Here is a 144179-nt window from a genome sequence, read left to right on the forward strand (position 1 = left end):
CCGCTACCTCCGCCTTAGTGCAAGGAGGAGCACTGCCAGAGCCCTGCAAAATGACCTCCAGCAGGCCACAAATGTGCATGTGTCTGCTCAAACGGTCAGAAACAGACTCCATGAGGGTGGTATGAGGGCCCGACGTCCACAGGTGGGGGTTGTGCTTACAGCCCAACACCGTGCAGGACGTTTGGCATTTGCCAGAGAACACCAAGATTGGCAGATTCGCCACTGGCGCCCTGTGCTCTTCACAGATGAAAGCAGGTTCACACTGAGCACGTGACAGAGTCTGGAGATGCCGTGGAGAACGTTCTGCTGCCTGCAACATCCTCCAGCATGACCGGTTTGGCGGTGGGTCAGTCATGGTGTGGGGTGGCATTTCTTTGGGGGGGTCGCACAGCCCTCCATGTGCTCGCCAGAGGTAGCCTGACTGCCATTACCGAGATGAGATCCTCAGACCCCTTGGGAGATCATATGCTGGTGCGGTTGGCCCTGGGTTCCTCCTAATGCAAGACAATGCTAGACCTCATGTGGCTGGAGTGTGTCAGCAGTTCCTGCAAGAGGAAGGCATTGATGCTATGGACTGGCCCGCCCGTTTCCCAGACCTGAATCCAATTGAGCACATCTGGGACATCATGTCTCGCTCCATCCACCAACGCCACGTTGCACCACAGACTGTCCAGGAGTTGGCGGATGCTTTAGTCCAGGTCTGGGAGGAGATCCCTCAGGAGACCATCCACCACCTCATCAGGAGCATGCCCAGGCGTTGTAGGGTCATACAGGCAGGTGGAGGCCACACACACTACTGAGCCTCATTTTGACTTGTTTTAAGGACATTACATCAAAGTTGGATCAGCCTGTAGTGTGGTTTTCCACTTTAATTTTGAGTGTGACTCCAAATCCAGACCTCCATGGGTTGATAAATTTGATTTCCATTGATCATTTTTGTGTGATTTTGTTGTCAGCACATTCAACTATGTAAAGAAAAACGTATTTAATAAGAATATTTCATTCATTCAGATCTAGGATGTGTTATTTTAGTGTTCCCTTTATTTTTTTGAGTAGTGTATATTAGCTGTATACTATATTGTGTTTTATGTGAATATGCAATGAACTGCATGCACAAGTCAACATATATCTAGCTATTCTATGTCTGAAATAATAGGCCTACATGTGACTTGAGAATCAAGGTCACTAACATCAGATCAGGGTCCGGTTTTCAACGCGTAAGGCTAAGTTCATCTTTAGTACCTTCGTAGGAGCATTATAAAATATCCGAGCTGTTTCCTAAAACCATTGTTACGAAAGTTGCACTGGAAGATGCTCGGTATTTACCGACTGACTGCCTCAAACCACTAGTAGAACAACTAAGTGCGTTGTCAGATGCTTTTTTGCCCTTGCGCATCACTTTATACACAGACGATCTAAACGTAGAATCAAGATGTTTATCTGTCTCAGAACAAAGTTGACTACAAAATCAAAGTTGCCATTGTCTTAGGTAATTGTTACAAACAAACACAGGTTAAAAATATGATTTAAATTAAAATTAAAATACACTCAATGGCCAGTTTATTAGATACACCCATCTAGTACCAAGTCAGACCCCCCTTTGCCTCCAGAACAGCCTGAATTGTTTGGTTATGGATTCTATAGATTGGACGGTGGTACATTCATGCTGCGAATAGCCCGTTCCATCTCATCCCAAACATGCCCCATTGGGTTTTGTCAGCAACAATGTTCAGGTACACTGTGGCATTCAATAGTTGCACAATTGGTATCAAATCAAATTTCGTTAGTCACATGCGCCGAATACAACAGTGAAATGCTTATTTCACCTTACAGTGAAATGCTTACTTACGAGCCCCTAACCAACAATGCAGTTTCAAAAAATACAGATAAGAATAAGAGAGAAAAGTAACAAGTAATTAAAGAGCAGCACTGAAATAACAATAGCAAGACTATATACAGGGGCTACCTATACAGAGTCAATGTGCGGGGGCACCGGTTATTTGAGGTAGTATGTACATGTATGTAGAGTTATTAAAGTGACTATGCATAGATGACAACAGAGAGTAGCAGTGGTGTAAACCGTCTGTCATTTTTGCCTCAATATATTTCATGCTGTGTAACATTCTAGCCAGGGTTACCAACAACCCCAAGGGAACTATTATTCATTGTTTTCTCCTCTGGCTTCCTAAAGTGATCTGCCCAGTCGGTGATACACTTTTGTCAGTTTCCTCCTTAAAGGGAGAGTCCACCCAAATTACATATTGGTTTCCTTCCCCTATATGCAGTCTTTGGACATGATTTGACAGCAATCAATGCTTTGGTTTTGTTTTAGCATTTGTGGCACAAATCCTAGTCTTGGTACCAATATTAGCATTTTTCGCACATCATGTCCAAATCATTCAAAAGTATAATTGATTGTGAAGCTCAACAAAGTCACTTTGTGATTTGAACAGATTATTTGAACATGTGCGAAAAATGCTAATATTGGCACCGTGACTTGAATGGGATTTGTACCACAAATGCCACAAAGTCATAGTACCAATAGCCTATTAGTATTTTCTGCGCGTCATGTTCAAATCCCTCTGGTTCAAATCCCACAGTTGACAAGGCACGCCTCAAAATATGTTAATGTGTCACTGATTCTTTCTCCTCCCACAAAATGTTTCCACAATGCACTATCATTTACAGAATGATGCAGTAAATATATAGCAAAAAAGCAATACAATACTTTATTGTTAAATTGCATTGTAATAAAATTACACCAATTGCTAACAGTGAATATGTAATTATATATTACAGCATACCAATAAATATTTTGTGTTTTATATCACTTGTTCTTGTAGAGGCCTTAACAAAGGCTTCTAAACTGTCATGACTACTAGCAGGGCCGGATTAAGGGCAAAACAGAGCAAAAGGACATGGCTAAACACTCAATCATTAAAGGTTTGAGACTTGCTTCCACTCTGATGTGTTCCCTATGTACATTTAATTGTTAGGGAACTAAACTGTCATGACTACTAGCAGGGCCGGATTAAGGGCAAAAAAATATATATATATATACTGTATATAAGTATTAATAAAATATGGTACTGTATATTCTGTGGGGTACAACATTCTCACTAATGGGTGCAACAAAATACAAGGCATGCCTCAAAATATGTTAATGAACCAGAGATTCTTTGACCGCCCACAACATTTCCCCACAATACACCATAATTCACAGTATGCTACAGTAAATTACTGGCAGCACATTAGCCAATAAGTTACTGTAGATTTACAGGACAAATATAAAAAAAAATGGCATGGTACTGTATATTCTGTGGGGTACCGTATTCTCATTAATGGGTTCAACAAAATACAAGGCATGCCTCAAAATATGTTCATGAGCTAGAGATTCTTTCGCTGCCCACATTTATTTTATTATATATATATTTTAATTTTTTTCACTTTTCTATAACCAGGTAGGCCAGTTGAGAACAAGTTCTCATTTACAACATTGCACCATAATTCATAGTATGCTGCTATAAATATACAGCAAAAAAGGTAATACAGTACTTTTACAGCTGTGCAGTGCAACACCATTGAACCCCTATAATGCATTGCTCTTTACAGTACAGTACTGTAAAATAGAATTACTTTAGAATTACTTTAAAAAAAAAAGTTTTGCAGTAAATTTACAGCAATCTGTTAACGTGTGTGGATGGGATACTGTTAACCCTATTTACAGCATTCTATGTTCTATATAGGGCTAGGATAGGCTACTGTGATGTCTTACCTGTGTGACTTCTGTTTTAATCTGATTGGCTCGTCTCACTAAGGGCTCCAGCTCTGTCTGTTTGATGCTCCTCATCTTGCGGCAGATCTCTCTCAGGTAGAGGAGTGACATTCTACTATCACACCTGCTGGCCTTCTCAGACACATGGAATAGAATCTGATGAGATGCCTATTGATTTGTCCACTTCTATGGTTCCTTGATCTTTTCTCATGCTGATGTTGAGGAAGTGAGTTGGTGTAAAGCTCCCTCCCAAAGTTATTTATTCTATAGGAACCAGTAAACTGACCAGTTTTGCAAGTTGAGCCTGCTTTAAAGTTGCCCCAGGCAAATTCCAGTAGACCTAGCCTAAAACAGATATTTCTGGTTCATCCACATTGTTAGTTTATTTATGTGGAAAATGGTGTTTTTTAGATTTTTTCCCACATAGAATTCAATAAGACATTCATGTCAAATTCAATAATTCAATTATACAAGTACAACAAACAAAGCAAACACCCCAAAAAACGAAAATGTAATCTAGATACAGTACATCCCAATTGCACATCATACCATACAATAACACCTGCATTCATATGCCATCACGTCATTTAGTTACCTCAGATCACATATCCTACACATATCAATTAATAAATGTCTATAATGACTCTGTATATTCTAACCAGTGATCCCAATTCTTATGAAAAGACTGTGGACTACCTTCTACTAGTGGCATTGACCTCATTAATTCATTGAGTGATATTGGAAGGATCCTCATGGTTCCACAGGTATACATCTTTTAGCTATAGTCATAGCTAAGCTAAAAAAATCTTACATCTCTGAAAAATAAGTTGTAAATCAGATCGATCCCCAAGGATTGTCATCGTGGGAGTTAAATGCAGGCCTATTTCCCTATGAAGGACCTCATGTCAAATTCTTTCAATCTCCAGCCTCCTTTATTAAAGTTTAGGGCAGGCCCATGTCATGTGTAATGAAGTGCCCGTCTCTGTTTTACAGTGAGGGCATTGTGGAGATAAGTCTTATTTAAAGACGCACCATTCCCATGAAAGTAGCTTGGGTGGACTGGAAGATAGAGTTGTTTAAGTTAGAGACATTATATTCCAGTTCACCCAAGGTACTTTTATGGAAATGGTGTCGTTTAAGTTGGAGATATTATATTCCAAAGTTTTATGCACATTGTAATACTAAATAAGAACTTGGATGGGACAACAGTTCTACAGAGTAGCACTGGGCGTATATATGTCTAGTCTAAATACAATCATCGATTTGGAAGAGCCTTTCTATGTTTTAGTTGTTAAACGATGGACACTTCAAATGAAGTGAGAGCTTTAGGCTTCATGTTTTAAAATGAAAAGTCACTCCACTGGAATGTCATCATTTGAGCGTTACACAGAAATCACATGCTGTGAAGAAATGGGTTAAACAGTTACCAATTACAGCAGTTTATTTATTAAGAGCCTAGTGCATCCCTCTGCTATTTCTCTTTCACCCTTGTTGTGGTAGCTTTGGAATATTTCGATAATAGGCTATAGGTTTGAGATGTCTCACTGGGCACACACTGGCTGAATCAACGTTGTTTCCACGTCATTTCATGCATGTCAACAAACACTTACCATACAATAAAAGTGTATTTTATTATGATAAAGGCAGACTTCTATTTGCCTGGTTCTACCAGGCTAGACTTTAATTACCTTAGCTATGATTTCACAACTTCAAAGACAAGACTGTCTCCAGGAAAGTGCAGCACCAACTACAAAGGTCCACTATCACTCAATATTTGTAAAAGTGTCCACTGTATATTATTACTACTATATCCTCATAAATTATAATTGACATAATCAATAGGCGGTCCGCGGTACGAATCCAGACTGAGTATGGGATCAATATGGACCAGGGTGTCCAACTAACTCAGAAACTCAGTTGGGCTTTCAGTTTACTGCTGTAGAGAGTTGTAATAGTGTAATGCAAAAGGTGCAATTTCGAATTTGTTAGTGCATGGGCAGTGTTCCTCTTGTTATGTCATTCACTGACAGACCTGTCAGAGAAACACATGGAAACATGTGTAAAACTGCAGGAAATTAGATTTTAAAGTGTCAACTTTTCTCTCCACCCCATGCCAAAATGTGTAGAGTTGCAGGAAATGAGCTTTGAAACTGAAAATGTTCTCAGCCAAAAAGAAGGGTGTGAACAGTTTGGGTTCGCATTGGTCACGAGGTGGGGGTTTGTTACTAGGCTGATAAATGGCAATATCCATACAGCCACCAAGGAGATGTGTGTGACCAACTCGACGTCTACTCAGATGCCTCTAATCAAGAAGTGTCAAACTCATTCCATGGAAGGGCATAGTGTCTGCTGGCTTTAGGTTTTTCCATTCAATTAAGATCTAGACAACCAGCTGAGGGGTTCCCTACTAATTAGTGACCTTAATTTATCAATCAAGTACAAGGAAGGAGCGAAAACCTGCAGACACTCAAACATTTTTTATTTGATTTTACTGCTTACCTGATCTGGAAGAGAGTTCCATGTGGTCGTGGCTCGATTTAGTACAGTGAGTTTCCCAGCCTCTGTTCTGGACTGGAGAATGTGAAGAGACCCCTGGTGACATGTCTTTTTGGGTATGGGTGTTTGAGCTGTGTGTTAGCTGTTTGAAGTGACAGTTTGGTGCTTTCAACACGTCAATATCTCTCACAAAGACAAGTAGTGGGTTTAGGGAAGGATTTGTTTCAAATATATATATATTTAGGACGAGCTTATTACTAGCCACCCATTCCAAAACTGACTGCAGCTCTTTGTTAAGGGTTGCAGTGCTTTCACTTGCTGTGATAACTGATGTGAATAATGTTGAGTCATCAGCGTACATTAGCCTCTGCTGAGTGAGGACACACTCTTTGCACAGCACTGATACAAAGTGATTTCCGTAGCAGATTAGGAGAGCATTTTCGCTAAACCTAACCATAACCTCAGTCTCCTAAACTGCTACGTTAATTCTCCTAATCTGCTATGAAAAAGTCACTTCGGTATCGAAGTGGCGTGAAAAGAGTGTTTCCCCTGCTGTCTCCCCAACAACCGGATGTTCCAGATTTCAAGGGAAATGGAAAGAGAGCATGTGACACGACTTCCACTTTTAGATGTTAACAAGGTGACACTCCATCTTAACTCCTCCTCCACATTTACAGGATTGGTTGAACACTGCAGAAGAGAACCTCCCCCAACAGTTTTGGTTCTTCTTATCAAGACCAGTATGTAGGGCAGTGGTATTCAATGTCGGGGTCGCGAAAACATTAAGAGTACAGACTATTGTATGGGACAATACACCATTTATTTTTTAAGATAATTTGACAAATAAAATGGTATTTTCATTTTGATCAGAAATGAAAATGCAATGAATTAAAGTTGACCAATTTTTAAGGCTGTGTCATTAGATTTGGTGTAGGTTGAGGTCGTGAGAAATTCCTGGGGGGAAAATGGCGTACCCAGAAATTCTTGCGGAAAGACTGGGGTCCCCACTGAAAATGTGTGAATGCCACTGACGTAGGGGATCTAGTTTCAGGAGTGTATTTTACGCCTGCTACGTTAGGTTAGCGTACATAGACACACAGGCTTTACTCAAGGTTAGTGGTAGGTCAGTAGTAAAAAAAAATGAAACAGTAAAGGACCAAAACAGCTGTGTTGAGGTATACCACACTCTACCTGGTTAACGTTAGACAGGCTTCCGTTAAAGAAAACCCTCTGTGTTCTGTTTTATCAGCTGCAGATTATGATTGATCATGTCAAAAGCTGCACTGTAGTCTCATAAAAACAGCTCCCGCAATCTTCTTATTATCCATTTATTTCAGCCAATCATCAGTCATATGTGTCAGTGCCATACATGTTGAGTGCCCTTCCCCATAAGCGTGCTGAAAGGCTGTTGTTAATTTGTTTACTGCACTGAGGCTAGGAAACACTGTCATCACCGATAAATATAGGATAATCGAGAATTTCAATAAGCATTTTTCTCCAACTGGCCATGCTTTCCACCTGGCTACCCCTACCCCGGTCAACAGCTCTGCACCGCCCAAAGCAACTTGCCCAAGCCTCCTCCTTTCTCCTTCACCCAAATCTAAAAAGCTGATGTTATGAAAGAGCTGCAAAATCTGGGCCCCAACAAATCAGCTGGGCTAGACAATCTGGACCCTCTCTTTCTAAAATTATCTACCGCAATTGTTGCACCCCTATTACTAGCCTGTTCAACCTCTCTTTTGTATCGTCTGAGATCCCCAAAGATTGGACAGCTGCCGCGGTCATCCCCCTCTTCAGAGGGGGAGACACTCTAGACCCAAACTGTTACAGACCTATATCCATCCTGCCCTGCCTTTCTAAGGTCTTCGAAAGCCAAGTTAACAAACAGATCACCGACCATTTAGAATCCCACCGTACCTTCTCCGCTATGCAATCTGGTTTCCGAGCTGGTCACGGGTGCACCTCAGCCACGCTCAAGGTCCTAAATGATATCATAACCGCCACTGACAAAAGACAATACTGTGTAGCCGTATTCATCGACCTGGTCAAGGCTTTCGACTCTGTCAATCCCTGCATTCTTATCGGCAGACTCAACAGCCCTTGGTTTCTCAAATGACTGCCTCGCCTGGTTCACCAACTACTTCTCAGACAGGGTTCAGTGTGTCAAATCGGGGGGCCTGTTGTCCGGACCTCTGGCAGTCTCTTTGGGGGTGCCAAGGGGTTCAATTCTTGGGCCGACTCTTTTCTCTGTATACATCAATGATGTCGCTCTTGCGGCTGGTGATTATCTGATCCACCTCTACGCAGACGACACCATTCTGTATACCTCTGGCCCTTCTTTGAACACTGTGTTAACAAACCTCCAGATGAGCTTCAATGACATACAACTCTCCTTCCATGGCCTCCAACTGCTCTTAAATGCAAGTAAAACTAAATGCATGCTCTTCAACCGATTGCTGCCCACACCTGCCCGCCCGCCTAGCATCACTACTCTGGACGGTTCTGACTTAGAATATGTGGACAACTACAAATACCTAGGTGTCTGGTTACACTGTAAACTCTCCTTACAGACTCATATTAAGCATCTCCAATCCAAAATTCAATCTAGAATCGGCTTCCTATTTCGCAACAAAGCATCCTTCACTCATGCTGCCAAACATACCCTCGTAAAATTGACTATACTATCGATCCTTGACTTGGTGATGTCATTTACAAAATATCCTCCAACACTCTACTCAGCAAACTGGATGCAGTCTATCAGTGCCATCCGTTCCATCACCAAAGCCCCATATACTACCCACCACTGCGACCTGTATGCTCTTCTGCTGGCCCTTGCTTCATATTCGTCACCAAACCCACTGGCTCCAGGTCATCTATAAGTCTTTGCTAGGTAAAGCCCCGCCTTATCTCAGCTCACTGGTCACCATAGCAGCACCCACCCATAGCACGTGCTCCAGCAGGTATATCTCACTGATCAGCCCCAAAGCCAATTCATCCTTTGGCCGCCTTTCCTTCCAGTTCACTGCTGCCAATGACTGGAACAAATTGCAAAAATCACTGAAGCTGGAGACTCATATCTCCCTCACTAACTTTAAGCATCAGCTGTCAGAGCATCTTACAGATCATTGTACCTGTACATAGCTCATCTGTAAATAGTCCATCCAACTACCTCACCCCGATCTATTTATATACATATTTTTTTTGCTCCTTTGCACCCCAGTATCTCTACTCTATCTTCTGCACATCTATCACTCCAGTGTTTATTTGCTAAAATGTAATTATTTTGCCACTACGGCCTATTTATTTCCTTACCTCCCTAATTTTACTTAATTTGCACACACTGTATATAGACTTTCTATTATGTTATTGACTGTACGTTTGTTTATTCCATGTGTAACTCAGTGTTGTTGTTTGTGTCACATTGCTTTGCTTTATCTTGGCCAGGTCGCAGTTGTAAATGAGAACTTGTTCTCAACTGGTTACCTGGTTAAATAAAGGTGAAATAAAGAAATTAAAAAATACTGTGAAGTAGCATTGTATCTGGTCAAACACAATTTTTTCAAAAAGTTTACAAAGGGTCAGCATTGAGTCTTATGGAATGGAAATAGTTAAAGGCCAGCAACACTCTATTATCCAGTCAACCATGAAAGAACACCATATATAGATTCTACAGACCCTACTAAGTACTCCCAACCCCACTTTTACATTGGCAAAAAAAAATAAAAAATCTCTACTGTCACAAGCCGGCTCATAGCCTGTGACAAAAATGAGGGGACACGAACAACAGGTATAGGCCAATTAAAAGTGTTCTTTATTATAAACAAACTATTAACTTAAACTAAGAAAAAGGAATGAGGTGTGGAAGTATCATGATGTAAGGTGTATGTAAAGTGCATGGATGTGTGAATATGTGTGTGTGAACACAGGGGCGAAAATCTGAGATCAACTTTGGAGGGGACAATTACATTAAATTTTCTCAAGAGCAATTCCTGAGGGGGACACCAAAAGTAGTGCTGTAACACATAGCATACGTTGTTAAATGTATATTGAGGAACCATAATTCCTACAACTGGATAATTGATAGGTACAGTAGTTAACTGAAGGGTTTTCCCAACTTGTTCAAATGTTTAAATCATTATAATTCTACTACTAATAATAGTTATAGCAGTGCTCCTTACCAGTCCAGTATGTATGCAGGTATTCGTACTTACAACCAGCAATATCAAGAAAGGTCAGTAGGTGACAATGGTACTGTACACTGTATGGGTGTAGTTTTCATAAATACAATGAACATGGTGTGATCAAATCTAAAAGAATCTCGATTGAGAACCATCACAAAGTTGGTCTCCGTATTGAATTGACCTTTTAATTTGACTTTTTCTGATACATTTATATAGTCATTAAATATGTGCACCTGGCCTGAGTCTACAATATCTTTGCAAGAACAAAAAGCTTAAAATAAGTACAGTTCTAAAAGCAAAATAACTACTTCAATGAAAAACCCAAATAAATCAAACAAAATATCATTCAGTCTCAACTCTTCAAACAGCAGCTATGGACAAGTATGTCGCACAAAGTATGCCATTTTAAATAAAATAACATGAAATAAATCATTTGTAAGTGTACTGAAAACTACTAAACAAAAGAACAACTATCAATTACACCATGGGTTCTCAAACAGGGGTCCATGGACTAATTGCAAGGGGTCCGTGAAATAAAAAAGTGTAATGAATGTAGTCAGTACCACAAGGTTTCCAGTAAGTTTACATATAATATAGAGGGGGTGGAGGTCCCTGAGGACCGCTCAAAACCTTGCCTGCCTTGCCTCAAAATATGCAGGGGTTCCAGTACCCCAAAAAGGTTGAGAACCACTGCTATACACACTACTGAACAAAAGAACCAAGCATATGTTTGCGGGTTTCCTCAACAACACATCAGTTGGCACTTTCGCAATGCCCTCGCCTGTTGTCTCCGACACCCTGTATAGCCCAATAAACTCCTTGTGAGGGACAAGGTCATGGTCAACATAACGCAGACAGACATTCTCCTGTTCAGCACCAGAGACATCTTGAGTACCATCAACAATTAATGAAAATTGTACAATCGGAAAGACCTAATCTCAGCTGCAATGCCTCGAATGACTATTGGCCATGATGTTCAGAATTTCATTCTGTGCTTTTGGGCCTGTGTACATTGTGGTACGCTCTGTTAACCACTTCAGTAAAATGGGATCATCTGCCCTAAGTTTCAAAATCTGGTATAAATTCCCACTGTCATCCGTGTGGCCTCTAAAGGCTTGTCCCTGTTCTACTACATGCCGCACCGAACTAACAATTTTCATCAAGCAATGCCTTGCGTCATCCTGCTGTTTACCCCACGCGCTGGACATAACTGGACACTGATTGGATTTAGCTGGTGTGCTGTTACAATTACAAAGTGGCGGTGGGTTTGGCAATTTTGATGTGCTGTGAATTTTTCAATGCCTTTTCTCCAGTTCCTAAATCCTGCACTAATGAAGGCAGCATCAGCTCTTTGGCCAAAAGATGGCTGGCTTGAAAACCCTTGGCTACAGTGAAAACACAACACTCCTTTTATTGATGGATTATAATGTAGCCAGGGGAAATCGCGAAACCATCTCTCTTGAAACGTCAACACTCTGTTGGCAAGAGTTTGCGGTTCTATAAATTGTGGGTGTGGCTGATATGGTTTTGTGCCATCACTGTGGTAACTGGACAATGCTGTGCCACTGTCCCCTATACTGGTGCTGCTGGCAACAAGGGTGACACTTGGTCCTGCCGTGGCTGTGACACTGTCCTCTGAAGTCTCTCTCCCTGGCTCTTTCCCTTTCACCACCCTAACTGACTCAGTCTGTCTCCTAGAAAATAAATAAGGTGTTTGCCGTACTCCTAACTACCGGTACCCAAAACTACACAATTAATCACAACAGCAATACCATTGCCGTAAACAAATCTTAGTTTAGTCACCAGTTTAAGTTGAGAGTGGGGGTATCCATGGCATTTTCCAATTATGTCCCTATTTTACAAGTCAAAAAAATTGAGAACCTTTCATAATGTTGCCAAACAAAGACTCAACAAACTTACCTGAGACTCCCTGTCTGCCAATCTGTCCCTGCATATCTGTCCCCAACTCTGCTGTCTGTGTGCCATCTGTTGCCTGCTCTGCCTAATGACATCATTGTGAAACATTTCCATTAGCATTTCACTTCTTTCTTATGAACATTTTATCAACTAGTCTTTGAGATATTAGGATACTAGAGTTCTTACTATGCGTTTTGGTGTACTGACAAATACTCTGATGTCCGTCTTCTTACTTTTTTCTGCCATTTTTCTACCTGGCTGGCTGGCTGGCCTAGCAGCACACACACACATTTACACAACACATGCTGCAACCTTTTGTAATTTAAATAGTTTGTTTCATATTGGCTGGCTTCCAACAATAGCTGAATTTGTAAAGCTAGCGAGCACCAATTCCGTTTCTGTGTGTTTGCTATAATCTTTGCTACCTGGTTAAATAAAGGTGAAATAAAATAAAATAAAAAAAGTTCACTAGCGACAATTTATCTTTTGCAACGAGACCATTATATATATTTAAGACAATGGTAGAAGAGAGTGTAGTTCTGTTCTGTTCAGTTTGGACTTCAGTTTATTGCTAACCTTATCACAGGGACGTCGAAGCACTACAGCTGCATGCTGATCTTGGAATAAACTGACGATAGCAAAGATTCCATCTTTGACGACGCCACATAAATGGAATAGGTACTAGCTAGCTTGATAGTTAATGTTTGCTTTAGTTTGCGCGCTAGCTCTGCAAATTCCCCTAGTGTGTGAACCCTGCCAACATAAAAATAAATAAATAACATTGCTATGGACCTGCTATGGATTGACTGGATTAACCTCACGTCAGTTACGTACATGTCCCTTTCGGACAGTAGATACGAACTCTCTATTACCTTGCCAGCTAAAGAACTGGCAGTGGATCAAACCATTGTGCGGCAAAGGGCGGGGGGGGTCGCAATCTTTTGAAATTTAAATGCGCTATTAAGTGTCTATAATCAGCACAAGTGCTTTCATTGCGTATTATTAATATTATTGAAATTACATAGTTATGTTTACAGTGATACATTGGGGGGGACAAATCATATTTTTCCCAAGATGGGGGGGTCGTGTCCCCCCCGTCCCCCCTGGGATTTCCGCCTATGTGTGAACATGACTGAGTGAAAACTATGCAAAACTACAAAGGAACAAACAAATCATGAGCATACCTGGAGGAGCAGAGAGAGAGAGAAGTGATTAGTGAACCAGTTTAAATACTTAGAGCCCAGGTGACTCCAATCACTAACGACCCTCCTCTGCCTGCAGGAGGAACCGCCCCCTGCACTGCAGAGGAGGAGCCGTGACACTACAACACAACATTGTAAATATACCATGAAAGTGTGATTTTTCAACAGTGGTTACAATATCCCCCAAAAAATATATTATGTCTTGCAATTGCATATAATCACCATAAAGAATTGCCATTGATTACACATTTATATCTTTTGAATGAGTTATCGACATTGCAAAGTTTTGGAATGTGGCCTTTTATTTTGAAGGTTTTGTCATTACCATACAAAGTGACATCATTTGTGCTGCTGGCAGGATAGTTGTTACTAACACAACCTTGAATCTGCTATTCAGATCTTAGCACAGGCATTTGATTTTGTAAATACTACAATGCTGCAAATTCTGTTACATTTCTGATATTTTGTTAATATTCAGAGCATATTGTTAGAATCTCTGATTGTTAAACTCTCTATCTAATTTGACTATATCTGTATTATGCATACCACAGTAAGTAAAGTGTAATGTGTTCAATAGAATGGTCGAGAATCTGAGGTGACTTAAAACATCCAGCTTTAAATGTTTTTAATGTCATTTTGAATATGACATTAAAACTGTTATTTGTTATAGAATAACAAATGTCTTGGATTAAGTGTTTTTATCCTGACAAACTAGAGGGTGGCTAAATTCCCCTTGAAATGCCATTGGAGTAACTCAACACAGATCGCATCCAATGCTTTAAAAAGTCCGTTTTTTTTGTCATCATTTTTACATCTTAGTTATTTAGCAGATGTTCTTATGCAGAGTGACTTACAGTTAATGCATTCATTTTATGATAGCTAGGTGAGACAAACACATATCACAGTCATAGTAAGTATTGAATTGACATGACGGACTTTGCAATTTTACAGGTACTGGTATTTAAGTATACATTCGGATGTTAATGAATATGGCCAAAATCTATCCTTACCTTAAAAATGGCAACTTTGACTTATCCCCTTAGTTCCAATATCTCTGCCCCACAATGGCAGATCCTAACAAGGTAAAGTTCTTATTGTTAAGAAGAGTCTTTCTGAGTATTTAGAGGGGATCTACACTGTCTGAGACACGTATTTTCATTCTCTAATGCCGAAGTTTGACAAAATACGGAGAATATGCTTTTTCTGTGTACATGCATGACTTGAAGCATAATAATTATATTAAAAGCCGCTCACGTCCATCTTTGTTCTATCCAAATCCAGAATTGTTCAACTCAGGTCATGTGTTGTCTTAATTTATTATTTAATTATGGTCTGTTGACAGATAAAGATGTTAAAAAAATGTTACTGGTTGCAATTTTCTTCTCTGTACTGTGATTGTGTCTGAAGTTAAATGTATTATTCATCATTGGACTGTAAGGTGAAGACAGTTTTCAGGAGAACTCCTTGAGGAAGTGCAGGTGGAAGTTCTTCAGGCGTTTCAGTACCTCTTCCATGGTCTCCACTGAGGTCATGACACACAGTCTGCAGAGAGAGACGAGAACAAATCAGTGGGGAAGTATAACCATTTAAATAGAATGATGAGGCTTGCATAGGATGAGTACTGGATATGGAGCCATTGACTACTGGAGTGTGATGTTTTATGGTGACATTTCTATGTCCAGAAGCTGTTGACAGAGAGACAGAGAGAGGATTGTACCTGATGTGGTGAGTGCCTTCCGTCTGTCCATACTCACACCCCGGTCGCACACACACTCCTGCCTCCTCTAGTAACCGTTTACAGTACCACAGGTCAGGCTGCATCCCCACCACCTGCAATGGAAAACTCAGATATATAAAGAAATATAAGAGATCAAATCATTAACTCCAGAGTATCTAGAATTAATCAGATGTTGAATCACGTTTTTCCTCCAAAAAGTGAATGTCTCTTGAAATGCCCATATGACAAACAACAGTAGTCATTCTAGTGCTCTACCTAACCATACAGTGTACTATTTGCCCCATGACTAACCTTGGCCTTCTCAATGGCTGCTTGGGGTAGATACAGCCTGGGGAATACGAAAGCTCCTCCCATCATCGGCTGACAGCTGATCCCTGGGATATTGTTCAGAACCTCTGGAACCCAGTTCATGTTATGGACCAGCATGGCCTGGATAGACTGGGTCTCCTGGTGGAGATGGGAGAGAAGACGGAAAAGAAGTACAGGGGTAGAGCATATTGTATGGGACACTGGGGTGCCGTTGTGAATAGGGAAAGGAATAAAGTTGTTTGATTTTGATGAACTATTTCTTATTTTAGAGACATCAGTGATTGCAGAGCACTATCATTAAACTACGTATGACTAAATGTTACATGGCATATGCAATCTATTAAGCCTAACGTCATACTGTAGTTTGTGATCTATTTTGATGGGTCTCACCTGGAGGTAGACCGGGTATGAGGGGTCCCCTGGCCTGGGAGGGTTAGCCATGAGCTCCAGGGCTAGCTGACCAGTCACAGGGGCACATATGTCAGTGGAGAAGATGGTGTAGGCGTACCTCATGACGGCGGGGTCAAGGTTCACCAGCTCCACATACCCCCCACGTAGCCCACACCTGTGCAGGGAGAAGAGACACATACAGAGTAGTGGTCAAACACTGGCCTGCTGGTTCCAGTACAGGCTTTTACACCATAGGAAGCCTGAAGTGGATCTCTTAGGGAACTGCCAGCTATTTTCTTTTCTTTTGTCACTATTGAGTTTGTGTTGGCAGCTCATACATTGTCTAAGATGGCACTAATCCATGTTTGCTCTAACGCTCATGCTGAAGGAATTTGACCATTCTAAAGAAGTAGTGGGCTAGTAGCTAATGACTTAATTAAGTAGTTAAATAGCTAATGGGGTAATACAATCCAGATCATTGTAGAGTACAGTAGGCTACAGGATGTATGAATCTGTTAATCAATTGCCATAGACAGACAGTGCTGCTGTACAGTACTCACTCTCCCATGAAGCCTTTGGATGCTGAGTGGAAAGAGGCCAGCTCCACTGTGTGAGAGAGAGGAGGCCCCATCTCAGACAGAACCTTCTTATAGGAGACAAACTCACTGCCCTCCCCGAACACACTTTCCTGATAGACCTGAGGATCGAATGAAACAGCGAGGGGTGCGTGGAAGACAGAACAACAACTTACTACATTGTCAATATAGAGAGAAGTGAAATAATTGTGATTGAAAATAAGCAATTTGCCAGGAGAAAGTACAGACAGGAAGTCACCTCATCAGCCATGAGAAAGAGCCTCTCCTCAGCAGCGAATCGGATCACCTCTTCAATACACTTCCTGCTCTGAACATGACCTAGCAACAACAAAACAAATGAGACTATCCATAAATACTGCTGGGGTAACTTGGCCCGCAAAATGGTTTACTTTACATTCTTCATAGGGACAAATAGTGGGGTACTACTGTATCGACCATCATGGAACCGGAACAACTCGTTACCTGTAGGATTCCCCGGGTTGATGACATACAGGGCAACTGTGTTGCAGATACCCTTAGAAGCCTGTAGTGCTCGGCGTAGCTCCTCCACTTCCATTGCCCAACCCTGCTCCTCATCTAGGTAGTAGGGAACAACGGCTGCACCGAGCGTTTGCAACGCACTTTTGAAAGCAGTGTAGCTGGGCACAGCGGTCAGCACACCTGTCGGAAGTGAGGCCTGATTGTGGACCAACAGCTTCAGAACCAGCTAAAGAAAAAAAACAGAAAATAGAGAGTGAAAGATGAATGAGACAGACACGATGATGAAGATAATTATTATTATGACCATGGTTATGATGGTGAAGATGATTCTCACCATTAAAGACCTCTGGGAGCCAGATGTCATGAAGATATTCTCGGGGGACGATGGTACACCACCATCTCGGCGAGAGATGAAGTTGGACACACTGCACTGTATATAAGAGATACCATCAGAGAGTGTGTATGAGCCTGATAAGATAGAGAAGAAAAAAGAGATGCATATCAAATATAAACACAGGTAAACACACATCACATGCACACCGAACAAAAATATAAATGCAACATGTAAAGTGTTGGTCCCATGTTTCATGAGCTGAAATAAAAGATCCCAGAAAATGTCCATATGCACAAATAGCTTATTTCTCTCAAATGTTGTACACAAATTTGTTTACATCCCTGTTAGTGAGAATTTCTCCTTTGCCAAGATAATCCATCCAACTGACAGGTGTGGCATATCAAGAAGCTGATTAAACAGCATGATCATTACACAGATGCACCTTGTGCTGGGGACAATAAAGGGACACTAAAATGCCTCAGATGTTGCAATCTTTGAGGTAGCGTTCAATTGGCATGCTGACTGCAGGAATGCCCACCAGAGCCGTTGCCAGAGAATTGAATGTTAATTTCTCTTCCATAAGCCGCTTCCAATGTCGTTGTAAATAATTTGGCAGTAAGTCCAACCAGCCTCACAACCACAGACCAGGTGTAATCACACCAGGACAGGACCTCCACATCCGGCTTCTTCACCTGCGGGATCGTCTGAGACCAGCCACCCAGACAGCTGATAAAAATATGGGTTTGCACAACCAAATCATTTCTGCACAAACTGTCAAAAATTGTCTCAGGGAAGCTCATCTGTGTTCTCGTTGTCCTCACCAGGGTTTGACCTGACTGCAGTTCGCCGTCGTAACCGACTTCAGTGGGCAAATGCTCACCTTCAACGGCCACTGGAACGCTGGAGAAGTGTGCTCTTCACGGATGATTACCGATTTCAACTGTACCGGGCAGATGGCAGACAGCGTGTATGGTGGAGTGTGGGCGAGCGATTTGCTGATGTCAGTGTGGTGAACAGTGTGCCCCATGGGGCCGGTGTGGTTATGATATGGGCAGGCATAAGCTACGGACAATGAACACAATAGCATTTTAACTATGGCAATTTTAATGCACAGAGATACTGTGACGAGAACCTGAGGCCCATTGTCATGCCCTTCATCTGCTGCCATCACCTCATGTTTCAGCATGATAATACACGGCCCCATGTCGCAAGGATCTGTACACAATTTCTGGAAGCTGAAAATGTCTGAGTTCTTCCATGGCCTGCATACTCACCAGACATGTCACCCATTGAGCATGTTCGGGATGCTCTGGATTGACGTGTACGACAGCGTGTTCCAGTTCCGGCCAATATCCATTAACTTCACACAGCCATTGAAAAGGAGTGGGACAACATTCCACAGGCCACAATCAATAGCCTGATCAACTCTATGGAAATGAGATGTGTCGCGCTGCATAAGGAAAATAGTGGTCACACCAGACTCTGACTGGTTTTCTGATCCACGCCCTTCCATTTTTTTAAGGATCTGTCACTAATAGATGCATATCTGTATTCCCAGTCATGTGAAATCCATAGATTAGTTTATTTCAGTATCAATTGTAACTCTATAAAATCTTTGAAATTGTTACATGCTGTGTTTTTTATATTTTTATTTTTGTACATTGACAGTCATGATGATCGACCACCTTAGTACATTCAAAAAACGTAACACTTTCAAACTGTAGACATACTGTAATGTATTTCCATAGGCCCAATTCCAGTCCTCCTTACCTACACTCCCCCCATCACATGCGCTCAGTAGGCTTCGGGCCCTCTGTTTAACGTCCACTGGCAGTTTATCACTTTGGACCAGCTCAGGGTAGGAGCAGGCTGCAAGAACCTGGCACACACACGTGCACGTATGCGTACACACACACAAAGGTGTAAAGAGAAAGAGTTAACAAATACAACTTAGATGTATTTTTTATTTAACCTTTATTTTACTAAGCAATTCAGTTAAGAACAAATTCTTATTTACAATGACGGCCTACACTGGCCAAACCTGGGCGACGTTTGGCCAATTGTGCGCCGCCCTATGGGACCCCCATTCACGGCCGGTTGTGATTCAGCCTGGATTCAAACCCGGGTGTCTGTAGTGATGCCTCTTACACTGAGATGCAGTGCCTTATACCGCTGTGCTACTCCGGAGCAAACAGGTAGGATTAACAGGCGACACTCAGACAGAAACAAAGGTTAGAATGACATTACCTGTCGGACGAAAGTCAAGGGTTTGAGCCCTCCTCTGTGTGGGTCTCCCCAACTGACGTCTATCACATCCATATAGGGCTTCCTCACTCCCTATCAGAAACAGATTACATACTGTAGTGTAAGTCAATGGATATTCATTAGTATACTATATTGTGTTTCACATGAAAATGCACTTCATTGCATGGACCATAATATTTATCAACAACGTCGGTTTATATCGGAGGTAAATAAAGGACGACCCACGCTACTTCCTGTTTAGATTTTTTTTTAAACATGTAATTTCGTTTTCAGCTATGGATAGACATATAACTAGCTGTAATGGAACGCCATCGCTTTACTAACAGGTAGGCTGTTAAAATCAAGACTCACATAACTATCGACAGTGCATTGTGCTTTTGGGGTTGATATAACGTTACACCTGTGGTTCCCAACTGTTGTTGTGGGGAGTTGGCACTGAGCGCGGGCGGTTGGACTCCAACGCCTGTGCCAGCCACATTCCAGTCTGTACATGGTGGGCCCGCACTGGCTAGCTGCAACACGGTTTTGATGTCGGTGCAAGTGTCGGTTTGCCATTCTGGAATTCGACCGCTTTGCCTCCCCGGAGCTGGCGATGAGGTTCTCCGTGTTCAGCTTAGTATGGACCCCAGCAAAGCTGGAGAGTTTCGGCTAGCACTGAGGCACAGTAGCGGAAGCGGCCGTAGTGTGGTAAGACATACTGCACTGTAACGTCTAACTACCTAGCTAGGTATCTTGACACATGTAATGCCATGCAAACAATTGTATGCGTTGACATAATAAATTGCACACACAACATTGTTCTGTTGGTTTGAGCAATGTCAGTTTAGAGACATTTTTTTGGACATAGCTACTGTTAGCTATAATAGTGTAACGACCCTGGGTTTATAAGCGCGGAAATCGACTCTGCCGCTTGAGCATGCTTTTGCGGCACAGTCGATAGCGCGCCGGACCTCGGGCTAGAAGGTCGAGGGTTCGAGACCTGCTCCCTGCCTGTTTCATTACAATATTGTTATAATGCCTTCATTATTAAAGCAGACGTGGTTGTAACACTTTGCTGCACCCCACAGATGAACCAGTTCTGCCTGTGCCAGATACTAACCTTACTCCCACACACACACACACACAGAGAGAGATGGCTGACACAAACCATTTATGAGCACTGATAAGGCAGGGGGGCGCTCTGACCTCAGGGGGGCGCTCTGACCTCAGGCGCCAGTTGCTGGTGTCTGCTTCAACATCTTGTCAATACAAGAGACAACCCAGACCGGCATGGCACTCAACGAGCATGCGCATGCATACACACACACACACACACACACACACACACACACACACACACACACACACACACACACACACACAAACCCCTGTTTCAGGCGGGAGTTCCAAGGACAAAGAACACTACTGAGAACCAATGGAACATTGATATTAGCCTGAAGGGGACCGCCCTCCACTCACAGCGACCAGTCAGGAGAGCAGAACTACTAGAATCTATCTACGTCAATTCACTGTATAAAATGTATTGCACAATATGAGTCGGGGCTCCTCCTGCTAGCTCCCTCTGAGCTAAATGGACGAGCCCGTGCACGTGTTGTCAGATATCTTTGCAACTTATTAAACTGCCTTAAATATCATACCTTATCCACCTGGTCTAGCGTCTCAACTTGGTCTCTCTCTTCTAGTAAATATCATCAATCTTTAACACTACTGAATTGGAATCTTGTTTAATAACATGACACAGTAATTCCATTGCTGGGAAACTTTGTCTTGTGATTTTTTTTACAATCATCTGTCCTGTGTCTATCTGAACAAGGGAAGAACCGTACTAAATAGGAGACAGTATGTTCTCTCTCCCTCTATAGTCAACTTTGGACACACCTATTCATTCAATGAGGTTTTGTTTATTTGTATTATTTTCTACATTGTAGAATAGATCCATATATGTCTTCCTCACTCCCTATCAGAAACAGATTACATACTGTAGTGTAAGTCAATGGATATTCATTTGTATACTATATTGTGTTTCACATGACAATGCACTTCATTACATGCACAAGTGAACATGGATCTAGCTGTTCGATGTCTGAAATAATATAACATGATGCATGTGACTTCAGTATTAAGGTCGCTAACATCAGGTCAGCTCTGTGGCTGAACTATTAGATCTTACCTGTGTGAGTTCTGTTCTGGGTTGCTCGTCTCACCAAGTGCTCCAGCTCTGTCTGTTTGATGTTCCTCACCTTGGGGCAGATCTAGCTCAGGCAGAGAAGAGACAATCCTCTTCCCACACCTTCTGGTCCTCTCAGACAGAACAGTATCTGATGAGATGTTGACCTTTTGGCTTGTCCACATCTATGGCTCCCTGCTGTTCTTTTCTCCTGCTGTTGCTGAGGAAGTGAGTGGGAGTGAAGCTCCAAATTTGTGAGAGGCGGTGCTCCTTCAATTGACCTTCAGCTGGAATATACGTCATCAATCTGGTTTCAGACCTCCTGTACAGTACTTAAAAAAAATAATACTTTGTATTTATTGTAGGAACACAAAGTACAAATAAAGTAAAATAACAAAAAAGATCTGGCAGTTACAGTGCACGTCATATCATATTAGTTACATTGACATCTTTGAATTAGACCTTTTTCAAGTACGAAACCCTTTTTCCCCAGTATTCCTGACCTGTCTCCTGTTGTTCTTAAAGCAAAGGTCATACGCTCCATGTGGTGTATTTCTTCTACAATGTCTATCCATTGTGTCACTGTGGGAGGGTCTTTTTGTAGCCATTTCCTAGTGATAGCCTTTTTACTGGCTGCCAGTAGGACCTTCAAGAGGTACTTTTCTCTATTGTTTAAGTTATCAGGTATTTCACCCAAGTACAAAGAAATGAATGTTTGTTCTATGCCAAATCCCATTATTTTTCCAATGTTAGATCTTATTTCTCCCCAGTAAGTTTCGATTGCGGGGCAAGTCCAAAAGATATGAGAGTGATCCACCCTCAATAGACCGCATTCTCTCCAACAAGGGTGTAGGGAGCCAGTCTTTTTTTGATTTCAGTTTAGGTGTTATGAAGAAACGTATAACTGTCTTCCAACAGGATTCTCTCCATGATCTTGAGTTGGTGGAGCTTTGTTGAGTCTCTAATATGTTCAACCATGTTTCATCAGTTATTTCAATGCTAAGTTCCTCCTCCCATTTCTGTTTAACATAGTTTGTAGAATGTTTCTTTGAGGATTGAATACCCAAGTAGAGATTTGAAATAGTTTTTTTGTTACTCCCCATGTTGTATGCGTTAGTGAACACTTGGATTAATTTTGGAGGTGCTTGAAGGTCAGTCACTTATATCTCCCTTAAGAAATAGTGTTTTGTTTTTTTACTTAGGTCCTGGAAGTTATCTAGGTCCCCATTCCTTATAATTGTACTGAATGATGTGATGCCTTTCTGCGTCCATTGTTTAAATATGCTGTCCTGAGTTGCAGGGATGAAGCTGGGGTCGTATGCGGGCCAACTCAGCAGTTTGATCTCTGTAAATTATTTTGCTTAACTACCCTAAACCATGTCTTCAGAGAGAAATTAATCCACAGATTTTGTCTATTGTATATTTCTATGACCATGTCCTTATTTCCCAAAACTGACTGTATGGGTATCTCTGTATGGGTGTCTCTGTCAAAGTAGTATCGATGTCTTTCCATTTGGATTCGTATTCTGAATTGCACCAACACACCAGAGGTCTCATTGGGCTGACACAGAATAATATTTTAGGTTTGGTAAGGCCATACCCCCCCCTGTTGTTTGGTAGTTGTAATGTTGTATATGTAATTCTTGGTCTCTTACTGTTCCAGATAAACCTTGATATCCGTTTATCTCTAAACTGTTTAGGTGGGATTTCTATGGGCAGTGATTGGAACAAATACAGTAACCTTGGCAGGATGTACATTTTGATTGTTTCAATTCTACTACTAAGATCTAAGGGAAGTGAGTTCCACCTGTCTGGGTCATCATATATTTTCTTGTTGATGTGATCGTAATTCATGCAATAAAGTTTGGGTGTATCTTTTGGTAGATATACTCCAAGATATTTAATGGATGAAGAGGTTCAGTGGAAGTTATACCTACTCTTCAGCTCTTCCTGTGGAGTATAATTATATACTAGGGCTTGGGTCTTGTGTACGTTAAGCACATACCCTGAATATGTTCCAAATGTTTGTAAAACATCCATCAATCTAGGTACACTTGAGCCTGGACATGAATACAGTGTTTTGATGCACTGTATCACTTCTTTGTTGAAACCAAATCTTTCCATAACTTGGTATAGGTAATCCCATCGGTAATGTGGTCCATGACATGTAGTGTTCTCCTTATGTTGTCCTGTGTCTGCCTATTTTATATGAAACCAGTTTGATCTCCGTCAATCAATTCTGGGATTATGTTCTCTATTCTTTTGGCTATTATTGATGCATATAGTTTATAATCTGTGTTAAGAATTGCGATAGGTCTATATGAACTGCATTCCTTCTTATCTTTACCCTCTTTTGGGATGACAGATATGATGGCCTCTCTCCATGACGGGAGTTGTTTCAGGAACCTAAGCTTTTTCTCTACTTCTTCTCTATAAATCTGGTCAATTTCCTGTTTTACCTTTTGAATCTCTCGTAATATAAGAGGGTCTTTGTATTGACTATGAGATCGTTCTAAGTTTCTTAGGGTTTCCTGTAATTTCAGCAGTTTCTGTGCTTTAATCTTTTTCTTGAGATGATGTGGCTATGATCTTTCCTCTAATAACCGCCTTAGCTGCATCCCACAATGTAGCAGGAGATACTTCCCCATTATCATTATTCTCGAGATAGATGTTCAATTCTGTCTTTATTGATTACTTGAATGCTGGATCATTCAGCATGCTTGTATTAAGTCTCCATATAGTATTTCTTGGTTTGCTATCAAGGTGTAGAGTAAGGTAAACTCCATTATGATCTGATAAGTCGCTCTGCCCGATCCTACAATCCTTAAGCCTGTGTCTATCTGCACTGTACATAAAAAAGTTGTCTAACCTGGAGAATTCCGTGTGGCAGGCTGAGTAAAAAGTATATTCCTTATCGGTCTTGTGGGTGTCCCGCCATACATCGAGCAGTCATAGATCCTGCAATATCCTATTGATCTTTTTGGCAACTAGACTCATTTTCCTATTTTGATTTGTGCTGTCCAATTTTGAGTTTAGAATTGTGTTAAAATCCCCTCCACAGATAAGAGTGCCAGTGGTTTCTGTGACAATTAAATCAAACACCTTCCCGTAGAAGACCATGTCACTCCCTGGGGGTGCGTATACATTAAATAATATAACTTCCTTTTTATCCAGTTTACATTTAACAAGTATAAATCTACCCTAGTCTTTTATTTCTGACAAACTCAAAATTAACTGAATTTGGGATCAAGATTGCAACTCTTCTACCCATTTTGTAAGAAGAAAAAAAAGTATTCCTATATCCCATTTTCTTGGGTTCGGGAGTGGATAAGTGAGTTTCCTGCCAGAATAGTATATCAACTCTCTCCCGTTTCATCTTTGCTATTACCTTACTTCTCTTGATGGCACTCCCCAGTCCGTTTACATTGAGACTTATGACCTTAAATTCCCGATGATGCATCAATATAAATAAAAAAACATGTGCACCATATGTGCCTGCTTATCATGAATGTAAAATCAAGAACAATGATAAAGTAAACCAAAGTGGGAAAATACTTTGGTATTTGGACTCCCATGTCAGAGGACTGTCTCTTGCCTCTGGGGTTTGAGGGGATGAGCCTGTCCGCAGGATGGGCCCCTCGCTCAGATATGAACATGCGTGACGTAGTCACAAACAAGACCTGGTGGAACCTAAAATAATAAGGGCGCCTATTTCGTCGCTTAATTACAAGTGAAAACTATATCGGTCATGCGTGCATATCATGAATCCTCCCCTTAATATGCCCTTCTGTCGCCCCGTTGTCAATGTGTCATTAATCCTTAGCTAATATATATATGTTATTAACGTGACGCTACTTAATGTGTTCATAAAGAACACATACTTTTGGGTACTCAACCTTGATCAGCATTTTACCTATTGCAATGTTAAACTTAACAACCCAACGTCTTAACAGCTTGCGGTAACTATTAATTCTGTTAAATCCAATTCAGTGTCTTCCATCTTCGCGTTGGAAATGCCTGAGTCTCTCTCGGATGTGAACGTCCTCTCGCCGAGGTGGTTTCCCTCTTTCTTCATGACTCAGCTTGTCGACAACGATCCATGGGAGAGCCTGCTCGGGTCTTTCCGCCGGTGATGTCGCCTTTCTCCTGGCGGTATACTCCACTGGGAAGCCCCTCGACTTCAGGCCCTCAGCCGCCTCGTCTTCATGCTCGTATGTAACCGGGCCATTTTTCCAGAAATACCCACATTTCTGCCGGGAATGGTGTTTGGAAGCGATTACCCTTCTCTTTAAGTGCTTTCTTAATGGGGGTGTATTCTTTACTTCTTTTCAGTTTCTCTCCCACGTAGTCATGATCAAAGAACACTCGTTAACAGGCTTTTTCCAGGTTGCATGTAAGACTTTCTCTTTGACTGAGAATTTTAGGAACCGTACTACTATGGATCTTGGTGGGGCGCCGCTGGGGGGTTTTGAGGCCAGAGCTCGGTGTGCTCCCTCGATTCCTAGGTCAGTGTCGTCTTCAAGTAAGTTATGTCCTTGAATCGACCCTCCACGAATTTGGGCTTAGTCTTTTTCTGCGCTCTCTACTACGTTATAAAGTCTAATGTTGTTTCGACGTGAGAAACCTTCGAGTTCTGTCACTTTTGCCTGTAGTGCGTGTTGGCTTTTCAGTGACTGTTCAAGTATTTCCTTGACTGCGAAGTTCCATGTGTCCGTTTCCCAAATGCGCTGTTCTGCGTCCCCCATTCTTGTAGATATGCTGTGAAGTTCTGATTTGTTTTCTTCAAGTTTATGGTTAGTGTCCTTCTTGAACTCATTTAGTTATTTTCTTACATCTTCTCAAAGTTCCTATCGTAAGCCTGTGAGCGCCTCTCGCAATTCCTCCTTTATCACCTCACGAAATTAGGGTTATTTTGCTGCTGCTATCTTATTTGCGCTATCATTAGCCATCTCGGGTTTATCGACGATTATATCTTCTGCTGTCTTGTTACGGGCTGTTGTTGCGACATTTTCCCCTTTTCCATAAGTTATTATAATGCTCAGAGTAAATTCTTGAATTTAGGGGAGGAAATACCCAACCGATGTTATGAGGATTCTGTGTATGTGATTGAATATTATCTGCTGTTTGCTTGTGTGGATGTATGTGTTATGCAACATAGCTGACTTGAAACATTGTTAACAGTTTCAGGGCCATGGGCCTTTCTCATGATGGAAAAATACAGAATAACATGAAGACATGAACTGTGCAATGAGTTGGGGGGGCACATTCAGAACGTAGTGTTGCGAGAACAAACGGTCTTTTGTTAGATAACAGGAGCCAGGTGCGAGATAACGGTATCGAGCATGAGCGCATAGATATTCTACACAGCAAGTTATATCTATCAACTGGAGCGCCCGGGGGCCGGGACCAGCTCTGCGCCAACAATCAACGATAGGCTGGGTGAGTCTAAACCACGCCCAGTCTCTACTCTGTAACATGCCGGCTCGGAAGCAGGAACTACCTCTGTCAGAGTATATTATAATAACTTTGTCAGGAACAAGTCAGTTCTCTGTTCTACCCTGCGTGGTGTTACAGTGAACCCGTATATACGAAAATTGCATTTACCACTTATTGCTTAGCTAATAAAAAATACATAGCATACAATCGGTGACTCATTGTCATATTTATCCTGATACCAGATTGAATTGACGCAACCCTAACAATGTGCAGTATGAAAAACTAGGCAGCCATTTCCTAAGTTGCATCACCGGAAAGCCCCATGTACAGAACTTTTTGGGACGTGTATTGAATCAATGTTTGATAATGTGTTATTCCCATAAGTGTTTATTAACATACCAAAAAAAACTCTTATAATGCCCTTGAGACTGAGACAAGAGACCACACAAAACAGCTCCCAGTGATATTATGTGGGTGGTTATTCATTGTCACTCACTCATTTATTTCACCATTGTTAATTTTCCTTGCCACCTTTCACCCTGTCATCATTCTTCCTTATTCCCACCATCTCCTTCTCACACATTTTAATAGTGAAATATCGTCTATTAAATGTTTTTAAAATCCATGGGAATGATTGCAAGAAGGCAATATTACAGTAGTGAATGCAGACCAACACATGACAATCTCAGTTCTGTGAATAATCACATATTATAAAGGTCCGTTCCATCCGAAATTTTGAAACAGACATCATGTCCTAAAGGAATCTGTTGGAATTTTCCAGGTTTATGTAGTTTGATCTAATTTTTGTTTCTCTCCTTGCTGGATCTGTAGTGAAGGCGTTATTATTTTATTTGCCTCACTTCAAGTATAATTGTTTGTTTTTCCCCTTAGTATAATAAGACTATTATTATACTAACAACATTAATTCACGTTGCATTAATTAACACATTGCTCAAAGGCTCGCTCTCGGACCATAATATTTATGAACAACGCCGGTTTATATCGGAGGTAAATAAAGGACGACCCACGCTACTTCCTGTTTAGATTTTTTTTTTAAACATGTAATTTCGTTTTCAGCTATGGATAGACATATAACTAGCTGTAATGGAACGCAATCTCTTTACTAACAGGTAGGCTGTTAAAATCAAGACTCACATAACTATCGACAGTGCATTGTGCTTTTGGGGTTGATATAACGTTACACCTGTGGTTCCCAACTGTTGTTGTGGGGAGATGGCACTGAGCGCGGGCGGTTGGACTCCAACGCCTGTGCCAGCCACATTCCAGTCTGTACATGGTGGGCCCGCACTGGCTAGCTGCAACACGGTTTTGATGTCGGTGCAAGTGTCGGTTTGCCATTCTGGAATTCGACCGCTTTGCCTCCCCGGAGCTGGCGATGAGGTTCTCCGTGTTCAGCTTAGTATGGACCCCAGCAAAGCTGGAGAGTTTCGGCTAGCACTGAGGCACAGTAGCGGAAGCGGCCGTAGTGTGGTAAGACATACTGCACTGTAACGTCTAGCTACCTAGCTAGGTATCTTGACACATGTAATGCCATGCAAACAATTGTATGCATTGACATAATAAATTGTACACACACAACATTGTTCTGTTGGTTTGAGCAATGTCAGTTTAGATACATTTTTTTGGACATAGCTACTGAATTGGAATCTTGTTTAATAAAATGACACAGTAATTCCATTGCTGGGAAACTTTGTCGTGTGATTTTTTTTTTTTTACAATCATCTGTCCTGTGTCTATCTGAACAAGGGAAGAACCGTACTAAATAGGAGACAGTATGTTCTCTCTCCCTCTCTCTATAGTCAAAAGTTTGGACACACCTATTCATTCCATGGTTGTTTATTTATATTATTTTCTACATTATAGAATAAGTGAATACATCAAAACTATGAAATAACACATATGGAATCATGTAGTAACCCAAAAAGTTTTCAAAAAATAAAATATTTTATATTTGAGATTCTTCAAAGTACCCACCCTTTGCACACTCAACCAGCTTTGAGGTAGTCACCTGGAATGCATTTCAATTAACAGCTGTGCCTTGTTAAAAGTTAAGTTGTGGAATTTCTTTCCTTCTTAATGCGTTTGAGCCAATCAGTTGTGTTGTGACAAGATAGGGGTGATATACAAAAGATTGCTCTATTTGGTAAAAGACCAAGTCCATAATATGGCAAGAACAGCTCAAACAAGCAAAGAGAAATGACAGTCCATCATTACTTCAAGACCTGAAGGTCAGTCAATCCGCAAGAACTTTGAAAGTTTCTTCAAGTGCAGTCGCAAAAACCATCAAGCGCTGTAATGAAACTGGCTCTCATGAGGACCGCCACAGGAAAGGAAGAGCCAGAATTACCTCTGCTACAGAGGATAAGTTCATTAGAGTTACCAGCCTCAGAAATTGCAGCCCAAATAAATGCTTCAAGTAATAGACACATCAACATCAACTGTTCAGAGGAGTCTGCGTGAATCAGGCCTTCATGGTCCAATTGCTGCAAAGAAACCACTACTAAAGAACACCAATAATAAGAGGAGACTTGCTTGGGCCAAGAAACACGAGCAATGGACATTAGGCCATGGAAATCTGTCCTTTGGTCTGATGAGTCCAAATTTGAGATTTTTGGTTGTAACCGCTGTGTATTTGTGAGACGCAGAGTAGGTGAACGGGTGATCTCTTCATACGTGGTTCCCACCGTGATGCATGGAGGAGGTGGTGTGATGACGTGGGGGTGCTTTGCTCATGACACTGTCAGTGATTTATTTAGAATTCAAGGTATACTTAACCAGCATGGCTACCACAGCATTCTGCAGCAATACGCCATCCCATCAGGTTTGTGCTTAGTGGGACTATCATTTGTTTTCCAACAGGACAATGACCCAACACACCTCCAGGCTATGTACGGGCTATTTGACCAAGAAGGAGAGTGGATGATGTGCTGCATCAGATGACCTGGCCTCCACAATCACCCGAGACCTCAACAGAGTGAAGGGAAAGCAGCTAACAAGTGCTCATCATACAGTTGAAGTCTGAAGTTTACATACACCTTAGCGAAATACATTTAAACTCAGTTTTTCACAATTCCTGACATTTAATCCTAGTAAAAATGCCCTGTCTTAGGTCAGTTAGGAACACCACTTCATTTTAATAATGTGAAATGTCAGAATAATAGTAGAGAGAATTATTTATTTCAGCTTTTATTGATTTCATCACATTTCCAGTGGGTCAGAAGTTTACATACACTCAATTAGTATTTGGTAGCATTGCCTTGAAATTGTTTAACTTGGGTCAAACGTTTTGGGTAGCCTTCCACAAGCTTCCCACAATAAGTTGGGTGAATTTTGGCCCATTCCTCCTGACAGAGCTGGTGTAATGGAGTCAGGTTTGTAGGCGTCCTTGCTCGCACACGCTTTTTCAGTTCTGCCCACACATTTTCTATAGGATTGAGGTCAGGACTTAGTAATGGACACTAATACCTTGACTTTGTTGTCCTTAAGCCAATTTGCCACAACTTTGGAAGTATGCTTGGGGTCATTGTCCATTTGGAAGACCCATTTGCTTCCAAGCTTTAACATCCTGACTGATGTCTTGAGATGTTGCTTCAATATATCCACATAATTTTCCTACCTCATGATGCCATCTATTTTGTGAAGTGCACCAGTCCCTCCTGCAGCAAAGCACCCCCACAACTTGATGCTGCCACCCCCGTGCTTCACAGTTGGGATGGTGTTTTCCGGCTTGCAAGTCTCCCCCAAACATAACAATGGTCATTATGGCCAAACAGTTCCATTTTTGTTTCATCAGACCAGAGGACATTTCTCCAAAAAGTACAATTTTTGTCCCCATGTGCAGTTGCAAACCGTAGTCTGGCTTTTTTATGGCGGTTTCTGAGCAGCGCCTTCTTCCTTGTTGAGCGGCCTTTCAGGTTATGTCGATATAGGACTCGTTTTACAGTGGATATAGATACTTTTGTACCCGTTTCCTCCAGCATCTTCACAAGGTCCTTTGCTGTTGTTCTGGGATTGTTTTGCACTTTTCGCACCAAAGTACGCTCATCTCTAGGAGGCAGAACGCGTCTCCTTCCTGAGCTGTATGACGGCTGCGTGGTCCCATGGTGTTTATACTTGCGTACTATTATTTGTACAGATGAACATGGTATTTTCAGGCGTTTGGAAATTGCTCCCAAGGATGAACTAGACTTGTGGAGGTCCACATTTTTTTCTGAGGTCTTGGGTGGATTTCATTTGATTTTCCCATGATGTCAAGCAAAGAGGCACTGAGTTTGAAGGTAGGCCTTGAAATACATCCACAGGTACACCTCCAATTGACTCAAAGTATGTCAATTACTCTATCAGAAGATTCTAAAGCCATGACATAATTTTCAAGAATTTTCCAAGCTATTTAAAGGCACAGTCAACTTAGTGTATGTAAACTTCTGACCCACTGGATTTGTGATACAGTGAAATAATCTGTCTCTAAACAATTTTTTGAAAAATTACTTGTGTCATGCACAAAGTAGATGTCCTAACCGACTTGCCAAAACTATAGTTTATTAACAAGAAATTTGTGGAGTGGTTGAAAAACTATTTTTAATCATTCCAACCTAAGCGTATGTAAACTTCCGACTTCAACTGTATGTGGGAACTCCTTCAAGACTGTTGGAAAAGCATTCCATGCTACTTTGAAGAATCCAAAATATATTTTGATTTGTTTAACACTTTTGGTTACTACATGATTCCATATGTGTTATTTCATAGTTTGTTTTCACTATTATTCTACAATGTAGAAAATGGTCAAATTAAGGAAAACCCCTTGAATGAGTAGGTGTGTCCAAACTATTTTTTTTTTTCACAGTTCATTGCAGAGTTTGACTTGCGCTCTGTGCAGTATGAGGTGAAGTCTCCACGCCTTCACGAGATTCATTTGGCAACGCCCCCTCACGACTGCATCCGCTTCAACTTCTGCTGCAATCTGGAGGCTGAGCAGTGGGCCACAGTGGTGATGTCATCCCTAAGAGAGGCACACAGAGGTCAGCGGGCATGGCAGTCTTTCTCTATTCTAGGTTGCTTGTTAAGCTGCATTCCTGTCTTGTTGTGTCTTAGAAGTCTCCTCCTAGAACCCCATACTGTGACTAATACAATAGAATGCTCTCTCACAATTGACCGTTCTTTCTCTTTCACTGTAGTTGCTGCAAATATTTCCCCACATCCTCTGGATGACCGACAGAAGCACACCGCTGCAATAGCTCTAGAACAGCGCAGCACAGCCTCCTTACCACTCACTGGTAAGTGCACTCATGCTTCCTCCACTCTCTCTTTTTCTACCATACTTGCATGGCAACGTACAGTACATTTATGCATTTTTGTATAGTATTAGTAATTTAACCTGTTTTCTCTCTGAAGAGGAGCTGCGCCTGGAGCTTGCCCGGGCAATCGAAGCAGGCGACAGCCAGGCTGCTGCTCTGGCTCACCAGAAGGCGGTGCTCACCATCCAACTGTCTGAGAAGAGTTACGCAGAAGGAGAGATACGGTGAGAAGAAGTAAGACAGTTTAGGGGGGAAATTAAGATAAGTTGTCCAACAGAACAAGGAGCATTTGTGTTAACGGTGCCATGTCTGTATTGCAGTTTGTCTGTGGCAGTGGAGGACATTTCCTCTTCCTGTTGCGTCACAGTGAAAGTTTTCCCACACATGACCGTCGCAGCACTCAAGCAGCAGGTCAGATAAAAACTTCTGTGGTCTTCTGTTTGCTTGAGTACTTGGGCTACATTGGCAAATGTAAATGTTCACAAATCTCTCTTCTCTGTCTGTGCATTTCTATCAGGTGTTTCTGGAGTATGGCTTCCACCCTCGCGTGCAGCGCTGGGTGATAGGGCAGTGTTTGTGCACAGAGCCCAGGTCCCTGGCCCCGTATGGGGTCCAGAGGGATGGGGACATGCCTACCTCTACCTGATCTCAGCCCGCCATGCCCACCTCAACCGTCAGCTGTTCCAGCAGGACCAGGAGGGCGCCCTCATCACCCCAACTCCGCCTACCAGCAACGGCTCTACGTCCCAGGACTGGAGGGGCTACAGCACCCTGCCCTCCAGGCTAAGCCACAACTCCCAGGGTAAGTTTGTGCACACACCCACAGAGACAGACGCACCCACACACACAGCAGTGCACATACTAATAGCCGCGAGAAGTAAATTGAAATAATTTTGCCAAAATTAGGCTATAAAAATGATATTACTCGTCTGAACAGACATAAATAAAATAATAATAAATACTACACCAGAGAGCATAATTTAGCTACAGAGGATAAATGACAAAAAAAATAGCAGTGGATTAAGTTTTATTACACATACTTACTCGGGAAGGCCACAATTTGGGCAGCACACACACCAAATATAGAACAGCTTGTTGCATTGTGGCCATAGATATGATCCATAGAAGGATTTTGTAACCTCTTACCCTGGCACTTTGACTGTTAAACTCATGGGTACACTAGCAATGGCTGCCAGTCCTGATTTAAATGGGAACTGGCATCTATGGATTATATTTATATGGTTGGTTGCGGTTTCTGTTAGGACATATTTACAATTCAGACATTGGAGAAATGTGCCTGTCATCCCATATGCAATGGGTGAGTAACCTACTAAGGCTACTACCATTCAGGTTTTTAATTGCTATATTGTAATTACTTCGCCACCATGGCCTATTTATTGCCTCTTATCCTACCTAACTCTTTGGCCTGAATACCAAGTGTCACACCTGGAGGAAACCTAGCACCATCCCTACGGTGAAGCATAGTCGTGGCAGCATCATTCTTTGACGATGTTTTTCAGCGCCAAGGGACTGGAAGACTAGTCAGGATCGAGGGAAAGATGAACGGAGCAAAGTACAGAGATCCTTGATAACCTGCTCCAGAGCGCTCAGGACCTCAGACTGGAGCGAAGGTTCACCTTCCAACAGGACAACGGCCCTAAACACACAGCAAACACAACGCAAGAGTGGCTTTCGGACAAGTCTCTGAATGTCCTTGAGTGGCCCGGCCAGAGCCCGGACTTGAACTCGATCGAACATCTCTGGAGAGACCTGAAAATACATTGGCTTGCGAAAGTATTCACCCCCCTTGGCATGTTTCCTATTTTGTTGCCTTACAACCTGGAATTAAAATTGAGTTTTGGGGGGGGGGGGTTGTATGATTTGATTTACACAACATGCCTACCACTTTGAAGATGCAAAATATTATTTGTGAAACAAACAAGATGACAAAAAAACATAACTTGAGCGTGCATAACTATTCACCCCCAAAAGTCAATACTTTGCAGAGCCACCTTTTGCAGCAATTACAGCTGCACGTCTGTTGGGGTGTGTCTCTATAAGCTTGGCACATCTAGCCACTGGGATTTTTGCACATTCTTCAAGGCAAACCTGCTCCAGCTCCTTCAAGTTGGATGGGTTCCGCTGGTGTACAACAATCTTTAAGTCATACCACAGATTCTCAATTGGATTGAAGTCTGGGCTTTGACTAGGCCATTACAAGACATTGGAATCCTAAATGTTTCCCCTTAAACCACTCGAGTGTTGCTTTAGCAGTATGCTTAGGGTCATTGTCCTGCTGGAAGGTGAACCTCCGTCCCAGTCTCAAATCTCTGGAAGATCTCATTCCTTCAATTCTGACCAGTTTCCCAGTCCCTGCCGATGGAAAAACATCCCCACAGCATGATGCTGCTACCACCATGCTTCACTGTGGGGATGGTGTTCTCGGGGTGATGAGAGGTGCTGGGTTTGCGCCAGACATAGCGGTTTCCTTGATGGCCAAAAAGCTTCATTTGTCTCATCTGACCAGAGTACCTTCTATATGTTTGGGGAGTCTCCCACATGCCTTTTGTCGAACACCAAACGCGGTTGCTTATCTTTTTATTTAAGCAATGGCTTTTTTTTGGCCACTCTTCCGTAAAGCCCAGCTCTGTGGAGAGTACGGCTTAAAGTGGTTCTATGGACAGATACTCCAATCTCCGCTGTGGAGCTTTGCAGCTCCTTCAGGGTTATCTTTGGTCTCTTTGTTGCCTCTTTGATTAATGCCCTCCTTGCCTGGTCCGTGAGTTTTGGTGGGCGGCCCTCTCTTGGCAGGGTTGTTGTGGTGCCATATTCTTTCCATTTTTTAAATAATGGATTTAAATGGTGCTCCGTGGGATGTTAAAAGTTTTTTTTATAACCCAACCCTGATCTGTACTTCTCCACAACTTTGTCCCTGACCTGTTTGGATGTCTTCATGGTGCCGCTAGCTTGGTGGTACCCCTTGCTTAGTGGTGTTGCAGACTCTGGGGTCTTTCAGAACAGGTGTATATATATATATATACACTGAGATCATGTGACAGATCTTGTGACATTTAGATTGCACACATGTGGACTTTATTTAACTAATTATGTGACTTCTGAAGGTAATTGGTTGCACCAGACCTTATTTAGGGGCTCAATCATAGCAGCAAAGGGGGTGAATACTAACACCACTTTCTGTTTTTTTAGACATTTTTGAAATACGTTTTTTTTCTTCATATCACCACCAATTTGGACTATTTTTGTGTATGTCGATTTACATGAAATCTATTTAAGTTACAGGTTGTAACGCAACAAAATAGGAAAAACACCAAGGGGGATGAATACTTTTGCAAGGCACTGTAGCGACGCTCCCCATCCAACCTGACAGAGCTTGAGAGGATCTGCAGAGAAAAATTGGAGAAACTCCCCAAATACTGGTGTGCCAAGCTTGTAGCGTCATACCCAAGAAGACTCAAGGCTTTAATCGCTGTAAAAGGTGCTTCAACAAAGTACTGAGTAAGGGGTCTGAATACTTATGTAAATGTAATTTCAGTTTATTTTTTATAAATGTGCCAAAATTTCTAAAGACCTGTTTTTGCTTTGTCATTATGGGTTATTGTGTGTAGATTGATGAGGAAAAACAATTTAATCAATTTTAGAATAAAGCTGTGGAAAAAGTCAAGGGGTCTGAATACTTTCCGAATGCACTGTATATGGAAGTACAATTAACAAAAATATAAACACAACATGTAAAGTGTTGGTCCCATGTTTCATGAGCTGAATTAAAAGAAACAAGACATTTTCCATATGCACAAAAAAGCTTATTTCTCTCAAATGTTGTGCACAAATCTGTTAACATCCATGTTAGTGAGCAGTTCTTCTTTGCCTAGATAATCCATCCACCTGACAGGTGTGGCATATCAAGAAGCTGATCAAACATGATCATTACACAGGTGCACCTTGTGCTGGGGACAATAAAAGGCCGCTCTAAAATGTGCAGTTTTATCACAACACAATGCCAGAGCTGTTTTGAAGGAGCGAGTGCAATTGGCATGCTGACTGCAGGAATGCCAACCCGAGCCGTTTCTAGAGAATTTAATGTTAATTTTTCTACCATAAGCCGCTTCCAACATCGTTTGAGAATTTAGCAGTACATCCGCCCGGCCTGACAATCGCAGACCATGTGTAACCACGCTAGCCCAGGACCCAGGCAGCTGATGAAACTGTGGGTTTGCACAACCTGTCAGAAAACGTCTCAGGGAAGTTAATCTGCGTGTTCATCGCCTCACGAGGGTCTTGACCTGACTAACCCCCTTCGATGGCCACTGGCACGCTGGAGAAGTGTGCTCTTCACAGATGAATCCCGGTTTCAACTGTACCGGGCAAAGGGCAGACACCGTGTATGGCATTGTGTGGGCAAACAGAGTGCCCCATGGTGGGGTTATGGTATCGGCAGGCATAAACTACGGACAACAAACATAATTGCATTTTATTGATGGCAATTTGAATGCACAGAGATCCTGAGGCCCATTGTCGTGCCATTTATCCACCAGCAACTCCTCATGTTTCAGTATGATAATGCACAGCCCCATGTCGCAAGGATCTGTACACATTTCCTGGAAGCTGAAAATGTCCCAGTTCTTCCATGGCCTGCCTACTCACCAGACGTGTCACCCATTGAGCATGTTTGGGATTCTCCGGATCAACGTGTACGACAGTGTGTTCCAGTTCCCGTCAACATCCTGCAACTTCGCACATCCATTGAATAGGAGTGGGACAACATTCCACAATCAACAGCCTTATCAACTCTATGCGAAGGAGATGTGTCCTGCTGCATGAGGTAAATGGTCACACCAGATACTGACTGGTCTATTGATCCAAGCCCCCTACCTTTTTTAAAAAGTATCTGTGACCAACAGATGCATATCTGTATTCCCAGTCATGTGAAATCCATAGATCTGAGCCTAATAAAATAATTTAAATAGACTGATTTCCTTATGTACTGTAACTCAGTAAAATCGTTGAAATTGTTGCATCTTGCATTTATATGTTTCTTCAGTGTAGTTTAGTGCATCTCCAATCCATTGTTAAATCTAGAATCGGCATCCTATTTCGCAACAAAGCCTCCTTCACTCATGCTGCCAAACATACCCTCGTAAAACTGACTATCCTACCGATCCTTGACTTCAGCGGTGTCATTTACAAAAATAGCCTCCAACATTCTATTCAGCCAATATGATGCAGTCTATCACAGTGCCATCTGTTTTGTCACCAAAGTCCCATATACTACCCACCACTGCGACCTGTATGCTCTCGTTGGCTGGTCCTCGCTACATATTCGTCGCCAAACCCACTGGCTCCAGGTCATCTATAAGTCTTTGCTAGGTAAAGCTCCGCCTTATCTCAGCTCACTGGTCACCATAGCAACACCCACCCGTAGCACACGCTCCAGCAGGTATATTTCACTGGTCACCCCCAAAGACAACACCTCTTTGGCCGTCTTTCCTTCCAGTTCTCTGCTGCCAATGACTGGAACGAATTGCAAAAAAAATCACTGAAGTTGGAGACATATCTCCCTCACTAACTTTAAGCGTCAGCTGTAAGAGCAGCTTACCGATCGCTGAAGCTGTTCACAGCTCATCTGTAAATAGCCCATCCAACCAACTACCCTTCTCATCCCCATATGTTTTTCTGCTCTTTTGCACACCAGCATTTCTACTTGCACATCCTCATCTGCACATATCACTCCAGTGTAAATTGCTAAATTGGCACTACTTTTCCCCTATTGGCGTATTTATTGCCTTACCTCTATTTCATTTGCACACACTGTATACAGATTTTTCTATTGTGTTATTGACTACGTTTTTTTATCCCATGTGTAACTCGTGTTGTTTTTGTTGCACTGCTTTGCTTTATCTTGGCCAGGTCGCAGTTGTAAATGAGAACTTGTTCTTAACTGGCCTACCTGGTTAAATAAAGGTGAAATAAAAAATGTATTAAAAAGTGCCAAAAAAAAGAGGTTAAATACTTGTCCAATAAAAATGATAGTTTCCTGATCTTAGATCTCTCAGATATAGGGCAGACACTTCAAAACAAACTTCCTTTTAGATTTTCTTTGGAACTGTTTTTCCATGTATGAATATGTTATTCAATGTATTTCTATGGGCTTATAGCAGTAAGGCCAAATTCAATGTTTCATTAAATCATTTAAAAATAAATTTCATACCTAAAGGGGTCCTAAAATTCTAAATCAAATATCTAAATTATCCTTGGTATGACCATCTTAAAACAATTCCATATGTTGGCTTAGTAGAACCCTCCTTTAGACTCTAGATCAGGGCTGTAGGGTTATTTCATTTTTATTTTCTCCATTTCTAATCTAGCGCACCTGATTCTAATAATTAGCTGGTTGATAAGCTGAATCAGGTCAGTTACAACTGGGGTTGAAAAGAGAACCTACAGGAGGGTAGCTCCCTAGAGGGTTAAAGAACTGGTTTAGATGAATAAATAACACTGATATACAATAATAATAAAACAAATTATAAATACGAAAGTATATATAAAGTTCCAAAATTGCATCCTACCAGAATAGCGAGTTGCACAGTAGGCGGCATTAGGCTATTTGTGTGGTATTTATTAAAAAATATTATGCTAATGTCTATCATGTAAAGGACATAGAATTGCATGAAATTTGTTTATAAAAGGCCCATTCATTTTTCAGACCCTTGCATGTGTGGAAATCCTAAAAACATGTCTGCTCAACTGTATGCCAGTATGCAAATATAGTTGCATGCGATGCTTTATTATAAAAGGGGACTGATCACTCATTTACCATTGTTGTGATTGACTGTAGGGAGCACCGGACGTGCGGCTGACAGGCTGGGTATGAGCGAGATCAGAGAGGCCCTCAACTTGGAGACTCTGCAGATCAACAATAAACCTGATCAACCCTGCAAAGCCAGTAAAACACAGGTACAAACCCAATGTTTTCATATTTATGTGATCGGCTGTTGGCTTCAAACACCATTTCATTGTTTTACGCAAGATGATAGTTGAGGACATACTTTCTCTTTCCCTGATAGAAACCTAATATTCCATATAGCTAGTATACTGAACATCACTGCTCTATACGTCTTGACACGCAGACAGAATGGGTTTGTCCCTCCTGCACCTTTATCAACAATCCTTCCCGACCAGGCTGTGAGATCTGCAGTACAGCCAGACCTGACTCAGAGGAGCACCGCCTCATACAACAGGTACTGTATCTATGGCATAGAGTAGACAGAACACATCACCTGCATTCTAAACTACAATATTGTCTTTATTCCCTGTCTGTATTAAAGGAGAAAGGAAGAAGAGTGGAGCAGGGGGAGATTGGGGCATTGATCAGTTGACTGCCTCGCAACCTATACCATAGCCTGGCCGACTGATCACATACAACTGACACCAACTTACTGATTCTTAGGTAAAAACCCACTACTGACAAACACTAGAGGTATATGGACGCTGTAGCACAGACATGGATCTCCACTTGCAGTGGCTCACAAAAGGAACTACCTGTATAGTCAATGGGAGCTGTCTTGTGACTCTCCTCTGGACATGGCAGTCAGCAACCTTTTGCCTTGTGGCAGACTATTTAATTAGTTTACATTTACACATTCCAGAGGGGTGGGTGGTGCTTCCCTTATCTCTCTACCTGATATCTCAGATGAGAGAATGTGGTATATTTTGAAGTTGGCCAACTGGGATACGTTTGAGTATTGAAAGTGCAGTTTAAAACCAGGGCCTGTATTCCAACTCAGAGTAGGTGTGCTGGTCTAGGATCAGATGTATTTTAGATCATAATTATATAGACATGGAGGACCTGATCCTAGATCAGTACTCCTGTTCTGAGATACATTGTGAATACAGGCCCAGGTCTTGCTGGTCATTGGTTGGTGCCATTTGGTTTGATGGGATGAGAGGAATTAGTTGCTATGAGGCAAGTCTGTGGGAGTGACAGGGTTTTAAAGTGATTTTATTTTTATAAGAATGTTTGGTGATATTAATGTCGATGTGTTTCACCTATGTCATAAGTTTCTCTGTCTGAACTGTTAGTGACGGAATGTTATGTTTTGTCAAACATAACTGTATAAAATGGTGTTAGCTGAATAAACATACGTTGATCAAGTTTGAGTTAAGTTTTTATTTGAGCATTTATAAATGAGTGTCTGTACACATGGTTCAAATAAAGTATATAAAAAAAATAACATTTAAAGACAATTCTTAGTTCATATAGTAGATTATGGACATTTTCTGGAGGGCTTCAATTGCCAAGAGGTTGGCTTAAGGATACTGCTTCTTTAACATTTTATTTTGTTCAGTTTCATCCCTTAGAATATTCACTCAGGCCCAATAATATAACCAAAAAACAGTGCATTATTTATTCCTTCAGGTACCATAAACCAGTCCCATGCACACGAGCCCTGAACCCAATACAACCTTTTAGTTGTAATTCCGCCAGACAAGCCCAACCCAATACACTTAACCACTCCCCCCGCCAACTTCCTATTCCTTCCAGGCAAGTCAGTCAGCCTACTCCTTGGGGAAACACCTTTATTCCATAAAGGCAGGTTTAGGAGCAGTTTCACCTCTCAAGATAGATAGTTCCCATATAAAGGCTGGTCTGGGACCAGTCTTCCCCCAGTTACCTGTTGTTTACTTCCAGAAGAGAATGTTCCAGAGCAGCAACCAACAGGGGTAGATCAGCAGAGCCAGGAGCGGATAGACCAATGAGCCGTAGAGGGAGTGGTCCAGGATGCCCTGGGAGATGACGGACAGGAAGAGCATCCAACCATCTTGCAGGGAGACGGGAGTCTCCTGCAGCTCCTGGAAGAGGAAGACGCAGTAGAGCAGAGTGCAGCCGGGGCTCAGGAGCACCATGATGGCTGCAGATAGAGCCCTGGGGAGAGAGGGTAAAGTCGTTATTACCGAGCCCTGGAAGAAGAAACATTAATACAGCACTCAAGACAGTGGACAAGAGGTTGAGGGAACTATTACACACACTATCCTCACACACAGGGACAATGGAACTAACACTGCACTGTGCGCTCAGACATTAAACTAGAGAGTGCAACATCACATTGAGAATTATTACTTCTATAATAAATCACCCAACACCGGGAGAAAGTTGTGGGTGGGTGAGAGTGTTGAGAGTATTACTTGGGTGTATGTGGTGTGATGAAGGCAGCGATGGGCACCAGGGATAGAGCCAAGATGAAGCCCAGGGAGAAGTTGATAAGGGCAGTGCAGCCCAGTAACACAGCCAGGTAGAGGAGAGCCACCAGCTTCAGCACTCTCCAGCCCTCCTCTGTACCCTCTCCTTGCAGAAGCCTGGGGGAGAAAGAGAGATAAAAGCCCCATTTATTCCTGATGCTAACATGCGCCCTTTGTCCTGAACTTGTTCACACTTTGTGACCACATTTTCAGACAGGTGTAAACGATTAAAATACATTTGATTGTGATCAGATCTTCCTGAGCACCTCCATCGGTTGTCAGGCATGCATTGTGTCTGGATATCATTGAAGTGTAAACATCTGGATGGTCAAGCCATTTAAAATTCATATCAACCTCTAAAATCATTGACAGGTATCACAATTTCATTTATAATAAATGTATTAATATTATTTTGAAATAATATCTAAAATAATTTGCATACAGGGAGGCACTAGATAATCTGGTCACAATGTGGATGGATAAGAGACATTTTACACAGACCTTTGTTACAAGGAGCATGTGAGCACACAGACATTTAGGAGCACAATTACAAATATGAGGTACCAAGCCGTTTTTCTTTGCTGAAATGGTGCAAGCATGACAGTCATGAATCTGCGCTCAGGGGCTGTTTTACAGTAAAGTAATCATTGCAACAATTTTTCTAGGCGCACTTGTGCGCCTAAATTACAATTCCAGGTCGCACACAGCAAAATATTTAGGCGCATATGCATGTAAAATGCTAGCACTGTAGAGCCCTGCCTTGATTAGATGATATTGATCAGATTATGAAACGCACATTAGCGCAAGACGTAAACAACACTAGTTACAGAGGGGGACATGGTGAAATAAAATAATTTACTGCAGCCACAGTATCGTCAAGGTGTGTGTGTGATCACGGGGCAAACCTGGCATATTGTATGCATATTTAGTGTGTGAGAACCTGCATCAGCCATCTTATGTTTTCTTTGAGTGTGTGTATATGTGAGAAAGATAAGAGGGTGTGTGTACCTGTGTGTGTTGTGTGGCAGGGCCAGCCCTGCGGTGTAGATAGCTATAGCAGTGAGGACCACAGCTTCCGTCTCAGACACAGGGAAGTGTTGCACAGCCATCTCCTGAGAGAGGATAGGGAGGGTGTACAGAGCCACCCCTGTCATGTGACTGATCACTACTGGAGTCAGGATAGACAGGACCCCTGGGCTGGAGGGCTGATGGAGGACAGAGGGAGACAGGAGGAAAAAGTCAATTATACTGACATAGACCAATAGGTTGTTGACCTCTAGAGATGTAAAAAGGTAGATACTATAGTTATTACATACCAGAGGTGCACACACACACACACACACACACACAGCTTGTTTACTACTCCATGACTGACCTGCACTCCCCCAGCCACCCCATCCTCTGTTCCTGGTGGAGAAGCACCTAGCTGTACCCACAGGTCTAAGGCCTGTTACTGCCATTAAGGACAATACTGATATGCACCAGTGTATTAAACCATCATCGAGATATACACAGCCTCATTCAGAGCAATCTCATCACGACTTAAAGCTGGAATCCTTAACGGTGAAACTGTCACGTCCGTTTGCCCCATGGACATCATTGCACGTGCGCTAGAACAGCAGAATGTACTGCCATTTCTTTTTACCACATTGTGCAACACTCCTCCCCCTCACTTCGTCAAAAAAACAAAATCGATAACGGCATTAGGGCGGATAGTGGCACTGTTTCCCCGACTGCGGATTCCATCTTTAATGAAGTTGAACATTCAGCTTAACTACGCAAACATATCATTAACCCCCATTAGGCCTTTTGACTAACCTAATTCATTTACTAATATAGAATGGACCAAAATGAATATCCTTTCTGTCCATTTACAGTTGAAGTCGGAAGTTTACATACACCTTAGCCAAATACATTTAAACTCAGTTGACATCTCCTGACATTTAATCCTAGTAAAAATTCCCTGTTTTAGGTCAGTTAGGATCACCACTTTATTTTAAGAATGTGAAATGTCAGAATAATAGTAGAGAGAATTATTTATTTTTGGCCAAACAGTTCTACTTTTGTTTCATCAGACCAGAGAACATTTCTCCAAAAAGTATGATCTTTGTCCCTATGTGCAGTTGCAAACAATAGTCTGGCTTTTGTTCGCGATTGATTTATTTTGATTTTCCCATGATGTCAAGCAAAGAGGCACAGAGTTTGAAAGTAGGCCTTGAAATACATCCACAGGTACACCTCCAATTGACTCAAATGATGTCAATTAGCCCATCAGAAGCTTCTAAAGCCATGACATTTTCTGGAATTTTCCAAGCTGTTTAAAGGCACAGTCAACTTAGTGTATGCTAACTTCTGACCCACTGGAATTGTGATACAGTGAGTTATAAGTGAAATAATCTGTCTGTAAACAATTGTTGGAAAAATGACTTGTGTCATGCACAAAGTAGATGTCCTAACCGACTTGCCAAAACTATAGTTTGTTAACAAGAAATTTGTGGAGTGGTTGAAAAACGAGTTTTAATGACTCCAACCTAAATGTATGTAAACTTCCGACTTCAACTGTAATTCCCACACAAGTGCATCTCAACCCTCCAGCTCTCTTGGACAGGTCTCCCTTGGGAAAAAGGTATTCTGACCTCAATGGGACTACCTGGTTAAAAAACGGTTAAATAACAATAGAATCCCCTATTGTCCCAGAGGTGGAAGGATACGCGCAACAGCAGAATGACAGCCAACAGGCCGAAGGCGGGCATGTAGTAACCAATGGAGACGAAGCGAGAGAGCGAGGGCATGAGGTAGAAGAAGTAGGACTGGTGCAGACGCTCCAGGAGGTTGTTCAGCTTCCGGTACATCCCCTCCAGGAGCCTGAGGGACACACACAGGTTAATTTCCATGTAATTTTCACTGTGAAAATGTCTCCATAGAAACGACAAGAGTTGCATTTGAAGGCTTTCTGATCATCTAAATTGTAGCTTGAACATCAGCAGCTGACCTGCCGATGGTGGTGGTGTCTGTCTTGTACTGTCTGAAGCTGTTGATGCCCCTGATGGAGGCGGCCTCTATGTGGTATCTGAGGAACAGGCCGTGGTCCCCCCAGGGTCGCCCACTGGCCTGCTTCAGCACCATCAACATCATGGTCTGGGCCGCGTGGCTGTAGCCCGATGTAGTGTCCCAGTCGTTCCTCTGGAGCTGGATGGAGAGAGGACAGTCAGCATGACAATCAGGCAATTAAACATGTTATTACATCATGTCATTACTGGCTTCTCCTTACCTGGCATAGAGGAATGCACATGACAAAACATCTATGGTGTTCTATTATTAGACCTCTCTGAAAGCATTACAAATTTACAGTACCGTAATTTCTGGACTATAAGCCGCTACTTTTTTCCCACGCTATGAACCTTGCGCTTTATACAATGACGCGGCTAATTTATGGATTTTTCCCGCTTTCACAAATTCATGCCGCCAAAACCTGAGCACCGTCACATAATGTGAAGTAAATCGAGCGCGCTCAAACTTTCCATCATTCTAATTACGGTAGTCATTTTGTCACCCTCATCATGGCAAAGACACGGAGAAATGCATATGATGCAGCTTTCAATTTGAAGGCGATCGATCTGGCTGTTTGAAAAGGAAATAGAGCTGCTGCACGGGAGCTTGGCCTTAATGAGTCGATGATAAGACGTTGGAAACAGCAGCGTGAGAAACTGACTTGGTGCAAAAAGACAACAAAAGCTTTCAGAGGAAAGAAAAGCAGATGGCCCGAACTAGAAAATGAGGTTTGGATGACAAGTGGGGAGAAATCCTTCACTAAAACGGGCCGCATGCGAAGAGCGACTTATGGTCAAGTCTGCCAGTGGGTCCTGACAGCGTGGAGCTGCTGCGTATTGAAGAGGGCAGCATAAGCTCAGCGGGGAATTTGCCTCCGGATGAAAGTGAGGAGAGCACAATGAAAACGATCCAACATCGGATGAAGCAATTCTGAGGCTATTCAACTCCGACACCAAAGGAGATGACTTCAGTGGTTTCAGTGCACAGGAGGAAGATAGTGACCAAGGACTTTCTTGGTAGGCTACTGTTTACTGCTATTTAAAAAAAAAAAAAATGTTACAAGCCTGTTTCGTTAAAGCCTATTTATTTTTGTTACAAGACGTGTTTCGTTAAAGCCTATTTATTTTTGTTACAAGCCGTGTTTCGTTTAAAGGCTGTGTAAAGTTCATTTGTTTCAATGTACCGGTAGGCACCTGCGGCTTATAGACACGTGCGGCTTATTTATGTACAAAATACATTTTTTTTTTTTAATTCAGTGGGTGCGGCTTATATTCAGGTGCGCTTAATAGTCCAGCAATTACGGTATGTACTTTCTGCAACTACATCAAATAACTTCACCGCACGCGGAGGCTAAAACAGACTTTCCTCCGTCGAGACGTCCCTCTAAGGCCCTTCTGTTAGCTTGCTAGCCCCGGCCTGCTAGCTGTCTGAATCGCCGTGTCTCCAGCCAGCCCAACCACTCACTGGACACCTATGATCACATGGCTATGCATGACTCTCCCTAATATCAATATGCCTTGTCCATTACTGTCCTGGTTAGTGAGTATTGTCTTATTTCCCTGTAGAGCCTCTAGCCCTGCTCAATATGCTTTAACCAACCATTTAGTTCCACCTCCCACATATGCGGTGACATCACCTGGTTTAAACGTCTCTAGAGACAATATCTCTTTCACCATTACTCAATGCCTAGGGTTACCTCCAATGTACTCACATCCTACCATACCTTTGTCTGTACATTATGCCTTGAATATATTCTATTGCGCCCAGAAACCTGCTCCTTTTACTCTCTGTTCCGAACATACTAGACGACCAGTTCTGATAGCCTTTAGCTGTACCCTTATCCTACTCCTCCTCTGTTCCTCTGGTGAAGTAGAGGTTAATCCAGGCCCTGCAGTGCCTAGCTCCACCCCTACTCCCCAGGTGCTCTCATTTGTTGACTTCTGTAACCGTAAAAGCCTTGGTTTCATGCATGTTAACATTAGAAGCCTCCTCCCTAAGTTTATTTTATTCACTGCTTTAGCACACTCTGCCAACCCGGATGTCCTAGCCGTGTCTGAATCCTGGTTTAGGAAGACCACCAAAAACCCTGACATTTCCATCCCTAACTATAACATTTTCCGACAAGATAGAACTGCCAAAGGGGGCGGTGTTGCAATCTACTGCAGAGATAGCCTGCAGAGTTCTGTCTTACTATCCAGGTCTTTACCAAAACAATTCGAGCTTGTACTTTTAAAAATCCACCTTTCCAGAAACAAGTCTCTCACCGTTGCCGCTTGCTATAGACCACCCTCTGCCCCCAGCTGTGCCCTGGACACCATATGTGAATTGATTGCAACCCATCTATCTTCCGAGCTTGTGCTGCTAGGTGACCTAAACTGGGACATGCTTAACACTCCGGCCATCCTACAATCTAAGCTTGATGACCTCAATCGCACACAAATTATCAATGAACCAACTAGGTACAACCCCAAATCCGTAAACACGGGCACCCTCATAGACATCATCCTAACCAACTTGCCCACCAAATACACCTCTGCTGTTTTCAACCAAGATCTCAGCGATCACTGCCTGTATCCGTAATGGGTCTGCGGTCAAACGACCACCCCTCATCACTGTCAAACACTCCCTACAACACTTCAGCGAGCAGGCCTTTCTAATCAATCTGGCCTGAATATCCTGGAAGGATATTTACATTTACATTTAAGTCATTTAGCAGACGCTCTTATCCAGAGCGACTTACAAGTACATACATTCATACTTTTTTTGTACTGGCCCCCCGTGGGAATCGAACCCACAACCCTGGCGTTGCAAGCGCCATGCTCTACCAACTGAGCCACACGGGGCATATTGACCTCATCCCGTCAGTAGAGGATGCCTGGTTATTCTTTAAAAGTGCTTTCCTCACCATCTTAAATAAGCATGCCCCATTCAATAAAAAAAAAAAAACAGGAACAGGAATAGCCCTTGGTTCTCTCCAGACCGGACTGCCCTTGACCAGCACAAAAACATCCTGTGGCGATCTGCATTAGCATCGAACAGCCCCCGTGATATGCAACTTTTCAGGGAAGTTAGGAACCAATATACACAGGCAGTTAGGAAAGCTAAGGCTAGCTTTTTCAAGCAGAAATTTACATCCAGTAGCACAAACTCAAAAAAGTTCTGGGACAGTAAAGTCCATGGAGAAAAAGAGCACCTCCTCCCAGCTGCCCACTGCACTGAGGCTAGGAAACACTGTCACCACCGATAAATCAACTATAATTGAGAATTTCAATAAGCATTTTTTAACGGCTGGCCATGCTTTCCACCTGGCTACCCCTACCAACAGCCCTCCACAGCAACTCGCCCAAGCCTCCCCATTTCTCCTTCACCCAAATCCAGATAATTGATGTTCTGAAAGAGCTGCAAAATCTGGACCCCTACAAATCAGCCGGGCTAGACAATCTGGACCCTCTCCGCCGCAATTGTTGCAACCCCTATTACTAGCCTGTTCAACCTCTCTTTCGTATCATCTGAAATTCCCAAAGATTGGAAAGCTGCCGCGGTCATCCCCCTCTTCAAAGGGGGAGACACTCTAGACCCAAACTGCTACAGACCTATATCTATCCTACCCTGCCTTTCTAAGGTCTTTGAAAGCCAAGTTAACAAACAGATTACCGACCATTTTGAATCCCACCGTACCTTCTCCACTATGCATTCTGGTATCAGAGCTGGTCATGGGTGCACCTCAGCCACGCTCAAAGTCCTAAACAATATCATAACCGCCATCGATAAGAGACATTACTGTGCAGCCGTATTCATCGACCTGGCCAAGGCTTTCAACTGTCAATCACCACATTCTTATCGGCAGACTCAACAGCCTTGGTTTCTCAAATGACTGCCTCGCCTGGTTTACCAACCTCTTCTCTGCTAGAGTTCATTGTGTCAAATCTCTTTGGGGGTGCCACAGGGTTCAATTCTCGGGCCGACTCTTTTCTCTGTATACATCAATGATGTGGCTCTTGCTGCTGGTGATTCTCTGATCCACCTCTACACAGACGACACCATTCTGTATGCCTCTGGCCCTTCTTTGGACACTGTGTTAACTAACCTCCAGACGAGCTTCAATGCCATACAACTCTCCATCCGTGGCATCCAACTGCTTTTAAATGCAAGTAAAACTAAATGCATGCTCTTCAACCGATCGCTGCCCGCACCTGCCCGCCTGTCCAGCATCACTACTCTGGAGGCTTCTGACTTGTGGACAACTACAAATACCTAGGTGTCTGGTTAGACTGTAAACTCTCCTTCCAGACTCACATTAAGCATCTCCAATCCAAAAGCAAATCTAGAATCGTCTTCCTACTTCGCAAAAAAAGCATTCTTCACTCATGCTGCCAAACATACTCTCGTAAAACTGACCATCCTACCGATCCTCAACAATGTAATTTACAAAATAGCCTCCAACACTCTACTCAACAAATTGGATGCAGTCTATCACAGTGCCATCCGTTTCGTCACCAAAGCCCCATATACTACGCACCACTGTAACCTGTACGCTCTCGTTGGCTGACCCTCGCTTCGTACTCGTCACCATACCCACTGGCTCCAGGTCATCTACAAGTCTCTGCTAGGTAAAGCCCCGCCTTAGCTCACTGGTCACCATAGCAGCACCCACCCGTAGCATGCGCTCCAGTAGGTATATCTCACTGGTCATCCCCCAAAGCCAATTCTTCCTTTGGCCGCCTTTCCTTCCAGTTCACTGCTGCCAACGACTGGAACGAACTGCAAAAAACACTGAGGCTGGAGACTCATATCTCCCTCACTAGCTTTAAGCACCAGCTGTCGGAGTGATCTGTGAGCTGCTCTACCTGTAAATAGCCCATCCAACTACCTCGTCCCCATACTGTATTTATTCATCTTGCTCCTTTGCACCCCAGTATCTCTACTCGCCCATTAATTTTCTGCACGTCTACCATTCCAGTGTTTAATTGCTATATTGTAATTACTTCGCCACCATGGCCTATTTATTGCCTTACCTCCCTTATCCTACCTCATTTTCACATACTGTAAATATACTTTTTCTACTGTATTATTGACTGTATGTTTGTTTATTCCATGTGTAACTGTGTTGTTGTATGTGTCGAACTGCTTTGCTTTATCTTGGCCGGGTCGCAGTTGCAAATGAGAACTTGTTCTCAACTAGACTACCTGGTTAAATAAAAGGTGAAGATTTAAAAAAAAGAAATAATAATAATTACTTACTCAAGTAAGTGTTGGCATTTGGACTTCTTCCCTACCTTGCCCTGGATGGTACACAGGACCCCTATCTTCTGGCAGAAGGCGTAGAAGAGGTTGGCCAGGTCCAGGTTTGGCAGCTGTCCGTTGAGCCCCTCCAGAACCAGGTCCAGACTGGTGATGACATCACTGCTCAGCTCCAAAGACAGAGCTGCCTGGATGGAGCCACCTCTTCCCTGCAGTGGAGACCAGTCACCACCTGGGGGATCCAGCAGGAGGCACAATGGTGGCAGGGTTGATGGTATAGAACAGGGCTCTCAAACCCTGTTCCTTGACAGCTGTAACTAACCTGATTCAGTTTATCAACCAGCTAATTATTAGAATCCGGTGTGCTAGATTAGAAATGGAGGGAAAACCTACAGGACAGTAGCTCTCCAGGAACAGGATTAAAGAGCCCTGGTATAGAGACATTGATAATACATACAGTCTATAATGGTGTCTCTAAAACTGGTGCATTAAAGGGTTACATTATTACAGAGATGCAGGTAAGGAGTACTGACCAGTGGTGTTGGTGTGGTGGTATCCCTCCAGCCAGGCCTGCATGCCGATCAGGTCATGTTCATTCACCAGGAAGATAATGTCCTTAGCCCAGTGGATCTGACCTAAGAAGAGACCAATCATTGACAGATGAATTTAACCTTTGGAAATGGTCTGTCTGTGAATGTTAGTAATAGTAGTATGCTTACTCCTGAAGTACTGGGCGAGGCCCAGCAGAAGGCCCACTGCCTGGTTGTTATTGTTTCCCTCACTACAGGGGGCACTCAGCACCAGGGCTTCAGTACGAGGGGCTCTGGGGGCCCGCAGGATCCCATACACGTTAGTGCCCCGCACCATCTGACCGAGACAAACCGTGATAAGGATCAGTGAGAGAAAGAGAAGAAATTAAAGCCTGTGTCAAGATACAGAGGAGGAATGTGTCTGAGAGTGTGTGTGCGCACCAAGATTAAATAGGAGCTTATGTTTAATATGTAGACATCTTTGTCTCAGCCCAAACGCACATATCTCTCTTTGTTTTCATCTGGGAAGGGAAGCTTGCGGGTGAAGCTCTGAGTGAACACTTCCAGCCCTCGAGACTGCATGGTCTTCACCAGCCAATCCACCGGCATCCCACTACAGAGAGAAGTGAGGGAGAAGAAAAGAAGTGAAACACAGAAGGAATATTGTGGGAGTGGTTCTCATTATTATAGCTGGATTTGTGATAGGTAGGATAAGCACTGAATCCCAAAGTAGGGGTTAGTGATAGCTAGGGGCAAGTTTTTTTCCTGGTCACATGAACAAGAGAAGCTCCTGACACTAGTGATGGCTATAGGGGGAAGGCTTATTAGTTTGACTCACCCTACTTTCTTCTTGTGAGCAGCAAACTCCCTACCGGTGGCCAGAGCCCTCTCACCTGCTGGGAAGCGTTCCTCCACCATGGTGGAGCCCATGGCGTTCTCTGACATGTAGGTGCGCAGGGTGAACGGCTCAAAGGCCAAGCCCATGAACCATGCCACACCCGCCAGGTAGCACATAACACTGGGGAGACATCTTTATATCATTTTAAAGCATTTGGCTCATACACAGTTAGTAGGTAGGATGGGGAGGCAGGTAGCCTAGTGGTTAGAACGTTGGACTATTAACTGGAAGGTTGCTAGGTCAAATCCCTGAAGTGACATGGTAAAAATCTGTTGTTCTGCCCCTGAACAAGGCAGTTAACCCACTGTTCCTAGGCTGTCATTAAAATAAGAATTTATTCTTAACGGACTTGCCTAGTCAAATAAAAGGGTACAAGTAGTACAAGGTGCATCCCTGTCCCATTCCACTTCCCCAGCAAATTCTTCAATATTCTACCATTGATATTCTGACCGGAAGGACTCACCAGATTGGTGCATTGAGACGGGTGAGAAGTTTGGTCAGGGCTCGTCTTCGGTTTGGGTCAGACAGTAGTCCCATGTTGTTGTTGCGTTGTTACCTCTCAGACTGGCTCAGCTGGACCATTGCAAACAAAGCCCCAGTCAATAATATTCAATATGAATGTAGCTTTTAGTCATCCCCTCGCGCCATTGTAGGCATCTATAGTGTTAATCTAGCTAGCTAACTGCTAACCTTTATAATTAAAAAAAAACAGTGCTAAAGAATATGGTCCATTATTATCGATTAGCAAATGTTAGCTAGCTAGTTAGCTAGCTAGCTAACGTTAGTTGCCTAACTAAGCAGCAGAGAACCAGCAACGTTGCACGCGCAAATATCCGCAACTGTTATTTTAAACTAACCAATGTATTTATCCAATACCTTTACAAAATGTGTAGTTAAAAAGAGCCTACCTTTCGGGCACAAGGGAAAGGCCCAAGATTTGACAGGTGTAGCTAGCCTGTACTTTACTGCTATAGATTTTCCACCGGTCTTTTTTCCTTGATTCTTATCGGACTATTGTGCGACGGACCAACTTCCGCTTTAGCCAAGAAATAATAAAAACAGAGATTACCTCATTGGATTTGTGACTGGCTCTCCCTGTCGGTTTGGAAAATGAATTACCTAAATACATTCAGAGAACTAATTCAGGGGTGTATTTATTAATCAGATCCTGTTGGCAGACGTTTTGCACCAGAATTAGACTAATGAATACACCCCCATGTGACGCGACACTCAAACGGTTTTATTTTTGCTGATTGATTGATTTATCCAATCCCAGATTCCGATGTAGACCTACATCTATAGCTCCCTCTGTCCACAAATCATCTCGGATTACTCAAGACACATCAATGGGTTTAAATGTCATTGTTTATAAGGCATTTCATACAAAAGCAGAGCACAAGTGTACAATAAAAAAAGACAACATTAATCCTCTATCTACTCCTCCCTCCACCTCTCCTGGCCATTCACTATAGGCCAATCTACCACAAAGTCCAAGCTACACCACATCACTCTCCGGTCAGTGCAGACACCTCTTGAAGATGCCATCTCACCACCTCATCCAACACTGCTGGCGCCCTTACAAGCCGTCATGGCCGCCCGCCTACATCAGTGTCTCTAGGTGGTCCTGGGGGACTCAGGCGTCCATCTGTAGCAGGGCGATGTGTGTAACGGATGTGAAATGGCTAGCTAGTTAGCGGGTACGCGCTACTAGCGTTTCAATCAGTTACGTCACTTGCTCTGAGACTTTAAGTAGGGTTGCCCCTTGCTTTGCAAGGGCCGCGGCTTTTGTGGAGCGATGACTGTGCTTCGTGGGCGACCGTTGTTGATGTGTGCAGAGGGTCCCAGGTTCGCGCCCGTGTCGGGGCGAGGGGACGCCGTAAAGTTATACGGGAACATGTGCTCACCACGGGGCCAGTGATGTGCCCCCTCCACTCTCGTCAGCACGGCACAGGTCTGCTAACGCCGTCTCGTCCACAAAGCGCACACGCATGGGGATACCCGCGTCGATCAGTGCCAGCGTTCACACACGCACTGTAGCACACCGTCTGACTGTAAGATCTGAGAAGGAAGAGAGTGAAGTGTTTCAATTCAAGTCAGGTTGACTTTTCAAGCCCCATGTCTAAGTGTTCAATTTGACGAAGAAACCTCTACACCATTCATTAGTCGGATTCCGTTGCAAAAGTGAGTGTTTCTATTGGACACATTTGGGTTGGTCCCTTCCCGTTTTGTTCAGTTTGGTGTTACAGTTTCCGTTGCAAAACATTTCGCAACAGAAGAAAAACTCCGAACTACTAATGAATACTCCCCTGAGAACATGAAACTGAGTAAAACTTAAAATTGGTTCCAAATCCCAAAGACTGGATATACAACCACTTTCATTCCCCATTTTAAGAATAGTGCAGATTCCACCACAACCCATTTCATAATTAATTCAGATCTGAAATAGCTGATACCTTGACATAAATGTCTATTTGAGAGCGTAGGTACAGATTAGTCAACACCGCTGCCTCAAACGTCTGCTTGAGGTGAAGGCTCATCTCTGTGGATTTGCGGTCCCCGTGGGGTCTCCTCTCAGCTGTGCTGAAGGTGGCCATACTGTACTGGCAGTTGATGACAGCGCGGTCATGGAGATATTATTTGCTATCTAACTAACGTTAGCTAGATATCTATCCATCTTGCTAGTTTAGCAATAAACTTACTTCATGAGGGCCATACACAACTGCCAGCGCTTTGGTATTTCCCTGTTCTATGTATGCAGACCCGTCAGTTTGGGAAAATAAACCCATACGAGCGTGTACTTTGCGCAGCTCAGTAGCTTTTCTTCCATCTAGACGATATCCTTGGTCGGACAATAATTCCAGGCCTGCCATCTTTGAATGTTTGAACTGGAGTACGACAACTACGCACGTGTGTCATAGGCGACCCACGCCCATGAGTAGATATGGTGGTTTTAGGGATTCAAAACCAAAGACGATTTGGCGACCTCGCCAAGAGATTTAGGATGTATTCATTGCGCCGATTCTGTTGCAGAATGTTTTACAACGTTTAATCCAAACGGAAAACGAGTTTCTTTTGGACAAATTCGAGTTCGTTCATTTTGCTCTGTTTGCTTCAGTTTGACTCTTAAACAGTAAACGCTTCCGTTGCAAGAGGTAACGGAATAAACCGTTGGTATAATCTGTGTTGGAACAACAGTCACCGGGACTAGGGTTTGAGTCTGTCAGGGCACCCCCGAATTAACTACACTGGTGTCAGGAGTTGGATAGCACCATTGAAAGCATGTTCCAGCCTAGTTTTAGGCATATTTCATTGTTCATAGAATACAGTACTATTCTTACTACTTCAGCTTCTATTCAGTTTGAATTCTACATGTAATACATCTCCTACTTCCATACAAATGCTTAGACAGCTGAAGCAAGCACACATTTTATTCAGGAAATGTAAACATTTGTGAATTGTAAACAGTAAAACAAAAGATTGACAGAATTTCCTTTGAATTACTTTCATTTATAGCCAAACTCTTTGAAATGATTGCTATTGTTATGCCAAATCTAATATCGCTGGAAAATTACAGTATGAAGTTATTAACTAAGTGGGCATATGCGTAAATTATCCAATACAGCTAGAATACTTCATATTTGGTAAATGTAGTAGTAATGAAAAAATACATGAACATTTCAGTCATGATGTGTGATGTAGCCTCTTGGATGTTGTCCTGATTTTTAAAGTTTGACAGAAATAAGACCCACATATGAACACTCCTAGAGCAGTATGCCGTTATGTACACCACAAGATTACAAAAAACATTCCAAACTTTGACACTTTTAAAAATAAAATTTATTAGCATCTCTAATGTGTATAAATAAAAACATATGAAACAATGCATATACTGTACGTATAATGTAATGACCTGAACAATGACTGGATTATGTGATACAAAGGAGCAGTCTTGTTTTTAGTTTTTTTTTTGCCAGTATGTCTGTGAGAAAAAACATGTACCTTGAAATCAAGCATTTTAAACAATATGCATACCTATAAGTTGCAACTCTACATTCTGTCATAAGAATGAAACAAACAAGGAAAAGAGAGAGGTCAAGAACAGCAATAGGGGAAAAACATGGAAAACAAATTGTTTTGCGATCCCTTCTGAGAAGCTTTTAAAAACGTTTTAGCATCAATATATTGTTATGAAGTGTGTACTGGTTCCACTAACAATGTTGAGGCAAAAGCCACAACACTATACACACTGAACTGATCAATTTAAAGAGTACACCATATTTCACTAATGCATTTGGAGCTCCACAAATTAATTTTTAAAAGGGTCCTTTTTTATTAGCGGATCTTACATTTTAGGGACCAAAAAGCCTTCAGTTTTAATCCATGAATTAAAATATGGTAAATTAAAAGGAGAGATTATAAATTCAACAAATTCTAGAATTTCTCTGGCACAAACAGAAACAACAATCACTGTTTTGTTAATTTCTGTTTGTAATTGGGTTCGCCAATCTCTGTAATGACTTCCCTGTTACAGGGCCAGAATACCAATGGGTCAGAGAATGGGCACTTTGTGGGGTGTTGGAATTGGCTCTCTAAGGCAAAAGGCAAAGAAAGGAAGGGACCTCTCTTCCTCGGTCACCCAATTAGTTGTATTTTGGTCATGCTCTTAAAACTCAAGGGTGTTTAAAATGTCTTAAGAGTGACAAACATTATACACAAAGGAAAAATACTATTTCTGAAAGATGGCCAAAACATTGTCCTAGTCCAAGGTGAGAATATGTTTTTCTTGAAAACCATCCCAGACTTGTAACAGACCAAGAATATAAACTTTTGACAACTAGAGGCAATGCCCTACAAAACCACACAATCATGTGCGATACTGCCACAGGCAAAATCGGTTTGAAGTTACACTGCGTGGACTTATAATATTCAATTGGCCTTTGTCTCATATAGTAACTCTGTTTCTGGTTTTCCTCCTAAATCGAAAAATATCACAGCTGTAAAGGGGAGCACAACATCCATGACAACAACAACTGCTACAAAGTTCAAAAACAGAGTGGGTAGAGTTTTTTTTTTTTTTTTTTAAGGTGACGTGTCTGCTTTAATATGCAAGTGTGTGTGAGTGAAGGTGTTATCATCGGCACCCAAGGATCATGGCGACCTCATTCAGCCTCGTGGAATGAAGGAACTACTTAGTAATAGTTGAACAATGGTCTCTGCTCCAACCCCAAGTCTTTAGAAGAGTGCAAAGATCGCCTTATTTTTCATGTGTGTTTTAGCCCTGATATATCCACGTTCACACGAGCTAAAACTCGGAAAACTCCTTTGCGCATTTTTCCGTTACGGAGACGCGGATCTCCTCCTCCTCATAGTCGTCGAAGTTGCTTGTGTCTCCAGCGCCTCGACACTTTGGTATGAACGGGGCTTCCACCTAAAAACACAGAGCAGCACAACCAGGAGAAGAGTGAGGGAGTTTGCCTTAGAGGAAACAAAGCCAGTACTTGATATTCTAGAGATGCCTAGGTAACACCTCCTTTCAGCAAACTACTTTATGAAGGTATTCTAATGAGTCAAATAGAAAACATTATTATTACTCCATATAAAGACTATTGTTATTTCAAATTGTTACAAAAGCCACAAACAATCTCATTAAATCATTATTCAAAAATAGTGTCAGGCCTAGTTCTTTATCTATTCTAGGCTACAGATTGAGTTTCAAATCTGTAGGGCTTGTTTCTCTTATCCATAAAAATACTCATCAGTTATATTAGCACATTTACGGCATTTTTTCTTCCATAAGGATCCTTCCGACCGTTTGTCTGTTTAAAAAAGTGACAGGGTTTCACTTAGTAACTATAGCATAGCCTGCATTAAGCGAAATCAGAAAAAAACTATGGCTGTGGGGGGAAAAAGCACATCTTTGCCTGTTTGGCAGTTGTTCGGTTTCAAGGCGAATAATAAAGGTAAACCAGCAGACCGAAGTCACTTGCAGAATATGCAAAAAGATTATCAGGGCAAAGGATGTACAGAGTACAAACCTCAGTCAACATTTACAAGTCCATCATCCTGCTGAGTTTGCTACTCTGGTGCAGAAAAGGTGAACATGCAATCGTAAAAATCGCCCAACCCTACAATGCTCAAGAAAGTTCTACTGGACATCAATAAAATAGTGTTTCATAAAAGTTAGGTGCTATAAAGAGCAATTCAACTTTGCATTGTTTGTCCTCATGTTCCAACATAGCCTTGAACGTACCTTCCTCTCGTATATGGCGATCCAGTCCGTTGTGGCGAACCACTTGTGTCCCTTGATGTCGTTTACACCGTTCTTCAGGTTGCCGTAGCGTTTGGTCAGGTCCACCTGCAGCAGGTTCCTCAGCAGGTCCTTCAGGTCAGAGCTGAAGTGGGATGGGAAGCGGACCTACAGGGGGACACATGTTGAGGTTTGTCTAAATGGTAATGTATTGAGAAACGTACATTTGCTCCTCGTTAGCCCTCTAAAGCAAGTGACTGATTTAAGACAGAAGAGGCTTTCACAACAAACATAAGCCGAAAGCCAGACAAGCCTTCATTTAACAGTTAACTCCCACTGAGTTTAGCTTACTTAATGAGAACAAGACAGGTTTTCAAAATGTGTTAAACTGCAGGTGAAATAGGTTGGCCAGGTTGTAAAATGGACTTGTCCTTACCTTTCCAGACACAATCTTCTCATAGATCTGAATGGGCTGGTCAGCAAAGAAGGGAGGGTATCCAGCAGCCATCTCATATATAAGGACCCCCAGGGCCCACCAATCCACTGCTTTGTTGTAGCCCTACACACAGCAAAATGACAATGTAGTTTACATTCACATATCTAATCCAGGGCAACAAACTGTTGCATCTCTTCAAATGGAGTAATTTCATGTACTGTGTGTCTGTCACGACTCCCACCTTGCTGAGGATGATCTCGGGTGCCAGGTACTCTGGAGTTCCACACAACGTCCAGGTTCTGCCTTTTACCCTCTTGGCGAATCCAAAGTCAGTCACCTGACCACCAAGAACACGTACAGTCAGTAAAGCAACATAGCAGAGAAAACACAACCCACCACTACAGTACAGTCCATAGGAAGTGATGTGTCCCGCAGTGCTCTAGTTGGGTCTGTGCTCACCGGTACACAGTACTGGCACCTCAAATGTTCTACTGCTCGAATACCAGCATCTCTGGTGAAATATTGGCTCTAAAATATGAACGGTGGTGCTGTAAAACGAAAATGATCCACTTCAAGCACTTCACATATACCTGGATGTAGCCGTGGTGATCGATTAGAAGGTTCTCAGGCTTCAGATCTCTGTAGATAAGGTCAAGTGAATGAAGGTACTCAAACGTCAGTACTATCTGGGCTGCGTAAAACCGTGCGTGCGGTTCACTGTGAAGGAAGAAAAGACAGAAGAATCCGTTAAACTGATGATATAAGGGCAGAAAATTAAACAGTTGTAATTAACTACATAAGCACTGAAATAAAGTATAAGTTACAAAATTATCCAAAACAAATGTTCTATCAACAAATGGAAAATCTATAAACAATCTGTAATCAACCTTCTTTTGTGTTGAGGCGCAGAAAGTTCAGCAGACAGACACTCACCTGAACCTTCCGATTCGTCTTAGATGTGAGAACATCTCTCCCCCTGGAACGTACTCCATCACCATGTACAAATTGGAGTTGTCCTGTGGAGGGACACAAATCCATACAGATACTGAGATGACAATAATTGAATAGCCTAATAAATAGGCCAGATTGAAAAACACAATATTACTTTTTTAGTTTTGTGAACTGTACCTTGAAGGCATAGTCAAGTCTGACGAGGAAGGGAAAAGACACAGCCTGCAATATTCTCTTCTCGTTTAGCGTGTGTTCTATTTGTTTGAGTTTCACCACCTAATAGACAAAGAAGTGATCATCAGACAACTGTATTGATCGACAAATCAAATTTTTATTTACTGTTAGTGATGGCATGACAAAACAGTACAGAGGTTGGGGGAGGGGTCCGTTTTTAAATTGCATTCCATTTCAGTAATGAAAATGATATAATAATAATCCAGACACTCACAGGTCAGATCATATCTGTGCTAGTGATTGGAGGAGCCAAGCAGACATTACTGCCGCCCGTCCTAACACAACACAATGATACAGTACTTATGTTATGCTACAATCTAACAACTACAGTGTTTATTGTTGCCCCCCCCCCCTTTCTTCTTCTTCTTCTTCAAAAAAAAAGGGGGAGTGGAGGTGATAAATTGCCAAGTCTACTCAAATGTACATCAGTTACCCATCCTGCAATGTGTTACAAAAGGACAGCTATTTTCCACTGGGCACCCACCTTTTGCTTGTCCAGTATTTTCATGGCGAAGAACTGCTCTGTTCCTTTATGTTTGACCAGCATGACTCTTCCGAACGAGCCTGTACCCAGGGTCTTTAGCCTGTCAAAGTCATCTAGGCCCGTCGTGCTCTGGAATGGGTAACACAAAACATAGAAAGTGTATTAGGCATACCTAATACAGCAGTCCAAGTCTTTTACTCAGTTAAACTTAGATATTCTTCACATCCACTCTCCTTGTCTCCTTTTCAAAACACATTGGTGAAGTACCTTGGACCTTCTCCCCCAATACAGTTGAGAAGGCCAAGAGATAGAATGTGAGGAATAGCAGAAAAAGTAAATGAGAAATAATCCCCAAACCCTGGATTTGTAGGTCCAGGCAAGGCCTCGGAGCATTGAAAACATCTCACCTGCGGTGGACATTCCCATTTCCGTAAGAAGTCTTCTTTGGCTTTGGCTAGAAACTCTTTCACTGTATGGAAGGTAGAAACACAGGCACATTTAGCCCAAAGGAAGGAATTGTCGGTCAACGCATAATGATTGATTCCTATTCAATGACTTTCGATTGCATGGAGCGGGCAACAAAGTACAAAGGAAATCTTAAATGGAACCTTATGTGGGATTTCTAGAAAGGTGCTGGGGATCAATAGTGACAAAATCAGTATGAAGTGGAACTTAATGGAGACAAAGACAGGTAAGGTGTAACTAACCAAACACCCATCTGCATTGAACATCCACAAAATACATGTACGGAGTTAAGGGAAACAAAACAGTTCTGTTTCTAATGATACAAAACAGACCAACCAAGACAGGCAGTCTAAGTAAGAAGTGATGCCAAGAGCCCTATGTCATGTTTGTCTTTTTTAAATGGAGAGGGGGGGGTGTAAGAATTCACTAAGACAGGAGGAGAGACTGGTCCCTCATGAAGCATGAAGAGCTCTTGAGCATCACTTTCTTTCTGCACTGACTGTGCATTAGAGCCTAATACTGTTGAGGGAAAGGCTACAACACTCACAGCATTGTTTTTGACGAGCAAGGACAAACCAACATACATGGAAAAACATAGCAGACAGCAGATATCCAGAATGACAGAATGCAGATGACAAAAACAGAGGTTTAGGTAATGGTTTTGGCAGAATATAGATCGAAGCATGTAGTGAACCTCTATTACAAGCCAAGCTTGGGTTAATTTACAATAGAATCTTCTGTCATTTTGGGCATCTAGTGGAAGAATGGGCATACCAAAAGTCTCTATAGATCACCCAAGGATTTGCAGGAACAATCACCCACATGGATGGGATGATGTGGAAGAAAGAGACAGAGAGATAGATTTATGTACTAACAACAAGTATATCAGATCAACAAACATGGACAATATGCAGTGAAGAACAACAGAAGTTGACAGCGAAGGAAAGAAACAGTAAGAGAGAGAGTAAGTTGTCATTCTAATCCTGTGATTTAGTTTGACACAGAAAAACACAAGACTGTAATAAGAAAGGTTATTAAACGGACTCATGTGAGTATGAAAAAGTCACAACATGCATGACAGAATTACGTGACTAGGATCGTATGAAATTCTGTACAAATACAAAGATCTACTGTAGTAAACCGAATGCTTCAATCAATGTGCAGTTCTTTTTTATATAGGCTACTCTGTATGTTGAACCCCTAAATATCCTACATTACCCTGGACTGACAAGTAGACTACTGTATTGTAGGGCCTAAACAATACCAGTATCGCAATATTTTTTTACATGGCAAAAATAAAAACACAAAGCAGACTAAACTCTTTGGTACTTTAAAAACCTGCTGTATGTAAAATATTGTGTGCTACAGCTTGGAAAATAAATACATGTGATTCTGGATGACAACACAATGATGTATGTTTCCAACATTAGGGTTGTTTCCCTAAAGAAGTAAATATGCTTCATGTTTTGTTTCCTTGCCACGATGCTAAGGAGTATCGTCCCTCTACTGTATGACATTCAAGATGGCCACATAGCTAATGTAAATGTTTACATTTTTGACAAGGCACCAGAGCTGGTCATGGTTTACTGTACTGAATGTGAATCGAACCTAGGCTAATGTAACAGGGTTAGTTATGTTTACACTTACAACTGCAGAAATGTGTAATGTTTATGTATTATAATTGGTTGGTTCAAGTCAGATGTCAATAAGGTGTAATGTCATTGGCTAGGCTTGCAGATAGGAGATTGCGAACGTAAATTATTCCCAGTCTGATAATTCATGCGAGAGGTAAGTCACGTTGTGAAATAATGTATTCTATTTACAATGTGTGCAAGTTAGTTCACTATGTACATTTCCTGATGTATTTATACACACACGTGTACAGAACCCATTAGATATTGGGGGCTTCCAGTGATGTGCTTTTGTATTCATGTTATTGCTGTAAAAGTGATTTAGCTAGTATGTCCTAAAATGTAATGGTAGCATTAGCTCCCTGCTAATACACTCATGCTAAAATCTGCAGCCATCAACATCAAGCTAAGCACATCTGATGTGCTGTCCTTTGTCTATCATCACAGGAATAAACAACAATCAACTGGGATCTGTCTAGAAATTCTTTATTACACAACGCAAGAATTAGGAAGTACGATCAGATCTGTTACACCAAGTGTCCAGTATTGTATAGTAGAATGTACACCTGAGTAGAGTAGTACAAAACAGTTTTTAGAGATGAGCACCACTAAGCTAATATTTCTAGAACATGGTTGGCTAATGTAATGTAATGGTTTTCCATTGAAAATGTGAGGCTAACATGTTTATAAACATGGAAGGCTGTGACATTGCCTCAGAATTCAGTGTCAGAATTAGTCTATTAAGCATGATTTAGTTGTTGTGTCCACTCCCTCCCTCCCTGCCAAACTGGGAGTGTTTTGACATCTCCCAAGAGCCAAGACAATGAGTCAAAGGTGCTGAGGTTAGCAGGCTAGCGCAACACACACATGGGCTATTATCAGGAACCAGGTTGCTGGCTCTGAACAGCAACAGGCCACACAAATCTGTAGCAGCAGCAGCTCAAGGAACTGTATCAGCTTAGACAGGTTTAACACTAGAAGCTTGGGAGACTGGGGCTCATGTCAAAACTAGCAGGAAAACAGTGCAGGCTTTTGGTTGCACTGATCAGATCAAAGAACATTGCTTGCTTCCTGAAGCACAGGAAGATACCGGAGGCTGGCCAGGTTCCTGTGCCTCTGCCTGGTCTCTTCCAACACTTCAATAAATCTCATATGAACAGATTAGCAGGATCATAAAGTAACGAAGCTTTTAAACAACCCAGATGCATTTAAGTACTACCTACCATAAATATGTTTCATGTTAAGATATGACCATACATTTTAGTCTACAAAAAGTGAAGTGGATGGAACAGCATATGCAAACTCACAAGTCAGTGGCATTTCCTGGACTCACTTGCGTGAGATTACTTTGCTGCATGCAGTTCACACAAATGTAGATCTGGGCACAAACCAATGTCTCCATGGCTGTATAGGACTTCATGGGGAAACATTTTAAGTTTTATCACAGCATGCTGTGCATTGATTATCAGCATACGTATGTCAAAGTGTACCATTGCCAATTAATACAACCCCAGTGCTAGTTGCGTCAAAGCTTGTAATACCGCTTATCCTCTGACGAAGGTCTGATGACAAGCCCTTCCAGTCAATGACAAACTGTGCTGTGTGTATCTGTGTCTGAGTGGACCTTCACATCACTAAGATTAAACAAAGACTCTAAACAAAAAAGACTTGTGAGATAAGTCACTTGGGGAGGTTGTATTACGGGCCTGGTTTTATGAATGAGAAGAGGGCATTTGTCATTTCTTCACCATATTTGGTCACTGTTTAGCAGTGCGCAAGGTGGTAGAGGGAAAGCTGTATATATGCAGCATCTCAAGATGTGGAGGTAAAGGCAGAGTCTGATAATCGAAAACAACTATTCAAACTACTTATCCTTAGTGTGGTTAACCTAACATGTCATAAAAATATATATATATAGTTTATATTTGCAGCATTGGAGTGGAGTGAACTTCTGGTTTTTAACAAATAATCTATTTACTTTAGCTAATAAGATTACAAGTTGGCTAAAACATATCTCTGGAACCTACAAATGAAATATCAAAGCAGGCCTTCATAACTACTCAATAAGACCACCACACGTCAGATGGTCAAGACTTTAGCTGACTGGCTATAAAGCTAACGTTACTGCTAGTAGCTGGCACTGCACATTACTCTGGCTTGGTGATGTCTCACGGGCCTGGTGATGGCTAACGTTAGCTAACGCTGACATAAAACTAGCTCTCGTTGACGTTACCTAGGTAGCTACTGACAGCAAAATGGCATTCAATACAACTCGATGGGTAGCTAGCAAGCTACCTAGCATCCTATTCGGTCTGGATACGATAACAAGATAGAGGCTAGGCCCTTTCCCCAGCTAATCCCCCCGGTATCTTTAGGTAGGTACAGTAACGTAAACCGTTAGGTTAACGAATATCTTGCTTGAGAATTGCGTTTTGGTTGCCCGATAATAACTATATAGAAACATTGTTGTTACATAGTTCACATTACCAATCTCTAGCTAACGTTAGAGAACTAGTTGGTTGCTAACTAAAAGTAGCCATCCAAGTGAGTCCCAGCCCCGAATAAGGTTGCCAATGACAACAACAGTGAAAGGGCTAAAAACGTCCCACACTAGCTAACTTACTAACTAACGTTAGCTATAATATTAGCAGCTAGATAGGCATCTGGATCAGATTGTAACAATTTAGCCACATAGTTACAAAACCATCTTTGATTATGCTACATATTCATTTGTTGCTAGCTAGCTACCTAGGACTAATTCACAAACCATTTACTATACCCTGCCTCGCAACATGTTTATGGTGAGTGTGTCATTAATGTAAATGTGCACAACATCAGGGATAAGTGAGCTTGAGCACACTCCCGATTGTCAAAAAACTGTTGTCCATAAAATGCTTCAAATGTCAACATTACATTAGCAAATGTTAGCATGCTAACTGGCTAGCTAACGTTAGCAGTATAGATAATGCTCAGCGACCATCCCAACTCACCGCTCTCAAGCTCGTTGCCTTTCTTGGCGGTAGCAGTGTTTCCCATCGTATGGAAGACAGAGTGATCGCTTAGACTGCGGGAGATGGTGGTAACGCTAGCTAGCTACACTGCTGTTGAGTGGTGTTCCCCTCGTATTCGTCGTAGCTAGCTACAATCGTTATTTTGGATCTATATAGCTAGATATGTTACAGCCAAATATGAAAAGAGCCCAAATCCCCGTTCACTACCCCCCTTTAGATATTACCCTTCCTATCTCTATCTCGCTGACATGCAGCTAGCGGTCACTGATATCACTTCTCCCCAAAGCATTCGTTGTTGATGGCTTGGTCAAAGACGTTCTGTGTGAAGAGATATCGCACCAATCTTCTTCTTCGGTGAGGTATAAAGGCGGTTGGAATACAATATTAATGGTGCATTACTGCCACCAATTGGACTGGAGTATAAATCACTTAACCGGTTATACAAAAAATAAAAATAAATGACTCTGCCAACTAAACCTAAACCCACCACCTCATTCCACTATTTAGACCCTATCTGATCCTACACCAGGCCAAAAGCCTTGGAGGACGGGACACTACAATTCAACACACCCTGTAATTTTTCTGCAGTAAAATCTCATAAACCTAAGTACTTCTATGCAGCTCCCACCACAACACCTATTTTCTGTGATATGCGTTCCATTCCTGGGATACAGTTGATAACCATGGAAATGAATGCTAAAAAGCCAACCTTACTGAAGCACATTTAATTCGTAGGCCTATTACTATGTACTTGCAAAATTATACTACTCATTAGTAGCCTCATAGGATCAAATCAAATCACATTTTATTAGTCACATGCATCGAATACAACAGACCTTACCGTGAAATGCGTACTTACAAGTCCTTAACCAAAAATGCTGTTCAAGAAAATTAAGAAAATATTTACTAAATAAACGAAAGTAAAAAATAATAAAAAGTAACAATAACGAAGCAATATAGAGGGGGTACCGATAGCGAGTCAATGTGCAGGGGTACAGGTTAGTCGAGGTCATTTGTACATGTAGGTATGCGTGAAGTGACTATGCATAGATAATAAACAGCGCATAGCAGCAGTGTAAAAACATATGGCGGGGGGCTGGGAGGTCAATGTAAATAGTCCGGGTGGCCATTTGATTCATTGTTCAGCAGTCTTATGGCTTGGGGGTAGAAGCTCTTAAGGAGCCTTTTAGTCCTAGACTTGGCACTCTGGTACCTCTTGCCGTGCGGAAGCAGAGAGAACAGTCTATAACTTGGGTAACAGTTTTTTGTGTCTTCCTCTGACACCGACTAGTGAAAAGGTCCTGGATGGCAGGAAGCTTGCCCCCAGTGATGTACTGGGCTGTACGCACTACCCTCTGTAGCGCCTTATGATCCAAGATGGCGTAGCAGTGTAGACGTGTTTCGTTTCGTCCTCTCGTGTACTTTTGTATTTTTCGTATATATTTTTTAAAAAAAATCTATCTCTTTTTCGATTTTTAATTCGATTATACCTTCCGGTAACCTACCTCACCCAATGTGATACGGAATCGCTATTATTTTTTAAACTTTGGAACACATTCAAGAACCCCCAGTAGCTAACCAGCTAATCAGCTACAAGCTATTTAGTATTTTTTAGCCACTGCTAGCAGCTTTTACCTTCTGCAGACACCAGCCCTGTTATTAGCCTGGATATTACTCACCAATTTACCAGCATCGGACTGTCTCTCCACAACAACGCCGGATTCCTGCCGTAATCCCTGAGCCACTACTTCTGATCCTCACAGCTAGCTTGCAGCTAGCACCACTGCCACGAAGCTAGCACCAGTTAGCAAACAAAATTCTACAATACCTCTTTTGCCATCTGGCTTGGATTCTCTGTTGACACGGCGCCCCGCCGCACCACCACGTCTGGTCTGCCGACAAATACCCCATCCGCTGTGCCCTCAACTGGCCTCCGTCTGAGCAGACCCCCTCCGTCTGAGCAGTCCACCCCCGGGATACTAACTTTAAACGCCGCGTGCTAGCGTAGTGGCGGCTTCCCTGCTCCATCTACGGCTGCCCCCTGGACACTATGATCACTTGGCTACATAGCTGATGCCTGCTGGACTGTCCATTAATTCACGGTACTCCATTCTGTTTATTTGTGTTTTATCTGTGGGCTCTGTGTTTTAACTTAGGCTCTGTGTGTAGTTAATCCGACCCTCTCTGCCTAGTCATCGCCATTTTACCTGCTGTTGCTGTGTTAGCTGACTAGCTGCTGTTACCTTACCTGTTGTTTTAGCTAGCTCTCCCAATCAAGACCTGCAATTACTTTATGCCTTACTGTATGTCTCTCTCAAATATCAATATGCCTTGTATACTGTTGTTCAGGCTAGTTATCATTGTTTTGGTTTGCAATGGAGCCCGTAGTTCCACTCCCCGTACCTCTGATACCTCCTTTGTCCCACCTCCCACACATGCGGTGACCTCACCCATTGTGACCAGCATGTCCAGAGATACAACCTCTCTTATCATCACCCAGTGCCTGGGCTTGCCTCCGCTGTACCCGTGCCCCACCATACCCCTGTCTGCACATTATGCCCAGAATCTATTCTACCACGCCCATAAATCTGCTCCTTTTATTCCTTGTCCCCAATGCTCTAGGCGACCAGTTTTGGTAGCCTTTAGCCGCACCCTCATCCTACTACTCCTCTGTTCCTCGGGTGATGTGGAGGTAAACCCAGGCCCTGCATGTCCCCAGGCACCCTCATTTGTTGACTTCTGTGATCGAAAAAGCCTTGGTCTCATGCATGTCAACATCAGAAGCCTCCTCCCTAAGTTTGTCTTACTCACCGCTTTAGCACACTCTGCCAACCCTGATGTCCTTGCCGTGTCTGAATCCTGGCTTAGGAAGGCCACCAAAAATTCTGAAATTTCCATACCCAACTATAACACTTTCCGTCAAGATAGAACTGCCAAAGGGGGAGGAGTTGCAATCTACTGCAGAGATAGCCTGCAAAGTTCTGTCATACTTTCCAGGTCTATGCCCAAACAGTTCGAACTTCTAATTTTAAAAATGAATCTCTCCAGAAATAAGTCTCTCACTGTTGCCGCCTGCTACCGACCCCCCTCAGCTCCCAGCTGTGCCCTGGACACCATCTGTGAATTGATCGCCCCCCATCTAGCTTCAGAGTTTGTTCTGTTAGGTGACCTAAACTGGGATATGCTTAACACCCCGGCAGTCCTACAATCTAAGCTAGATGCCCTCAATCTCACACAAATCATCAAGGAACCCACCAGGTACAACCCTAAATCCGTAAACATGGGCACCCTAATAGACATTATCCTGACCAACTTGCCCTCCAAATACACCTCTGCTGTCTTCAATCAAGATCTCAGCGATCACTGCCTCATTGCCTGTATCCGCTACGGGTCCGCGGTCAAACGACCACCCCTCATCACTGTCAAACGCTCCCTATAACACTTCTGCGAGCAGGCCTTTCTAATCGACCTGGCCCGGGTACCCTGGAAGGATATTGACCTTATCCCGTCAGTTGAGGATGCCTGGTCATTCTTTAAAAGTTACTTCCTCACCATATTAGACAAGCATGCTCCGTTCAAAAAATGCAGAACTAAGAACAGATATAGCCCTTGGTTCACTCTAGACCTGACTGCCCTCGACCAGCACAAAAACATCCTGTGGCGAACTGCAATAGCATCGAAGAGTCCCCGCGATATGCAACTGTTCAGGGAAGTCAGGAACCAATACACGCAGTCAGTCAGGAAAGGAAAGGCCAGCTTTTTCAAGCAGAAATTTGCATCCTGTAGCTCTAACTCCAAAAAGTTCTGGGATACTGTAAAGTCCATGGGGAACAAGAGCACCTCCTCCCAGCTGCCCACTGCACTGAGGCTAGGTAACACGGTCACCACCGATAAATCCGTGATAATCGAAAACTTCAACAAGTATTTCTCCACGGCTGGCCATGCCTTCCTCCTGGCGACTCCAACCTTGGCCAACAGCTCCGCCCCCCCCAAGACCCCCCCCCCCCCCCCCCCCCCCGCTGCTACTCGCCCAAGCCTCCCCAGCTTCTCCTTTACCCAAATCCAGATAGCAGATGTTCTGAAAGAGCTGCAAAACCTGGACCCATACAAATCAGCTGGGCTTGACAATCTGGACCCCCTATTTCGGAAACTGTCCGTCGCCATTGTCGCACCCCCTATTACTAGCCTGTTCAACCTCTCCTTCGTATCATCTGAGATCCCCAAGGATTGGAAAGCTGCCGCGGTCATCCCCTTCTTCAAAGGGGGAGACACCCTGGACCCAAACTGTTACAGACCTATATCCATCCTGCCCTGCCTATCTAAGGTCTTCGAAAGCCAAGTCAACAAACAGATCACTGACCATCTTGAATCCCACCGTACCTTCTCCGCTGTGCAATCCGGTTTCCGAGCCGGTCACGGGTGCACCTCAGCCACGCTCAAGGTACTAAACGATATCATAACCACCATCGATAAAAGACAGTACTGTGTAGCCGTCTTCATCGACCTGGCCAAGGCTTTCGACTCTGTCAATCACCATATTCTTATCGGCAGACTCAGTAGCCTCGGTTTTTCTAATGACTGCCTTGCCTGGTTCACCAACTACTTTGCAGACAGAGTTCAGTGTGTCAAATCGGAGGGCATGTTGTCCGGTCCTCTGGCAGTCTCTATGGGGGTACCACGGGGTTCAATTCTCGGGCCGACTCTTTTCTCTGTATATATCAATGATGTTGCTCTTGCTGCGGCGATTCCCTGATCCACCTCTATGCAGACGACACCATTCAGTATACTTCTGGCCCTTCCTTGGACACTGTGCTATCTAACCTCCAAACGAGCTTCAATGCCATACAAGACTCCTTCCGTGGCCTCCAACTGCTCTTAAACGCTAGTAAAACCAAATGCATGCTTTTCAACCGTTCGCTGCCTGCACCCGCACGCCCGACTAGCATCACCCCTCTGGACGGTTCCGACCTAGAATATGTGGACATCTATAAGTACCTAGACTGCAAACTCTCCTTCCAGACTCATATCAAACATCTCTAATCCAAAATCAAATCTAGAGTCGGCTTTCTATTTCGCAACAAAGCCTCCTTCACTCACGCCGCCAAACTTACCCTAGTAAAACTGACTATCCTACCGATCCTCGACTTCGGCGATGTCGTCTACAAAATAGCTTCCAATACTCTACTCAGCAAACTGGATGCAGTTTATCACAGTGCCATTCGTTTTGTTACTAAAGCACCTTATACAAGCCACCACTGCGACCTGTATGCCCTAGTCGGCTGGCCCTCGCTACATGTTCGTCGTCAAACCCACTGGCTCCAGGTCATCTACAAGGCTATGCTAGGTAAAGTGCCGCCTTATCTCAGTTCACTGGTCACGATGGCTACACCCACCCGTAGCACGCGCTCCAGCAGGTGTATCTCACTGATCATCCCTAAAGCTAAAACCTCATTTGGCCGCCTTTCCTTCCAGTTCTCTGCTGCCTGCGACTGGAACGAATTGCAAAAATCTCGGAAGTTGGAGACTTTTATCTCCCTCAACAACTTTAAACATCTGCTATCTGAGCAGCTAACCGATCGCTGCAGCTGTACGTAGTCCATCGGTATATAGCCCACCCAATTTACCTACCTCACCCCCATACTGCTTTTATTTATTTACTTTTCTGCTCTTTTGCACACCAGTATCTCTACTTGCACATGATCATCTGATAATTTATCACTCCAGTGTTAATCTGCTAAATTGTAATTATTCGATTTATTGCCTACCTCCTCATGCCTTTTGCACACATTGTATATATACTCTTTTTTTCTACCGTGTTATTGACTTGTTTATTGTTTACTCCATGTGTAACTCTGTGTTGTTGTCTGTTCACACTGCTATGTTTTATCTTGACCAGGTCGCAGTTGCAAATGAGAACTTGTTCTCAACTAGCCTACCTGGTTAAATAAAGGTGAAATAAAAAATAAATGGTCAGATGCCGAGCCATTAGGGTTGCACATTTTGGGGAACATTCAGAGGTGGAAACTTTCCGGGGGAATTAATGGGAATATATGGGAATTAGCGGGAATATCTGCAAATTATATTAATATCATTTAAATGTAAATGTTTTTTTGCATTGGATATATTTACCATATCATATGGAGACAGAAACATAAACCTTTTACCATATCATAAGTAGATATATTGCAAATTATTCAATCCTTCCAATATACATTTTTTTAAACTATCTAGTTATGAATTAAACTTTAATTAAATGAGTTGACTCTTCACATGGGATGATTTCACTGAACAACAAAAGAAAGGGAATATTGAATGATCCCCAATAATGCATCGCATCTCCCAAAAACGTTAACAACATACATCTGTAAAATGATAGTCTAGGAACTAAAGCTTTGGTTGTCTTCCTCTCAGGCTTCCATGTCTTCTTCCTGGACCTCCTCAATGTCCACCTTTTGAACATCAGACTCCGAGGCCTCATCTTCAATGTCACTTTCTGACTTTGTTGAGGATGGTTCGTTGTCAGGCTTAAAAAGCCTCAAATTTGCCCGGATGGCCACCAATTTTTCAACCCTTGTATTGGTCAGCCTGTTGCATGCTTGGATGTGTGTGTGTTCCCAAACAACGACAAGTTGCGCTCTGAGGCAGCTGATGTTGGTGGGATTCGGGGGATGACAGAGACAACAGGGGAAAGAGCCTCAAATCCACAAAGTCCCTTCAACCAGGTGGCTGATGAGATACTTTGTGGGCTATACTTGCCCTTGTCTCAGGATGGTAAGTTGGTGGTTGAAGATATCCCTCTAGTGGTGTGGGGGCTGTGCTTTGGCAAAGTGGGTGGGGTTATATCTTTCCTGTTTGGCCCTGTCCGGGGGTATCATCGGATGGGGCCACAGTGTCTCCTGACCCCTCCTGTCTCAGCCTCCAGTATTTATGCTGCAGTAGTTTATGTGTCAGGGGGCTAGGGTCAGTTTGTTATATCTGGAGTACTTCTCCTGTCTTATCTGATGTCCTGTGTGAATTTAAGTATGCTCTCTCTAATTCACTCTTTCTCTCTTTCTTTCTCTCTCTCGGAGGACCTGAGCCCAAGGACCATGCCTCAGGACTACCTGGCATGATGACTCCTTGCTGTCCCCAGTCCACCTGGCCGTGCTGCTGCGCCAGTTTCAACTGTTCTGCCTGAGGCTATGGAACCCTGACCTGTTCACCGGACGTGCTATCTGTCCCAGACCTGCTGTTTTCAACTCTCTAGAGACAGCAGGAATGGTAGAGATACTCTTAATGATCGGCTATGAAAAGCCAACTGACATTTACTCCTGAGGTGCTGACTTGCTGCACCCTCGACAACTACTGTGATTATTATTATTTGACCATGCTGGTCATTTATGAACATTTGAACATCTTGGCCATGTTCTGTTATAATCTCCACCCGGCACAGCCAGAAGAGGACTGGCCACCTCTCATAGCCTGGTTCCTCTCTAGGTTTCTTCCTAGGTTTTGGCCTTTGTAGGGAGTTTTCCCTAGCCACCGTGCTTCTACACCTGCATTGCTTGCTGTTTGGGGTTTTAGGCTGGGTTTCTGTACAGCACTTTGAGATATCAGCTGATGTAAGAAGGGCTATATAAATAAATTTGATTTGATGTTATACAGTGGCTTGTGAAAGTATTCACCCCCCCTTGGCATTTTTCCTATTTTGTTGCCTTACAACCTGGATTAAAATTGAGTTTTGGGGGGTTTGTATCATTTGATTTACACAACATGCCTACCACTTTGAAAATGCAAAATATTTTTTTGTGTGAAACAAACAAGAAATAATACAAAAAAACAGTGTGCATAACTATTCACCCTCCCAAAGTCAATGGATGGGTTCCGCTGGTGTACAGCAATCTTTAAGTCAACCACAGATACTCAATTGGATTGAGGTCTGGGCTTTGACTAAGCCATTCCAAGACATTTAAATGTTTCCCCTTAAACCACCCGAGTGTTGCTTCAGCAGTATGCTTAAGGTCATTGTCCTGCTGGAAGGTGAACCTCCGTCCCAGTCTAAAATCTCTGGAAGACTGAAACAGGTTTCCCTCAATAATTTCCCTGTATTTAGCAACATCCATAAATCCTTTAATTCTGACCAGTTTCCCAGTCCCTGCCGATGGAAAAACAATCCAACAGCATGATGCTGCCACCATGCCGCCATAACTGCGGGGATGAGAGGTGTTGGGTTTGCGCCAGACATAGAGGTTTCCTTGATTGCCAAAAAGCTCAATTTTAGTCTCATCTGACCAGAATACCTTCTTCCATATGTTTGGGGAGTCTCCCACATGCATTATTTTTCTTTCTTTAACCTTTCTGAACCACCCATCCCAGACCCGGGATAATTGTCATTAGCAACGCTGAATAGCATAGCGTAGCATAGCACCACAGGTAAATAATATTACTAGAAAATATTCATATTCATGAAATCCCAAGTGCAATATTGCAAAACACAGCTTAGCCTTTTGTTAATCCACCTGTCGTCTCAGATTTTGAAATTATGCTTTACAGCGAAAGCAATACAAGCGTCTGTGTAAGTTTATCGATCGCGCGACAAAACAATAAGTACACTTAGCATCATGTAACTTGGTCACGAAAATCAGAAAAGCAATCAAATGAATCGTTTACCTTTGATGATCTTCGGATGTTTTCACTCACGAGACTCCCAGTTAGACAATGATATTTTTTATATCCAAATACCTCCGTTAGTTTGGTGCGTTATGCCCAGGAATCCACCGGAAAGAACGGTCACGACAACGCAGATAAAAATTCCAAATAATATCCATAATGTCCACAGAAACATGTCAAACGTTTTTTATAATCCATCCTCAGGGTGTTTTTCAAATATCTATTAGATAACATATCAACCGGGACAGTTGGCTTTTCACTAGGACCGGGAGTAACAATGGCTGCCTTTCTCTTTTGCGCACAACTCACTCTGAGAGCCCCCACCTATCCACTATTCAATGTGGTCGTTCACGCTCATTCTTCAAAATAAAAGCCTGAAACTATGTCTAAAGGCTGTTGCCACCTTAGGGAAGCCATAGAAAAAGGAGTCTGGTTGATATCCATTTAAATGGGCAATAGGGATGCATAGGAACAGAAAGGTTTCAAAAACAGGGGCACTTCCTGATTGGATTTTCCTCAGGTTTTAGCCTGCAATATCAGTTCTGTTTAACGCACAGACAAAATTTTGACCGTTTTGGAAACTTCAGAGTGTTTTCTATCCTAATCTGACAATTATATGCATATTCTAGTTTTGGGGGCTGAGAAATAGGCAGTTTCAAATGCGTACGTTTTTTTGCCAAAAACGAAAATACTGCCCCCTAGTTTTAAGCAATGGCTTTTTTCTGGCCACTCTTCCGTAAAGCCCAGCTCTGGAGTGTACGGCTTAAAGTGGTCCAATGGACAGATACTCCAATCTCCGCTGTGGAGCTTTGCAGCTCCTTCAGGGTTATCTTTGGTCTCTTTGTTGCCTCTCTGATTAATGCCCTCCTTGCCTGGTCCGTGAGGTTTGGTGGACGGCCCTCTCTTGGCAGGTGTCTTGTGGTGCCATATTATTTCCATTTTTTTATAAATGGATTTAATGGTGCTCCGTGGGATGTTCAAAGTTTCAGATATTTTTTTATAACCCAACCCTGATCTGTACTTCCCCACAACTTTGTCCCTGACCTGTTTGGAGAGCTCCTTGGTCTTCATGGTGCCGATTGCTTGGTGGTGCCCCTTGCTGAGTGGTGTTGCAGACTCTGGGGTCTTTCAGAACAGGTGTATATTAACTGAGATCATGTGACAGATCATGTGACACTTAGATTGCATATAGGTAGACTTTATTTAACTAATTATGTGACTTCTGAAAGTAATTGGTTGCACCAGATCTTATTTAGGGGCTTCATAGCAAAGAGGGTGAATATATATGCACGCACCACTTTACCGTCTCCCCCCCTCAGAATTTTAAAAAAATAAGTCATTTTTTTATTTCACTACACCAATTTGGACTATTTTGTGTATGTCCATTACATGAAATCCAAATAAAAATATATTTAAATTACAGGTTGTAATGCAACAAAATAGGAAAAACGCCAAGGGGGATGAATACTTTTGCAAGGCACTGTATGTTGGCATGACTGACATATTGCATCTCCATCCCAAAGCCCTTGCTTGGAAGTGTACTTCGCCAGACTGCCAAGAACCTTGCCCTCATCCAGGCCAAGGTGGCGAGACACGGTAGTGATGACAACATAGGCCTTGTTGATCTCTGCACCAGACAGGATGCTCTTGCCAGCATACTCGGGGTCCAACATGTACGCTGCGGCATGAATGGGCTTGAGGCAGAAGTCTTCACGCTTTTTGATGTATTTCAGAACTGCAGTTTCCTCTGCTTGGGGGAACAGTGAAGTGGGCAGGGCTGTACGGATTTCTTCTCTTATGTCTACAAGCAGAGTCTGAACATCAGACAGGATGGCATTGTCTCCCTCAATCCGTGCAATGGCTGCTGCTATACTGTAGGTTTCAGGAGTTTCAGGCTGCTTACCACTCTCTTCCGAAATACATCATCCAGGAGGATCCTCTTGATGGGGCTGTCCATATCGGCAGACTGTGATATGGACATTTCTTGGAGAGACTCCCTTCCCCTCTAAGAGACTGTCAAACATGATGACAACACCACCCCAACGGGTATTGCTGGGCAGCTTCAATGTGGTGCTCCTATTCTCAATTTGCTTGGTGAGGTAGATTGCTGCTAAAACTTGATGACCCTTCACATACCTAACAATTTCCTTGGCTCTCTTGCAGAGTGTATCCATTGTTTTCAGTGCCATGATGTCCTTGAGGAGCAGATTCAATGCATGAGCAGCACAGCCAATGGGTGTGATGTGAGGGTAGGACTCCTCCACTTTAGACCGAGCAGCCTTCATGTTCGCAGCATTGTCTGTCACCAGTGCAAATACCTTCTGTGGTCCAAGGTCATTGATGACTGTCTTCAGTTCATCTGCAATGTAGAGACCGGTGTGTATGTTGTCCCTTGTGTCTGTGCTCTTGTAGAATACTGGTTGAGGGGTGGAGATGATGTAGTTAATTATTCCTTGCCCACAAACATTCGACCACTCATCAGAGATGATTGCAATACAGTCTGCTTTCTCTATGATTTGCTTGACCTTCACTTGAACTCTGTTGAACTCTGCATTCAGCAAATGAGTCGATAAAGCATGTTTGGCTGGAGGGGTGTATGCTGGGCGAAGATCATTCAAAAATCTCTTCCAATACACATTGCCTGTGAGCATCAGAGGTGAACCAGTTGCATACACAGCTCAAGCAAGACATTCATCCACATTTCTCTGACTACGTTCCTCCATTGAGTCAAAACTTCTGATTCCAGGAGGACCATGAGCTGTTGCTATCGATAAGGTGTCTGATTCATCATTTTCACCTTGAATAGAAGTAGAGGGACTTTTGTCAGAGGTTGCTTGTTGTGAGTGCTGAGAGAACTTTATGCACTTGTCCAGATGATGCTGCATCTTTGTTGCATTCTTCACATATTTGGCACAGTATTTGCAAATGTACACAGCTTTTCATTCTACATTAGCTGCAGTGAAATGTTTCCACACATCAGATAGTGCCAGTGGTATTTTCCTGCAAAGATTTTTTTTAAATGAGTAAAAAAATATATATATACAATTCCATATAGTTAAATAGTTAAGCAGTTAGATTAAACAACTCCTTTGTAAGATAAATGTTTTAAAATGAAACATGTATGGAAACAGGTGAATTAACACTCCTCAGTTAGCAGGCTCAAGCACGGTAGAAAAAACTAACTAGCAGAAATTGTTAACAAGTTAGAAATTATTAAAACACACTTTGTTGTAGGCTACTATTTACTAGTTAACAAAAAATTATGTATGTAATATAAAATATATTCACCCCACCCAGTATTATAATAAAAACCTACCAGAAAGCATATAGTCCTTGGCTCAGACAGTGTAGTAGTGTTGGCTCAATAGCATCTCATTAGTGTGCAAGATCTTGAGAATCAGTTGTACATGTGATGGAAGAGTGCACTGCACATGTGATGGAAGAATGCACTGTGCATGCTGATGGTTACAGGGCAGTAATCATTTAGGCAGGTTACCTTCGCTTCCTTGGGCACAGGGACTATGGTGGTCTGCTTGAAACATGTAGGTATTACCGACTCGGTCAGACACTTGCCAGTTGGTCCGCGCATGCTTTGAATAGACGTCCTGGTAATCCGTCTGGAGTGCGGCCTTGTGAATGTTGACCTGTTTAAAGGTCTAGCTCACATCGGCTATGGAGAGCGTGAAAACACAGTCGTCCGGAACAGCTGGTGCTCTCATGCATGCTTCAGTGTTGCTTACCTCAAAGCAAGCATAAAAGGAATTTAGCTCGTCTGGTAGGCTAGCGTCAATGAGGAGCTCGCACCTGGGTTTCCCTTTGTAGTCAGTAATAGTTTTCAAGCCCTGGCACATCTGACGAGTGTCAGAGCCGGTGTAGTAGGATTCAATCTTAATCCTGTATTGACGCTATGCCTGTTTGATGGTTCGTCTTGAGGGCGCAGCAGAATTTCTTATAAGAGTCCGGATTGGTGTCAGTGTCCTTGAAGGCGGCAGCTCTAGCCTTTAGCTCGATGCGGATGTTGCCTGTAATCCATAGCTTCTGGTTGGGATATTTATGTACTGTCACTGTGGGGACGACATCGTTGATGCACTTATTGATGAAGCCAGTGACTGAGGTGGTATACTACTCAATGCCATTGGATGAATCCCGGAACATATTCCAATCTGTGCTAGCAAAACAGTCCTGTAGCATAGCATCCGCGTCATCTGACCACTTCTGTATTGAGCGAGTCACTGGTACTTCCTGCTTTAGTTTTTGCTTATAAGCATGTATCAGGAGGATATAATTATTGTCAGATTTGCCAAATGGAGGGCGAGGAAGAGCTTTGTATGAGTCTCTGTGTGTGGAGTAAAGGTGGTCTAGAGTTTTTTTCTTCTGGTTGCACATGTGACATGCTGGTAGAAATTAGGTAAAACGGATGTAGGTTTGCCTGCATTACATTTCCCCGGACACTAGGGGCGTCGCTTCTGAATTATCATTTTCTTGTTTGCTTATGGCCATATACACCTCATTGAGTGCGGTCTTAGTGCCAGCATTGGTTTGTGGGGGTAAATAGACGGCTATGAATAATATAGATGAGAGCTCTCTTGGTAGATAGTGTGGTCTACAGCTTATCATGAGGTACTCTACCTCAGGCGAGCAATACCTCGAGACTTAATATTAGACATTGCGCATCAGCTGTTATTGACGAATAGACACACCCCCCCGCCCTTTGTCTTACCAGACGTAGCTTCTCTGTTCTGGCAATGCACAGTATACCCAGTCAGCTCTATATTATCTGTGCAGTCGTTCAGCCACGACTCGGTGAAACATAATATATTACAGTTTTTAAAGTCCCTTTCTTAGAATAGTCTTAATCGTAGATCATCCATTTTATTTTCCAATTTTCCAATGCACTTTGGCCAACAGATGGTAGTGGAGGTTTACATACTCACCTACGAATTCTAACTCTTGATCTATTTTCCTCTACTTTATTCATTGTCTCTGCATACGACACCTTCTGTACAACTCTGACCCTGGCAACTTCAACCTGCATCTCTCGCACCAGACACTTCTGATCCCCAGCACCATGGCCACCCATACCCCCCAACACATACCACGTCTTTCACCGATACTACACATTCCTTTCTCCCATGCCCTCCTGCACACTTTTCACATCTCCCTCCTACACAGCATGGCCATCAGGCTCCCTCTTGAGTCATGTGTGTCGTAATTATTTCAGCACTTAAAGCATCAGACAAGCTCAGTGCATATAGTTGATTTTATTCAAACACATAGGGTGTATGGAAAAATGGGCGTTTTAAAATGTAGACCAATTGATTGGCCGAAAGAACAGACGACTCTCGGTCGACCAAGATTTATTTAAGTCGGCGACAACCCTAATTTGACTATAGTAGTAGTAGTAGTTGTAGTAGTAGTAGTAAAGCACAAAACAATTTAGGCAACAGGGATCTTGATCCAGGAGGGGATTGAATGTCTCTGCTGTAACCAAGAAGCTTGATCTTGACATCTAGCCACTTAGCAAGCAAATTATCAAACCAAATGCATAGCTTGAGCCATGAGCTAGATATAATTTATGGTACACATCTTAGATTTCTAATATTTATACTTAACTTAGCTATAAGCAGTGGAGGGGGTGCCCCCGTTGAATTACATTTTTTACTGAAAATCATACAATCTCTATTTCGAAATAGCTTGGTATACGGTATAAAACCGCCCAAGCCTACTCAGTATGACAGAACGGTGTTCAACGTTTAATTCAAATGAAATGGTACTGTAATGAATGACCAGTTGAAGAATGGCGTGATTATGGTGGCACAGAGGGCGATTGTGTGTCTGGTGTGCTGCACAATTTTTTAGATTTTATATGGTAGATCACTGCACCTGTACGTAGCCCATCTGTAATTAGCCCATCCAACTACCTCATCCCCATACTGTTATCTATGTTACGAATCCCGTCGAGGATGGTGCCTCTTCCCGTTCGGGCGGCGCTCGGCGGTCGTCGTCTCCGGCCTACTAGCTGCCACCGATCCCCTTTCTGTTTTCATTTAGGTTTGTCTAATTGGTTACACCTGTTTTGTGTTTAGGTTAGTGTGTTATTTAAACCCAGTTTGCCCGCCGACTTTTGTGCGGGCTTGTTATTCTGTTTGTTGTGGTGGTGTTTTTGTATAGTGGATTCTGTCCTAATTTATGTTGGACAGTATTTTTTGACGCGCCCTTTGTTGTGTGGCGTAGCCCTCTCATAGATTATTTCTGGTTGAAATAATAAATTCCACTTGCTCAGAATTACCCTGCTCTCTGCACCTGACTCCTTCATTTCACCATCGGAATTGTGACAATCTATTTTATTTATTTTGCTACTTTGCACCCCAGTATCTCTACTTGTACACTCATCTTCTGCACATCTATCACTCCAGTGTTTAATTTCTATATTGTAATTATTTCACCACTTTGGCCTATTTATTGCCTTACCTCCGTTATCCTACCTCATCTGCACACTGTATATAGACTTTTTCTATTGTATTATTGACTGTATGTTTGTTTATTCCATGTGTAACTCTGTGTTGTTGTTTGTGTTGCACTGCTTTTCTTTATCTTGGCCAGGTCGCAGTTGTAAATGAGAACTTGTTCTCAACTAGCCTACCTGGTTAAAAAAAGGTGAAAAAAAGAAAATGGTCACACCCATATTCATCAGGCCACACCTAGTCACACCCATCGAACGGGAGCCAACATACCTCAAATGCTGTTGAAGAACGGTGCAGACCATTTTGGGGAAACATGTTGTTCAATACAACTCGTCACGCAACATAACAAACATTGAATCAAACTGAACGCACCCATTCAGGAGTGTAGGCCTATCAAACCTCAAACCTGGGTCCCTACCAACTATCAGTCCAACATGTTATTACATCAAGAGTCTCAAACATGTTGACAATGTTGGTAGCTAGCTATGTGTTGTACTAAAATCGTTACATCATGCTTAGCCTCAGAGGTTGTTTTAGAGTTCAGATATCTGCATTTTCAAATCGCACACCATATAAAAATCTGCATTTTAAACCATTTCACCTGTGTTTTATATTAAAGGTCAACAGTGTTTTTTTGCTTCAATAGAGTGATCAGGGGCATGCAACTATAGTTTTGTTACACAGAAAATACATTAGTGCAACACATTCGGCAGAAAATAGGTTCATTTTCATCCGATGACAACAGAAGTGCAACGCTATTTGGCTAGTAGCCACACAAGTAAATGAGCTTACAATGAAAAAGCAAGATCTTTCTTGAAACAATGATGCATGGCCATCATATTTCTAATGTTAATCATAGAAAGAATGTAGCAAGCTACATGTCCTACTGTTTTGTTTGAAGTTCATCTTTCTTGCATTTTACAGAAAAAAGTACAGAGAAAGGTACCAGAGATACGTAGCTACACATCAGTCCGAGCGCTGTCTGCTGATAGAATGTCCATTCCTAAATTCTCATCTGAGTGGAGAGGTGCAACTGAATTACAAAATGTGTCTTATGCAGAGCAGAAATTACAATAAGAAGCATTTTAGATCTGCGTTTACAAAATGCAGCAAGATATTTCTTCTGTGTTTTATATTTTTTTCTGCGCAGAAGTCAAGACAGTACCAGCAAACATCTTCAAGGCAAGTTACCTATGTTACAGGACTGCATTCCGGTGGCTTCAGTCGCCATCCCACTTCTGACACCTGTGTAGCGAATGGCAGGGCAGGGAAGCAAACCTGGGTTGCTGGTATGAAAAGCAAACACCCTATGCATCCTGCCAAAAGGGCTAACTAACTTAATGGTAATTGTAACATGAGTATTGTCAAAAATAGCTAGCTAACGCTATTTATCTTCGGTATGATGCTCCTGGGACATCAGCTAACGTTAGCTAGGATTCAAGGTATATGCCGGGACAACATAACTAGGTAAAATTCCCCTGTATAAAACAATCAAGATAGTTGGCTATCTACATCCCATGTATAAACATTTTAATTTCACTCCCTATCCCATGTTACAGTAGCTGAAGTAAGGTTGGATAGCCACAGCTGGCTCTTTGCTATAATGACCGTTAGCTACATGTAGCTAACTAACAAAACCTAGCAAGCTAATCACTAACGTTAGCACTAGCAACATTTTGAATGAAATAGCTAACGTTACATATCTGTTTCCTTGCTACTTGATATTTCTCAGTCAAGATGTTAAAAGTTCGCTAGTTAATCAATAAGCACATCCCTACCGTTCATAATGAGAGATGCTTGCCTCCTGCTTTTGATACTAGCTAGCTAGCTAGCCGCAAGAAGAAAGTTCTGTGTTGTTGTTCGGATCGTTCGTCTGCTGCATACACAGTCATTGGTCTGCTGTTTGGCGCCGAATGGCTCGTGTCTTTTGGCTAGTAGTAGAACACATCCATGCGGCTCAGTTAGGAACGACAGCCAGCTCTCCACAGCGTCATGGTGACACAATCCACAGATGACTATACTCAAAGGAATGTTAAGTGTTTTGGAAGTCTGTTCTAACCTACGGTGATCTGTGCCTGTAAAATGTATCCAATTTAGGAGCCTTACAGAGACCGGGGAAATTATAGTTTTGCCAACAGGTGGACCCCATTCAATGAATTCTGTGATTTTTAAAAATTGAAATACGGGTATTTTCTCCTGAACTTGTTTAAATGTGCCACAGCAAGGGGTATGAAAACGTATCAACTCAAGCAATGAGTCCATCAGTACCTTGTGGGCTTTGAGGACTGTATTATCACAGATCTTCTAAACCATACTGTACTGTCTTTAGGGGCAGCAGGTAGCCTAGTGGTAAAACTGTTGGGCCAGTAAATAATCCCAGAGCTGACAAGGTACACATCTGTTATTCTGCCCCTGAACAAGGCAGTTAACCCACTGTTTCCTGGTAGGCTGTCATTGTAAATAAGAATGTGTTATTAGCTGACTTGCCATTGGCATTTCCATAGGACTAATTAAGACACTTTGAATGAATGACTTGTAAAACAATGACCATAAAACATGATCAACATGAAGACTTTCATTAGGTACTATTAAGCAGTTGTTGGGTTGGCTTTCTTCTCAATTTGGTTCAGGACAGTGTCCTCTAACAAATAATCACAGAGGCTGTCATCTGCCATCCTCATCTTGATGGCCAACTCCCCCTGCTGCCAATTCTGCATCTGGAGTTGTTCACCGTGCAGCTCTTGATGCTGAATGAGACCAACAGGATACATTAGGTCAAGCTGTGTGTGCGTGCATGGTGCGTGCTTCCGTGCATGCTTACACGTGTGCGTACCTGCATGTGTGTGTGCGCATGTGTGGCAATTATGGACAATGACTACAAAGTTGTAAAAAGCATACCAGAATGCGGTCCAACTTGTCCATCTTTATCCGCTTGAGGCTGATTGCGAAAATCTGGCCAAACTTCAAAGCTGAGTTTGCACTTGTAGGTGTGATGTCTGACCTCTGGCTTCTCCCATGGCAGCCTTTTAACTTCTCCTTCTGGGAAGATGTTATTCAGGATCTCCCAGCTGAGGTCAAAAACAGCCTTTAGGATAATTAGAGACATAGGAAGGTCACTCAAAACCACACAAACAATGAGCAATACCACTTAGATTACAATAATCTTGTAAAAATAATATGTTCGGGATCAGGAATTCCATTCCCTTGCCTTGCCGAAAAACCACATGAATTTCACATGTAAACACATGATCTTATGTGAAGTTAATGTGATAACATGAAACTACATGTGAAAAAGTGATCATATGTGAAATGTTCCTAAACACGTTTTCACATGAGAAATCATGTTTTTTTCTGTAAGGGTTATGTTCCATATCACCATGTTAACTAATTCACGCTATTGAGTGGCATAGCTGATTGTGTGAATCAATGAGTGAATAGTGTGAATCCATGCTTTTAAACAAAGGCTTACCATCCTGTAGCTACATTTGTTGCGGGTCTCCAGATCATCTCCTATGCACCACCATGTTTTACCGTAGGTATGAGGTACTTTTCTGCATATGCTTCCGTTTTTCAATGCCAAACTCACCACTGGTGTGTGCAGCCAAAGAGCTTTATTTTCATTTTCCATTAACCATAGCACCGGTTCCAATCTAAGTGCCAATGACGTTCATCAAGAAAAAGTAACTCATACCTACGATAAAATATGGTGGTAGCTCTTTAATGTCATGGGGCTATTTTGCTTCCAATGGTCCTGGGCCCTTTGTTAAAGTCAATGGCAACATGAACTTTACCAAGTACCAAGACATCTGCCAGGACACTTGGCTGCAAGTGGATCTTCCAGCAAGACAATAACACCAGGCACTTGTTAATTGACCACAAAATCAACATTTTGAAATAGCCATACTCCCAGATGAAGGCCATGCAGCCGAAACGCGTCGGATTATTAAAACTTTGTTTCTATTGAACATGCCATACTAATAAAGGCATTTTAATGAATTATATGAAGAGTGTGTCACGCCCTGGCCTTAGTTATCTTTGTTTTCTGTATTATTTTAGTTAGGTGAGGGTGTGACAAGGGGGATGTTTGTGTGTATTTGTCTCGTCTTGGGTGGTTGTATTGTATAGGGGGTTTTGTAGAGTTTATGGGGTTGTGTTCAGTGTAGGTGTCTAGGTATGTCTATGGTTGCCTGAGTGGTTCTCAATCAGAGACAGCTGTCTTTCATTGTCTCTGATTGGGAGCCATATTTAAGGCAGCCATAGGCATTAGGCTATTGTGGGTAATTGTCTATGTCTAAACGTTAGTAGCTTGTGTGTGCACTTTCGTTTTGTAGCTTCACGGTTGTTTTGTTAGTTTGTAAAGTGTTTCGTTTCGTGTTCATCTTCTTCGTAAATAAAAAGAGGATGTATTTATATCACGCTGCGCCTTGGTCCTCTCTTCCACATCAAGACGATCGTGACAGAGTGCCTTGGTCCTCCTTTTTTTTTGATAGCCATCTCAGTCACTGGATTTGAACCCCATTGAAAACCTGTGATTTGAATTGAAGAGGGCAGTCCAGGCCAAGGATCTGGAAAGATTCTATATGCAGGAATGATCTAAGATCCCTCCCAACATGTTCTCCAATCTCATTAAAACATTTTAGAAAAAGGCTCAGTGTCATTATCCTCGCAAGGGCAGGGTGCTAGAGTATTGAAAACAGGGTTGTCATTAATTTTGAACACTATTTTTTAAGATGTTTTTTTTATTACTTGTTAAACAAAATCTCTTGTTCTGAACAGTTTTAGTAGTATAATTTTTTTGGAGCATACAATATAGTTCAGTATTTAAATATTTTTTGCTCATCTTTATCAAGGGTACCAATAATTATGGACCTCACTGTAAATCCATATCTGATGACAAAGTGACAGAACACATAGGATGAAGAATTACATTTGTAAATTCTAGAGCAGGCAACATGGTACAATGTGTGATGGAATATGTTTTTCATCCATGAAATCCTTGAATTGAAGTTGATATTTCTCACTCATATATCACTTTTTGTGATCAACTATCACCATCTCATATTTCAATATTCCGAGTTCCTGTCCTTGTGACCCTTGACAACTTGATTTCAACATAAACATTGATGCCGTTCATCAGCCCATCTCTGACAGTCATGTTTTGTGATAAATGTAAGACTAGGACACTATCTAGTGGAAATGTGTGGTATACTGTATATTTATTTCACCGCCATAGTTTCAAATACAATCTCTTTTAAAAATTGCATTGATATTTAGTGTGTGTGATGTTCTTACTCAATTCCTTGCACCAGTTTTGACGCATTCTAACTGTCAAAGTTCATGTAATGAAATGATGTATACTTGGCCGAATAAATCATTTATTTCCAATTCTGTGATCATGTAAACATTGGCTATATCTCACTTTTTAAAAGCACAAAGTATTTGAGGCTGGTAAAAGGGTATTTCTCCCAGATTGTTTCAAGCACATAATGGTTTCAAATTGTCATGACAGTACATACAATATGCAGCAGGGGGAAGCATTACTCTGTGAAGGAAATTGTTGATTCAACTTCAGAAGATGAAGCCTTTTTGTATACTAACTTGTGAGTCTGCGCTTAAGGACCCCATTTACAAGCCTCAAATATGCAGGAAAAGATTTAAGGGAGAGACTCTAGCTTTTAAGGACTCCTTTTACTAGCCTCAAATATGCAGGATACTATTTAAGGGAGAGACTCCAGCTTGTTCTAGTGAGAAGTAGATGGTCATTGTAGCACGAGATGTGTGTACAGCTAGATCCTTCTGATAACAAGAGAATGCATTTAAAGGTCAGGCTGACTCAGTCTTAAACTCATGAAAATGTGTGCAAAGACTGTGAAGAGAAATTGATATTAAATGAGAGAGTCTGTTTTCACTCTTTTATTCACTCATCCCTCCTTTCTTTCCCCATTCCTCTCATAAACAAACAGCATGTCATGTTCATCCCAAATAACCAGCTGCTCTCCATATTGCCTTTCTTTCTTTCTTTCTTTCTTTTCTTCGTATGTTCCTTGCAAAGCAGGATCGGCCCTTGCTTCAAAGAGAATGATGATTGATGTTCTCAAATGATTGAATGAAAGGCCACATATTTCCCCGGTTGCTGTTATGACAAATGTGCAGTAACCCTGTCGCATACTTTTGCATTATTTATCTTGTACATGTTCACTGACCTCCAAAAATAATTGAGTTGGAGAGACTTCCCTTCCATGGGATATCAATTCCTTGCCTGCCTATCGTTTCATTGTCGTGGTTGTACGCAGGCAGCTCATGTACTGGAGGCTAAGGCCAAACACCTACAGTATGTTTGTGCTTCACCAATGTGTAGTGACTGTGCTCAACTCGTGTAAAAAAAAAATAAATCCTCTCGTGTTTTTTTTATCATGGGAAAGTTAACACTATTCTGTGAGTTAATACGCCTAACTTTCTGGTGCATGGTACAAAAAGTAACATTATGAAACAAATAATGAGACAGAGTGAGACTGAGGCAACAATTTGCCCGTGTGGGGACTGATTCACCTTCTCACAGTCTGTTATCACTCCCAGTCCCCCCTCCTGCTTTTCTTTCAGGCCCTAAAAGAGTCTCATCAGAGGCTGAAACAGCTGGAGCAATGGCAACAGCCTGCAAAGAGAAACCATGTTGGGAGACTGTTGCTAAAAAAAGATTGTGGGACTTCATAAAAGAAAAACACAAAGAGACAAGTCTTAGCAAATACCTGCACTAATCCAAGGTTATGAGACAGTTAGGTATAGGAGATGAGAGAAGAGATAGGGCGGAGGACAGAGGAGAGAGAGAGAGGGAGAGTTGATCTGGCAATCTCTTTATTATCAATCACCAGTTCCTATTAGGATGTTGCATGTGGTTCCAGGACATTACCCATTTCCTCCCCTGTATATCAAAGCATGCATCCCCCATCCTCTCCTCCCTCCCTCCTCCACCCTAATTCACTCCAGATGAGCACAATGGGACATTTGATTTAGTGTGCAAAGACACATGTATACAGCTGTGTCTGCCTGTTTAAAACAGCTGGTGCCGAGTCTGAAATACAACGGCAAGCAAGCCCCAATCACGCATTTGTTTATGTAATTAAGACAGAGAAAATCTGAGCCAAAGAAAGATCTTTCTCTTTTTCTCTCTCTCTCTCTGTTCTCATCAGTTGAGGACTGATCTGATATTTCAATGTGGTATAGTTCTTGGCTTTGTTAGCAACCTATAAAGCGAGTGCTGGCAGGTAGAGTATCACGGTCTAATGCTATGCAGGTGATATAAGCCATGTGCTGCCATCAGAAGAAAAACCGATAGCAACAGTGCAGTCTTGAGCACTGACCCCTTCGTTCTGCTGAAGATGTACTCTGGTCCCTGACAAGCTCAAATAACCTGTATACACTACCGTTTAAAAGTTTGGGGTCACTTAGAAATGTCCTTGTTTTTGTCCATTAAAATAACATAAAATTGATTAGAAATACAGTGTAGACATTATTAATGTTGTAAATGACTATTGTAGCTGGAAACGGCTGATTTTTAATAGATATGTGTACAGACGCCCATTATCAGCAACAATCACTCCGTGTTCCAATGGCACATTGTGTTAGCTAATCCAAGTTTATAATTTTAAAAGGTTAATTGATCATTAGAAAACCCCTTTGCAATCATGTTAGCACAGCTGAAAACTGTTGTTCTGATTAAAAAAGCAATAAAGCTGGCCTTCTTTAGACTTGTTGAATATCTGGAGCATCAGCATTTGTGGGTTCGATTACAGGCTCAAAATGGCCAGAAACAAAGAACTTTCTTCTGAAACTCGTCAGTCTATTCTTGCTCTGAGAAATGAAGGCTATTCCATGCAAGAAATTGCCGAGAAACTGAAGATCTCATACAACGCTGTGTACTACTCCCTTCACAGAACAGCGCAGACTAGCTCTAACCAGAATACAAGAGGAGTGGGAGGCCCCGGTGCACAACTTGTCGTACATTAGAGTGTCTAGTTTGAGAAACAGACACCTCACAAGTCCTCAACTGGCAGCTTCATTAAATAGTACCCGCAAACACCAGTCTCAACGTCAACAGTGAAGAGGCAACTCCGGGATGCTGGCCTTCTAGGCAGTTTTCCTCTGTCCAGTGTCTGTGTTCATTTGTCTAACTTAATCATTTATTTTTATTGGCCAGTCTGAGATATGTATTTTTCTTTGCATCTCTGCCTAGAAGGCCAGCATCCCAGAGTCGCCTCTTCACTGTTCTTTTTTTGTGGTATGTGCATTGTTGTTTGGTAGCCAAATTGATAAAAGTTGTACCCAGAGAGGAGAAAATTACTTGGGAGTAAATGAAATCATATTTTCCTCTTAACAACCGAATCCAAATATACTGAACAACAATAGAAACGCAATATAAAGTGTTGGTCCCATGTTTCATGAGCTGAAATAAAAGATCCCAGAAATGTTTCCATATGCACAAAAAGCTTATTTTGCTCAAATTTTGTGCACAAATTTGTTTACATCCCTGTTAGTGAGCATTTCTCCTTTGCCAAGATAATCCATCTACCTGACAGGTGTGGCATATCAAGAAGCTGACCGAACAGCATGATCATTACACAGGTGCATCTTGTGCTGGGCACAATAAAATGCATCTCTACAATTTGCAGTTTTGTCACACAACACAATAACACAGATGTCTCAAGTTTTGAGGGAGCCTGCAATTGGCATGCTGACAGCAGGAATGTCCACTAGAGCTGTTGCCAGAGAATTTAATCTTAATTTCTCCATCATAAGCTGCCTCCAACATAATTTTAGAGAATTTGGCAGTACATCCAACCGGCCTCACAACCGAAGACCACATGTAACCACGCCAGCCCAGGACCTCCACATCCGGCTTCTTCACCTGCTGGATCATCTGAGACAAGCCACCTGGAGAGCTGATGAAACTGAGGAGTGTTTCTGTCTGTAATAAAGCCCTTTTGTGGGGAAAAACTCATTCTGATTGGCTGGGCCTGGCTCCCCAGTAGGTGGGCCTATGCCCACCCAAGCTCACCCATGGCTGTGCCCCTGCCCAATCATGTGAAATCCATTAGTTAGCGCCTAATGAATTTATTTAAATTGACCGATTTGTTTAAATGAACTGTATCTCAATAAAATTGTTGCATGTTGCGTTCGTATTTGTGTTCAGTATAGTTACTATTTACTGGAGGACATTCAAGCTTGACATTAGTGCTGAATGAACTGAATGTGGAAATGCAGAGATGCAGAGAGACCCAGTCTCATCTATATAGGCTAGTAGGCTAGTGCCACATTTTGGAGACAGAGCAAAGATTATGGGAGGATAACACTGCACGCATACAACTTGGCTGTCTGATCCAGATCAAAGTGGAGACAAATAAAGCCAGAATGAGAACTCCAGCCCCAGTAAGTTCCTTTAAATGTCTGCCTCCCCTACCCCAACCATACTGATTGTTACATCACTTTCTTCAACTGTTTCCATACCCAAATGTACCACTTCTTGGAGAGAGGCTCACACACTCTTGGAGGCCCCGTTAGTATGAAGACTGGATATTGGACAGTGAGTGGCTCGGACGTAAATCCTTCAAAGGAATGCAAACACCCCAGTAAATGGTCTGTAGTTAATATTAAACCCAAACGCCTGTGTCATAAAGCCTACGTAATGCTATTATATATATGACATGACACCGGTCATAACCATTTATGATGGGATATATATTATGACAAATGGCTTGTCATTACTCATGCAGAGGGTTGCGATAAAAACTAAGCGAGGAAGTCGGCTCACGGGGCGGCTCTGACAAGAAGTTCAGCAGAAGAAGTGTTACCCTGAGACCCATCAGAAGCTGGCAAATGACTCACTCACCTCCTGTTGTCCATTGACTCATCCATAATTCTATTCTCTAGTTTTTGGCCAAGTGGTGTCAAAGTAATCTAGCAGAAGGGGCCATCTGAGGCCAAATTAAGGCAAATATCTTACACATCTGTGTAGCTATAGGCTCATAGTGAAGCAATTTATTTTCCTAAACAACATTGACTGCCAATCGCCTGTTATGTGAATTATTTCCCTCCAAACATATGTTTCCTACTAAACTAAGGCTGGTGTTGAGATGTGTTGTGTGGGCGAGATTGGATCAGATTGTGGGCCTGAGGCTGTTATGACTAACAGGCCAAATGTTCGACACCACTGTGTCAGGTTTTTCACCTCATTGACCATAATGTGAAGGGCAGGTACAGTAGCATAACTAGTCCCTAGGTGTGGTCACAACCTCCTCCTTCTTCCTGAGAGGACCAGATCAAAGCAGGACTGTCCATGACACAGTCACTGTGTTGCCTCCCTGCCTGGACCTTTGGACATACTGCGGCAGAACAAACCTGTGTGTTTTCTCTTGGCGAGGGAGTCAGTAACGCTAATGATTGGGATCAAACCCTCCGTGACCCGTCAGCGCTTGTCACTTCCCCCCTACAGACAGCCACTCTCCGAGCACTTATGTCTGTGGAGAGAGTGAAGATGAGCTTCCTCAGGGAAGGAATCCTCACTTTGATGATTCTACATTTCATCAAGCCTTTTGAAGCTTTTTTCTCTCTCTCTCGATCCCCCCTCCTTTCTCTTTCAGAGTGGGATCTTGCTTGGTTTGCTAAAGCAGCGGTTTTGGTATGAGTCATAGCAGTTATATTAGGTCCTCAGTAGTCCCTATGGATGATTACACACATGAATATAAACCAGCGCCTTCTTATGAAGCAACTGTACAGTCCTCTCTATCTATGCTTACTTGCTTGCCTTGCCTTGCTCGTGAGCAAGCATTTCACGGTAAAGTCTACACCCGTTGTATTGATTTTGGATTAGAAGATGCATGGTTTGTTGCTGGTTTTATAATTTAGCATTTATATACGAAGCTGGTGTGAAAAGGGTGGTCTTTGTGCACTACATACAGTAAATGCTTCACAAATAATTGCTAAACAAAGTCATACCACTACTACTAAGGCGAGAGGAAATGGCAGCTAGGATATGATGTCCTTGAGCAATGTGGGCTCAGCGCCAGTTCCAGGCATAAGCGACATAAGTGGTCGCTTAGGGGCCTCGACCATTGATTTTGTTAGTCACTCTTACTCAGATATATTAACATGGCAAAAGTCATTATAAGACGTGTAGAATTGCAGGAAATTAGCTTTAAAACTGCAAAAATGTCTATCCACCCCATGGCAAAATGAGTAGAACTGCATGACATTTTTATAAAATTGAAACGTTTTCTCTCCGCCCTATGACAAAATGTGTAGAAATTCAGAAAACGTGCTTTAACGGTCCAATGCAGTCGTTTTTACCTCAATATCAAATCATTTCTGGGTAACAATTAAGTACCTTACTATGATTTTTTTAAATGTTATTTTATTGTCAAATAGAAACCAAAATAGCTTTTTAGGAAAGAGAAATCTTTAAAGCAAGAATCCAGCTAGGACTGTCTGGGAGGGGTCTGAGTGGGGAGACTAAAACTGAAAATTAGAGGTTTGGACCTCTTTCTTATTGGTCTATCACTCCAGTGTTAATGCTAAATTGTAATTATTTCACCTCTATAGCCTATTTATTGCCTTACCTACCTACTATTCTACATTTGCACACACTGTACCTATATTTTTCTATTGTGTTATTGACTGTACGTTTGTTTATGTGTAACTCTGTGTTGTTGTTTTTGTCGCACTGCTTTGCTTATCTTGGCCAGGTCGCAGTTGTAAATGAGAACTTGTTCTCAACTGGAAAACCTAGTTAAATAAAGGTGAAATAAAAACATTTTTAAAAAACTTTACTGTATGGTGATGTCAACATGGAAGGCCAAAATAGGCAGAATTTTCACACGGTCTTGTCAAACTTTTCAATCATCATGTTCACAATTTCACAGTATTAATCCAACCTCAGTGTGGAAATATAAAAAACACAGGAAAATCAAGTTGACTGCACTGGCCGTTAAAACTGCAACATGTTCTCTACTCCCCATGGCAAAATGTGTAGAATTGCAGGAATTGAACTTCACATTTCTCTCCAACGTCAACAGGGGAACCACTAAAATGTTTTGCCGTGAGTTGGGGGTCCCCCCAACTAAATTTTGCTTAGGGCCCCAAAAGGCTAGAGCCGGCCCTGCGTGGCCCTGCCATACCTTTAACAGCTGTCAACATGAATTGGAATGCTTTTGCTTTCACTTTCTCTCTCTCTGGGTTATTTTTTCCTCCAATCTGTCAATGCCATTGTTCCAATCATGGTCACCTCACATGTAGTTAGTCATTTCATAATCTTTTACAGTTGTAATTGTCATTTGACCGTACTGCTGTTCCACTGTTCGTGTCTCCTCAGCATATCCAGATCTCTGCATACATACTACATTGGCGCCAATGCTGCTGAGTGTGTTGGTGTACTCGAAGCAAACAAAACGAGCACTGCCCCCGGCTCTACTCTTAATATCTGTCCATTGTGATCATCTCGCATTCCCCTGCCTAATGTCTCACTAAACAAGATGTGACTGTGGACTGAACATTCAAGCCACTCATATGATCAGTTTTAAACGGTTAGAATGTTTTACTGTGTACATTCATTTAAAAAATCCCAAGTTTTGTCGAGATCACAAAATAGTTATTGTGATCATATGATAAAAGTTGCCGAGATCAACTCTATGAAGAGGAGGATGTATTGATAATAGATTGACAGTATGGCTGAGGCGGCAGAGCCCATGGTTGATCAGCGCATCCGTTTTTATTTTGATTAGGGATTGACCTAGGCAGAAATGGCATTGTCTGTCACACCCTGATCTGTTTCACCTGTCCTTGTGCTAGTCTCCACCCCCTCCAGGTGTCACCCATCTTCCCCATTATCCCCTGGGTATTTCTACCTGTGTTTTCTGTCTGTCTGTCTGTGCCAGTTAGTCTAGTTTTGTCAAGTCAACCAGCGTGTTACGCCGTGCGCCTGCTTTCCCTTTTCTCTGTTTTTGCTAGTCCATCCGGTTTTGACCCTTGCCTGCCTTGACTCTGAACCCACCTGCCTGACCATACTGCCTGCCCTGACCTTGAGCCTGCCTGCCACTCGGTACCTCCTGAACTCTGACCTTGTTATGATCTTTTTGCCTGTCCACGACCATTCTCCTGCCTGCCCCTTGGATACTAAAAAATATCAAAGACTCGAACAATCTGCCTCCCGTGTCTGCATCTGGGTCTCGCACTGTGCACTTATAATTGTCTGTCAGTTATAGATGGCTTCCAGTTTTGGCTCCAATCCAATTTTAAAGACATGTAAAAGTGTGGTTGCACTACTATTTTAAGTGGATTGAATGAGGAACGTTCTGTGCAAGAAAAGTTAACATTGAGGTCTGTGGTTGCAGACTGCCAATAAAAGTTTATTTTAAATCTCTTTAATAGTTAAGAGAGTTTGGCCTGTTAATAGCAGCAAAAACAGTCAAACAATTAAGTAGTACAGAAAAACAGGTGAAGTGAATCATATCTTGTGGGTTTCTAAATACTCCAACAGTTCATGAAGGCTACAGTCTACTTGTCATTTCAGCCACAAATGGTTGGCAAAATGTTTTGGTGGTGAAGGACCAATCCGCCATTCATCCAGTGATAAAAATTGTCTCACTGACTAGACCTACTGTAAAATGTACAGTTTGTTTGGAATTCCTCAGTTTGCCCTTGTTTGCCTTGTATTGATGGGGCTTTGGTAAGAAGGCCCAGGCCTGTATGTCAAAAACGACAGTTCTTTCAATCCCAATAACACAGGCAGGAGGCAGACAGTCTCCACAGATCTTTACAGCTCTCTTTTCTTAGTAAACAAAAAGTAATAAAAGGGTTTACAGGATAAAAGCAACACAGAACAAAACACAAGTACAGGCCCGAGCACACTCTCATACACTCTAGAGTCCATAGCATGGAGCGTTCGTCGCTTAGGCGTTGGCATCATGGGGTTCCAATGCGGTAGACGTGGCCTCGGCCATCTCGTCATAGCAGGCCACATCTGGAGTGGGAGGAGAAAGCGGCATCAGTAATATCATCATTGGTACGCACTCACACGTCATTCGGCTCTTCAGCGCAAGCAGGGTCACACTCATCCGGTCTTCTATCCCCAGACGCTGTACTGTGGTGTGTGTGTGGCCGAGGACAGCCTGTGGCACTTGTCCTCTCCCATTGCTGACTTGAATGTCTTGAATAATGTCTGAGAGCTGTCTTCTTGTTCTTCTTCTTCTATAGTATATTGGTGGTCACATAGTTTAATGTGCATCCCGCCACCTACTATGCAGGATGGAAACAGGATTCCCCCAAAAAAACTGAACTACCAAAAAACGACGCAAGTTTTGTTTTGTTTTCATAAAGTAAATAAAACAACTTTCCAGTAAAAAAAAAAGTATATATACAATACCAATCAAAAGTTTGGACACACCTACTCATACAAGGGTTTTTCTTATTTTTACTATTTTCCACATTGTAGAATAATGGTGAAGACATCAAAACTATGAAATAACACATTTGGAATCATGTAGCAACCAAAAAAGTGTTAAACAAATCAAAATATATTCGATATGAGATTCTTCAAAGTAGCCACCCTTTGCCTTGACAGTTTTGCACACTCTTGGCATTCTCTCAGCCAGCTTCATGAGGTAGTCACCTGGAATGCATTTTAATTAACAGGTACGCCTTGTTAAAAGTTAATTTGTGGAATTTCTTTCCTTCTTAATGTGTTTGAGCCAATCAGTTGTGTTGTGACAAGGTAGGGATGGTATACAAAAGATAGCCCTATTTGGTAAAAGACCAAGTCCATATTATGGCAAGAACAGCTCAAATAAGCAAAGAGAAATGACAGTCCATCATTACTTCAAGACATGAAGTTCAGTCAATCCGCAAAAACGTTGAAAGTTTCTTCAAGTGCAGCCGCAAAAACCATCAAGCGCTGTGATGAAACTGGCTCTCATGAGGACTGCCACAGGAAAGGAAGACCCAGAGTTACCTCTGCTGCAGAGGATAAGTTCATTAGAGTTATCAGCCTCAGAAATTGCAGCCCAAATAAATGCTTCGAGTAACAGACATATCACAACATCAGCTGTTCAGAGGAGACTGTGTGAATCAGGCCTTCATGGTCCAATTGATGCAAAGAAACCACTACTAAAGGACACCAACAAGAAGAAGAGACTGATGAGTCCCAATTTGATATTCTTGGTTCCAACCGCTGTGTCTTTGTGAGAGTAGGTGAACGGATGATCTCCGCATGTGTGGTTCCCACCATGAAGCAGGAGGTGTGATAGTGTGGGAGTGCTTTGACGGTGACACCGTCTGTGATTTATTTAGAATTCAAGGCACACTTAACCAGCATGGCTACCACAGCATTCTGCAGCGATACGCTATCCATTTGCGCTTAGTGGGACTATAATTTGTTTTTCAACAGGACAATGACTCAACACACCTCCAGGCTGTGTAAGGGCTATTTGACCAAGAAGGAGAGTGATGGAGTGCTACATCAGATGACCTGGCCTCCACAATCACCCAACCTTAACCCAATTGAGATGGTTTGGGATGAGTTGGACCGCAGAGTGAAGGAAAGGCAGTCAACAAGTGCTCAGCATATGTGGGAACTCCTTCAAGACTGTTGGAAAAGCATTCCAAGTGAAGCTGGTTGAGAGAATGCCAAGAGTATGCAAAGGTGTCATCAAGGCAAAGGGTGGCTACTTGAAAATCTTAAATATAAAATATATTTAGATTTGTTTAACACTTTCTTGGTTGCTATATGATTCCATGTGTTATTTCATCGTTTTGATGTCTTCACTATTATTGTCTTCACTGAAATGACTGCTTTGATGAGTTCAAAACACAAAACTTCTGTTGTCCAGATTCTTTTGAGGCCCACTGCAATCTTCCTCTGCTCTTCAGAAATACAATGAATCAAAATAAGACCACTCCTGGTCACTCTGACACTTTTCCAAGTGCATACTTCACCATTTTCGACACCTCAAACGGGTTTCCCACATATGCATTCTTACTCAATCACATCCCAGCAAGATACATTCTCATTTACACACATCTCCTCCACTCCAATTTTAGACAATTTTATTTTTGTTCCAGTTTTCAACTGTTGACTGTTGTCCAGTCAGAACATTTGTCTTCACCAAATTTTCCTGATGCGCTGCTAGATTTGAACTCAGCATCCACTTCCGCCATCTTGCTCTCGGCAACCTGAGAGCTGTCTTTGTGCAGGGACAGCTTGTTAGCCCAATGCTCCACAGGTGTGTGTGTGTGTGTGGGGGGGGGGTTAACACACTCATTCCCACAACGAGACAATGGTCGTGTTTGAGTTGTAAGGCTCAAGCAACCGACTGTAGAAGAAAGTCAAGGATTGAGGTCGGGGAGTTAAGCAAAAAAAGCAGTGCATCAAGCAAATCTGTGACAGCCAAAAGACAGACACTAATGTGGTTGGCAGTGTTGCCATTTATTTATAAAAGTTTTTATTTATAATATCAAAATAAACATATCACACACTCACAAACTGAAATCCTATATGTTCACTGTCAATCAATTTGTGAGAATGAGCATCAAATATCATATTCATTTGTATATATCCACTGTATATGAATCAGGTTTCAGTCATGTCTTTGGTCCCGTTTGCGTAGGTCAAACAAAAATACCCTAATGATTAGTTGAAAATTAGCGTCCCACATTGCAGACGATGGCTGCAGGATGAAGCAGAAACTTGCACCTGACTGCAGTCAAAATTACACAGCTGATTCAAATAATCAAAGCTTGATGATGACTTCACTATTTTAATCAGCTGTGTAGTGCTAGGGCAACAACCAAAACGTGCACCCCTTGAACCGAGTTTGGGAAACACTGGACTAAATAGAGCCATAGGCACAAGTGACAAATACACTACCAAGGCTCTCCAACCCTGTTCCTGGAGAGCTACCATCCTGTAGGTTTTCATTTCAACCCCAGTTGTAACTAACCTGATTCAGTTTATCAACCAGCTAATTTTTAGAATCAAGTGTGCTAGATTAGGGTTGGAGAGAAAACCTACAGGATGATAGCTCTTCAGGAATAGGGTTGGAGAGTCCTGTACTAGACTAGCACATAGCTACTTACAACAGATGTGCTCAGTATAATCAAAGGTCTTAGATCAGTGTTTCCCAATATTGGTCCTGGGGACCCCAAGGGGAGAACATTTTGATTGTTGCTCTAGCACTACACAGCTGATTCAAATAAACAAAGCTTGATGATGAGTTCATTATTTGAATCAACTGTGTAGTGCTAGAGCAACAACCAAAATGAGTTTGGGAAACGCTGTCTTAGATCTTTTTAGAGTCTTACTGCCTTTGGTCCAATATGACACTGCTGTAAATTTATCATCAATATGTCCACTCCTATTTATAGAGTTGATCTCAACAAAACTTTTGTTGCTGGGATCACTTGAAAATGATCTTGCGATCTCAACAAAGCAACTTTTGTTATGATGTGATCAATAGATAAATAAGTTATGATCTCGACATAATATATGTTTTTTATTGATATGTTCTCTTTGGACTTTGGAACAAAACTTTATTTTTGTAGCTGTGTTTGACAGAGAAAACACTGGTGACATGATAGTGTATGCAAAAGTTTACATAATGGCTGACTGGCTGTCTCCCTTGTACATTCATTATTTTAGTCTCAGCACATTCCAGGAGTGTTTTCAATCCCTCTCTTTCTCTCTGAAAAGTCTTAAGATCCGTCTCCAATGGACACCAGAGACCATGACAGTGAGTGCCGACTGTCTCCGGCTTTTTGTTTTATTGAACCTCTGCCTCCTGTGTCCCAATTTATCTTTTTTTGTCCACATGGCTCTGCCTTTACCCATTGTAATTAAGAGAAAGTATTCAGAGACAAGAATCAGATGAAAGAGCCAGAACGACGGCACCGCTGAGACCAGCCGAGGCAGAGCTCAGTTACACCCTTAATTCATATTCCTTTTGTTCCCTTTCAGGCACACTGAGGGGTTTTAAGTAGCCTCGAGGAATGATGGGCCTAATGACAACCGAATAGGTATCAGAAATGATTTACCAACTGGTTATACAGAGCTAACTTCAAAGACCCCAACCAAGGTTTTTATGTGAAATGAAACAGGTATCATTCTATAGAGGTTATATCATATCTCCTCCTGTTCCGATTGTGCCTTGAATAAGTAATGCTTGGTTTCAGTAGTGCCTTGGGTTATGAAAGACAGAACAAAATAGCATCCCACTGCTCCCTATAGAGCATCCCCATTAGCTTGGCCCACAGAACCACCTGTGGCCTTAAAAGAACAGATGAACCGATATTATACTGTCCTGCCTTAAATAATAGTGTACAGGTTATGTGTGAAGTTGTAAAGACCAACTGTAGGGATTGATAGTGATGGAAGAAGGGAATTTTAATGGGAATACTGTATCTACAGTATATTCAGCAGTTGATATTTGTCCTTCCTTCCTTTTCCCCAGTGCCCTGGAGTTGAATTGGTAATCCAGGCAATGACACTAGTACGAAACCCTGTGTTGGAACTTTCTACTCTCTCACTCAGGTTGTGTTGTGTTGGTCTTTTTTAATCTCTGTTTTAGCAGTAAATTAGAAGTAGGTGTAATCCTAGAATAAACCATATGGTGGCGCTCGTTACACTCTCGCAATGACACATTATCCTTTGCGATCTAGTTACCCTATCACTTGTTAGCTCATTAAAATGAGTGATGACAATAAGTCCCAAAGAGCCCATGATTGTGCAATGAAGTCGTATCGAGTTACAGATGCACATGCATCAGCTGCATATACATCCTATCAAACCGCATAGGCCTTATCTCTCCTCTGAAACGACTGCACTCGATGTAGTTACGTATTCGCATGTGCTCACGCACACACACCCGCATGCATGCACGCACACAGTCACATGGGCAAACATATACACACACACACACACTCATCAGAACTGACATATCAATATTTTCTAAGCCGTATTTTACTGTTCTTTTTTATACCTCTCATGTGAACCACCATATCGTTGGCCTATTTCCATTTTATTCATAGGTATGTGAATTTGATTAATTTATTACGGTTTTCAAATAATGATAAATTGCTTAGTCATTTAAAAACCTTATTTTTACAGTCCAGCACCCTTACTGTAATGTGCTCAGTCGATACACACTGTACACCCCACACGGCAGACAATAAGAAAAGCATGTTTAATTAACGAAGGTTAGAACATAGAACTCTACCCTCCCCATACACTGATAGGTCACACTCCTTCCCATATTTGAGCCCACCGCTCTCTTTATTAATGTTTTTGTTTAGTCTGATGTTTTGTTTTACTCCTTTTTTTTCTACAATTCTAAAGCGACTTTTGGTCACTGAAAATCACTATATAAGTCCCATGTATTATTATTATTATTAGGCTATTGAAATAGACGTGTTCAGAGCGTTGCCTTGTTATGTTGTTCGAGTAGGCTTAGCGACACTCCTATGTATTCTCCTCGGGTGGTTTGTATTAGTAGGATCAGGCAGATATGGGGCTTTTTCCCCTAGAATTAAAACCCAGATGTCATGCTAACGGACACACATCCCCTCACAGCTATAAAATATTATTTATGATTTCGCAGTCAGCATGACTAATGTTTCACGAGCAGTACTGCACTCGGTCCCATGAACAATGCAAAAAATATATTTATTTTGGAATTTGATGTCAGTAATCAATTCCACCATATAGCCTACCAATCGAACTCTCCACCACCAGCCCGAATCTAGTGCTATGCATGTATAGATTTATAGCAGAAGGCCCCATCTTGTTGAACTCATGTCTTGTATGTGGGAGGCCACTGAAGTGTGCTAAAGTATGCATTGTGATAATTATTTAAATGTCTAGATGTAGTCTAATGTAGGCGAATCAACATGTTGTCTAATAAAAACCCATGCCAAGACTTGCTGCTCAACACAGATACTTTTATGTAACATGCCACCTTCAGAATTAGTTTAACAGATTCAAAAAATAATGTTTAGGCCTGACATTTTTTACAGTGTAAACTGACAGGCTTTTCTATTTGTAAATGTTGGAAGCAGATATGGAAAATGTCACAAATGTGCTTAATACAATTTAGAAAAAAGAAGAATGCTCTGATATCTATTCACAGACATATTCATAAGAGTGAGTGCAAATACAATATCAAGTGCACTCAACACAAATACTGTGATTGCTTACACGTGTAGGATCTGAATTTGACCAGTTTCGTCACAGGAGTAAAATAATCATGCAGCAGAAGGATTTGATTATAAAAAATAAAGAAGTTACAATTTCTAAAGGGAAATTCGTTTTTATAGGCTAAATTAGGCTATAGTTTATGGCTGCATTTCGGATACACTTGTACTGTATATCATAGTGGAGACCAATATCTATCTTGTGTTATTTAGCTACATTAAACTATGGTTGTTGATATGTATGGCTGCATTTTAGATACATTTTGCACACTTGAATGTTGCAGTTGTAGGACTAAGAGTACTAGGGCATTTATTCTATCTGGTGCTTTAGCGTTTGAGGGAGAAAGAGAACTGTGGGTTTTCAGTGAATATATGTAAATCATGGAGCTCATTTGAATTTCCTGTGGCACAGGAAAATTCTCAGACACTACACCTGTAATGCAGCATGGTTGATTCTCAGGAATCTAATTTGACAAAATAGTATGAAATGACAGGAAATGTAAACATGCCACGTACAGATGTAGTATCTTAATTTGATCAGTCTTTTGTTGCTGAGAATTTTCATGTGCTGCAGGAAATGTAGATAAGCTTTGTGATTTACATAAATTCACTGAAAACCCACAGAGTTATATGACCAGTTTTACACTTTTCATGTAGCCTACTTTTGGCCAGCTAATAGCCTAACCAACAATCACACAACATTATGGACTAAATGTTCATATCCTGCTATTGCAGGATTATTTTCATGTGACAATATAGGTCAAATTAAGATCTTCAATCTGTAACAAAGAAAAATCTTCAACTCCCCTCCCTTGTCATTACATATCTAAGCTATGTTACTGGGAGAAGACAATATTCTTAAAAATAGATGTTTCTATATTACCACTATTAGCATTTTTTGAAAGCAAGTTTACCACACAGTAAACATTGAATAATAATGTATACTTAATTGAAACACAGTATGTAAATATAATGAAATCAACATATTTCAATTTCATCACACTATGAAACACATTTTTACATTGCGCTTTATCAAGATGTATTGAGGCAATAAAAAATAAATATTTACACACGTTCCCTTGGCGTAGAGACCTTCATAATAGCCATGTGTTAAAATGAATGTATGCACAACCTCATAGAGAATGCACTGTATATTTGTTGATGCATTGGCAACATGAATTCTCCATGCAGTGCAGGCTAGGGGCATATTACCTGTATCTATCCTGAAGTGCCAATTGACAGTTGGATATGTAGGTGCTGCGAAGAGAGGGACATTGCTGTTTTACATAGAGAACAAAAAGCTTTTCATGTCCCCCAATTAATTATGCCGCACAATAACAGTGCCTCAACAGAGGTGATAACATTACACATGGCAAGAATACATAACAGCTATATGACGTTTGTATTTCAAACACAAATGTTTAATAATGCTAATAAGACAAACAAAGAAGGAGGCCTGTAGAGGAAGCCAGGAAGCAACAATAAAGCATAGTCCATGTCTTTGTGGTGGCACAGTTCTTCTGGAGACAAAAGATTGGTAACCATGAAAACATGGCAACAGAAATATATATTCTACTCTTGAACATGGTGATGAAATTGCAAAGCTGGGTTTACAGAGCCTTGTGATAATGTCAACAAATATCAGACCTGGGTTCCAATAGTATTTGTTTTCTTTTCAAATACTTAAGGTGTGCTTGATTGAGCTTGTCTGGTGCAATGGGACCAATTAAATCGTCCCAAAAATTCAAACCCTCCCATCTGGCACTCCAGGCAGGCTCAATCAAATGCCCAAAGTGTATGGAAAAATAATAATATTTGAACCTAGGTCTGACTAATACTGACAACATTTTAACTGGAACTTGTATAGGATGATATAGTGGGATCATTGTATATCCTCACAGGCTACAGTATAAGAAGGCATGACCCACCCAGTTATAGTCTCCAGCACATGGACACCCTTGTTGACAGTGTTTGTCATGGCACAGTTTTTGCCAAAAACACACAATGTTTCTGAGAACTAGCTAAGGGAAATCTCTTTTTTTCACCTTTCCTTATTATTACATCCCTGGTGCTGTCTGTCTTTATGATTACTCACAGCGGGAAAGCATTCTGACTCCATGCCAGCCCACTATACTTAGAACGGAAGACAGAGTTAAATGGAGACATACCTGAAGTGACATAAACTTGGCAGGGCTGAAATAGTTTCCAGATAGTTAATTAACCTTAGTGACTGGCACAGCAGTCCAGGTCGGCCCAGTCAGTCGCAATGAGCAGCGGGATAAATACTACCATTCATGTTGACATGTCACAGCCCATACATGTCATCTGTGTACTGGCCCCGTTAGTTTGCACTTTGTTTAGAGGTGAACTCACAGGGTATTTTCATCAAGATAAAAACTAGTACTATGTAGGTGAAATTGGTGTGTTGCCATAATGTTACGGAAACATACCAAAAGCCATTTGTATAATTAGCTAGGTAAAAAAATTGCTGTATTGTATGGCATAAGTTTTCTCAACAATATTCGAGCAGGATGTTGATGGTATGCATAAATGTGTTTGTGACATATTATATTATTTAATCTATTTGAAAGCGCTACAATGTAATGCCATGTATTCACTCTTAAACACTCATCTCATTCTTTTCTATTGAAAAGTTTAACTAGTGTTGTCTTTTGTACTGTAAATTCTTCATAGGGATTATCAGTTCAGTTATGTTGGCATGGAGACTTGTAGAGAAGGAGGAGGCAGAGGTGAGGGAGGAAGAGAAGGAGTTGGGATACACAGCACATACTATTACTAATGTTTTCTTTTGAACACTAAATCAAGACCCAGGAGGTGGAAGAAAATGCCACCCATGTTGGTGTATTACAGTGGCTTGTAATCTGGTTACAGTACAAAACAGTTGCAGTTCTAGCTATAGTTACAGATGTAGAAGCAGCCATATTGTAGCAAGACTGAAAGGCAGTAAGGCAGTGACAACTCTGGTAGTCAGCCTCCCTAGCGCCACTTTAACATTTATGTGGAACGTTTTCCTGGCTCTGAACACTTCCACATTTCCCCCAACATCATTTTACATTGTTACACTCTGACAAGATCATTAGAAGCTACATCTCAAAATCTCATAACCAAAACGGCGATGTGAAAGGAGTGAAACATCTGGTGGATAACACCTCATAGCTCCTCCTGGGGAAAAAAGTAATCACGTTGGAAAGAAAGAGATTGCATGTGTCAGAAAATTGGATTTAAGGAATGGTGGAATTGAGCCCAACTTGAAAACAGCGTGGAATGATGACACTTGGAGGGGTGTGATTACACAAATAAATAGAAAACAGGTGGAGTCATCTTGCCACTGGGAGACGATACATGTCAGCAACATTAATTCCTTACGGGCATTTTCATAGCCATCTTACAGTACAACAAATAAAGTTTCATTTTGGGATTGGCAAAGAAAAGAATCCGTCTTAGCTGGAATTTACATTCACCTTCTCAGCCAACAACTTTCTACACTGGGTTCCCAGCTAGTTGTGGTCTGTGGCAGTGGTCCATGCAGGCACGACCATAGAACCCATGCTGCGAAGCATTAAACCCTATTTATCAAGTCTACTGGCTAGGGTCCAGTATGTGTGACAGTGAAGAATCGAGGTGGAAAGTTCAACACCACAGCACTGTCCAAACCCATAAATGGAAGTCTGAGGATTTTGCTAAAAGAAAAACAAAACGACTACGATATTTTGTTAACAATTTGTTAGGAAAACTCAGACAGTTTGGAAAGTTATATTAACATGACACTCGATGCCAAAGCCAATCAAAGCTTGACTGGTTAGTCCCCACCCTCCTGTGGACGTCATCCTACAAGTCCATTGTCTGCCTTGTACCCGTCAGAACAGACTCTGATATTTTGTTTTAACGGTGCTGAGGTGATTTAAGGAACCCTAACAGAAAAAGACATGCGGTTCGTATTCTCATGGCTGTCTCGGCTTAAACGCATCCAGATTTTACAAAAAAAAGGGGGGGGGGGGGGTACAGGGGGTGATTCGCTGACGTTATTTACATGGGGAAAGTTTTGTAGCCTCCCTGTCGACCAGCACATCAGGATTCAGGATTTTTTTGGGGCAGTGACCTCCATCTGGATTTGTGTGCTGTGCTAGCGGGTGCCCCACCCCCCACCCCCTCGTGAAAGGAGACCCATACAGAGCCTAAATCTGAAACTCTTTCAGAAGCAGCACTCTTGCTCAGTCAGTAACACCAACACCCCCAACCCACAACATTCTAAATGTATCCCCTTTTGCTATCAGGTCTATCTTTGGAGGAGTACTCTGCAGACGCTTCCTGTATCCCATATTAGAAGAGTGTGCAACGGTGAAGAGCCGGCCGCCCAACAGATTGGGTTCTCTCTCCAGAAGCCATATGGAACCACAGAGAGCTCAGTCTGGTTTTCATCTTCAGGGAAGTCAGTCAGCTACCCCACCCTGGCCCTATACACAATGGATTGGGAGCAGGCCTGTGACTTTGACTTTTAACTCAGTCTGCAGATTCCAGGCTCTGCCGCCAGTCTGGCCCAATATGCTACGCAGAACCTCCCTTGATGTGTCAGCCAAAGCAGCTTTGAATCCAATCATAAGGTCATAGGTTCCCCCGTAATAGTCCATCCATGTTCCTGGAGAGGGGACACCAGGGAATTGTTCTTATGGTCAGCAATGTGGGAAAATACATAGATTTTTTTGCCACAAATGTCAGATCCTTCAGTGATGTATTTCAGCAAAACAGATAAATAGTCCAGTAAATATATACCGTAGTTAATCTGGGGAGATAACAATTTACTCCTTTTAATTGAACACTATGGCTGACGGTCATTTATCAAAACCTCTGTGAATTTTTCTTATCAGTTGAAAAGCACAGAATCTAATTTGGTGATGGAATAATACCATTATTGTCACGTTCCTGACCTGTTTTCTGTTGTTTTGTATGTGTGTGATGGTCAGGGCGTGAGTTTTGGGTGGGCAGTCTATGTTTTCTGTTTCTATGTTGGTTTTGGGTTGCCTGGTATGGCTCTTAATTAGAGGCAGGTGTTTTGCGTTTTCCTCTAATTGAGAGTCATATTAAGGTAGGTTGTTCTCACTGTTTGTTTGTGGGTGATTGTCGCTGTGTCTGTGTATTTTGCACCACACGGTACTGTCTCGTCTCGTTCGTTCGGTCGTTCCTGTTTATGTGTTCCTCGTTTCATGTAAGTTCATAGTTTAGGTCTGTCTAGTTCGTTTTGTTATTTTGTTAAATATTTCAAGTGTATTTCGTTTTCGTGTTTTTCCGTCTTGTCAATAAAACATTATGTATTCATCACCCGCTGCGCCTTGGTCTACTCACTCACCGAAAGAGGACCGTTACAATTTTCATCTATTCTGGCCAAATATACAGTATATCTTCCAGTTGAACACTCAAGCTCATGCTACTTGTAATACTGCCAGTCATAGGAAAGAAGAGGGTCCATTTTGTGCATTTTCTTATCAGTTAAAAAGCACTAAATCTAACGTGGTGATTGAATAACTATTGCTGTAAGATAGAGCCAAGTATACACCGAATCTTCAAGAATTCACCATCAAACTCATTCTACTTCTCACACTACTTCCCCAGACAGTTAGACCCATAGGGAATCAAGAGATTCCATGCAAACTTTATTATCAAAAAGCAATGGATCTAACATGATGATAGAATGATGCCAAACCATGTTTTGTTGTATAGTAATGCCAACCGTTTTCCAGAATCAAACTCATGTTACTACTCAAGCTACTGAACAGGCTGTTTGTTATAACTAAGGAATTGAGATAGTCCATGTTGTGCTCCTCGTTGGGAATATGAATGAACAAGTTAATGAAAGAAAATCTGAACTGAATTGAACGAGTCAGTCCGTCTGTCTGCCTGTCCAGCAGGTTGTCAGTCTGTCAAGGTTTTCAAACACCATTCAGCAGGCTGAGGGTCTCAGAGATCTGTTTTGAGTGGTTTCCCCCAGCCGTTGTATCCGTCACGCAAACAGAGGCAGGCCCCAGGTCTAGTCTATCCTTCATCCCCCTCTCCCATATTGGGCTCGGAGCGAAGGAGAGAGAGGGCTTTCAGGCTATAATTAAATTTCAATCCCAGCTCTCAGTTCTCCACTGGCCGTCCCCGGCTCTCTCGGTGGGAGGTTGAGATGTTGGGTTGTGGTTTGTTTGAAAGCTCGAGAGTTCTCTGCCATAACGTTGGAATACATGGTGCAGCAGCAGTGGGCCCCTCTGTGCTTAGTCAGTACAGGCAGAATCATAGATTCATAGAATAGAATCATGTCTGGTGTAGCCTGTCCTGCTTATTCTAGTGGGCCAAGTCAAGATTCTCACTGCTTATTGTTTGTGACTCATGTACCCCTGTCTCTCTCTGAGAAGAATGGGGTTTGTGTACACCGTCACGTCATCTGTCATCGTCTGTTATGAAAAGCTGTGATAAGCTGCATATGATATCACGGTTCTGAAAGCTTGCAGTCACATACGCATTATGACATATACCTCGAGTGCCGCATCAGTTTGAGGTCCACTTTCCTCCATTCTCCACTCACTTCCACTTTTTTTTCCTACTACTGCAGTGCACTCTCTGCTCACTGCCACACTGCCACAGACAATGCCAGATCATTGGCATCGATCCATGGGTAGGCCTACAAACTGGACTCAGCTGCGGCAGCAGGGAGTCAGGCATTTCCTCCTGACAGTGATATGAGTCCGGTCGGGGAGGCAGGGACCAGCGCTGTGGGAGAGACAGGCTGAGTTCTGCACCACTGATCCACAATGACAGTGATGGACAGGTTCTGAGAGGAGAGCTGATGGCCAGGCTTTTTCGCCGCTCTGGACAGTGTTTTTTTAAAGGATGGACAAGACGGTCACAAGGCTTCAATGTCAGTGGGGCGTTGTGTCTGTCTGTGTGTGTGTGTGTGTGTGTGTGTGTGTGTGTGTGTGTGTGTGTGTGTGTGTGTGTGTGTGTGTGTGTGTGTGTGTGTGTGTGTGTGTGTGTGTGTGTGTGTGTGTGTGTGTGTGTGTGTGTGTGTGTGTGTGTGTGTGTGTGTGTGCGTGTGTGTGTGTGTGTGTGTGTAATGCCAAACGGTCAAGCAGAGCAATACATGTGGAGAGGAGAAACACTTGAATTAAGGATTTTGGTGAATTTGTACCCTGTTACAAGTGTCCATACAAGACATAGACGATTCCATTAGCCTAATGATACTATGATGATTTGGTGACAAAACATCCTTAACATGATGAATGAATACTAGCTTCACACTTATACTTTTGAAGTTTACACGTTAACATTTAAAGTTTAAGTTTAAACAGTCAGGAACAAGTCCTATCATGCTATGAGCATGAGTTATATGTCACAGAAGATGTTCCTCTCCTCCACCCAGCTTATGAAGTGTTGAGGTTCTCTGCTAACTCATTAATTCAAGAACAAACGTCGCCAAGCGCGGCAATTATTGCTAAACTTATTAGACACTATGTTGCCCCTGGGACCACACTCTAATCTGGACGTTAGGCCCTGGGTTGTGCCACTTACCAAGCTGTCAGCTTTGATGACTCGCACGCACGCACGCACGCACGCACGCACGCACGCACGCACGCACGCACACACACACACACACACACACACACACACACACACACACACACACACACACACACACACACACACACACACACACACACACACACACACACAGTGTTAGTTCTGTGTGTCCATGCATTTGTGTTGTTTACTGAGCGTGTGTGGGGGAGAGGAAGGATGAGAAGGATGTACATGTGTCTAGTATGTAGTATTTACAGAATGTGTGTGTGTGTGTGTGTGTGTGTGTGTGTGTGTGTGTGTGTGTGTGTGTGTGTGTGTGTGTGTGTGTGTGTGTGTGTGTGTGTGTGTGTGTGTGTGTGTGTGTGTGTGTGTGTGTGTGTGTGTGTGTGTGTGTGTGTGTGTGTCTGTCTATCTCAACGACAAGTAGGACAACCTCCTCACCAGACACAAATTTTACAGACAGGCACATCTGTGGAGAGCAGACTGGGAAAGGATAGCTGTATGTCCTCTTTATGACCAAATTAATCTTCTCAGACTACATATGACTACTCCTTTAAAATATGCTCATTCTGTGTAATATATTTAGGCCTATGCCCAAAATGTGTAGGACAATTTGTGAAGTTAATTTTTTTTGTCTTCTTCTGCCAGCTCTCAGTCTCACGTCAAAATTAGACCTTCATCCATGTTTCTAAAACGTCAAATGTTGAAGTGTTTAATTTTAAGTTTAGGCATTAGCTCGACATTTTGAAGGTTAGGGTTAAGTTTAGACATTAACTCCGAATTTCTCAAGGGTAGGCATTAACTCCGAATGGTTAAGGTTAAAGTTATGGTTTGGGATACGCTTACAATAAAATATATCAGAAAAATCTTCCTATCGCTGGAATCGAACGTGCAACCGTTGCAATCAGTAGCAGATGCAGATGCTTATGGGCTCCCGAGTGGCGCAGTGGTCTAAGGCACTGCATCTCAGTGCAAAAGGTGTCCCTGGTTCAAATCCAGGCTGTATCACATCCAGCTGTGATTGAGAGTCCCATAGGGTGGCCCACAATTGGCCCAGCGTCGTCCAGGTTAAGCCGGGGTAGGCCGTCATTGTAAATAAGAGTTTGTTCTTAACTGACTTGCCTAGTTAAATAAAGGTGAAATGCCCTAGCTTACTGTTGCCCCTAGTGGCCAGTTTCCATGTCACCTCCTGATGTTCTCAGACATGGATGGACATCGAATTCTGACTTGTGTCACTGGTGACCTGCCTCGTCATCATTGGAAATACTGTAGAAAGGGCCACATCCTGGCCTACCCATTTCTGTCCATAACTACTGGACACTTCTGGCTGATGCTACTTTTCACTGAGTAGTCCCCTGACTCAAGCCCTTCTGTTATGATCTAATTTTAGTTTTTAGATGTTCCCTCGATCAATAATTAATCAGACACGATAAATGAAGAATAACCGACTAGCCTTCTGGTAAGCACTGCCTGTGAGAATAGGATAGATGTACAGTAATAAGAATATTCAGGGGGTTGAGAAGGATGGAGTCCCCTCGACTACTTCCAGCACTATGTGTGATAGACATACTGTACTGACCTGGGGATCTTCAGGGGGTTAGGAATAAGGATGTGTGTGTGTGTGTGTGTGTGTGTGTGTGCGTGCGTGCGTGCGTGCGGTGGCCAGAGACTCAGAGACAGACCTAGCTTTAGGGGCTTTTGTGAGGTTGTTAAACATGTTCCTGTTCACTTTTCCAGCTGCGCCTCCTAAATGGTGCATTAAACTCTGGTAAACCCCAAAAGTCACCTGGGAAAACATGAAATGCTCTGAGCATCAAGTGGGTTCAAGGACAATCCTCTTGCTCTATTCTCTTCTTTCATGTGTGTCATTTTTAGGGATACAAAGATAATAGACTCTTATAGATCACCAATAGCCATATATCACTTAAAAAGCATTTTTAAATAGCTTTTTAAACAAAGGGTGTGAATGGTTCGCGCTCAAAAGGATGTTGCAAAAAGCTTACTTATTTTTTAAAGATTTTTTAGATTATTTTCACTGCATTAGGGATAGCATACACAGACTTTTCGGCTTTGCAGCCCTCTTCAGTGTGTACTGTAGGTACAATAAAAAAAAAATCAAAACAGCATTTGTAGGGAACACAGGTGAGTGACCGATGAGCAGCAGGTGCTTCTAATCTGGGTTGTCACTCATCTGCCAATCAGGGATGTGGTTTCTCTGGTCTACCTTTAATCCACGTACGCAAAATAGTTATAGAATAGAATAAATTGGTCCTATAATTAAGAAAATGTTGGCCATAAAGCCCCATTTTACAATTTTACGTATCACTAATAACATATTGGACAATGTTAAATGCTGAATTATAGTACATAAATTGATTTTTCTAAACATATGTACTGTAATTTTCCCTGGCCCAGAAAGATTACCCACTGTGAACTAGATGGATAAAGATAACCCAGCAATGGTTTTAGTGCTAATGTTACATCTGGTCACACTGTGTTTGGTAGCCTATAATGACAGGTACAGGACAGATAAAGCCTATTCCTCTGAGAGCACATGAATCCAGCTAGTCTACATTTGCACTATCAAGTCCACAGTATCACAGCTTGCTATTAAATTGATTAAGAACCCTGACTACTTATTGAATGTAGGCTACAGCTTGGAATGATGCACTTAAAGATGCAGCTATGCATTTAAAATAAGAATGAACAATATAAGGGGCTATTCAGACATGTTTTTCAATACATAATGCAAAGTTAATACCCCGCACAGCCTTGAATCAAGACCCTTCTACCCTGTAGAAGACATTGACTAACACCAAGACCACGGAAGAGCAAGATGTGAAAACACGCATTGTGGGGATAATAATGTAACATTGAAAGAGGACACTTATTCTGTAAGGTGAAGGTGACTGTATTATGGAAAAAGCTCACTCAAATGCATTTAACATTTCTAACGCAAAGTGTGAGGCAGTCAAAGGTGACAATCCACTGGGCACACACTTCAATTCTATTCCACGTTGGTTCAACGTAATTTCATTGAAACGATATGGAAACAACGTTAATTCAACCAGTGTGTGCCCAGTGGGAAACCGTTTTATCAAAGCATAGTCTGGTTGTTTGGTGATAAAGAGATATAGGTTGAGGAAAGATTGTAGATTGTACAGTGGGAAGAACAGAGTGATAACTGTATCTTTGTAGATGACGAGTTCACACGGACTGTATGAGACTAGACAGCAGAATCTGTTAAAACATACATTATCACATAATGCATCCTTCTTATTGGTTGCTGTAACCATCTTAATTGGCAGGACCTCATTGGATGATGGCCCGTGGTATATCTTTGAGCAGACGCAGATGGAGTGCTCTATGTAGCCATGTCGTCTCCTCTGTCATGCAAATAAACCGGCTTTATCCTGTACACTGTTGTGCTCCTTATTCAAGAGCAAAAGAACCCTGCTCCCAGGGATGCAACACGGACTCTCCTCTTAAAGAGAAGGTCACGTCTTTTCACCTACCCTGCTGTTCACTGCCTCTGTTTTTTCTTCCCTTCTTTTTTTTCATGGCAGGAGGTAGTTGCCACGGAAATATGACTTTGACCGATACCCTGCACAAAGGCAGTGAGACATCAATGCTTCACGATGCAAAATTCAAGATGTTTTTCTCTCTGTTCTGTGCATTAGACATGGGACATTGTCATGGTAACAGCTGCCATTTTAAATGTTAAGGATTTCTTCACATTATGCTAGGTATGAATTGCACATAAATATTTCCCATAAGGGAAAAAAATATAGATGTTCAATCAAACACTTGGTTTCATAAAGTTTCATTAAATTGATGAGGTTTTGAAGTGCCAAAACACTGTAATTGATGTTATTTTTTTCACTAAAGCTCTCTGCATTGGTGCTATTCTAAATTTAACAGTTGAAATCATCTCAAATATGCTTACATTTCTATCACTAAACACGGAGTCTAAAAACACTACATCATTGGCTGCTGTAGAGCCTTCTAAACTATGATTGTTACCAGGGCTACTGCCACGTTCCTGACCTGTTTTCTCTTGTTTTGTATGTGTTTATTGGTCAGGGCGTGAGTTGGGTGGGCAGTCTATGTTTTCTGTTTCTATGTTGGTTTTGGGTTGCCTGGTATGGCTCTTAATTAGAGGCAGGTGTTTTGCGTTTTCCTCTAATTGAGAGTCATATTAAGGTAGGTTGTTCTCACTGTTTGTTGGTGGGTGATTGTCTCCTGTGTCGTCCGTGTCTGTACCATACGGGACTGTTTGGCTGTTCATTCGTTTGATGTAGTCTGTTCCTGTCCGTGAGTTCTACGTGTAGTTATGTAAGTTCATGTTCAGGTTTCGTCTACGTCGTTTTCTTATTTTGTAATTTTCCAAGTGTTTTCGTATTCGTCTTTGTGTTTCAATAAATTACAATATGTCATCATACCTTGCTGCGTATTGGTCCACCGATCCTCCTCTCCTCGTCCGAGGAAGAGGAAGACGTCAGCCGTTACAGCTACAGCAATATTTTCACAGCCTATTATTTTAACAATAACCACCTAAAGGCCAGTGAGAACTATTTCTCTCTAACAGAGTCTGGTAAATAAAAGTTGAATTGACTATTGGCCTTGACGACAGCCTTACACTGACTGACTCTATGCCATGACTGTTAATCTGCCTTCACCTGTTGCCAGGTAACGTAACAACGAATGAACGAACACAGTGCCATCACCATCCATTCTTTATGAAGAGATGAGCAATCTGTTTCTCCCTCCTCTCTCCCTTGCTCTCTGGCTCATGGGGGAGTTTTCACTCAAGGTCAGAGACAAACCTCTTAACTATCCAGCAGCTATATTCAAAACAAAGTGTATTGTGTAGGCTGACATGCACATGTTCCATGTCTATATGTGGATGTACATCAATGTACTGTATCTGTTAGTGTATAGAACAGATATAGCAGCATGTAAAACATACTGTACCATACAAAAGCTATTCCTCATAAGTGCATATCATGAATGTTTGTTGTTGTGCTACAGCAAAGTATAATACAGTCCAGTTGTTACAGTAAGTGGCACCCATTTGCATTTAAAATGACACCATAGCACACTATGGAGCAACAGAGCTCAACAAATTATAGTGGCAAATCCTACTACCTTAACAGTGATTGCCCTTGTTGCCTGTCACTGTGATTTCGAAACCCCTGTGATTCAATAAGGGAACTTGTTTTGGATTCGACCTAGGCTTGGAATGCAATAGTACCTCACAATAACATTTATTTCCCAAGCTTGGCGATTATCTCCACATGGTTCTGTCTGTACCATACTGTCATTTAAAAAAGTTGCAGAGCACAATCTCAGTAAGTTGCTGAAACTATTAGCTGAATTAGCCCTCTGAAAAGTGGAGCATGAGTCAAAGGTATCCCGCTGCCATGGGGCTGTGAACTCTTTTCAGAGTCAAAGAAAATAAATGACAATGCACAAGACGTCTGCCAAATATCTACTGGAAAACATTTAATTTCATATCACATTTTAAACAATTTATTTAGATTTTATTAGATAGGATAATTTTGCAAAAGGTATTGTTGATTACAAAAGATAAACAGAATTAATGTGCGCCTTTTGATATGCTTATTAAATGAATGGAAACAAGCGGAACCAGGTGTGTGGAATGGCCACACACACACACACACACACAACACTTTATTTCTGAGCTCCGTAACATGAGGGATCATGTTTGTTTTAATAAACTTTTACAGCTACAAAGCCAGACATTATTGTGAGATTCCTCTTCTGATCCACTCATTTCCCTAGGAATGCAAACCCTGAAAAATTCAGTCAGGTTGGTAAAATTCATGTCAGCTTATATTCAGAAATGGAGCTATACAGGCCATAACATCTAAGACTATTTGATACAAAAAGAGAGAATATACTATACAACAGAATCACAAGTTGCCTCAAAATCAATCCTAACCTTAAACAATTACTGCATCATAAATATGAACTAATCCATTTTAATAGGCTCAAATTTAAAACCTATGAAACTTGGTGGACATGGCAGGTACTATAAGCTGAAATTGAAAAATGCCTACCTTGTATATTAAATAACATTTTACTCCTCTGTGATATGTTTTACAACCACATCTTCAGAGATGTCATTTACTAAAAACAGGTGTTTTGACGTGAGAATAAAATGTGTCATATTTTATCTTTAAATGTATTTTTCATATACAGTATGTCACTCCACGTCCTCAAATTTAAAAAAAAAATCTGCAATGAAAGCAGCATATTTTTGCCAGTGTTTGCAAAAATGGAGTTCACTATATTTTTTACAACATTTGATAATATGATAGTAGTAATACAAAAATGTTGTAAATATTTCGTTCTCCATTTCAAACAAAAATAAAATAAAAACATTTTCTCAATTTTCACAGTTGCATAAAATACCTGTATTTTGGAGGCCAATTTCTCACATTTCAGAAACCAAATATCTCACAGTTGACCTTGTCTGTAGCAGGGCTGCTGGTGTTGCTGTATTAGCTTTGGTCTAATAGGTGTAATGTGCTGTCACGTCTTTGGCTCAGGGGGAATGCATTCCCTTTATCACACAGCATGGAAAAAGCCCAACACGCAGGCACACGCACGCAGGCGCACGCACGCACACACACACACCAAGGGGAGAGCCCAACAAAAACCCCAGTGCAGTGGTTTACAGAGTAATGCGTGTGACAGGTAACTGTAGACCTGTTTCTAAGTCAGTGGAAGTGTTTCATATGAGAACTGACAGTTTTCCAATTGTATTGTGCTCAAACTGGGATGGTTTTTGACAGATGACACAATGGACAAACAGGCTCACGCATACACATAGGCCTATGCACATGCACACACACACACACACACACACACACACACACAATGGTCCTTGGCATAGATTCTACAAGTGTCTGGAACTCTATGGGAGGGATGCGACATCATTCCTCCATGAGAAATTTCATAATTTGGTGTTTTGTTGATGGTGGTGGAAAACGCTGTCTCAGGAATCGCTCCAGAATCTCCCATAAAAGTTAAATTGGGTTGAGACCTGGTAACTGAGACTGCCGTGGCATATTATTTACATCGTTTTCATGCTCATCAAAGCGTTCAGTGACCACTCGTGCCCTGTGGATGGAGGAATTGTCATCCTATGGAGCCATAACCACCTTACTCAAAATAATGGCCTGCTCAGCATTTTTATACATGACCCTAAGCATGATGGGATGTTAATTGCTTAATTAACTCAAGAACCACACCTGTGTGGAAGCACCTGCTTTCAATATACCTAGCATTCCTCATTTACTCAAATGTTTCCATTATTTTGGCAGTTACACACGCACTCAAAATGATATCACACCTTTTCAGATGTGGATTTGATGAGGCCTCTTGTGTACTTTGTCCTAAACCATAACAGCCATAATCTCCTATAATAGGCTTCAGTGTAGAAGTCTAAGATCCTGTTCTGTCTACCCTCTCCCTCTCCTTCTCTCTCACTCTCTCTGTATCCCTCTCTTTCTCTCACTCTCAAGTTTCTCTCTCCCTCTCTCTCGGTCTCATGTTTCTCTCTCTGAATCTTTCTCCCTGTCTCTCTCTCTCTCTGTTTCTCTCTCTGAATCTTTCTCCCTGTCTCACATGTTTCTCTCTATTAGAGGGTCTCTAGCCTTGGTCACAGTATTGTTGAAGCAGCAATATACAATTCAAATGAACAAAAGCTACTTCATAAAAGCTGTGCATGAGCGGAGGATGAAATAACACCAAGACACATAACATTCACATAACTCAACAGTGTTCTTAGGTTCCCGGGCATAGAAACAGAATGGGTATGATTCAATAAGGTTATAATTACTTAATGATGTTTACTTTAATCAGTAGGACAGAGCGTGGGAGCTGTATTTTGTCCAGACCATGGATTGTTTTTGTTCAATCAGATAAAAAATAATACCCCCAATCCAATCCAATACCCCCAATCCAATCCAATACCCCAATACAATCCAATAGCCCCAATACAATCCAATAGCCCCAATACAATCCAATACCCCCAATACAATCCAATACCCCCAATCCAATCCAATATCCCCAATACAATCCAATACCCCAATACAATCCAATAGCCCCAATACAATCCAATAGCCCCAATACAATCCAATACCACCAATCCAATCCAATACCCACAATCCAATCCAATACCACCAATCCAATCCAATACCACCAATCCAATCCAATACCCCCAATACAATCCAATAGCCCCAATACAATCCAATACCCCCAGTACAATCCAATACCCCCAATACCCCCAATCCAATACCCCCAATACCCCCAATCCAATCCAATACCACCAGTACAATCCAATACCCCAATACAATCCAATACCCCCAATCCAATCCAATACCCCCAGTACAATCCAATACCCCAATACAATCCAATACCCCCAATCCAATACCCCCAGTACAATCCAATACCCCAATACAATCCAATACCACCAATCCAATCCAATACCCCAATACAATCCAATATCCCCAATCCAATCCAATAGCCCCAATCCAATCCAATACCACCAATCCAATCCAATACCTCCAATCCAATCCAATACCCCCAATCCAATCCAATACCCCCAATCGAATCCAATAGCCCCAATACAATACCCCCAATCGAATCCAATACCCCCAATACAATACAATAGCTCCAATACAATACCTCCAATCGAATCCAATACCCCCAGTACATATGCAAGTTTTATAAATGCAGAATACGCCACAAGCAGATGCAGAATGCCGTGGCAGTGTGGTGGCAGGGTGGGAATGATGCACAGCCACATTCAGATGCTCTTTATCTTTCTGCTGCAGAGTGAAATGGAGAGGAATATAAGCTGTGCATTTACAGGGGCCCTGAGGAAATATAATACTCCTGCTTTGTGCATGTACTAATGTAATTATGCATAGTTCCCGCTTTGGTTAAAGATTGCTATCCCCCACTAACATAAACATTTGTCCGCAAGAACACCTTTTCATTCTAATGACCGTTTTATCTGTGTCCCCCCCCCCCAGTAAAACCAGGGTGAAATGGTAAAATCAGACCACATTTTGGAATACAGGGTCTGTGATCTGAGTTTCAATGAAACAACTTGTTTGATGTATTTGGAAGATGGACATGAAATAATGTCCAAATCACCAGTGGGTGCAAAATCAAACAGAAACAAATGAAAACACTGTAATGTCTGCTTGGACTCTGGCTTGTTGTGCCTTCATTTGCGACCGGGCCCTGTGGACACAGCTACATTATAGATTAAAGATGGGTTGATGAGTCAAGTTCTTTCATCTCTACCAAACTTCGACAACTTCTCATTTGCTACACGAATAGTGTCATCATTGACATGCTGTATCATAGTCTAACCCAAAGTAATGCCCAGTTGGAAAGCTTGATGGCTAGGAAGGTGCATGGTTACATTGAGGGTGCGTGTTCTTTTATCAATAGCATGTGACTGTGTTCCAATAGGGAATGGAGCTGCTCCCTAACCCCTCCCCCTCCTCAGAGTATATTACAGGATCATCCCGCCTCCCACTCATCATGGGGAAAGAACATGATCCCCAGTGTATTGGACGGTATTACAATGCACTTCTCTTGAAGATGATAAGGCAAGAAAGCTAATATAACAGACAGATTACTTAGCGATAATGAACCAATATATATGCATCATGCAACAACAACAAAAAAACTAAAGTCTTGGGAGAGAAGGGAGGCCCATATTTTTCATTCATCATTATTTTTGTCTGAGCTACGAACACATATAGAGGATTCTGACACAAATTTGACACCGTCACATCTTGTAGCCTGTCGTGTTGTTACTGGTGTTAGAAAGGGGGATTTGATTGTGTGCCACTGATTTAACAGTTTACGATAAAGCTACCTCTTAAAGGGATACTTCGGGATTTTGGCAATGAAGCCCTTTATGTTCTTCCCCAGAGTCAGATGAACTTATGGATACCATTTCTGTTTTTGTAAATAGTATGAAGGAAGTTTGAGGCAGTTTCGCAAGCCAACTAGCTAGCATTAGCACAATGACTGGACGTCTATGGGTATCTGCTAGCATGTTAGCAGATACCCATAGACTTTCAGTCATTGCTCTAACGGTTAGTTACCAATTGCGCTAGTAAGCAACTTCAAACTGCACGCAGAGAAATAAAAATGGTATCCACGAGTTCATCTGACTCTGGGGAAGAACATAAAGGGCTTCATTGCCAAAATCCTGAAGTATCCCTTTAAGAGGTAGCTTTATCGTAAACAGTTAAACCAGTGGCACACAATCAAATCCCCCTTTCTAACACCAGTAACAACACGACAGGATACAAGATGTGACGGTGTCAAATTTGTGTCAGAATCCTCTATATGTGTTCGTAGCTCAGACAAAAATAATGATGAATGAAAAATATGGGCCTCCCTTTTCTCCCAAGACTTTAGGGGTTGTTTTTTGCGAAATCCTGAAGTATCCTTTTAAGACAACAAGAAAAGGTCCACTCTTTTCCAAATTAACTGCGAGTCCGAGAAAGCCTGCTTGTACTGTATGCATGGTCCTGGTCCCTGGTCATCAGCTTTGCATTTAATTAGATTTTCATTACATCTGAAGTGAACGCAAAGCCAAGTTTCCAAATAATGTAACAGACCGGTTCAGTGTCTCCCGGCCGGGGCCTGTTGGATCTGGATAGCTCTGTGTAAATGGAGAGGCTGACATTCAAACACAGCGGCAGGGAGCCACGGTGGACTTAGCAGCTCTGCTCCTCTGCCCTGCCTTGGCCACGGCCCCTGCTCCTCTCTCTCACTCCAACGTCTGACAGAGAATTGGCATCTCACATGGTCTAATGAAGTGTATGTCACAGTTAAATGCAGAACTGAGCAGACGTACGTTGTCTACTAAGAACAGCTGGGTGGTCAGCTTGAAGCAGGACCTACGGGCTGGAAGACCTTACTAGGCAATAATATTTGAATGAAAGTTATTAAGCAGGATCAATCAGATAACTCTCCCTTTGCTATTTCTTTCCATGACTATAGGTCTAAACAGAAGCTTAGCTCTCATCTTGCTCCATATCTGGACATGAAAGAAAAGTAACAGTGAGCCATTGCAAACAAGAAAAAATCTCACATTTATTTGATATCAAACAAGAGTTGAATTTTTATATCAGCTGACAATGGGCCCTTACAAAATAAATGAACTTAATCTAAACCGTGCTGAAAGTCGCACTACCCAACCTTTTTTATTTTAAAGATTTTCAATAATTCTGTTAATAAATTAATGTCAAAGGCAGAAATATGCTCGTAATATGCTTGAAATATCGCATTGACACAAATGTTTTTATTTTCTTTCAAGTAAAATAAATTACACAATGATCCAATTCACTCCAAATCTGTTCATGGCATGGTGTTAACAACAAATATTACTGCCAAAACTCTTAATTCCTGAAAGCAAAAAGCACTTCACAAGCAGAGATGTGAGTATTGTTTCTTATGAGATTTTCAAAAAAGTATATATATTTTATGTTCAAACATACTACAACGTGTCAAGTGAGAGGAAAAAAGACATTTGCACCGTTTGAGCAACCTGTTTTGAGGACAATCTCCTCAACATTGAAAGGTTGTATAATTGGTTGCCACAACATTTGTATTCTTCTTTTTTTTTACACTGTGGTACAGCAAAATATATTTTATTTAGCTGTTACTCTGACAACAGTTAAATGTGCAATAGAGAAAATATAATGCCTGAGTCTGAATTAGTGGTTCTTCATTTGACATTCCTCAATGTGGAGTGAAATGACTCTAGGTTCTGGAGTGGAATGACTCAACAGATCCTTATTCTGGAAACCCCCCCAGGAAAACTTCACCAGTGTTCCTAAAGTTCTAAACCTGGAGTTTGAAACCATATTGTTTTTCTTCTTCAATATAATACAAATGCAAGCTGGACAGGGACAGCGCCAGACAGACTACTCTCTGACACATTGAGTGGTCTGTGCATTTCCTTCTCTGTAGTCCCACAGCAGAGCGGAGCAGGTCAAGTCCAAAGGACATTTGTATGTGACCGAGTGTATGTGTGAATAAGACATCCATCTTCTGCCTACCACCCACAAACATTTCACTTCCTGCTCTGATGGGTCATTGGGAGTGCAGAGGAGGACCAGGAGGAGGACCGGTGAGGGCTGGCAATAGTCTTGACATCAACCAAAGCCCACACACATACATATGTTCAAACCTGTGCAAAAACATCAGAGAGATGCTTCCTCTCCTTCCTCCATCCACCTGCTCAGAGGCTGGTAATGAGCTGCATCTGTCCATCCTGAGGGCCCTCTCCCTCAGGTTCACAGTCCTCAGCGCTGGGGGGCACAATGCACCCATCGCTGGTGCCCCGGTGTATGTGGTAGTAAGACAGGGGCTGGGGCCCATCGACCAGCTCAGGCATGCTCTTATGGTACAGGTCCTCCCCCTCACTCCTGGGGGAAGAGGACAGGTCATCGGCTTCATCGGGGGGGTAGGGTGAGGCCGAGGGGGAGTCTCTCAGGTTGGGCATGCTGGTGTACAGGGAGTCCCTGTTATTGTTGGGTGACTGGGAGTCCCCGTCCTCCATTGCCCCCACTGTCTTTGAGCCGTGGCCCCCATGCCCCTCAACAGCCCTCCTGGGGGCCTTGTGGGCGCTGTAGAGCAGGGAGTGAGTCCTCTGGGGCAGGAGGGGGGCCTCTAACGCCTCCTTGTGGTGGGGGTGCAGCAGCAACTCCAGGGTAGGGTGACCTCCTCCAATTACCCCGACAATACTACCTCTCTGGGGGGACGAAGCCTCAGCATGGTCCGCCACTATGGCATCATCCTCGCTGCCGCTTCCACCCCCACAATCCCTATCCCTGTCCCCAGTCACCCTGGTCTGGGGAGGGGCCCGGTTCCTGTCCCTCTCCCTGCTATCACGGTGGGTGTTGTGGCCCTTAGGGGGCCCGCGGGGCCTCAGGTTGTTGTGAACCAGCTCAGAGATGATCATCTTCTCGAAGGCAGCGTCGTCCAGGCTGAGGCCCCCCAGGTCCCCTGGGCCGCAGACCACACCCCCGACCACACCCCCACCCACAACGTCCTCATAGTCATCGTCATGGTCACGCAGGGAGTAGCAGTTGTTAAAGTTTCCGTTGAGGGGGAGGGTGTCCATGGCACTGATGTCCCTGCTGTGGGTCAGAGAGTGCTGCCCTGCAACGAGAGGTACGACACCTGGATTAGATACCACTGATCACTGTTAATAAATCAATATTGAATTACAAATCAATACAATACAGTTTGATACTGCTCAGGACACTTCACTGTTAAGTGTTTGCAGTAGTTGCTAACTCCATTTTTATGTTTAAATGTTCATATTTATACATAATATACAGTTCAAGAGGTTCAAATTTGAAATAATTTTCGATCATGTCTGTTTCCATTTTGCATCATCATGTCTGACATTATCATAGCCAATACTGAAGTTATCCTGAACAATATTCGACAAATGAGAAAGGAAAAAAAAGAAACATTACACATACAGCAACAACACACTGATAATGTAGCTAGCCAGGTAGCAACAACATAGCAAGATCAACATATCATAGCACAGGTTATGTGAGAAAAAAATACTGTGGGGGAGGTGGAGGTAGAAAAGAGACAATGAATAAAACATTCATTCCAGTCTTTAAAAAAAGAAAAAAGAAAGAAGGAGTAATGTGGAACACAGACGCAGGGCCACCTTGTTCACCCACTGGGGCCACACAAGCACAGCCCCCCCCCCCCCCCCCCCCCCCCCCACACACACACACAACCACGACACAGGCACGGTGCAATGACTCACTTTGCCACCACTCACATCAAGTGTGTCTGCTCAGGCTATCTGGCCTAAGAACTGCTGATATGCAACAAAACAAAAGTAAAACATTTGCTTTTTATTGCGGCATAAAAAACAGGAAAATCACTGAAATAAGACAAAAGAGGAAGGAGGCCTGGATTCAGTCGGCCCCGCTCAGATTTGGGTCCCCTTAAAAAGTTAACGTTTTAACTCGAATTTACAGATTCATCTGATTTAAAAAAAAAAAAAAACATTTGAGAAAGCTCTAGAGAAATAATCCTGAGAACAACTGAATCCAGGACTTGGCAGGTGGAGGGGTTTCAGCCGCAAGCAATCACAGCCTCTTACAGTCTAACATGGCAAGTACACTATCATATCATTACTCTCTCTCTCTGCTTAGAATGTGATTGAGGGATGATTTGATTTAACAGGTTTCTATCTATCTACTTCTCCCAGATGGGAAGGAAATACTTTGTACACAATAGATCACATTGATAACCTCTTGTGAAGCTCAAAGATTAGCTAGAAGAATGTCGGCAAAAGATGAAGAAGATGGGGAATAGGAGGATCAGTCTAAATGAGTAAGGGAAGAGGATGAAAAAAAGAGCCGTATTTTGGCAGTTAGTGACTGCCTCGCTTCAAGCTCCGCGAAAGGGGGGAGATTGAAGTTTTAGATTTCAGTTAAATGAGTCTGAATAGACCTGACTGTGAGATGGAGAAATAAAATTGGAGCTGGGCTGTGACACACACTGCCGTGGAGATAAGGACCGTCTCTTTCTCTCTTTGGTAGGGAGAAAAGAGTGTAAAAACAGACATCAAAGATTTTTTTAAAGAGTGAAAGGAGGGAACAGGGAGGGTGGGATGGGGGAGGAGTGTGAGGGCAAAGAAAGGGGGTTAGAAAAAAAGACAGAAATAGCGTGAAAACAGCCCCACTGCAGGATTTGCATTTGTTTATGCATGGGCAGTCATTTTAACGCAGACAGATATTGTCTACAGGGAGGGGGGTAAGTGATGTGAACAGAATTTAACTGGACACCGCCAGAGCCAGACATCTGCATTCTGGGAAAGATTCCAACGGAGATTCGCCCAAGACGTTCTCTTTACCGTTACTGCATCAAATTAACATCTGCACTGTATTACCTTTGTATTAATACACTTCAAAGAAGCCATGTTGATCCTTCAGGATGGGGAGGATCATCTATAACGACTACAGCAGAAGACAATAGAAATAAGCTAACATTTTCAACTTGAGCCTCTTCAATACTTGACACTTTTTTTATTTATTATTTATTTCACCTTTATTAAACCAGGTAGGCCAGTTGAGAACAAGTTCTCATTTACAACTGCGACCTGGCCAAGATAAAGCAAAGCAGTACGACAAAAACAACACAGAGTTACACATGGAATAAACAAACGTACAGTCAATAACACAATAGAAAAATCTGTATACAGTGTGTGCAAATGAAGTAAGGAGGTAAGGCAATAAATAGGCCATAGTGGCGAAGTAATTACAATGTAGCAATTAACACTGGCGTGATAGATGTGCAGATGAGGATGTGCAAGTAGAAATGCTGGTAGAAATGCTGGTGTGCAAAAGAGCAGAAAAACCTTCACCCAAATCCAGACAGCTGATGTTCTGATAGAGGTGCAAAATCTGGACCTCTACAAATCAGCCGGGCTAGACAATCTGGACCCTCTCTTCCTAAAATGATCTGCCGCTATTGTTGCAACCCCTATTACTAGCCTGTTCAACCTCTCTTTCGTATCGTCTGAGATTTCTAAAGATTGGAAAACCGCTGCGGTCATCCCCCTCTTCAAAAGGGGGAGACACTCTAGACCCAAACTGTTACACACCTATATCTATCCTACCCTGCCTTTCTAAGGTCTTCGAAAGCCAAGTTAACAAACAGATCACCGACCATTTCGAATCCCACCGTGCCTTCTTCGCTATGCAATCCAGTTTCCGAGCTGGTCACAGGTGCACCTCAGCCACGCTCAAGGTCCTAAGCGATATCATAACAGCCATCAATAAAAGACAGTACTGTGCAGCCGTCTTCATCGACCTGGCCAAGTCTTTCGACTCTGTCAATCACCGCATTCTTATCGGCAGACTTAACAGCCTTGGTTTCTCTAATGACTGCCTCGCCTGGTTCACTAACTACTTCTCAGATAGAGTTCAGTGTGTCAAATCGGAGGGCCTGTTGTCCGGACCTCTGGCAGTCTCTATGGGGGTGCCACAGGGTTCAATTCTCGGGCCGACTCTTTTCTCTGTATATATCAATGATGTCGCTCTTGCTGCTGGTGATTCTTTGATCCACCTCTACGCAGACGACACCATTCTGTAAACCTCTGGCCCTTCTTTGGACACTGTGTTAACTAACCTCCAGACGAGCTTCAATGCCATAAAACACTTCTTCCGTGGCCTCCAACTGCTCTTAAATGCTAGTAAAACTAAATGCATGCTCTTCAACCGATTGCCGCCCGCCTAGCATCACTACTCTGGACGGTTCTGACTTAGAATATGTGGACAACTATAAATACCTAGGTGTCTGGCTAGACTGTAAACTCTCCTTCCAGACTCATATTAAGCATCTCCAATCCAAAATTAAATCTAGAATCGGCTTCCTATTTCGCAACAAAGCCTCTTCCACTCATGCTGCCAAACATACCCTTGTAAAACTGACTATCCTACCGATCCTTGACTTCAGCGATGTAATTTTCAAAAAAGGCTCCAACTACTCAGCAAATTGGATGCAGTCTATCACAGTGCCATCCGTTTTGTCACCAAAGCCCCATATACTACCCACCACTGCGACCTGTATGCTCTCGTTGGCTGGCCCTCGCTACATAATCGTCGCCAATCCCACTGGCTCCAGGTCATCTATAAGTCTTTGCTAGGTAAAGCTCCGCCTTATCTCAGCTCACTGGTCACCATAGCAACACCCACCCGTAGCACGTGCTCCAGCAGGTATATTTCACTGGTCATACCCAAAGCCAACACCTACTTTGGCCGCCTTTCCTTCCAGTTCCCTGCTGCCAATGACTGGAACGAATAGCAAAAATCACTGAAGTTGGAGACATATCTCCCTCTCTAACTTTAAGCGTCAGCTGTCAGAGCAGCTTACCGATCGCTGGGTGATTCATCATTATATACCTAGGCCAGGGACTTCACGATACGATATTATCACGATACGATATATATTGCGATTCTATATGTATTGCAATTTCATACTGCGATTTCATTGCGAATCGATATTCCAAACATATTCCTCCCCATATGTCTGCTGCAGAGGGACAAGAGAGAGCCATGAGAAAACACATTCTGATCAGTTCTGCTGCAGGTACAGCCAAGTAGCACAAAAATAATACTGCGATATCGTCAAAAATAATATCATAATACATTTCCCCCCCATCACCACATATAATACTACTTGACATCTGTATGTTAGGAAGTTACACCCAAACCAGTCAAAATCTATTTAGGTAAATTCCTAAGTGTTTCATGTCTTTCAACTGTTAGTCATTAATAATGTTTGAGTGCTTTCATTTTCTTTAACTGTGAGTCATTAATGATAGTATCTGTAGTGTTTGAGGATGCAGGTATGTGGACTATTTCCCTTATGATTGTCTGTGTCTTTCATGTATTTCCATGATTCATCTGCCTGTAGAGAGGACTGGCTGATGATGTGCTTTGGCATGTCATGGGATGATCACACTGACGCATACAATAACCTGTTAATTAGACTCCGTCACTGTTCATTTATTACCACCGCTCAACTAGAATAAGTTATCTTATACTGTAATTACCTATGATGACTCTGCATTTTAATGTCTCAAAAGCATTGTTTGCTTGTACGTGGCGTGGGGGTATTTGTAGATTCTAGATACATTTGTGGTGTTTTGATAATGGTCATTGGTATATTGATTGTAATGAAATAGCAGCGATATCATGAAATGTCTGATTTCTGTGACAATCTGTTCATGTTAGGTTCCGAACTCTTTCCAACCTCCAGAAAAAAAGGCAGATGATTTGCCTTAAGTGTTCTCAGTGTGAAGCGAGCGAAATTGGAGACCTGCCAAATCCGAGCGAACAACTACAGTTTCTGTATGTTCTCCTGTATCCTTCTCTTCCCTTCTCCCCCCCTTCCCTCCCTCCACACATTCATCCTGGCGCTGCTTCCTTTCCTTCCATCCTCTCCTCTTTCATCATCAAATGCCTCTGCATATCTGAGGGGTATAATTCTGCCTGCACTGCGTCTTGTACTCCTGTGTTTTTTATTCCTCTATTCGGCTTCCTCCTCTAGTCTGATTACAGAGCGTATCTGGTTCACGCTACAGAGACACTGACAAAATTAAAATCAAACTGGGATCCGGGTTTGTAGTCAAGACTTTTTTTTTTATAATGCCATTGAACCTGCTGTAAATGTAGCATCAACAGGTGTAGGAGGAGAATGGTAAATAATAAGATATAATATATAAACGGAATAAATGACTGTTGGAGTAGTCTTGATAAGATAGCACTGACCTTTCTCAACCGCCTCTGGTTGGGTGTTACAAAGCACAGCTTGTATACTAGATAACAATGAAATAAAGATCCGTGGTAATGAGAGGAGAGAGGAGAGAAAGGGCAACCCTACAATCGACAGCAAGACTTCTCAACACATGCTGTGTAGGGGCCACAACCCCACAAACAACTGCTATTACAATTCGTTTCAAACACACACTAAAACAAAACAAAGTATGTCCACAAGGCACCCTATTCCCTACATAGTGCACTCATTTTGACTAGAGTCAAACTTATCAAGGTAACACAACATATAGGGAATATGTTTCCATTCCAGACACAGAGGAAGACAGATCAACATAGGGAGAAAGGTTAGAGGTCACCATGCACCTGGTGGGTGAAATGCCGGAGGGGAGGGGGCGTTGCACACCACCGTCTCAGCCAGCAGGTTGTTATAGGGGTTGTTAGGGTCGTGGGCTCGGAGCAGAGGGTTAGTTAGGAGGTAGTTGCCAGTCATTCCTGTAAGAAGGAAGGAAAGAGTGAGGGAGGGAGGAAAGAAAGACAAGGCAGGATAGTGAGAAAGAGAGGAGAAAAGGGGAGAGAGGGTTAGTTAAGAGGTAGTTGTCAGTCAACCCTGTAAGAACGGCAGGAGAGAAAGGGAAACAGTGAGAGAGGGAGACAGTGAGAGAGAGAGAGAGAGAAAGTGACAGAGGGAGACAGTGAGTGACAGAGGGAGACAGTGAGTGACAGAGGGAGACAGAGTGAGAGTGAGAGACAGAGTGTGACAGAGGGAGACAGTGAGTGACAGAGGGAGACAGTGAGTGACAGAGGGAGACAGAGTGAGAGTGAGAGACAGAGTGTGACAGAGGGAGACAGTGAGTGACAGAGGGAGACAGTGAGTGACAGAGGGAGACAGTGAGTGACAGAGGGAGACAGAGTGAGAGTGAGAGAGACAGAGTGAGAGTGAGAGACAGAGTGAGAGTGAGAGACAGAGTGAGAGTGAGAGACAGAGTGAGAGCGGGAGAGAGGATGCGAGTGAGGGAGTAGAAACACTAGTATCTGATTATATTTTACTATATTAAAAAGACAAGGCAGGAGAGTAAATAAGGGAAGAGAAGATGAAGAGAAAGAGGCCAGAGGAAAAAGTACCATCAGTATAGGTTTGCAGCAGTGTGCTTCTTCAGTAAATACAACAGGCTGGGTAGTTGATGTTTAAATCATGTCTACACATCGTATTCTCCAGATTTCATTTCACAGAACAGCAAGCAATATTGTCCGCAACAAGTGAGTCGCTATAAACAAAGCCACATTCTGTACCACCAGAAAGTACCAAGCAAACATGTACTAACAACATTGTCAAGTACTTTCTCTGTTAAACAAATATTTGACTAATAAATAAATACTACTGTAGGGACTACATTCTAAAGTGGGAGTCAAAATATTCAGTATGATTACAGTAATGATAAGAGGCCATCTGCACTCTTTGAATATCTTTACTACTGAATAGTGTCTGTTCCAGGTGCCTAGGAATCAAAAGAAGTATACTGGAATAGATTATTTTCTGTTTTTATAAACATATATATTTTGCATTCAAGCCTCAGTTTTGGATTATTCCTTCTTTGTTTTGTTTTTCAGTGTGCGGGTCTCCATCTCTTCCGGTATGATTACAGTAGTCATATAAAACAAGTCATTGTAAGCAGCCACTTTACAGTCTAGAGTCAGTGGACTGTATAGACTATACAATCAAACTGATAATGTGGGGACTACACACCGGTATCTATTGACATCACTGTGCTCCCTCATAATGAAAGTGTACATAATGCATCTATAAGTATAATGTATAATAGCAATATCCAGTCATTGAGTCAGTGGTGATTAAGAGAGCTGAATGCTGACACTGATAATGGGGATAGAAGTTAAAATCTATTTTACAGTGCAAGTCTGAGCTGTATCATGTTAAATCTCTGTGACCTCTCCCTCACTCTCTTCCTCTGTCTCTCTTTCCCCTCTCTCTCTACCTCTCCTCCTTCTTATTCTCTGTCAGTCTCTCTCCATCTCCCCCCTCTGTCTGTTTGTCTTTCTCTCTCAAGTCTCTGTCTGTCTCTCTCAAGTCTCTGTCTGTCTCTCTCAAGTCTCTGTCTGTCTCTCTCTCGCGCTCTCTCTCTCGCGCTCTCTCTCTCTCTCTCGCGCTCTCTCTCTCTCTCGCGCTCTCTCTCTCTCTCTCTCTCTCGCGCTCTCTCTCTCTCTCGCGCTCTCTCTCTCTCTCTCGCGCTCTCTCTCTCTCTCTCGCGCTCTCTCTCTCTCTCTCGCGCTCTCTCTCTCTCTCTCGCGCTCTCTCTCTCTCTCTCGCGCTCTCTCTCTCTCTCTCGCGCTCTCTCTCTCTCTCTCGCGCTCTCTCTCTCTCTCTCTCGCGCTCTCTCTCTCTCTCTCGCGCTCTCTCTCTCTCTCGCGCTCTCTCTCTCTCGCGCTCTCTCTCTCGCGCTCTCTCTCTCGCGCTCTCTCTCTCGCGCTCTCTCTCTCGCGCTCTCTCTCTCGCGCGCTCTCTCTCTCGCGCTCTCTCTCTCGCGCTCTCTCTCTCTCGCGCTCTCTCTCTCGCGCTCTCTCTCTCGCGCGCTCTCTCTCTCGCGCTCTCTCTCTCGCGCGCTCTCTCTCTCTCGCGCTCTCTCTCTCGCGCTCTCTCTCTCGCGCTCTCTCTCTCTCGCTCTCTCTCTCTCTCGCTCTCTGTCTCATGGCTGAAAATCATCAGGAGACCAGGCCAGGGTGAGGATGAGTCAGTGCACAGCCAGCAAAGCCCCTGTAGCCAGCCAGTCAGGGTCGCCCAGAGTTGAACACACACACGACACCAGCTTCTCATCACTACCACTTGAAGCCAGACTAAGTAGCTATGTAACACTTCTCTCATCCAACAAGTAGCAGCTGTGCAGATCGACCACCAAAAGACACATTGATGTGAACTTTGAGTCGTCGTAAAACATTTTTTTAGCGTGTATTTGTTAACTTGCTGCTGAATAACATGTATTTTATTTGTTGTTTGTGGTTTTTTGTAATAAGGACAGACACTAGCAATATTGAGTAAACATTTATCATTTTACCAAAAAGCTGCCTCCTTGAATGAAGAGCATCATCATTGACTTGTTAAATAAAAGGTTAAATAGATAAAAATAAAATCTGCATCTGCCATATTTATTCAGGCACTTGTTGTCTATTCAAGGGCCCATAACAGAGAGAACATAACATGTGTAGATAGAGACAGAGGGGCCATAGTCTTACCCTGGTGGTTGAGGGTGGAGGTGCTGTTGATGTCTCCGGAGATGAAGGAGGATTCTGACTGCTTCCTCACTGTGTCGTTCCACATCCTCCTGATACGACTCTGTCGGAGGTAAACAACAACACACATATTAGAATAACCTTAAACACGGATGTCACTTCCCTTTACATGCTATCATGCAACAGAAAAAGACCACAAGAAAAATGCTCTGTGAAGGCAGCAAGCAAACACAATGGATTACAAGAACTACCTCCAAAACAAAATGGATGCATGCCAAATGACACCCTATTCCCTATATAGTACACTACTTTTGACCAGGGCCCATAGAACTCTGGTCAAAAGTAGTACACAAAATAGGGAATAGGGTGCCATTTCGGACGCAACATCAATATTCAACGCTGGTATCCTTCCCTGTTCCCTCTACATGCTAGCATGCAGCAGGAGAACAAGGCGTAGGCTCTCCCTTTCACCCTCAGTGGAAAGAGAGAAGGCAATTTCACACAAGAGGATCAGAACGACCACCTTTAACTCAATAGTGACTCTTCCCTCTATGTGTTAGCATGCAACAGGAGAGAAAGACCACAACTGGCCTTTCCCTCCTATGCCGCAAAACAATTTCTCTCTGGGCAAATACAGTTACTGAAGTGTACTACAGTACTGCTCTCAATGAAAAAGGGTTGAGAGAAGGTATATTCAAGTGTTCATGCTGGTCCTTGGCGTGCTAGCATGCAACAGGAGAAAGACTAGAAAAAGAAACCTTGTTTCCCTCTCCATAGAAAGAAAGGATAGAAAAAAAGGTATATATAATCCAACTTCCCGCTGCTGTACCGTACCTAGTATGTACTGTACCTGTGTGGCGGAGGAGTAGCGTGCGGTGGATCGAGATGTGGCTGTCTTGGCCGAGCTATGGGACCCTTCAGAAGGCAGACCTCCGCAGCACTGGGCATGACGGAAGCATTTGCTGTACTCTTTACGGACCTGCAGCGGGCACAAGATCAGGGCAGAGCGACAGAGACACAGTGAGCTCAGAGACACCACAACAGTGACAGTCTACTCCAGAGAGAGATAGAGAGGAAAGCTTTCCTACAAAGCCACAAAATCCATATCTTTATCAAATGCCACCAAGCCGACAGCAGCAGTTGAAATGGCGTGTCTCTGGAGATAGGCCTATCGTGTCCGCCATGATGACACATTCAAATCTCATACAGAGGGGGATTTTTCAGGGGGGCAAATATGACATAGAAGCGTTACTAATATCAGAGATAGTCTTAAATGTCAAGAGACAGCAGACATTGAAATGAAAAGCATATATTTTGCCTTGGACTTAAGTACACATAGATACATTCAGTTATCTTATTTCTTTGGGAAACTAGTCATTAAAAAGGTTATTTCCCACGTCTGGTAAGGAAAGCTTGTCTTATATTCAAACTTTGACGTTCAAAATGCAGTGCTTATTAGAGTCTGCAGCATTATCTTTATATAGGCCATATGTATTAAATCCTTACCTTCTTCTGGAGGAGGCAGTGGAAGATCAAGATGAACATCCCTTGCAGAGTGTTGAAGATGGTGAAGAGGTACGCCATGACAACAGAGGACTCGTTGAGGAAGAACAGACCAAAGGACCAGGTCAGGCCCAGGAGAAAGAGCAGGGCGAAAGCTCCAAGCACCCAGGATCTGAAACACACAAACAATATTGATCACAATCATTAATAGTAACTGAAGCAACTGCCTTGATTTCATCTTTCATTCATTTGAAGTGGCTCTCTGTTCGGTTCCTAAGGATTTGTTCTGTGGGGAGAGAAGGAGGCCGTGTTAGTATTCCTCCTTCTGGACACGTTTATATACTGAACAAAAATATAAACGCAACATGCAACAATTTCAAACATTTTACTGAGTTACAGTTCACATAAGGAAATCAGTCAATTTAAATAAATAAATTAGGCCCTAATCTATTGATTTCACATGAATGGGAATACAGATATGCATCTGTTGGTCACAGATAAAAAATAAAAAATCTTTAAGTAGGGGCGTGGATCAGAAAACCGACCACTATTTGCTTTATGCAGCGCGACACATCTCCTTCGCATAGAGTCAGGTAGTTGATTTTGGCCTGTGGAATGTTGTCCCACTCCTCTTCAATGGCTGTGTGAAGTTGCTGTATATTGGTGGGAACTGGAACAGGCTATTGTACACGTCGATCCAGAGTATCCCAAACATGCTCAATATGTGACATGTCTGTTGAGTATGCAGGCCATTGAAGAACTGGGACATTTTCAGCTTCCAGGAATTGTGTACAGATCCTTGTGATATCACATAATTCCTTGACAGATAGATTAACAGAAAGGCAATTCACGTATGGCCTGTTTTTCTATTCCCTGAGTTTACTAAGCTATAACAAGCTATAAGCTAACTGTTGTTATATACATTTCTATTCCCTGAGTTTACTAAGCTATAACAAGCTATAAGCTAACTGTTGTTATATACATTATCATGCTGAAACATGATGTGATGAAGGCTGATGATTGACACCACAATGGGCCTCAGGATCTTGTCACGGTATTTCTGTGCATTCAAATTGCCATCGATAAAATGCAATTGTGCTCCTTGTCTGCAGCTTATACCTGCCCATACCATAACTCCACCATGGGGCACTCTGTTCACAACATTGACATCAGCAAACCGCTCGCCCACACGTCGCTATATACATGTGGTCTGCGGTTGTGAGGCTGGGTGGATGTACTGCCCAATTCTCTAAATGGATGTTGGAGGCGGCTTCTGGTAGCGGCCTCCAAATTAACATTCAATTCTCTGGCAACAGTTCTGGTGGATATTCCTGCAGTCAGCATGCCAATTGCACACTTCCTCAACACTTGAGACATCTGTAGAATTGTGTTGTGTGACAAAAAGGCACATTTTCGAGTTGGCTTTTATTGTCCCCAGCACAAGGTGCACCTGTTTAATGATCATGCTGTTTAATCATCTTCTTGATATGCCACACCTGTCAGGTGGATGGATTATCTTGGCAAAGGAGAAATGCTCACTAACAGGGATGTAAACAAATTTGTGCACAACATTTGAGAGAAATAAGCTTTTTCTGCGTATGGAACATTTCTGGGATCTTTTATTTCAGCTCATGAAACCAACACTTTACATGTTGCGTTCATATTTTTGTTCAGCGTACATAGAGTACAACCCATAAATGCTGATAGGTAGATTTGGAATGAACCGAGGTCCTCTGACACAGTCTAACTATGTTTCCCTGTTTCTTCTCAGGGTTGGTTGGCTAAACAGAAACAGCAAACACAGCATGTTTCTCACATGAGGTTCCAGGAAAGCCCAAAGAGAATCAGATAGCCAACGGTAAGTTCCAATGGCGACGGCTGGCAAAGGGAGCCATCGATACACAGCAGAAAAGGACTGAGCTACCATGGAAGAGAGAAAAAGAGAGAAAAAGGAGACTAGTGAAAACCAGACACCACGTCTTTGACTTTCAGAGAGACAAAAGACAATACAAACCCGAAATAGAGAGAGATGCTACAGATTAGTTGCGCTTTTGTGTCACTGTATACATTGTTCATTATTTGATGGTATTTTGGGCGTGGGTATGCTGGCTCTTTATGCTTTTCAAAAGTCAACTGACTTATTATTTCAAAGTGGAAAGTTACAAATCTAACTTTGCAGGAGTAAATAATTGGCCGATTAGAGTTGGACTCCAATTAATGACAGTTTAATGAGTTTTGCATCCTTTGAATGATTTGTTTGAATGAGCCTGCTATCTTTGAAAGCAGACCCTCTTTAAACTACATTCTTAACCAGGACAGCTTGATAGAGGTCAATTCAATGATTTCTCTGCTTTTAAAAGCTTAGACTCTTCTTTTATCCAATTCCCTGGAATGACAGGCTGTTTGAATAAAGATGTGAGTACAACTCCAGTTCAGTTCCTCCACCCCACCCATTAATCTAAGAGCCACATGTTTAAGCCAGTGTTCCAGGGGAACCTGTAAACGACCACAGGAGCAACTGATACAAGAGTTCAGGGATGCAGTTATGAAGAAATGAAAGAGGCAATGTAACCCCCGCATAGCGCAGACACTGCCCTCATAAACACTAGCCCCCAAAAATAACACCTGAGGATAGAAATAAAATCTGAAAGGAAAATATTTGTCCACTCCAGTTATGGGTTATTGAGATGTAATTCTAAGGTCAAATACACCAAATAAACCATTCAATATCCCACAAGCAAGGCCATGGCTGGGAACAGGACAGCACGTAACACATTGGTTTCTCACTTAAAACTGAGCTGACACAAAACCAGTAGTATCAGCCTTCACATCATCTCCAGAGTGACCTCAGAACCCCCTCTCACCTGATACCGCCCAGCCGGGTCGAGTCGGGTTTCATAGAAGTGGAGTGCTTCACCATCTTGTACATGGTCACCACCAGGAAGATGAGATTGAGCTGTCAAAACAGAGGCACAGCGAGGTTAACACACCACACTGGAGCACGGCATTCATTTCCTGGTATGAGCAGCAATGCACGTCGTCCACATTTCATGGTAACTTAGACCAAACCAGGGTGGTTCGTACACAAATAGGCAAATAAATGTAACTTCTTTATGATAGGGGGCAGCATTTTCACTTTGGATGAATTGCATGCCCATAGTGAACTGCCTCCTCCTCTGTCCCAGATGCTAATATATGCATATTATTATTACTATTGGATATAAAACACTCTGAAGTTTCTAAAACTGTTTGAATGATGTCTGTGAGTATAACAGAACTCATATGGCAGGCAAAAACCGGAGAAAAAATCCAAACAGGAAGTGAGAATTCTGAGACTGGTCAATGTTCAACTCATCGCCGATTACATTTCCTGTAAGATATGGATCTGTTTGTACTTCCTACGCCTTCCACTAGATGTCAACAGTCTGTAGAACGTGGAATGAAGCCTCTAGTGTGATGTGGGGCCGGATGGGAGGTGTTTCAGTCATTGGTCTGGCAGAATGCCAGTTCCTGGTCACGCGCGTTCCTCATGATATCGCCTTACGTTCCATAACTTCTACAGACATGAAGGAATGCTCCGGTTGGAACGTTATTGGATTTATATGATAACAACATCCTGAAGATTGATTCTCTACTTAGTTTGACCAGTTTATTCGACCTGTTATATAACTTTTTGAAGTTTTCGTCTGAGTTTGCCTGCATCTGCGCGAGCGTTTGGACATGTGCACTAAACATGCTAGCAAAAGTAGCTACTTGGACATAAGTAATGGACATTATCGAACAAAACAACGATTTATTGTGGAACTAGGATTCCTGGGAGTGCATTCTGATGAAGATGATCAAAGGGAATATTTATGATGTAATTTTGTATTTCTGTTCGACTCCAACATGGCGGAGAAATGCTGTTTTTATCTGAGCGCCGTCTCAGATTATTGCATGGTGTGCTTTTTATGTAAAGTCTTTTTGAAATCTGACACAGCGGTTGCATTAAGAACAAGTGTATCTTTAATTCTATGTAAAACATGTATCTTTCATTAAAGTTTATGATGAGTATTTATGTTATTTGACGTGGCTCTGCAATTTCTCCGGATATTTTGGAGGCATTTCTGAACATGGCGCCAATGTAAACCGAGATTTGTGGATATAAATATGCACATTATCGAACAAAACATAAATGTATTGTGTAACATGATGTCCTATGAGTGTCGTCTGATGAAGATCATCAAAGGTTAGTGATTCATTTTATCTCTATTTCTGCTTTTTGTGACTACTATCTTTTGCTGGGAAAATGGCTGTGTTTTTCTGTAGCTATGTACTGAGCTAACATAATTGTTTGGTGTGCTTTCCCCGTAAATCCTTTTTGAAATCAGACATGTTGGCTGGATTCACAACATGTGTAGCTTTAATTTGGTGTCTTTCATGTGTGATTTCATGAAAGATTGATTTTTATAGTAATATATTTGAATTTGGCGCGCTACATTTTTTCTGACTTTTGGCCAAGTGGGACGCTACCGTCCCACATATCCCAGAGAAGTTAACAAGCAGCATGTCGCCTACATGTTTAGTGAATCACTGAGATCATAAAATAATAACACATCAACATTATTGTGTTATACCAAGAGGGATATGAAACTTTCAATCTTTAAAACAGACTCCCAAAAGTGAGAATAGAGAGGTTGTAGCTTAGCTTTGGTCTCCAGCTCCACTAACACTGGCCATGATAAAGTGCCTCGAATGCCCCTTCCCACTCCTATGGCTGACGTAACGCACAACACCTCAGGCCTTGGCCAAGCAGACTGGTGCCAAACACGTGTTATTACTCATCACAGCACGGGAATGTTAATCTAATACAGCCTAAACAGAACAGAGAACGAGAGAGAGAGACCAGAACGCCATATTTTAGAAACAAAGGTCTGGAGCCAGGAAAAACAGCTCCATATTCTAAGCTATACATTCAGAAAGGTTTCCATGACTTCAGGATGTTTGTCTGTAAGCACAGGGAGGCCCACAGCCACCAGGGGAAGGGAGGGGATATGGGACATTAAAACCTCACTGAAAACAATTGCTCAGTAAATATTCTATCTTTTTATACTTCTATATATTTAGCATTTTCAGTTATTACAACATTCTCTATGAAAGAAAATGTTCAATGAAAGAAAATAAATGACAAAAACTGCCTGGGTTGGAAGGAACACAAAGCAATTCTGATCTAGCAGAGATACTGTCCCAAGATGATCAAATACAATATACTTGTGGGCTGAATTTTATGAAAGCTGTTCAGTCTATAATCTCACTCTAAAACATGAATACACCAGACCAATATAGAGCCGTAGCTATATACATCCTTTTCAAATAGAAACCAATAACGTGGGTGAAAGAGGGAGAGGGCAGAGTTAGAGAGAGGGATAGAGGGAGAGACAGAGAGAGGGATAGAGGTAGAGAGAGAGGGATAGAGACAGAGAGAGCGAGAGAGGGCAGAGACAGAGAGAGGGATAGAGGGCGAGACAGAGAGAGGGATAGAGGGCGAGACAGAGAGAGGGATAGAGGGAGAGACAGAGAGAGTGATAGAGGGAGAGAGGGATAGAGGTAGAGAGAGAGGGATAGAGGCAGAGAGAGCGAGAGAGAGGGCAGAGAAAGAGAGAGGGATAGAGGGTGAGACAGAGAGAGGGAGAGAGGGATAGAGGGAGAGACAGAGAGAGTGATAGAGGGAGAGGGAGAGAGAGAGAGGGATAGAGGTAGAGAGAGAGGGATAGAGGCAGAGAGAGCGAGAGAGAGGGCAGAGACAGAGAGAGGGATAGAGGGAGAGACAGAGAGAGGGATAGAGGGTGAGACAGAGGGATAGAGGGTGAGACAGAAAGAGGGAGCGACAGAGAGAGGGAGAGAGAGGGATAGAGGGCAGAAACAGATAGAGGCATAGAGGGAGGGAGAGAGAGAGAGGGATAGAGGGAGAGACAGAGAGGGATAGAGGGAGAGAGAGCGAGAGAGAGGGCAGAGTCAGAGAAAGGGATAGAGGGAGAGACAGAGAGAGGGATAGAGGGTGAGACAGAGGGATAGAGGGTGAGACAGAAAGAGGGAGCGACAGAGAGAGGGAGAGAGAGGGATAGAGGGCAGAAACAGATAGAGGGAGAGAGAGAGAGGGATAGAGGGAGAGACAGAGAGGGATAGAGGTAGAGAGAGAGAGGGATAGAGGGAGAGAGAGCGAGAGAGAGGGCAGAGACAGAGAAAGGGATAGAGGGAGAGACAGAGAGAGGGATAGAGGGTGAGATAGAGGGATAGAGGTAGAGACAGAGAGAGGGATAGAGGTAGAGTCAGAGAGAGGCATAGAGGGAGAGAGAGAGAGGGATAGAGGGAGAGACAGAGATAGGGATAGAGGGAGAGACAGAGAGAGGGATAGAGGTAGAGACAGAGAGGGAGAGACAGAGAGAGGGATAGAGGGAGAGACAGAGAGAGGGCAGAGACAGAGAAATGGATAGAGGGAGAGACAGAGAGAGGGATAGAGGGAGAGACAGAGAGAGGGATAGAGGTAGAGACAGAGATAGGGATAGAGGTAGAGACAGAGATAGGGATAGAGGGAGAGACAGAGAGAGGGATAGAGGTAGAGACAGAGAGAGGGATAGAGGGAGAGACGGAGAGAGGGATAGAGGTAGAGACAGAGGGAGGGATAGAGGGAGAGACAGAGAGAGGCATAGAGGGAGAGACAGAGAGAGGGATAGAGGTAGAGACAGAGAGAGGGATAGAGGTAGAGACAGAGAGAGGGATAGAGGGAGAGATGGAGAGAGGGATAGAGGTAGAGACAGAGGGAGGGATAGAGGGAGAGACAGAGAGAGAGATAGAGACAGAGAGAGGGAGAGATGGAGAGAGATAGAGGTAGAGACAGAGAGAGGGATAGAGGTAGAGACAGAGAGAGGGATAGAGGGAGAGACAGAGAGAGGGATAGAGGGAGAGACAGAGAGAGGCATAGAGGGAGAGACAGAGAGAGGGATAGAGGTAGAGACAGAGAGATGGATAGAGGGAGAGATGGAGAGAGGGATAGAGGTAGAGACAGAGAGAGGGATAGAGGGAGAGACAGAGGGAGGGATAGAGGGAGAGACAGAGAGAGGGATAGAGGTAGAGACAGAGAGAGGGATAGAGGGAGAGACAGAGGGAGGGATAGAGGGAGAGACAGAGAGAGGCATAGAGGGAGAGACAGAGAGAGGGATAGAGGTAGAGACAGAGAGATGGATAGAGGGAGAGATGGAGAGAGGGATAGAGGTAGAGACAGAGGGAGGGATAGAGGGAGAGACAGAGAGAGAGATAGAGGTAGAGACAGAGAGAGGGATAGAGGTAGAGACAGAGAGAGGGATAGAGGTAGAGACAGAGAGAGGGATAGAGGTAGAGAGGGATAGAGGGAGAGACAGAGAGAGATAGAGGTAGAGAGAGATAGAGGTAGAGACAGAGAGAGAGATAGAGGTAGAGACAGAGAGAGAGATAGAGACAGAGAGAGGGAGAGATGGAGAGAGATAGAGGTAGACAGAGAAAGGGAGAGACAGAGAGAGGGATCGAGGGAGAGACAGAGAGAGGGATAGAGGGAGAGACAGAGAGAGAGAGGTAGAGACAGAGAGAGAGATAGAGGGAGAGACAGAGAGAGGGATAGAGGGAGAGACAGAGAGAGAGAGGTAGAGACAGAGAGAGAGATAGAGGGAGAGACAGAGAGAGGGATAGAGGTAGAGACAGAGAGAGGTAGAGACAGAGAGAGGGAGAGACAGAGAGAGGGAGAGACAGAGAGAGGGATAGACAGAGAGATAGAGACAGAGATAGAGGTAGAGAGAGAGAGGGATAGAGGTAGAGAGAGAGAGAGGGATAGAGGTAGAGACAGAGAGAGGGATAGAGGTAGAGAGAGAGAGATAGAGGTAGAGACAGAGAGGGATAGAGGTAGAGAGAGAGAGGGATAGAGGTAGAGAGAGAGATGGATAGAGGTAGAGAGAGAGAGAGGGGGATAGAGGGAGACAGAGAGAGATAGAGGTAGAGAGAGAGAGAGGGATAGACAGAGATAGAGGTAGACAGAGAGAGGGAGAGATGGAGAGAGGGATAGAGGTAGAGACAGAGATAGAGGTAGAGAGAGGGAGATATGGAGAGAGATAGAGGTAGACAGAGAGATGGAGAGAGGGATAGAGGTAGAGAGACAGAGAGAGAGAGAGATAGAGGTAGAGAGAGAGAGGGATAGAGGTAGAGAGAGAGAGAGGGATAGAGGTAGAGACAGAGAGAGGGATAGAGGTAGAGAGAGAGAGATAGAGGTAGAGACAGAGAGGGATAGAGGTAGAGAGAGAGAGGGATAGAGGTAGAGAGAGAGATGGATAGAGGTAGAGAGAGAGAGAGGGGGATAGAGGGAGACAGAGAGAGATAGAGGTAGAGAGAGAGAGAGGGATAGACAGAGATAGAGGTAGACAGAGAGAGGGAGAGATGGAGAGAGGGATAGAGGTAGAGACAGAGATAGAGGTAGAGAGAGGGAGAGATGGAGAGAGATAGAGGTAGACAGAGAGATGGAGAGAGGGATAGAGGTAGAGAGACAGAGAGAGAGAGAGATAGAGGTAGAGAGAGAGAGGTATAGAGGTAGAGACAGAGAGATAGAGGTAGACAGACAGAGAGAGACAGAGAGAGAGAGAGATAGATAGAGGTAGACGGAGAGATAGAGAGAGAGAGCGAGAGATAGAGGTAGAGAGAGAGAGATAGAGGTAGACAGAGAGAGGAAGAGATGGAGAGAGGGATAGAGGTAGAGAGACAGAGAGAGAGAGATAGAGGTAGAGGTAGACAGAGAGAGGGAGAGATGGAGAGACAGAGAGAGGGAGATACAGGTAGACAGAGAGAGGGAGAGAGGGAGAGACAGAGAGAGGGAGATACAGGTAGACAGAGAGAGGGAGAGATGGAGAGATAGAGAGACAGAGAGAGGGAGAGAGGGATTTTAGATCAAAGTGATGTTTTGTCTCCTAGCCACCAGGGCTGATTTAGGTCTGCATGAGTCTAGTAGTTGGAGATGCATTTAACACAGCCGCCAGTGATGACACAGATCTGATGAGACAGGCAGTCAGGCAGAGAAGCAGGCAGAGGCAGCTTAGGGCTGGCTCAACTACCGTATAACCGACTGTTATGGATGAAGAGCGTCAGGAAAATAATAACTGTCATAATCGTTTAAAAAATATATATTTTTACATGGCATTTTTTGTAATGTCAGTTGAGTTGAATCAACAAATCACAGCACACATTTTAGCATATCATTTACTAGCTGCCAGTCCACCCATTACTCCATCATTGACTTGAAAGGGGACGCCCATTCTATTCATTCAATTTCTATGGCAGCAAATGCAATCAGGAGCAGAGAGAAGAAAATGTGCGTTAAAAAAATGATACACGGTTATTGAGGTCACCACGGTCATTTGGCTGGTCAATTACCGTCAAATAAAGTTCCATGACCGCCACAGCCCTAAGGCAGGCAGAGAGGCAGGCAGAGAGGCAGGCAGAGAGGCAGGCAGACACTGAACTGTACATGTCCTTGCTTCTCCCCGCACCCCACCCTCTACGGACTCTCTGCTCTGCACTACCCATTACCTCCTCACAAAACACACCACCAAAACCACAACACCCTTTCCCTTATGTATCTATGCACAGTATGTGAGTGTGTATGTGCTGTATAAACACAGTATGTACACATATACACATGTTTTCTGTGTGAATAATACAAATGTACGGTACCAGTCAAAAGTTTGGACACACCTACTGATTCCAGGGTTTTTCTTTATTTTCACCATTTACTACATTGTAGAATAATAGTGAAGACATCAAAACAATGAAATAACACATATGGAATTATGTAGTAACCAAAAAAGCGTTAAACAAATCAAAATATATTGTATATTTGAGATTCTTCCAAGCAGCTTTGCACACTCTTGGCATTCTCTCAACCAGCTTCATGAGGTGGTCACCTGGAATGCATTCTAATTAACAGCCTTGTTAAAAGTTAATTTGTGGAATTTCCATCCTTCTCAATACATTTGAGCCAATCAGTTGTGTTGTGACAAGATAGGGGTGATATACAGAATATAGCCCTATTTGGTAAAAGACCAAGTCCATAATATGGCAAGAACAGCTTAAATAGGCAAAGAGAAACAACAGCACATCATTACTTTAAGACATGAAGGTCAGTCAATCTGGAAAATGTAAAGAACTTTCTTCAAGTGCAGTCGCAAAAACCATCAAGCGTTATGATGAAACTGTCTCTCATGAGGACCGCCACAGGAAAGGAAGACCCAGAGTTACATCTACTGCAGAGGATAAGTTCATTAGAGTTACCAGCCTCAGAAATTGCAGCCCAAATAAATGCTTCACAGAGTTCAACAGACACATCTCAACATCAACTGTTCAGAGGAGACTGAGAGAATCAGGAGTTCATGGTTGAATTGCTGCAAAGAAACCACTACTAAAGGACACCAATAAGAAGAAGAGACTTGCTTGGGCCAAGAAACACGAGCAATGGACATTAGACTGGTAGAAATCTGTTGTTTGGTCTGATGAGTCCAAATTTGAAATTTTTGGTTCCAACCCCTGTCTATGTGAGATGCAAAGTAGGTGAATGGATGATCTCTGGATGTGTGGTTCCCACGTGAAGCATGGAGGAGGTGTGATGGAGTGGGGGTGCTTTGCTGGTGACACTGTCAGTGATTTATTTAGAATTTAAGGTACACTTAACCAGCATGGCTACCACAGATTCTGCAGCAATACACCATCCTATCTGGTTTGCTCTTAGTGGGACTATAAGTAGTTTTTCTACAGGACAACGACCCAACACATCTTCAGGCTGTTTATGGGCAATTTGACCAAGAAGGAGAGTGATGGAGTGCTGTATCAAATGACCTGGCCTCCACAATCACCCGACCTCAACCTAATTGAGATGGTTGGGGATGAGTTGGACCGCAGAGTGAAGGAAAAGCAGCCAACAAGTGCTCAGCATATGTGGGAACTCCTTCAAGACTGTTGGAAAAGCATTCCAGGTGAAGCTGGTTAAGAGAATGCCAAGAGTGTTCAAATCTGTCATAATGGCAAAGGGTGGCTACTTTGAAGAATCTAAAATACATTTTGATTTGTTTAACACTTTCTTGGTTACTACACGATTCCATGTGTGTTATTTCATAGTTATGATGTCTTCACTATTATTCTACAATGTAGAAAATAGTAAAAATAAAGAAAAACGCCTGAATGAATATGTGTGTCCAAACGTTTGACTGTTACTGTATGTGCATGCATGGGTGTGTACACGTGTGTGAACTCAATGCAGCCTGCATACATTTTTTAGAGGTGAGGATGGAGATGTCCATACGACGGGATTGGCTGGGGACGTGTCATGATCCTCGGGAGGGCCAGGGGGTTATGGGTAATGGCTGTCTGGCCCACCCACTCATTATTTCCATGTTCAACCCTGAGCAAATGACCTTCATGCCTGAGATTGTCTCTCCTCCTCCTCAGACAACTGACAGTGTATGAAGGCGAGAACCTCAACTATTTCCACCAAACAAACAGCTAAGCTGATGAATGCTGCTGCTCACTAGACTAGACACATTTCATAGGATTTTACAGCTGAATGACTGCTGATGTCCTCATGTCAGCTATAATGGACCACTTTCCTTTCAAGCAACTTGATCAGCAAAAGCAATAGCTAAGTGACCAGGCGAGACAGAAAAACAAAAAAATCCATTAACTTTTCCCCCATTCACATTACTTTGTGGAAAACACAAATAAATGTAACAGACTATACCAACATAGTAACAGACGTAGGCAGAGACACACGTACAGACACCAACATAGTAACAGACGTAGGCAGAGACACAGACACCAACATAGTAACAGACGTAGGCAGAGACACAGACACCAACATAGTAACAGACGTAGGCAGAGACACAGACACCAACATAGTAACAGACGTAGGCAGAGACACAGACACCAACATAGTAACAGACGTAGGCAGAGACACAGACACCAACATAGTAACAGACGTAGGCAGAGACACAGACACCAACATAGTAACAGACGTAGGCAGAGACACAGACACCAACATAGTAACAGACGTAGGCAGAGACACAGACACCAACATAGTAACAGACGTAGGCAGAGACACAGACACCAACATAGTAACAGACGTAGGCAGAGACACAGACACCAACATAGTAACAGACGTAGGCAGAGACACAGACACCATCATAGTAACAGACGTAGGCAGAGACACAGACACAGACACCAACATAGTAACAGACGTAGGCAGAGACACAGACACAGACACCAACATAGTAACAGACGTAGGCAGAGAGACAGACACAGATACCAACATAGTAACAGACGTAGGCAGAGACACAGACACAGATACCAACATAGTAACAGACGTAGGCAGAGACACACACACAGATACCAACATAGTAACAGACGTAGGCAGAGACACAGACACAGATACCAACATAGTAACAGACGTAGGCAGACACACACACACAGATACCAACATCGTAACAGACTTAGTCAGAGACACAGACACTCAAGCCCATACTGTGTGGATAATGCACATATACCTGATTTTCATGCCATCATAGCCACACACACATCCCATAAAGTATAATGTGGCTTACCATGATAATGAAGGTGACAGGTCCTATGAAGCTCCAAATGAAGTGGTTATCCACCCTCAGCCAACAGCTGCAATGGAACACATCATGTGATCAGGTGATCGACATCCCTCAAGAGCAAATGATCTATTCTGTCTCCCCCACTGTGACTAACATCTCTGCATTTTCTACACTCTAAAAACACAGCAGCATTTGTCACAATGTATCCTACTGATCAGTAGCCAGCCTGGCTTCTAGACTAGATAGATGACATTATGATATAGTTACTACAGCAATAGAATAGTGATTGTCCTTCTGGACCACAGAGAGAACCTGACCTTGAACACATTCTGGCTGTGAGCCATACAACAGCACTGGTATTGCATTCATGACTTCAGAGTCTGCCAATGTCTACAATTGAGAGAGCAGTCTGGCTATACTTTTGACTCTAAACACAGTCAAAACGTACGCACAAATAGTTCCA

At 42.5% G+C, this 144179-nt stretch overlaps 4 protein-coding genes and 3 pseudogenes across 17 annotated transcripts in view; 1 reads left to right on the forward strand and 6 right to left on the reverse strand.

The window, feature by feature from the left end:
• LOC129813720 (alanine aminotransferase 2-like) overlaps positions 1 to 3920 on the reverse strand; it is a 7676-nt pseudogene extending 3756 nt beyond the window's left edge.
• A 9935-nt stretch (positions 3921 to 13855) lies between these two features.
• Positions 13856 to 26957, reverse strand: LOC129813722 (alanine aminotransferase 2-like). 4 transcript variants are annotated; one of them, XM_055866176.1, is made up of 12 exons: positions 25764 to 26957; positions 21854 to 22182; positions 19666 to 19755; positions 19189 to 19297; positions 17419 to 17552; positions 17067 to 17310; positions 16843 to 16922; positions 16569 to 16705; positions 16009 to 16183; positions 15601 to 15756; positions 15289 to 15401; positions 13856 to 15113 (listed from the first exon to the last, which is right to left on the reverse strand). In XM_055866176.1, exons 3-12 carry the CDS (start codon positions 19735 to 19737, stop codon positions 15023 to 15025), a joined length of 1311 nt encoding a protein of 436 aa, XP_055722151.1. In that variant the 5' UTR covers positions 19738 to 19755; positions 21854 to 22182; positions 25764 to 26957; the 3' UTR covers positions 13856 to 15022. The 4 variants fall into 4 exon arrangements, with proteins under 4 accessions (XP_055722151.1, XP_055722150.1, XP_055722149.1 ...); XM_055866175.1 differs by having other exon boundaries at positions 22354 to 26957; XM_055866174.1 differs by having other exon boundaries at positions 21854 to 26957.
• A 107-nt stretch (positions 26958 to 27064) lies between these two features.
• Positions 27065 to 40770, forward strand: LOC129813723 (ranBP-type and C3HC4-type zinc finger-containing protein 1-like; annotated as a pseudogene).
• Positions 40767 to 52834, reverse strand: gpaa1 (glycosylphosphatidylinositol anchor attachment 1). Its single transcript, XM_055866172.1, has 13 exons — positions 52485 to 52834; positions 52040 to 52149; positions 51517 to 51696; positions 51180 to 51291; positions 50868 to 51015; positions 50682 to 50783; positions 50184 to 50380; positions 44849 to 45045; positions 44568 to 44721; positions 43232 to 43303; positions 42865 to 43061; positions 41803 to 41973; positions 40767 to 41542 (listed from the first exon to the last, which is right to left on the reverse strand). The coding sequence occupies exons 2-13, from the start codon at positions 52111 to 52113 to the stop codon at positions 41299 to 41301; spliced, it is 1848 nt and encodes a 615-aa protein (XP_055722147.1). The 5' UTR covers positions 52114 to 52149; positions 52485 to 52834; the 3' UTR covers positions 40767 to 41298.
• Positions 52835 to 52927: 93 nt separating this feature from the next.
• Positions 52928 to 54446, reverse strand: LOC129814530 (exosome complex component RRP41-like; annotated as a pseudogene).
• Positions 54447 to 55390: 944 nt separating this feature from the next.
• On the reverse strand, positions 55391 to 65380 carry LOC129813724 (cAMP-dependent protein kinase catalytic subunit beta). Its single transcript, XM_055866177.1, has 10 exons — positions 65015 to 65380; positions 60336 to 60397; positions 59929 to 60057; positions 59388 to 59486; positions 59193 to 59275; positions 58850 to 58976; positions 58501 to 58596; positions 58260 to 58382; positions 57827 to 57991; positions 55391 to 57004 (listed from the first exon to the last, which is right to left on the reverse strand). The coding sequence occupies exons 1-10, from the start codon at positions 65058 to 65060 to the stop codon at positions 56879 to 56881; spliced, it is 1056 nt and encodes a 351-aa protein (XP_055722152.1). The 5' UTR covers positions 65061 to 65380; the 3' UTR covers positions 55391 to 56878.
• Positions 65381 to 119086: 53706 nt separating this feature from the next.
• The window catches only part of LOC129813725 (adhesion G protein-coupled receptor L2-like), a 138227-nt gene continuing 113134 nt past the window's right edge, over positions 119087 to 144179 (reverse strand). For 3 of the 11 annotated variants that reach the window (XM_055866179.1, XM_055866178.1, XM_055866182.1), the window contains 7 exons: positions 143720 to 143786; positions 133943 to 134034; positions 131082 to 131250; positions 130426 to 130554; positions 129579 to 129678; positions 126699 to 126827; positions 119087 to 121179 (listed from right to left, as the gene is read on the reverse strand). In XM_055866179.1, coding sequence (XP_055722154.1) covers positions 120257 to 121179; positions 126699 to 126827; positions 129579 to 129678; positions 130426 to 130554; positions 131082 to 131250; positions 133943 to 134034; positions 143720 to 143786 — 1609 coding nt within the window. In that variant the 3' untranslated portion in view covers positions 119087 to 120256. Of the gene's footprint in view, positions 121180 to 121810; positions 121865 to 126698; positions 126828 to 129578; positions 129679 to 130409; positions 130555 to 131081; positions 131251 to 133942; positions 134035 to 143719; positions 143787 to 144179 lie in introns of those variants that run through there. The other 8 variants (XM_055866181.1, XM_055866180.1, XM_055866186.1 and 5 more) reach the window with 7 other exon arrangements.

The sequence above is a fragment of the Salvelinus fontinalis genome, chromosome 17 (genome assembly GCF_029448725.1).
Source record: "Salvelinus fontinalis isolate EN_2023a chromosome 17, ASM2944872v1, whole genome shotgun sequence".
Classification (NCBI taxonomy): Eukaryota; Metazoa; Chordata; class Actinopteri; order Salmoniformes; family Salmonidae; genus Salvelinus; species Salvelinus fontinalis.

Coding starts and splice junctions, on each gene's coding strand:
- LOC129813722 (XM_055866173.1), bottom strand. CDS start 20,238: ATGGCAAACCGACACTTGCACCGACATCAAAACCGTGTTGCAGCTAGC. Junction 16,184..16,568: donor TCCAAAGGCTTCATGGGAGA/GTGAGTACTGTA, acceptor CTCCCTGCACAG/GTGTGGGCTACGTGGGGGGT. Junction 15,757..16,008: donor CATACCCGGTCTACCTCCAG/GTGAGACCCATC, acceptor CATCTCCACCAG/GAGACCCAGTCTATCCAGGC.
- gpaa1 (XM_055866172.1), bottom strand. CDS start 52,113: ATGGGACTACTGTCTGACCCAAACCGAAGACGAGCCCTGACCAAACTT. Junction 51,292..51,516: donor GCTCACAAGAAGAAAGTAGG/GTGAGTCAAACT, acceptor TTCTCTCTGTAG/TGGGATGCCGGTGGATTGGC. Junction 45,046..50,183: donor TGTGTACCATCCAGGGCAAG/GTAGGGAAGAAG, acceptor CTCTCCATCCAG/CTCCAGAGGAACGACTGGGA.
- LOC129813724 (XM_055866177.1), bottom strand. CDS start 65,060: ATGGGAAACACTGCTACCGCCAAGAAAGGCAACGAGCTTGAGAGCG. Junction 60,398..65,014: donor AGGCAACGAGCTTGAGAGCG/GTGAGTTGGGAT, acceptor CCTTCCATACAG/TGAAAGAGTTTCTAGCCAAA. Junction 59,487..59,928: donor AAATACTGGACAAGCAAAAG/GTGGGTGCCCAG, acceptor TTTGTCTATTAG/GTGGTGAAACTCAAACAAAT.